This window comes from Callorhinus ursinus, unplaced genomic scaffold (genome assembly GCF_003265705.2).
Source record: "Callorhinus ursinus isolate GAN/ISIS: 27379988/994484 unplaced genomic scaffold, GSC_fseal_2.0 scaffold74, whole genome shotgun sequence".
Lineage (NCBI taxonomy): Eukaryota > Metazoa > Chordata > Mammalia > Carnivora > Otariidae > Callorhinus > Callorhinus ursinus.
This window is the reverse complement of record NW_027397136.1, coordinates 3,855,373-3,996,128: the sequence shown is the minus strand read 5'-3', so window position 1 is coordinate 3,996,128 and position 140,756 is coordinate 3,855,373. Positions and strand designations below refer to the sequence as shown.

At 44.7% G+C, this 140,756-nt stretch overlaps 6 protein-coding genes and 1 non-coding gene across 12 annotated transcripts; 5 read left to right on the top strand and 2 right to left on the bottom strand.

The window, feature by feature from the left end:
* Positions 1-5,831: 5,831 nt before the first annotated feature.
* Positions 5,832-12,908, top strand: NRIP2 (nuclear receptor interacting protein 2). Of its 3 annotated transcripts, none has more exons than XR_012376491.1 (6): positions 5,832-6,408; positions 10,428-10,580; positions 11,652-11,734; positions 12,073-12,191; positions 12,388-12,615; positions 12,774-12,896. XR_012376491.1 is itself a non-coding variant. In XM_073886976.1 (6 exons), the coding sequence occupies exons 1-6, from the start codon at positions 6,148-6,150 to the stop codon at positions 12,864-12,866; spliced, it is 762 nt and encodes a 253-aa protein (XP_073743077.1). In that variant the 5' UTR covers positions 5,834-6,147; the 3' UTR covers positions 12,867-12,908. The 3 variants fall into 3 exon arrangements, 2 of the variants coding, with proteins under 2 accessions (XP_073743078.1, XP_073743077.1); XM_073886976.1 differs by having other exon boundaries at positions 5,834-6,408; positions 12,388-12,440; positions 12,774-12,908; XM_073886977.1 differs by lacking the exon at positions 12,774-12,896 and having other exon boundaries at positions 5,833-6,408; positions 12,441-12,563.
* ITFG2 (integrin alpha FG-GAP repeat containing 2) lies at positions 9,817-26,136 on the bottom strand. 4 transcript variants are annotated; one of them, XR_012376490.1, is made up of 13 exons: positions 26,005-26,136; positions 21,278-21,373; positions 20,684-20,725; positions 20,338-20,509; positions 19,466-19,605; positions 18,842-18,990; positions 18,358-18,466; positions 18,140-18,188; positions 17,951-18,042; positions 17,104-17,221; positions 15,647-15,820; positions 15,397-15,555; positions 9,817-11,785 (listed from the first exon to the last, which is right to left on the bottom strand). XR_012376490.1 is itself a non-coding variant. In XM_073886974.1 (12 exons), exons 1-12 carry the CDS (start codon positions 26,098-26,100, stop codon positions 15,452-15,454), a joined length of 1,341 nt encoding a protein of 446 aa, XP_073743075.1. In that variant the 5' UTR covers positions 26,101-26,136; the 3' UTR covers positions 14,572-15,451. The 4 variants fall into 4 exon arrangements, 3 of the variants coding, with proteins under 3 accessions (XP_073743075.1, XP_025707534.2, XP_073743076.1); XM_073886974.1 differs by lacking the exon at positions 9,817-11,785 and having other exon boundaries at positions 14,572-15,555; XM_025851749.2 differs by lacking the exon at positions 9,817-11,785 and having other exon boundaries at positions 14,572-15,555; positions 18,140-18,193; positions 18,369-18,466.
* Positions 26,137-31,762: 5,626 nt separating this feature from the next.
* FKBP4 (FKBP prolyl isomerase 4) lies at positions 31,763-40,318 on the bottom strand. Its single transcript, XM_025851747.2, has 10 exons — positions 40,018-40,318; positions 37,758-37,902; positions 37,158-37,300; positions 36,217-36,337; positions 35,820-35,976; positions 35,087-35,177; positions 34,907-34,990; positions 34,556-34,741; positions 33,874-34,113; positions 31,763-32,575 (listed from the first exon to the last, which is right to left on the bottom strand). Exons 1-10 carry the CDS (start codon positions 40,120-40,122, stop codon positions 32,468-32,470), a joined length of 1,380 nt encoding a protein of 459 aa, XP_025707532.1. The 5' UTR covers positions 40,123-40,318; the 3' UTR covers positions 31,763-32,467.
* A 37-nt stretch (positions 40,319-40,355) lies between these two features.
* On the top strand, positions 40,356-88,572 carry LOC141371496 (uncharacterized). Its single transcript, XM_073886978.1, has 10 exons — positions 40,356-41,686; positions 69,662-69,784; positions 71,922-72,014; positions 72,459-72,612; positions 80,391-80,489; positions 81,052-81,130; positions 84,614-84,690; positions 84,971-85,115; positions 86,375-86,418; positions 87,822-88,572. The coding sequence occupies exons 3-10, from the start codon at positions 71,947-71,949 to the stop codon at positions 87,840-87,842; spliced, it is 687 nt and encodes a 228-aa protein (XP_073743079.1). The 5' UTR covers positions 40,356-41,686; positions 69,662-69,784; positions 71,922-71,946; the 3' UTR covers positions 87,843-88,572.
* On the top strand, positions 54,476-54,607 carry LOC112808749 (small nucleolar RNA SNORA70). Its single transcript, XR_003204422.1, has one exon. It is a non-coding gene; the product is annotated as a small nucleolar RNA SNORA70 (small nucleolar RNA).
* A 5,329-nt stretch (positions 88,573-93,901) lies between the features above and the next one.
* Positions 93,902-139,401, top strand: LOC141371491 (uncharacterized). The gene is made up of 9 exons (XM_073886955.1): positions 93,902-93,983; positions 98,482-98,605; positions 98,954-99,033; positions 99,636-99,771; positions 129,237-129,395; positions 129,776-129,898; positions 130,773-130,878; positions 132,434-132,499; positions 138,472-139,401. The coding sequence occupies exons 2-9, from the start codon at positions 98,552-98,554 to the stop codon at positions 138,474-138,476; spliced, it is 729 nt and encodes a 242-aa protein (XP_073743056.1). The 5' UTR covers positions 93,902-93,983; positions 98,482-98,551; the 3' UTR covers positions 138,477-139,401.
* Positions 120,585-123,425, top strand: LOC141371488 (maestro heat-like repeat-containing protein family member 7). Its single transcript, XM_073886926.1, has 5 exons — positions 120,585-120,670; positions 121,451-121,644; positions 122,430-122,567; positions 122,772-122,889; positions 123,327-123,425. Exons 1-4 carry the CDS (start codon positions 120,650-120,652, stop codon positions 122,839-122,841), a joined length of 423 nt encoding a protein of 140 aa, XP_073743027.1. The 5' UTR covers positions 120,585-120,649; the 3' UTR covers positions 122,842-122,889; positions 123,327-123,425.
* Positions 139,402-140,756: the final 1,355 nt, after the last annotated feature.

Genomic DNA, 140,756 nt, shown 5'->3' with positions numbered 1-140,756 from the left:
AGATGGAAAAAATGAGAGGAAAATCTCCACTTCTACTCCTGATAATAGAAGACTGGTTTAATCTTCCTCAATAGTGCTCCTGGAAGTTTTCTCCTCCTGTGTCTCATCTTTGGAATTCAGTGTAGTTATTCCTTGCTAATGAATTGGTTTGTTGAGTTCTATAACCTTCAGGTTAAAAAATGACCAGGGGATGGGGTGCCTGGCTGGCTTATTAGAAGAGCATGCAACTCTTGATCAGGGTTTTGGGCCCCACATTGGGTACAGAGATTACTAAAAATAAATAAACTTAAAAAAAAAATGACCAGGAGAGGGAAGTGAGGTAAGTTGTTGGCAAAGATACAGACCACCCGCTGAGTATACAAACTGGCCTCAGAACATTCCCTGGCATTTTTCCATTTCTCTCTCTCTATTTTTTTTTTAGTGAGACAAGCCTAGATTTTTTAAAGTCAAAGTACAGTTGACATATAATATTAGTTCCAGGTGTACTATATAGTGATTTGACGATTATATACATTATGCAGTGCTCAATCATGATTAAATGTAGTCACCATTAGTCACCCTACGAAGTTATTACAATATTAATGATTATATTCCCTAGGCTATAATTTTCACCCTCATGACTTATTTATTTTATAGCTAGAAGTTTGTACCTCTTAATCCCCTCTACCTGTTTTGCCAAAACCCCCCACCCTCTCCCCTCCCACAACCATCAGTTTGTTCTCTGTCCTTATGGATCTGTTTCTGTTTTTTGTTTGTTTATTCACTTGTTTTATTTTTTTAGATTCCACATATAAGTGAAATCATGTGACATTTGCCTTTCTCTGTCTGATTTATTTAACTTAGCATAAAACCCGCTAGGTCCATCTATGTTGCTGCAAATGGCAAGATCTCATCCTTTTTATGGCTGAGTAGTATTCCACTGTGTGTGTGTGTGTGTGTGTGTGTGTACATTACATCTTCTTTATTCATTTATGGATTTACACATTACATCTTCTTTATTCATTTATGGATGGGCACTTGGGTCATTTCCATTATTTGGCTATTGTAAATAGTGCTGCAATATACATAAAGGTGTATATATCTTTTTGAATTAGTGTTTTCACTTTCGGCGGGTAAGTACCCAGTAGTGCGATTTTATACCACATCTTCTTTATCCATATATCTATTGATGGACATTTAGGTTGCTTCCATATCTTGACTATTATAAATAACACTGCAATAAACATAGAGGTGCATGTATCTTTTTGAATTAGTGTTTTTATTTTCTTTGGGTGAATACCTAAAAGTAGAATTACTGGATCATATGATAGCTCTATTTTTAGTTTTTTGAGGAAACTGCATACTGTTTTCCAGAGTGGCTGCACCAGTTTGCATTCCCATCAACAGGGCAAGAGGGATCTCCTTTCTCCACATCCTCGCCAGCACACTATTCTGACTGGTCTGAGGTGATACTGTGATTTTGATTTGTATTTCCCTGATGATGAGTGATGTTGAGCATCTTTTCATGTGTCTTTTGATCATGTATGCCTTGTATGTCTTCTTTGGAAAAATGTCTATTCAGGTTCTCTGCCCAAATAGGATTATTTGGGAGGTTTTTGTTATTGAGTTGTATGAGTTCTTTATATATTCTGAATATTATTAGCCCCTTGCCAGATACCTCGCTTGAAAATATCTTCTCCCATTCAGTAGGCTGCCTTTTTGTTTTATTAATGGTTTCCTTCTCTGTGCAGAAGCTTTTTATTTTGGTGTAGTCACAATTGTTTATTTTTTATTTTTTTTTAAGATTTTATTTCTTTATTTGACAGAGAGAGAGGTAACACAAGCAGGGGGGATGGGAGAGGGAGAACAGGCTTCCCGTGGAGCAGGGAGCCCCATGTGGGGCTGGATCCCAGGACCCCCGGATCATGACCTGAGCCAAAGGCAGACGCTTAACAACTGAGCCACCCAGGCGCCCCACAATTGTTTATTCTTGCTTTTGTTGCCATTGCCTTTGGAGTCAGAGCCACAAAAGTGTTGCTAAGGTTGATGTCCATGAGTTTACTGCCTATGTTTTCTTCTAGGATTTTTATGGTTTCAAGTCTTACATTTATGTCTTTAATCCATTTTGAGTTTATGTTTGTGTGTGGTGTAAGATAGTGGTCCAGTTTCATTCTTTTGCATGTTGCTGTCCAGTTTTCCCAACACAATTGGTTGAAGAGACTGTCTTTTCCCCATTGTTCTTGCTTCCGTTGTCGTAGATTAACTGACCATATAAGTGTGGGTTTATTTCTGGGTTCTCTTTATTCTGTTCCATTGATTTATTGTCTGTTTTTGTGCCAGGACCATACTGTTTTGGTTACTGCAGCTTTGTATATAACTTGAAATCTAGAATTGTGATGCCTTCAGCTTTGCTTTTCTTTTTCAGGCTTGCTTTGGCTATTCAGTGCCTTCTGTGGTTCCATACAAATTTTAGGATTGTTCATTCTAGTTCTGTGAAAAATACTACTGGTATTTTGATATGGATTGCATTGGATGAGTAGATAGCATTGGGTTCATCATCTTATCAAAGGGAGTGCTTTAGCTACTGAGAAAGAAGAACCCAGAGTTTTGCATTGCCAGAACATTCCCATTCTCTCTGCAATTTGGCGGGGGGGGGGGGGGGGGGACAAATTTACAAAGGAAGTAAGTGAGGATCACAAAAACGCGAAAGAGAGTTTCCTTATTGCTGAGTCCCAGTCCCAGATGGTGAGATAGATAGTGAAGCATTAGAGAGCATTAGTTTGGGTCACAGAACACAGGGACCAACTTGACTTTTTTGCACAGCTACATTCCAGAAAATGGCATTTCCTGAGCACCAGTGCTTCCCAGCACCAGGCAACAAAGGCCTTGTCAGAGCAACTGTAAGAGAGGTGATGCTATCCTGAACCTCACCCCATCGAAACTGCCAACTCCAAAGTCTCCATTCTATACCAAAGGTGTGTTCACTCTTCCCTGGAGTTCAGTCTGCAGACCGAAGTGCCCCTAAGAGTTTGGAGACATCCCATCCATGCTGTCAGCCTGGCCTGAGGCAACTTTGCTAAATGCGCTGGAATCATCTCATTGTTCTTCATTAATAGCATTATTCTTCCTAAAAAAAAAATGAATTAATCAAGACCTCCTGAAGATGTTGAAGAATTTTCAAACCTAAGGAGTGAATTGCCAAAACCAAAGTGGGAGGAGACACATTTCAGCATTGGGCCCATCCAGCATTGTGTATGTAGGCCACTCACTGATCTATCAATGCATATAGTTGGCCCTAGTGAAGCAACCACAGGAACCAGCACAATGTGTCAGTGGATCCTCTTTGAGCTCTATCCTAGGCAAATGTGTGGCAGTAATGGATGTCAAGGCATGGGAGGGAGCTGGAATATTCCACTGAAACTGAGTGTAAATGAAACCAGGGTGCAGGTGGGCCAGAACTTGATCAATGGAATCACACTACAGTTTGGTGTTCATTCCGTGCTTATCGTCTTCATCAGTCTTCTCTTTTTGCATGGTGGACATTGCGCAGGACTTGGGAGACAGAACACAAGGGTCTGATTCCTGGCTCTGCCATACAGTAACTGAATGTTAGGTGAGATTTCTAAGTCTCAGTGTATTAGCTTCCTGGGACCGCCATAGCAAGTACCACTAACCGGATGGCTTAAACCACAGAAATGTATTGTCTCACAGTTCTGGAGGCTGGAAGTCCAAGATCAAGGTGCCAGCAAGGTTGATTCTTTTTGAGGGTGCTGAGAAAGGATCTGGCCCAGGCCCTCCTTCTCCCAGCTTCTGGTGGATACTGGCAACCTTTGGCACCCTTTGGCTTATAGATGCATCAGCCACTCTCAGCCTTCACGTTTATGGGGCATTCTTCCTGTGTGCGGGAATTTGTGTCCAAATTTCCCCTTTTAGCAAGGACACAGTCATGTTGGATTAGGGTCAACCCTAGTGACCTCATGTTAACTTGATTATCTCTCTAAAGACCCTGTCTCCTAATAAGGTTACATTCTGAAGTGCTGGGAGTTGGGACTTCAATGTACAAATTTGTGGGGGGGGCACAATGCGACCCATAACACTTAGCTATTTCTCTCGTCTATAAACAGGATCACAATGCAATTCTTCCTCATATACCTGTCATGGCTGTGAAAATGCTTCAAACAGGCTGGGTCTGCAGGAGGCCTTTGGAAATCTTGTCCCTCTGAATGTGTGTGTGCACCTTGGTGATATCTGGATTAGACTGTGCCCCTAGGGAGTAAGATTTGATTGGGGCTCCCGTCCTGTACGTGTCCAACACATGTGGGCAGGTGCTTGACCCAATGCATTTTGATGATGGTGAAGATAAAAGGCTGGAGAGAAAAATCTGATGACAGATGAGTCAGGGCTGTAAAAGGTTTGATTCCAAGTGCTGGTGAGGAAGTGGAGGCCGAGGAACCCCCGAATACGGATAACTGGAGTGCACATTGGTATAAATACTCTGGAGGGCAAGTTGGCATTATGCTAACGGGGGAGAAGCTGTGTATCTGAGGCCCCAGCCATTCCACACCCAGGTATGCACTCTAGAGAAATGTTTACACGTGTGCCCAGGAAGTACGTGTAAAAATATTATTAGTACCATTGTTTGTAAATGAAAAATGACCTAAGGGGCGCCTGGCTGGCTCAGTCAGTAGAGCATGTGACTCTTGAACTCAGGGTCGTGAGTTCAAGCCCCATGTTGGGCATGGAGCCTACTTACAAAAATAAAAACAAAAACAAAATCTAGCGAAAAATAACCTAAATTTCCTAAACATGATGTATTCACAGAGGAATAACATACGGCAGTTAAAGAGAATTGATAGAGCAATGCATATCTCATGGATGAATCTCACTAATAAAATACTGAGCACAAAAAGGACAAATTGCAGAAGGACATATGTAATGGGTCAGGCAAAACTAAATGATATGTTGCTTAGGATACATGTATATACATATGCATAAAGAATAAAGGGACAAGTATGGGAATGGTGAAACACAGATTGAAGAAGGGATTTTGTCTGGGGAGGAGAGCTGCAGGGGTCACTTCAACTATATTTATAATAGTTCGGTTATTTTTTTTAACTGAGGTAGCCAGTAAAAGATATTGGTTATTCTTGATAACTTTCTTTCTTTTTAAAGATTTTATTTATTTGTCTGAGCATGAGCAGGGAGAAGGGTAGAGGGAGGGGGAGAAGTAGACTCTCTGCTGAACAGGGAGCCAGATCGTTAGGCTCAATCCCAGGACCCAGAGGTCATGACCTGAGCGGAAGGCAGACGCTTAACCACCTGAGCCACCCAGGTGCCCCTCCTGATAACTTTCTGAGTGTTTGAATTATAACACTTTTTAAAGAGCCAGGACTGAATCAGCCTTACATAAAGAAGAGGGAGAAGCTGGGGCCCCGCTTGTGGGGAGATTCAGAGCTGCTCTTGCCGCCCCCGCCCCCTGGGACCCAGAACGCAGAGTACATTAGCTAAAGACTCTTGACACCTGCCACGCCGAAAGGTCGAGACCCAGAAAGGTGAAACCTCTCCTGTTGATGGGGAGGAGAGGAGGGAAAGACATTCTGAGGCTGCCCCTCTCTTTTCTGAACCTAGCTACTGGCCTGCACCCCACCCTCGACCTGCAGAGAAGCCCAGTGGAGAGAGCAATGGGGCAGCCCCAGGAGAAGGGAGGGCGCATGCACATGGATGCATGTGCCTGCCTCCCACACACGCAGCAAGCACGCAGGCTGACTCCCCCCGCACACCCACGCCCACCGCCTTTCAAACAAGCTGGCACGGACACCCTGACAGTTTACAACACTCTTACACGCCCTCGAGCTTGCAGGCATACACACACACACACACACACACACACACACACACCCCTTCCACCAACCACTCTGACCAGGACCCCAGAGTTGGATGCGCTGCAGAGCCTGCCACCTGCAGGCCCTGCCAACCCCCCTTCTCCTGGAGCGCTGGGTTTTTCCAGCCGGAGCCTCACTCCCTCTACTGCAATCCCTGGAAACTGGTGTCTGACGCGGCTGCTCCTGCACATTATTTATTGATTTCCTCTGCCCCCGTGGAGACCCTCCCATCAGGAGAGCTGCCGTCCCGGGAGCGGGCAAAGGCGGGAAGCAGGAGGCAGAGGGGATGGAGGGAAGGACGGTTCAGCAGCCCCCACCCTGCTCATCAAGCTCGTCAAGCCCCGCAGGGGCTGTGAGCACCAGGCAGGAGGCCAGGAGAGAGGAGGGAGACTCCAGGAGGAGGAGGGGACAGGAGGCAGCGCTTGGGGACCGAGCCCCCCTGAGCCAGCAGCGCCGGCTCAGACAGGCCACCCAGTTCCTGCACAAGGACTCTGCCGACCTGCTCCCCCTGGACAGCCTCAAGAGGCTCGGCACCTCCAAGGACTTGGTGAGGCAGCCCTCTCCCCACTCTCCCTCTCCATCTCCCTGTATCCTGGGGAGGGGGGGTGGAGGGCTGGAAAAAAACAGTCCCTAAGCCTTCAGATCCCCTCTCCTTTGCCGAGAATGGGGCAGTTAGTCCCAGTTTGAGGGGCTCCGCTCTGACCGCTCTCAGCCTCTTCACTGGGGATGATCCCATGGTTTGGTGGCTCTGGGAGACCCTGTTTGCATTGCTCAGCTTCTCCCAAACAGTCCAAGGTTTGTCTTGGGATGATGAGGAGATGTGCTCTTTAGGAGAAGAGGCTTACAAGGACACAGGAACCTTCTGGAGCAGTCATTAGCTGCTGGAAGGGCCTGGAGGCCTGGCCAGCTTAGGGTTGTGGTTTCTGTCCTATCCCGAAACAACAGATTCCCTCCTACCAGCTCTGGCCATTCTGTTGTCTTTCCCCTGCACAATGGAAGCAGTAAGGGCCTCTGGCCTTTCCAGAGCCCAGGGTTTTGCATGGCTCTTGCCTGAGCCACCGGCCCTCCAGAATGCCCCCTTACTCCCTTGTAGGGGCACTGGCCCTTCCAGCCTCCTTTCCTTCCACCTCCTGCAGCGGCTGTGGCCTCCAGCGGGAATGGGGGGGGCACGTAACAACGAGGAGGTGAGTGGGTCGGGGGACAGCTGCATACACTCATCTCCCTCTGAGAGAGCGGTGAAGAGCATGGGCTTTGGAGCCAGGCTGCTTGGGTTCAGATCCTGGCTCTGCCACTTGCTACCTTGGGCAAGTTGCTTTGTCTCTGAGCTTGTTTCTTCATCTGCTAAACGAGGACAAAATTAGTAGTACCTCCCTCATCGGGTTGCCGTGGGAGTGGCAGAACTAATACCTCTAAGGGTCTTCAAAGAGTGCCTAGAAAACAGAAAGCACTATCTAAGGTCTAATTAGGATTGTTCCTCCAGCTACTACTCCATTTGGCTCGAGAGAGAAAATAAGCTCTCTAGGGTCTAGAGAATGTGGAATCCTATCTGGCCTCTGGCTCCTAGAAGAAAGCAAGGCTTTGGTAGAAGGGCTTGGAAGCACTCTGTACCCTCACGCAATTCCTCGTCAGAGGGTCTGAGGGGATGGCAGTCCTGCAACCTGAGAGGCGCAAAGTCAACTCCAGGGGCCTCAGCCTGGCGTTAGCCAGGAGACTAATGTAGCCGCTCTCTCCCTTTCCTGACCTAGCCCTGCCATATTCCTCCTAGACCAATGGTCCCCCTCCAGGAACCCAGCCGAGAGGCCAGCCGATTCCCAGCTGATTCCCAGCAGCGCCCAGAGAGGAAAAGTGACTGAGATCTCAGTTCAGGGAACTTCAGGGCTGCTCCCTCCTTGCGTACACAGAAAGCACAGCTGAGAAATAGGCAGAAACAGGGCAACGGGGGAGCTGGTCCTCAAAGGCTCTGTGGTTTGGAGACCATCCTACATTTCTCTGGCCCTGGAGAAGAGGCTCTATTAACACTGCCATCCCAGAAGGGCAGGTGCAGCCTTCTGATGAGAAGTCCCGAGCTTCTCACCTCACCCCTCTGCCTCAGGACCTCCCAGAGAATTATCTCAAGCAGTTCCGTTGTGTGGCTTTGGGAGTGAAGACACCTGGGAGGACCACACTGTCTCCCTCCCTAGGATAACTCTGGAGCGAACTGCACAGCACTGGGGGCCTGAAGCCTGCCTCCATCGTGGGAAAGGTGGGAGGAGAGCTGGGAACCGCAGGGCCGCTCTTTCCGGCCAGTTCGAGTTCACTGCCCTTTTCCCGGAGCTGGGTCTCCTGCTGGCAGCCTTGTTGGCAGGAGGAGCCGGCCTCAAGGGCCTCATTAAACCAAGGGTAGAAAAACAATCCCAGGTTCCCAAGAAGACAGGGCAGGTGGAGAAGCATGTGTGCAGCCTGGACAGATACAGTCATTCTTCAACAAACATTTATTGAGTGCCTACCATATGCTAAGCTAAGCCTTGGGATATAAAGACCTGACCTCACAGGCTCTCCAGGCTAATGGGGGAGTTAAAATCCACAAATCACATCTGTGAGAAGCATGACAAAGGGAGCTAAGAGAAGGGGTGCTGGCCCCAGCCTGGTGTGTGGAATGAAGAGTACAGAGAAGTCAGAGAGGGCTTCCCGGAGGAGGTAAACTGCACGTTAATTACAGGATATGTACGGAATTTCAGACTTAGATAAAAATCTCTCTCCCAAATAAAGAGTAGCCCATTTTTTTTTAAAAAGATTTTACTTATGGGCGCCTGGGTGGCTCAGTCATTAAGCGTCTGCCTTCAGCTCAGGTCATGGTCCCAGGGTCCTGAGATTGAGCCCTGCGTCGGGCTCCCCGCAGAGGAGCTTCTCCCTCTCCCACTCCCCCTGCTTGTGTTCCCTCTCTCGCTGTGTCTCTGTCAAATAAATAAATAAAATCTTTAAAAAAAAAAGATTTTATCTATTCGCTTGAGAGAGAGAGAGCATGAGTGGGGTGAAGGGCAGAGGGAGAAGCAGACTCCTCACTGAGCAGAGAGCCCGATGCGGGGCTTGATCCCAGGACACCAGGATCATGACCTGAGCGCAAGGCAGATGCTTTCAGATGCTAACCAACTGAGCCACCCACATGCCCCTAAAGAGTAGTTCCTGAACAAAGTATGTCAACCAGTCATCCAGTCTGGCCTAGAGAATGAGAAAGAGGAGTCTGAGGAAGGGGGCTGAGCAGGAGCCAAGGTGTGGAGGCGAACAGCAGCCTGGGGTAAGCAGTACCAGCAGGGTCACAGGGGCAGATGTGCCGAGCGGGGGACAAGGCTGAAGACCAGGCAGTGGCCAGGTCACCTGGGCTGTGCGTCACCTTAAAAAGTTCAGGCTTTAGCACGTAGGTGGCAGGAGGCGGCTGTGCTTTGATCGATTTTAAACAGGAGTAACAGTTAGTTTTGTTTTACGTTGGTGCTTCTCAGACTTGGACATGCACACAAATCATCAGGGCATCTTGTTAAGATGAAGCTTCTGATTCAGCAGGTCTCGATTCTGCATTTTTAACAGGCTTCCAAGTGATGTTAAAGCTACTGATCTGAGGGCCACACTTTGAGTCATGAGGGCCTTAGATCATCACTGGCTTCGAGCAGGTATATCTGAGAGGCAACGGTACTGGAGGCAGGTTCTTAGGAACTTAGGGAGGCGGCCCGGTGACCCAGGCCAGCTGGGGTGAGGCTTGAACAAAACCAGTGATACAAAGCAGGGATGGACTCAATAAATACAGAAGGCAAAGCCGGCAGAACTTAGGGAGTGAAGTGACTGGACAGAGGGAAGCTGGTTGCAGGTGAGGGCGAGTTCAAGCTTCCTAGTTTTGAAGACGTGACTTCTTTTGTCTTCCGTTTGTTGTTACTCATTTTTTTTTTAAAGATTTTATTTATTTTTTTGACAGAGAGAGACACAGTGAGAGAGGGAACACGAGCAGGGGGAGTGGGAGAGGGAGAAGCAGGCCTCCCGCCGAGCAGGGAGCCCGATGCGGGGCTCGATCCCAGGACCCTGGGATCATGACCTGAGCCGAAGGCAGACGCTTAACGACTGAGCCACCCAGGTGCCCCCTGTTACTCATTTTTTTTTCATCACATCATCAACCCTGGCATCTGCAGCCCATGGAAGGGTGAGGTCAAAGGGGGAAACAGAGAAAAAAAAAAAAGTCAAAAATAATGTGTTCTAGACCAGAGATAAAAGCTCCCCACGCATACTAGTCCCTGAGAGGTCGTGTCGGCCTATAGGTCAGTCTGACCCAGAATGGACTGTTCTCCTCTTCCCATTTCTTCATTGCTGAGCAATCTCCTGGGATCCCAGCAAGCTGGCATGATGTGATACTGGGGTTCACTCTGCTATAATGCTCTGACTGCTGGGATCCTTGGGTAAGCTCCTGCCCCTTTCTTACTCCCGTGAGATGCAGGACTGGGGTGGGGTTGGGGATCATCGTGGGATGACTAAGGTGGGAGAACTGAGTGGCCTGGAGACTCGGGTTTAGACCTGTCTGCCTTCTTTATTTTGTGATGGAGCCAGCAGCCGCACAGCGTGATCCAGAGACGCCTGGTGGAGGGAAACCAGAGTCGGCTTCAGGGGGAGTCTCCCCTGGTGCAGGCCCTGATTCATGGCCAGGAGAGCAGGAGGAAGACCAGCAAGACAGAGATTCCGGCTCTTCTGGTCAACTGCAAGGTGAGAGGCCCCCCAGGGCACCGGCTTTCATGAACGATCCTGCCTGTGACCGGCTCACTTCAGCCACCCTCCTTTCTCCCCTGGGTGGTGAGGGGAGGAGGGAGGGAGAAAAGGCACCCCTCCCCCCAGCCTGGACCAAAAACTGGGATCCTGTACATGCTTTACTCTCTGCCTCAACCCATCTTCCCTCCATGCTGTTCCACCTGTCATCGTCATTCCTCCTTCCCTTTATCAAACACAGTCTTCGAATGCGAATGTGTGAGTACTCTTCAGTGCCTTCTCCGTCCGTGAACGGTGCCTGCACGTAGGCATCCTGCAACCCACCCCCCCACACACACTCAGAAAAAGGTCGTGTGTTCCAAGGTGACAGCCTAAGGCCTCAAATGGTACCTCCTCCTTGGAGCCTTTCCTGACTTTCCCAGGAGGAAACAGCCTCTCCTCCCTCTCGTCTAGGGCACGTCACTGCCAATCCTTTCGTAGACCTTAACACTTTCTAGCATGCGGGTTACATGCCATACACCCAAGCACAGCATTCACCCCTGTGCCTTCCAGCCACAAATCTCACACATAGTAGGTGCTCAATAAATGCCTGGAATGAGAAAATTGCATGCATTTGGGATATCTGAGCGTCACCCATAATGTGTGTATATGTGCAGAAGAAAGCGAACCGGTCTTGGTTTCTGTGGTGAGCCTGTCGCTTACCCACATGTGAAGTTCCCGGCAGCCTGGTCTTCTCGCTCCCTCCTCTATCCCTCACCCAGACCTCTCTAAACTAGGCCCTTAGCCTCCCAAGAATTTCTCCCCACAAATAGATCTCCATTTCTGGTCAAACCGTTCCCAAGTGTATGGACTCCCCATGGGGAGCTCTACTTCCTTTTTTGATGCCTTCATCTAAGAGCCGGTTTGGCCTCAGTTGGGTGAGTGCCATAAAAATCACTTTGAAAGACTTGGTTCTTTCCCTTCACTTGTTTCGGAGAGGGAAACATCCAAGGGCTGGGAAAGGTGAAGGATCCAAGTCCGATCCCTTCCCCCCCGGGGGCTCACGGAGTCCCCCACAACCCTCTTCCTCAGTGCCGAGACCAGGAGCTTCGGGTGGCCGTGGACACGGGCACCCACCACAACCAGATCTCCGCTGGATGCCTCAGCCGCCTGGGGTAAGAGCGCGGCCCACTAGAATGGATGGCGGAAAATATTCAGGCAATATTCTGAAATGAGATAGTGGTAGTAGTTGCATTAACTCTATGAATCTACTAAAACCCACTGCGTTTATAAAAGGGTGACTTTTGTGGTCTATCAAGTCTATATCGAGAAAGCTGTGATTAAAAAAAAAAAAAAAAAGCCTTGATGGGGGGGCTCTGACAGCAAAGACGAGGATTTAGACCCCACGTGGGGCCAAGGGATTGGGTGAGAACCCAAGTGTGTGGGCAGGGGTGTCAGCTGGGGGCTGGGGCTGGGGGCTGGGGTGGCCATAACCCTTGCTTCCCAACCACAGGTTAGGGAAGGTCCTCAAAGCCCCAGGGGGCGGCCTGGCACCTGGGCCCCCCACCCAGGTGGAGCAGCTGGAGCTTCAGCTGGGCCAGGAGACGGTGGCCTGCTCGGCTCAGGTGGTGGGTGAGTCCTCCCTTCATCCCCAGCCCTCTTCTTCCTCTCCCACTTTCCTCTCCTGGCTGGGGAGTCCCCCGGCTCTGGGCCCAGATCCTCGGACCCGGGGAAGGGGGTGGGCAGACAAGGAGCGAGCGTTGACAGGAGGGCACCGTGACCACTGGGGGCCCCTCCAGCCTCGTCTGTTTTCAAATGATTCCTGCAGATGTTGAGAGTCCCGAGTTCTGCCTTGGGCTACAGACACTGCTTTCTCTCAAGGTAAGGAGGATGCTAGCGCTTGACCCACACTTGAAGCCTGACCCAAAGGGCTGGGAAAAGGAGGTAAAAGGCACAGGCGTGGAAGTGTGGCTCAGCTTCTGATGAGAAAGACCAGGAGATGTCGTGATTTCACCTTCGCTTCCTTAGAGGTTCCTTATTTGCCCACAAGTGAAAAGTAAGAACCAGGTCCCACTGTCCCCCGAGCCCAGGGCTCCAGGTGAATGGAAACAGGGGCAAGAGCAAGGAGCAGGGGGAGGCTGTGGGAAGTGGGAGGGGCCTGAGAGCGCGGCTCCCTGCTGAGAGAGGTGCCGCTGTCCCCGCCCCCCCCCACAGTGCTGTATCGACCTGGAGCGTGGAGTACTGCGCCTGAGAGCCCCCTTCCCAGAGCTGCCCTTCCTGCCTCTGTACCAAGAGCCTGGCCAGTGACTGCTGAACCAGTCGGTCCCCAGGGGAAGGACCTTGCCTGGGGGAAGAGCCGTATGGGGGGGAATGGGGCATTACTACAGCCAGGTAGCTGGGGACTACTTTGTCTGTCCCTCCTGTCACCACCCTGACCCTGCCGTCTCTCAGTCAGCCACATTCCTCTCTGCTTCTCAGCCACTGCCCAAGCTTCCAGGAGTCTTCGAGGCAGAGGGCCCGTGATCTCAGGGGCCTGGCTTCTCTCCTCCCATTCCCCTCCAAGTCAGGACTGCGGGAAAGGACGTTAAGCGTGGCCTAGTAGGGACTGGCCCGAGTCAAAGGCTGCGGCCTTGACCGTGCTTCACCTGTCCGCCGCCATCCACCCCACCCACCCCTCGGGGGCCTTCACTCCCACGCCCCTCCCCTCGCCTCTGGGGCTCATTACCTTTCCCAACTAGACTGCCCCACCTCACCCGCCCGGGGCCCTGTCCCTGCGGACGCCTACCTTTCTGATTCTGCACACGACTGCTCAGTTGAGTGGGGGAAGAAACAGGCAACCAAATACTCCAATGCAATGGGAAGGTGAGCTGGTAGAGGAACGCCAGGCCTCACGAGGCTGGGAGCTTCCTTCGCTACCTTTTCTGGGGTTGCCAACGTCTGACGCCAGTGATCACCCTGTGCAAGACCTTGGATGGACCTTTATCATTTCTCCAGGCAGCTCTCCTCCTCCACTTGCTTTTTCACACAGTGGGACCCTGAACTTCAGGGGGGAATGGGGGGTTGGAGGAGTGCTGTCAGGAACTGGCCCCACAAGGTGGACAGGATGGCGGGGTGCTCAGTACTCAGACTGCACCTAACCAGTATTCTTTCTTATTTCTAGAACTCCTCACCTCACCTCACCTCTCCCTTCCTCTCATCTCTGGCCTCCTGAGCTTGATCTTATCTTATTTTGGAATCAGTGGCTTTCTATCCCCTGCCAGGCTCTGAGCCAAAGCGAAAAGACAAGGAGGCTTTTCGCCTTCACTGTGAAGAGAGGAACCCAGACCTTAAGGAGCCAAACTCCAGAGTGTCTTTCTGGCTGGTTTCAGTCCCTCGGGTCATAGGTTAGGGGTAGAGGAAGAGAGTGGTCTAACTAACCTCAGCTAGGAAACTAGGGCTCTTGGAGTGGAAACAAAATCATGAGTCTGGGGTAGATCAGAGAAGAAGCAGGACACCACCCAGCTGCCCTCTGACCTCTGGTCTTGCCTTTCCCTGCCCTCAGAAGAAGAGGAGGGGACTCCCTAGCACATGTGTAATAAGGATTACCCTCGTCCCTCCTGCCTCACCCCATCACCTCTGCTTCCCTGGCCCCGCCTTTTCCCTTCCTCCTCTTGCTGCTTCTGTAATTGCAGACCCCGGACCCAGGGGCAGGCCTTCGGCTCAGCTGCTTCTCCATTTGAATAAACACCTGTTTCTCTATATGCTGATCTCTTTCTCTGGTCTTCCTCCATGTTGATCAGAGTCTGAATTGATAACTCTGCCCTGGCTTCCTACCGGAAAGGCAGTGTGAATGTGGACCTTCCCCCACGTTGATCCATCCGGCTGGGTCGAGATAATTGAGAACAATGGTTTCAAACTCCCCTGAACACAACTCATGGCAGGAAATGCATTTTACCTTGTACTCAGTACACACATGCACACGCACAACCGTAACAAAACAATACTTCCCCATACTGTGAGCGATATGCTCTGATATTTTTCATTCTATTTTATTCTGTCCTATTTCATTTAAGCCAAAAAATGCTGACCACAACCCACCAAAGGATTGCAACCTGTAATGTGAAAAAACACTGACTTAGAGCGTGCAGAATCGAGAGCAGAAGGGATAAAATTGGCCCAAGATATAATTCTGTTGTGGTCTGGATTCTAAACCTGCATCAGATTTTAAATGTCCATTGTCTCACAGAGTGTTCTGGGGGGGACATGGAAGCAAGGCCCACGAAGCTGCACAGTACTTACACATGGCAAAATGAGAAAGTGCTAGGCCCCGGTTTGTTTCTTTGCTAAACTGAAGAAAATCATCTCAGGGTTGCTGGGAACAGTTAAGACCAGAGTGTAAAATGTCCTGAAAAGACTCTCCTCAAAAGCAAAAGGGTGGGCTGTTTCTGCAATAATCACTAATTCCAACGACTTGGAGCTGTGCCAAGGGAGCTGGAGCTCGGAATAATGGGGGGGGGCCCTTAACTCATTGCTCCACTGGCCCCAATGCCTGCTTTCTTTACAAGCACCTTACAAGATTTGTGCCCCCTGCTCACAAACAAGTCTGTCTGCCACACAAGGAAACTGGGGAGCTCTGGGGAGGGGGCAGTCCCAGATGATGTGGAATGAGGTTGGGGTCCCTATGATCCTGCCGATGTGATGGGTAAGGTACACAAGGAAATGGATAGAGGGTCAACTCGCCTCTTCTTTCACCAAGAAGACCATGAAGGCTACAGTTTACACCCCCCCCTAGGGTGGCCGCCATCCTTCCATGCTCCTCTGTGATGTTTGCTCCCTATTCTGCCAGCACCATGGATACCTGGGGCGGGGGGGTGGTTCAGGAGGCTCCTTCTTCAGCTAAGAGGCAAGTCCGGCTAGGTGGGAATGTGGAGGCTCGCAGGAGCGCTCTGTGGTGGCTGGTCTGGACGGTAGAGGGTCTGGTGAAGCAGGTCACGGACAGCTGGGACATCGCCAGGATCTGAGGGCAAGAAAAGGGTGGGTCAGAGGTTGGGGATCTCCTGGGCACCTGGCACAGGGCTGCTCCAGCTGCAAGTTCTCCTGGGACTCACCCACGCCCAGCTCCTGTAGGAGGCTCTGGAACTCTGGCTCAGCCTCCAGCAGCTTCAGCAGATTGGTCGACTCCATCCGCTCAAGCTGCACCTCCCAGTATACGTAGATCTTCTGGTTGAACGTGACGTACACGAGGCAGGGGCTGTTGCGGCCCTCCTTGCAGGCATAGAGGCCTGAGGGGTGTGGAGGGTGAGACAGAGGTCAGAGAGTTCCAGTCCCCGCGGGGAGGGCCAGAGTACACGATGCAGGCTTGCAGTCAGCAGACTCTCCACCCTCCCACAGATGTCAAGCAGAAAACCGAAGGCCCTCTTTCTATTCCGTCTGTGGTGGGAACTCAGAAAAACAGGTAAAATACGTGGCCCATTTCAGATATGGAAAAACACCAGGTAGAATAGCACCCTAAAAGTGAGAGCTGTTGATTTTCCCATCTTAGTGATAGCCCTGCAGGAATGAAGGGTAGTCTTGGTAGTCCAAGTGGTAGGTTAGCAAAACGCAATCAGAGACTCAGGCTTCTCTTTAGTGGCAGTCCCTTCTTCAAAGTCATTGTAACCTTTCAGGACACTGGAGAATGTACCCTAGAGTGCTGTGCAATTCTTAGCATCTCAGCAACCAAAGATATCCCCATGTCCCCTGAAAGAGCCAGTGCTGCTTTCCAAGTCCCTGATTTGGAACTAATGCAAATGCTCTGCGAGAATGTTCCTCACAGAGTTCTGACATGCTCGGATGGGAAAGAACTTCCCAGTGTCTTCACACATCCCAGACGGACAGATGATAAGAACTCAGCCCATGCTTTTTTGAATTAGCCTTTTTTTTTTAAGATTTTATTTATGTATTTGACAGAGAGAGAGAGAGAGAGAGAGAAGGAGAGAGAGAGAGAGAAAGGGAATGAGTGGGGTAGTGGCAGGCAGAGGGAGAAGCAGGCTCCCCACTGAGCAGGGAGCCTGACATGGGGCTCGACCCCAGGACCCTGGGATCATGACCTGAGCTGAAGGCAGACACTTAACCGACTGAGCCACCCAGGCACTCCAAACTCAGCCCATTCTTGAAGATATTCAGAGATGGGCCTGTCACTCTCTTTTATTCCTTATTTAAAACCGTAAGAGGCGCCTGGGTGGCTCAGTCGGTCAAGCGTCTGCCTTTGGCTCAGGTCATGATCCCAGGGTCCTGGGATCAAGCCCCACATCGGGCTCCCTGCTTGGCGGGGAGCCTGCTTCTCTGTCTGCCCCTCCCCTGCTTGTTCTTTCTCCCCTCACCCTCAAATAAATAAAGTCTTAAGAAAAAGACCCCAAAAACAAAAAAACTGTACAGATGGCAACTTAGTACCCCCCATCACCCTCTAACACAAGTGCTGAAGAGCTCGTTTGTTTATGAAGCCTTGCGTTAGGGGACGCAGAGAGAGTGGACATGAGAGGCAGACAAGCGGTGGTTAGAGAGGGACCACGGGCCGGGGTCCCACCTGCACAGAAGGCTCGGATGTTCTCGTCCACTTGGAAGCGGACGACGGTACGGTTGTGATCAATGATATATGTCTGTCCATCCCAGGCACAGGCCACCACCTCCTCACACCCGTTGCCCTGAAAAAGGCCGGAGACCAGGCTGCAGGGGTGGCCAGCAGCTGTTGCACAAAGAGCCCTCGAGATGGGGGCTGGATGAAAGATGAAGGAGCAGCGCATCTGGCCCCGTGTGACAAACAGCCAGCTGGGAAAGAAAACGAGCCTAAGTTTCTTACAGAACTCCCTCCGCGCATCCGTGGCCACACAGCCCGTGAAGTGGGCAACGGTATTCCCAGCCTCCCAGGGAGGACACTCCAGCTTACGGAAGCGAAGTCGCTCACGCGCAGTCACTCAACAGGGCAGGGAGGCGGTGCAGAGTCAGGCTCAAACCCAGGCCTGTTCTCCTGGCTTTAAAGCCTCAGGCCTCTTCTCCTAAACCAACCCGCGTGCACAACGGTGCGGCAAAGCCTGGCCCCATCTGCAGACTCGGGGGCCGCGGCCTTAGCATAGAGAGGCTCGCAGACAGACGAGAACACAATGACAGGACGTACATCTGGAGTTGGGGCGAGGAACTCACTTCTGGACCCTAACAACTCATTTCTCGTTGGAGCCATTCCTGCCGCCGCAGGGTGCTGGCCACGCGCTGCCGAGAAGGGGACAGTGCTGAGCACGGAGAAACACACACGCCTGAGATGCAGTTAGAGTCCGTCTGAAGAGACGGAGATAAAGGTGGAGAGGGAATCGTGAAAGGAGAATGTCTCACTTAAATCTCAGCTCCCCACGTCAAGAAGGTAAGAACGTTCCTCTCACCGTGACATCCAACTTCTCCAGGGCGAAGAGCTGGTGATCCACCTGCACTGACCACAACAGCTTATCTGCTTCCTCCATAAGCTTCAGTGTCCCTGCAAAGGTGGGGGGGGCAGGCAGGCTGGGGTAGGCGAGACAGGACCCCTGAGCGGACCCCACAGGTGCACAGCCCCCGACCCCGCAGGAACTCACCATCCAGGGTGCAGAGGGCAAAGAGGCCAGAGCCACCCCTCTCACCGTTGTGGCCTGCAGGTGCGACAGAAGGACCGGAGGAAGAAAACGTGAAGGGCAGGGCAAGGTCAGAGCGTAGAGGGTGAGGGGTGGTCCAAGGCAGGGAGGAAGGGAAGGCCCTGCACCCCCACTCTCCCAGGACTGATGCTTACCCGCCCGGCTCCCTCTTGCACCCGCAGCCCGCCTTCACCTCGTTTGATGTTGCCAATGAGGTGGGTGGAGACGTTCTTGTTGTGGATGCGGCCAGAAGTCTGGTGCAACATGACATCTCGGGCAGCTAGGGCCTCCCTGTGTGGGGCAGTGGGGGGCACTCAGTGGGGATCAAGTGAACCTAGTTCTCCAGGACTTTTGTGGCCCCAATCTCCTTAGGAGCTCCCAGGATGTGAACCAGCCTGGAAACCGATCGCTGAGCCTGTCTGGCCCATGTGGCAAGTACAAAAGAGAGGGATAGAGCTGCCAAGTTAGAATCTTGGAATCTCCTCCGGGTGTTATAAGGTTAAAGCCCAGGATTCCCTGGGTCCCCAGATAATCTTCTTTAGTGGGGCAAAGGTACTGTGCCGGGACCCGGCTGAAGCAGCTCTGTCAACTACAGACACATCTGGAGTTCCATGCACCCTCCTGGATTCCATGCACCCCATGCCGTCCACAGGCCTGCACCCTTACCTACTGCCCTCCGGGGCTCCCTCTGAGGTAGGGGGCGGTCCGGTGTCCTTGTTCCAAGTACACAGCAGAATGGCGTACGCACAGCCCGGCTGAGATACCATCAGTTCCGGCACACCCAGGGGCCCCGGAGTCACTGAGAGACTGTCCACCTGCACCAGGGAACAGGGGCTGACAGAGGGCTGGGGACAGAAGGAAGTGGGACCCTGCAGAGAACAGGGGAGAGTGTGGGGCAGGGGCCCTGGGGACCATGCCCCGGGGTTCAAGGGCAGCAGCAGGAGGAAGAATGTGAGTTCACGGGGCTCCTGCCCAGTGCCATTCTCTCCGTACAGCTCACCTGCTCGCCACTGTGCACCCGTCCTATGGGGTCCACACCCTGCCACAGAGCACATCACACCACCTGCAGCCTCCTAATTCTTACCCGGTGCTCCCTCCTCTCTGCCTATGGTTAGTCATTTGCCCCTAAGACCCTGATTTGAAACTCTCTTCTTTGGATTTCTCTCAACACGGAGATGTTCCCTTCCTCCCACCCTAAACCGTGGCCCACGACTGTTCTCCTTGGAGCCCCTCCAGGAAGGCCTCCTCCCTGCCCCCTGAGGCCCCCGAGCCCCACACTCAGCCTCTCACCTGACCCTCCAGTGTCCATTTCTTGAGTGACACCAGCTGCCCCGTCGGATGCTCAGTGCCCTCGCCCAGATCTTCCCAGCGGAAAGCCCGGACCACACGGTCCGTGTAACCTACCACCAGCTCACAACACCCATCTCCATCTGCGGATCCAGAAAGTAAGATGCATCTGGAGCCAAATGTGTAGTCACGAGCTCGAATCCTTCACACATGTCCTCCCTGCCCCTCCACTAATATCACTGTTACTGGCGCCTTTACCCTCCACAACTTCAGATCCGAAGTGAACCCTCACGCACTTTGTGTCTGCTCCGCAGGTCCTGTCACTTCTTCCCTCCTGCTGCTCCTCTCAGATACACAACTCAAGTGTCCTGGCTCATGCCATGTACCTACCACCACCTTCAAGACAGCTTCGGGCCAAAACATCAAGCCCCGTATCTGCAGGGCTCACTCCCTTACCACCTTCAGTGTTCGACCAAATGTCACCTTCCCAGCAAGGACTTCCCTGACAACTCCATTTAGAATTGGTACCTCTACTTCTCCACCCTGACACTCGCTAGCCCCGTTCTGTGGTTTCTTTTCTCCATGGCACGTCCTACCTTCTAATATACGACTTCATTTTCTTACAACATTTTATACTGTTTATTTTCCGTCCCTTCCCAGTCAAGGTCCAAGAAGGCAGTGACTTTTGTCCGTTTTATTCACTGCTGCAATCCCACTGCCTAGTATGATACCTAGTTTATAATGGGGGCTCAGTAACTCAAAATAAAATGCATAATAATTGCGCACATGAATGCTAACTACCTCCCTGAATCCCTTGAGAGTGGCTCTACTACCCATTGACTCCTATTTCCCCAGGCTGCTTGCAGCATGCCCACCGATGTCGCTGATCAGCATGACCTTGGTGTTGGCAGGGATGTGCTGCTTGAACACTGGATGCTGCTCCTCTCCTGTTAGGCTCTCGTGGTGCCCAGAAGCATCCAGGGCCTTGGCAGGTGTCAGGTCACACAGGTGAAACCATCCTTCGGCACTCACCGCCACCACCAGATTCTGGGAGAGGCAGAGGCATGGGAGGGATGGACTGGGGAGGGACATTTGGGCACGAGCTTCGTTATTAAAGCACAGAAGTGAGAGGGCTGAAGAAGTTTCCACCAGGGGATGGGGATCAATCTAGGTAAAGCCTTGGAGTTCTACCAAAGTCCCAACATCCCCGAGGGTTCTTACCTTTCCTTTATTACATACATCTCCAACCCCAACGCAAGTCAGCTGCAAAGAAAAGGGTAGACACGCTGAGGGAGACCAGTACTCCTTAAACTCCATGAGCAAGGAGAGGGTTCGCTAACTAACCATCGTTCGCTGAAAACTTGTGCCATGTGACCTACACTAATAGTTCACGCTAATGGAGTTCTTGCGCTATGGGTTTGGTTTACCCATACACCAATAGGAAGACCTAAAGTAGTTAAGACGGTCTGGGCTGAACAAAAGTTTCAAATCTAGTATAGCCAGTTTATCTATTTCTAGACTTCTTCAAAGTATTGCCCCCATTTTCTACTATACTTTATAAAATCAGATGACCTCGGCAGCTTTTAAAGTATTAAGGGAACCACTCCACAACAGAAAATAAAAAACAGCCCACCAGCTGGGAGCACGCTGCCCAGTGGCTCCCCTCCCTGAATCGAATGAATCCTGAAACAGCAGCTGGTCTGAGGAGCTGGTGAAATGAGACACATTGGTGGGCTCCTGTGCAGCTGAGCTTTGACAGTCCCCGCACAGGAAGGATCCCTCCGCCCCTCGAGCCCCAGGGAGTTGAACACTGACCATGCCCTGGCAGGAACAGGTGAGCCACGGCCGGCTGTCATCATTCTTATATACGAACAGCTTTCCGCTGGTGTCCCCCACCACCAGTTCATTTAACTTCGAATGGGGAGAGAAGACAGGGTTAGTCAGGATGGGATCTTATGGAACCACCTCAAGCTTTTCTCTATGGGGTCCCTCCTGGGGACATCACAAGACCTCAACTTGTATCTTCATCAACTTTAGTAAAAAAAAAAAAATCTTTTGCAACTAACAATGCCACAGTTTCCCAGAGTTTCTTTATTTCCCTGTAGGTGTGTGTGTGTACGTGTGTGTGTGTGTGTGTGTGTGTGTGTGTCAGGGGGGTTAGCAGAATGGGGCAATATAGAAATCTACAACCCAGGGCACCTGGGTGGCTCAGTCAGTTAAGCATCTGCCTTTGGCTCCAGGTCATGATCCCAGGTCCTGGGATTGAGTCCCGCATCGGGCTCCTTGCTCAGCGGGGAGTCTGCCTCTGCCTCTGCCTCTCTCACCATCTTGTACTCTCTCTCTCTCTTAAATAAATAAAAAAAAATCTTAAAAAAAAAAGAGAGAGAAAGAAATCTATGACCCTTCCCAGAAAAGTCTGACAAGGGAACAGTTCCATGACCTGCATGCCTGACTTCAGCTCTTCCCAATCTGTCCATTGTCAATGGGACATGTTTTGAAAACAACCCAAAATATTTAACTTTTGGAAAATTATAAACTTCAGATTGTGTATTTAATCAAGGTCCAGATGAAAAGACAAGGTCAGCTCTGGGGGTCCTCCTCTCTCTAGCAAGACCTTTTGATCACGGTGTGTATGAGTGAACACACAGGGGATGGAGGTGCTGGACGGGACAGCATGAAGGGGTTGCGAGCATCAGCCTCCATGCTCTGGGCCTCTGGCGCCCTCAAGTGGTGGCCGAGCTTTCAGGAGGGGGCGCCCTGCGCAAAGCCTCTTCACTATTTGTATCTGGCCCAGTGGTTCCCCAAAGGCTGGCTACCTTTCCAGGGCCTAGCAGTGGTAACAAGGTAGCACCAAACCCCTTTTCCACAAACAGCTTCCTGATTTCCCCTTGGGGGGCGGAGCCAGCCAACACCTCCTTCCTATCCTCAAAACAGAGTAAATATTAGTTTCTCAAGAGCTTTAATTCTAAAGGCAACAAAGACGTAACAGATCAACAGTAAGGAAAAGTTAAAAATGAACTGGGATTTATTAATAATGATTTACTTGATTTGAATCTTCTATTTATTTTTTTAAATAGTTATGGGAGTTTCCGGTGGAATATTAGATGACAGAAGGATAAAATAAGTGTTTTTTAAGTTAACATCTCTCCACCTGGGCGCCTGGGTGGCCCAGATGGTTAAGCGTCTGCCTTCGGCTCAGGTCATGATCCCGGGGTCCTGGAATCGAGTCCCGCATCGGGCTCCCTGCTCCTTGGGAGCCTGCTTCTCCCTCTCTCTTTCCCTGTCTCTCATGAATAAATAAATAAAATCTTTAAAAAAAAAAAAAAAACCATCTCTCCACCTGATGTTTCCATTACGTCTGCCCCATAGAATTTGGACAGACATAGGAGAGCAGCTGCATTGCTCAGAGGCTCAGTGCGGCTACCTGAATTTGAATCCAGCTTCCTATGCTTCAATTTTCTCATCTATAAAACGAAGATCATAAGGGTATCTGCCACATAAGGTTGTCGCGAAACTGAGCTAACAGCACAAGGCCTTTAAAACAGTGACTGGCATAGCGCGAGCACTAACACCAGGTGGTTTTCAGCCTCTAGTTAAAGGCCTCCAATGCTAGGGACCCTAGAATCTTTCATACAATCCATTCTTTTTAATACATTCATTCAACAAACGCCACAGTCCATAGCAGGCCCTCAATAAAGGTTTACTTAATAGGCTAATAACAAAAAGGATTTTTGGGGGGTGCCTGGATGGCTCAGTCTGTTAAGCGTCTGCCTTCAGCTCAGGTCATGATACGGGGGACGGGTCCTGGGATCGAGCTCCACATCTGGCTCCCTGCTCAGCGGGGAGTCTGCCTCTCCCTCTGCGCCCCCCCCAGCTTATGCTCACTCTCTCTCTCAAATAAATAAATAAATAAAATCTTTAAAAATAAATAAATAAATATTTAAAAAAAAAAGATTTTATTTATTTATTTGACAGAGAGAGACACAGCGAGAGAGGGAACACAAGGAGGGGGAGCGGGAGCGAGAGAGGGAGGAGGAGGCTTCCCAGGACCCCGGGATCATGACCTGAGCCGAAGGCAGACGCTTAACGACTGAGCCACCCAGGCGTCCCCCAAAAAGATTTTTTTAAGAAACAAAGAAAAATCAGAATGAAAAAGAATGCTCAGTCAGCCCTTGACTTTTCAGGTAAAGCTAGACAATGAGTTGAGGGTACGAAGATAAATGTCGCAGACTCCCTGCTGAGCCTCACTGTTTAACAAGGGCACAGACACAGGAATAAAATCATAAAACGGTGTGCAAGTAGATCTGACCCAGCCAGGCAATGACAGGCAAGACAGGCAATGACAATGAGGTAATGGCTGGTCTCCTGGAAAGGGACATTACCAAAGTGGCCCATCTGCTTTCCCACAGCTATAACTTCCCAACAGTCCTGCTTCTCTGTGGCTGATCCTGGCTCTGGCCTCTGGAGGTCACTCGCTGACACTAAAGCACCCCAGCTGGAGAGTACCATCACCAGAAATACTCAAGGAGAGAGGAGGTGAGGTCTTTGATCTGCTACAGCCTTCTAGAGACTTCCCCCTGGTGTAGCCAGGCTTTTTGTGGGCAGTCCAAGAGGGTGTACATTCTATTTCTGCCTTCTCCTCCCCCAACTTACCAGGAAATAAGTTAACTTCAAAGAACTTTAGGTTATTGATTTATTAGGATGAAATAAGTCTTTTTCCTGCCCCAAATCTCCAAATGCTAGCCTGAGGAACCAATAACAGAATTTCTATCCACTCTCATGCAGGCTTAATGTACCACACACAATCACTAGGCAACTATCTCAACTACTTGCCCTTCTTTCAGTTATATTTATCAATAACAGGCAAAGCCCTTCAAACTGCTTTCAGAGACATAATCACATTTGCTTTCCATAACTGTCTTCGTTTAGTCAACAAACATTTGATGAGTGCCTACTATGTGCCAGGCACTATTCTAAGTGTTGGTAATACAGCAGTGAAAAAACAGATAAAAATTTCCTATCCTTATGAAGCTTACAACTCAGATTAAAAAAAAAAGGTAGTACAATATATCTAATATTGCAGAACTGAGTCTATTAGTGCAATCCACTTACAAAAGTTCAATTTCCAAAAAAGCTGATGCTGTGAAGCTATGAAAAAAGGCATGTATTTTTCCCTTTTAAACAAAGAAGACAATCAGATAATACAGAAAAGAATGCACACCTAAAGTCACTGTTAATTTACTATTTGAAAATGCCTCTCTTGATTTTCTCATAAAATTGTAACGCTTGGCATATGAAGAAATGCGAAAGCCCAGAAAACAATACAAATTTATGAGAATAACTCCTTCCTCCCTCCAGGGAGGAGAGCCAAAAGAGGCCTCATAATATATCTTCTCTATCACAGCACAAAGGAGGCTGGGGGGGAGGGGGCCGGGCGTGGGGGAGAAAGGGCATGTTTTAGACCTTGTTTTTTTCCAGGGAATAGAGCACAGAACGGTTAGGGAGGTGAGAATAAGAAGTAAGGAGGCAGAATAGGGAGATGGGGGAGACGGGAGAGAGGGTAGAACAGGATGGAAATAAGGTGCTTTGCATTAAAAATCTGAAATAACGAACGAAAACATACAGTCTGTCAAAAGAGCGTCTCACACCAGCAACAGCCCCCATCCACTTTTGAGGCTCCACCCCAAAACTCTTTACATATTTTAATCAATGCATATTTTGTTATTCTTGTGACTATCACCCCACCTGACTATGAACTACCTGAGGGCTGGCGCTGTCTTGTTCATTTTGGAATTCCCAGAATTTAGTACAGTCCTTGGCGCACGATGGACAGTTGAATAAATATTTGCGGAAAAATAGAAGCTAATACTAACAACACTAACACTCAGCGTTAGCTGTGTTGCCAGGCATAGTTCTGCCTGCTTTACCTGTATTAACTGATTTAAACAACGAGGAAAAGAACGACTGGGGAGAGATGAAACGGTACATGTAAACTGTTTTTGTAATTCAACCAAGGTGTAGCGCTTTCAAGTTGCCAGACCCTTTGGGGCAGGCACTATAGAAACCCTGCAAGACTGGGGTGGAGGCCTGGAGAGGCAGGAAAGTACAGCAGTGTATTCCCGCTTAAGGGGCACGTGTCATAGCAGCAAAGGCGCTCTGTAAGCTTATTCTGAGACTTCGAAAGGTAAAATTATTTGAGAGGTGTTGCCCATGGAGGCATCACAACAGAAGCAATGAACCGGAGATCTGGCCACCGGTTTACCAGGCACCCACTGTGAACAAGTTACTGACTTAGGCAAAGGGTCAGTTATCTATGCCCCTAAAAGAACACCAGACCACGAAACCAGAGCAATTCTGTCCCGACGTCCGGGAACAGAAGCTACCCTCAAGTTCTCCCGTAGGCCACCGCACCAGCCCCACTGCGCACGCGCGACGCGCACGCCGCACGCCGCGGGGGCTTCTCCGCTTCCCCGGCCCCGCCCCACCCTGAGCCGAGCAGCAGAGCCGGGCCGCATCTCTCGCAGTGCGCATGCGAGACTGACCGTGTCGTTATCGACGTCCCCGAGGCAGATCGCGTGCGGGAAGAGGCTCCCACTAAATTCCAGGGCCACGCGCTGCACGTAGCTAACCGACCTCATCGCACTTGCAAGGGCCGAGGGACCGGGGAGCGCCGCTAAGTGTTCCCCGAACCCCTCCCGAGAGCCGCCCGAGCGGAAGGCCAGCCGAAGCGGAAAGTTATGTCACCGCCTGAGCCTCCAATCGCGGCCTTCGTCGCTTAATCTTAAAACAGGAGGTGGGTCTTCCGAGCCCTCTGGGCGTGGGGGCGGGCTTACCTAGCTACCGACTTGAGTGACAGGGGCCTGGGCCACTCCTTTCCTCCAGAGCTCCGGGGAGCAGGGGGTAGACCAACCCTGACCCGGGGGGCGGGGGGACCCGATGTGTTCCCCAGGCAACGAGCTCCCAGGGCTTGACCTAATAACCTTGACCTCTTCCCTTTGTTGCCCTAGCGACGAGGATTCCCAGCCATCAGGCTAAACTAGAGAATATAATAATCGTAATTACGGACAACTGTATGGTTTCCAACAGTGTTTTGTTTTGTTTTTTTAAATTATATAGTTAACCCGTTAGGAGTCCTGAAAACAATGTAGTTGAACCGGCATTTAGAAAAACAAAATAGAATAAATAGAAAATACCAAGTGACTCTCAAGTAGTAAATATTCTTTCTGTGAAACCTTTGTTTCAGTTGTGTATATTTAACTATGTATATTTTATATACTGACTTATGTGAAAAAGAATTTTTAAATGGTGCGTGTATGCTTTTGTGGTCAGTAGTTTGAAAACCACTTGCAGCGAAGCACGTTTCATATATATATTGTTTCATGTAATCAGCACAACAACCCTGAGAGCTTGTATTATTATACCAGTTTTTGGATGAGAAAAACAGGTTCAGCAAGATTAAGTAACAAAACAAAGTTGTAGAGATGGGACACAAACCAAGAGTGTGTGATCCAAAAGCCCAGCTCCTTTCTACCATTTATGCCATAGTTACTAGGAAAGTCCTCACGCTAGAAGTCAGGGTTGTGGCAATTTGGGATCTGCTCTGCCTTGTGCCTTCCCCTCCATAAAAAGCTCTTGCCTCGCTGCCTCAGTGGCCTTACTCTGTAGTGTAAATGGGACGTCACCATCATGGTTGGCGTCTTAGGGAAACTTTTCATGTTGAATCAGTCCAGTCTTTCTTCGGGGTGCCTCATCAGTCAGGGCGTCCGAAGTCTAATATTTGTAAAATTCTGCAGGTGTTCAATATTTTAAAATTTAGGTCTGCAGGTCAGTGCCAGTTTATGCACTGATCTTTCAGGAGTCGACATTGTGAAAATAAGGATATCCACCTCACCTGGGGAGTTTGGATAGGGCATGGTCCCGCTTTCTATATCTGAACAAACTGGGAGAAGGCACTGAGGGCAGGACCTTTTTGCCTGGGGGGGGGGGGGGGGGGATGGCACATTTTGTCCCAGAGGTCCCAATGGATCTGACAGCCAGATAACATGAGAACGAGGAACAGCAAACAGAACAGTAAACAGAAGGCAGTCCAGACAAATACTGGGGACTGCAGATACACTCAAGTTTGTGTTTTTGGTGGTATACTGTGGGCTTGGCCAGGTCCCTTCAAAGGCTCTTGTGTCATACAGGTGTACCTAGTGCTTTAAATACATGATCTCATTATGAAGCGGTTGCATGCAACCTCATCCTGCTCTACCACATCTCTATTCTCTTATTCTAGCTCATACCTTAAGCTTCATCATAGGTTTTACGGGAGCCAAAGCAGAAAGTTATGTCACCGCGTGAGCAAAAGCCAATTTAAAATGTTTACCTCTAAATGTAAAGTTAAATCGTTTTGAATTATGTTTCTTTTCACTGTTATTTCTCCATTGTTTTTTCTTTTTCCAGCCTTTTGAATGAAATTATAAAATAAATAAATAAGTAAATTCATAAATAACCCAGGACAAAATAGATGAAGATCACCAGGCTTCTGCCACCAAGTGCCCTGGCCTAACCAGTTCTCTGAAATCGTACCCTGGCCCAGCAATCACAGTGCCTTAGTTTTATCTTCTTCAACGGTTGCGTTTCTTGTTCTTGACCCTTCTATGCCAGGGGTTGCCTGTTAATGTTTGTCCTGTAGGTCCTGTCATTATGATGACATTATGGATACCATGTCTTCTGGCTTTTGTCAAGAGAACCAAATAAATTTAGAAAGGGAGGTAAGATAGGTCTTCAAGAAATATGACATGAATCAAATCTTTCTACTCTCCCCACCTTGCATCAGTTACTTTAACTGCATTGTGTTACATTCTTAGTAAGTGGCAGAGCCATGTGGACAGATCCCTGGCTCCACAAAGAACGCCCCTGTTCTTGGCCCTTTCTATTGGGGTAGTTGGTGGGTCTCCACTGACACCATCTCTAGGGCTCGTCTTTTTTAAGCCAAGCACTCTGAGCATGGGTGTTGGCTTACTCCCCAGAACTGCTTCACCAGGCCGTCTTCCTGGTTAGATGACACGGATACGGTTGTGTGGGTGGTATATTCTTTACCAACCAGCCAAACGACAGCTTCATTTGAAACCTGCTATGGGGCGGGGGTGGGGTGGGGGGGTGGGGGGTAGGAGTTAAGTGGGAAGAATTTCCAGGGAGATCCTTTGTCCATTTCCTCCAAGAGTAGACAGAGGGGTCCAAGTTCTGTCTGCCTAGGATGGCCAGCTAAGAATCAGGACCTTTAAAACTCTTTCTACACCTGAGGCTCAGAGCCACTCACCATCCTGGGGGCAGGGCGTAGGGCTTCCTAAGGGGGTCAGTTTGAGACTTCCTCATTCCCCTTCCCTCTCTAATCTACAGTGTACCTTACCATACTGAAGGTCCTAAGAAGTCCTCAAGTACAGAAACCTCTCTCTTAGACTTACTTGACCCAGAAATTAGATAGAACAGTGTAGGTAGCCCTGCTCTGAGTGAAATGCTGTTCTTCAGAGCTCTCCTTTGGAGTCCCACCCACTTCCTCACACGTTTGGCTATGTCACAAAGGATCACCCACTCTGGGACGCTTTGATCCCAGAGCCTGTCAGGGTTGTTATCTGGCTTGGTTTTGTTTTAAAAGATTTTAAGTAACCTCTACACCCAACATGGGGCTTAACTCACAACCCTGAGATCAAGAGTTGGATGCTCTACCAACTGAGCCAGCCAGGCACCCCAGGATTGTTGTCTGTCATGCTCTACTGGCTATTAACTGAAGGATGAAGAGTAGTCCTTCACTGCCTCTGGAGTCCAAACATGAGGAAACAAAGGATGATGAAAATGTTTCAGAACTAGATAGAGGTGGTGGTCGCACATCGACGTTAATTGGATTAAATACCACTGCATTGTTCACATTAAAATGGTTAGTTTTCTGTTATGGGAATTCCACCTCAATAAAAAAAAATACAAAACAACAATTTTATGTGTGAAGCACTGCTGACAGTTGGAACCTACAGCCTTGGGGACCAGTCCTCTCTTCTAGCCAGAGAAATCTGGAAGTTCATGAAGGCGTTTTTCCTTGATCGTCCCTCCTCAGAACCACTTTGTGTCTTTCATTCTTACTTTTGCCTCCCAAATTGGTATATTTAGTGTTATTCATTACATACTAAATGGGGTTTTATTATGATCCTTAGATTTTATAATTGAGGACAGTGGGTGGTGCATTCAAGTTACCGGAGGTTGGCAAGCAGCTGGGGAACTAAAGCCAGAAAGTAGCAATAATGATTTCCAGAAAGAGGACAAATTCTCTTAACGTAGGATCTCTTTACTTTGGCTTTACTCAGCACTGCCCTTAACCCCTTTTCATTTCGCCTTCTGGTTATAAGGCTCTGAGATGCTCTGCATTTGGAAAGGGAATGGAAGAAACATGGTAGACAGGAAGATGGGAGATTTCACTCTTTAAAGTGAAATGAGATGCACAGTTCCCCCATTTTACAGTGGTGTGGCTGGTTTGAGTGAAGGAGTCAAGTGCTCTGCTGCTGGTGTAAGGCAGGCAGGGCCGGGCCCCACAGGGTTTTGTGGACCTCAATATAGGTTCTAATCTTCTTAAGTGGGGTAGGAAGTCATTGACAGGGTTTTAAGCAGTTGGACAGGAGACCCAGCGGGCGGTGCATGGTGATGTTGGGGAGGAACGGAGATGGGAAAGCCTTGGGAGATCAAGTTTATAGAACTTGATGTGAGGATCAGCACTAGGACAAGATAAACCTGATCTTAAAATTTCAAAATCTGCAGTAAGCGCTAGCAGTATTGGTTTTTACTGGTTTTCTAAGCACATTCTCCCTGCCCAGGAAGATTTTGAGTGTTGGTGAGGAAAGGTGCAACTGACAAGGCAATGAACTTGAGCATGGTCCAGAGCAGAGTGAGAGTACATGACACGTCTGTTTTTAATCCTCAAGACTTCTGGCCACTTAGATAAAACATCTTCACAGTACCGTTTTACATGTTACATCAACCAAGGCTTATCCAGCTCTAGAACTCTATGGAAGTGCATTTATTTTAAATTCCTGGAATCATTCAGAGCTGAAAGGAACCTTAGGAGTGTTTTGTCCACTCCCCTCTTTTTGTAGTTAAGGAAATAGGGTCACGTGAGTCTCCTAGCAAGTTTGGATTTGTTCTAGATTGCTCATATTCCGGACAGACCCGTCTCTTGAGCCGTGTTGTCCTCATCTGCAAAATGGGGTGTTAAACTCCTTTGTAGGATGGTTGCAAAGATTAAGTTTAATTCACACAAGGCTCTTGGTTTAGTGCTAGGCTTATGTCCCAGGTGCTTCATGAGGGTTAGCTACTGTCGTTGGCTGCAGGGGCAAGATGGCTCTTGAAATAGCAAAAAGACCCAGATGCACAGGACCATGTGAACACCGCAAGAGCGTTAAGTGGGCACTGGAAGACTGAACCAAATTTTAGTTCTGGCTCATGGCACCAGCCATGCTATAGGACTTGGTGAAATTTTCACACAAATTAATCTTCCTCAGTAAAAGCATGGAGACATTTCTTCTGGAACTGTTACAGGCACGTGGATAGGCAGGCTACCTCTACCACCTCACAGAAAGGACAGCTCACACAGGAGGGCTGAGGGCTGAGAGAGGCTCTAGCCTGCAGCCACGACCGGGACAAGGCAAAGGAGACTTGCGCCCCTTGGCTTCTCCCAGGGCCCTGAAATGCTATAGGAGCCAAAGGTCACCAAATGGAAAAAAGTACAAGCTCTTTCCTACTAAGGCCTACAGGCAAGCTGGAAAGCAGGCGTGCGTGAGCGCCAGCGTACCCTGGCTTGCCGGCTTGCCGGCTTGCCGGCGGTTCCATACCTTAACTGTCTAAAAGGTATCTGATTGCAAGGTTGCTAACAGGGATTTTTACCCTGAGAAGAAACCGAGAAAACTTGTGCTTTTGGCTAGATTACTCGCCTCTCCTGGATCGATTAGGCAGCAGACCCACCTAACCTGAAGACACATAAGCGGTCCCAGTATTTTATGTTTATATTTGCCTCCTCCTCTGTTAGGGAAGGAAAGCAGAGATACGAAAACCCACCCGGCTGTGGGGCACGGGTGCTGGACCACCTGTGGTGTCTGTGTGGCACCCAGGGGGAGGCCCTGCGTGCTGGCACCAGGCTCACGGAAGGCTTCATCAGCTGCTGCACCCCAAGCAGGACTGGTGGGGGGAGGGGAGGACGCTCCCTCAGCTGAGCCCCCCAAGTGTAGCCACCAGGCCCACCCTCTGAGGCCAAACAGAAAAGGGCTGCCCAACACCCAGGTTTTATTTCCACTTTATTGCTCAAGCACAGAACTTGAGGTAAGCCCGGACCTTCAGCAACGTGCAGAGAAGAGGCTGAGGGGGTTGGGGACATGACCTGGCTGAGAAAGGAAACTGATCCAGAGGGAAATACTGGTGAGGGTTGGGGGGCAGGAGGCGGATATCAGGACACCAGAAAACATCTCAGCCATACCATCTGGGGTGAGGATGGGAACAAAGAGCAGGAATGGGCACAGCAGTGGTTTGTCCCACACCCCTAGCACCCACATGGAGGCCACATGTTGGGGAATGGACCGGGAGGAGGGAAGGACGAGGAAAATGGCTGCCCAGGAGTCCCCCTCTCCACCCTGGTTTCACATCAGACCCCGTATAGCATCCCTACCACTCACTCCCTTCTACCGTTTGAAAAATGGACATAGCGAACAGAAGAAGCAAAATAAATTAACATTCCGATGAGTGTGCGTGTGGATGGACGTTCATTCACATGTAACGGGGGAAGGGGGAAGGGGAGGGGGGGTGACACCACCTAAAACGATCCCCCAGCCTACTCCTTTCCCCCTTCCCCCAAAGCCACCATCTAACCAGGTAGAAAAATAAAGGTCTAATTCACTCAAAATTCTTCGGTTTTTACAAAACTAACAGGGCGGAGGAGGGGAGGGAGCAGGGGAGGCAGGCAGCCACAGGAGTAGGGCTGGGCAGACTCTACGCTTCTGTCTCCACCTGAGGCTGGCTCCCTGCCACATCATTCTTCTGCTCATCTTTCATCTCTGTGTCCGCAGGATGGTCTCCCGCAGCCACTGCTGCCTTGGCCTGGGAGAGAGGAGGAGAGGAAGGAGATAAGTTCCAGTGCTCATCTGGCCCAGGCCTCTGATGAGCCAGGCGACTTTCACTCCATGTCCCCACGCCCACTTGCCTGCACCGAGTTGGGGCGGGGACTAGCTATATCCCCCTACCACACTAACACCCTGTCAGGTCTGTACCGGGTCTGTACCGCAAACACTCATCCCCCTAAGTAAAAAAGAGATAACACACTAGCTTCTAACAGAATTACACAGGCACAGCCAACTCCCTCTCTGGGTGTGCCCGGAAGATACATAAACACACACACAAACACACACACACACACACAAGTATACATTTACGAGATCACTTAGTGCAGTACTACTTAGAACTGCACTCATCCAACACAGTAGTCACTACCATGTGTGGCTCCTGGACACTCTACAACTAGGTCAAGCTGATGAGATTTTAAGTACAAAATAATATGGTGGATTTCTGAAGACTGACTTAGTCTGAAAAATAAATGCAATGTAAAAATTACATGTTGCAGTATTTAGACACCTTGGGTCAACTAGATACTAAGATTAATCTCACCTGTTTCTGTTCACTTTTCTTAGCACGGCTACTTAGAAAACTGAAAATCTGTACAATTTGCATTTGATTTCTATTCAACAGTGCTGGTTTCGAACACTGGAAGACTAACAGGGACTGGGAAAAACGGTAGGATATACTCCTACGATGGAACACCATCAGCACAGTGAAGAACGTGAGAGCTGTTTTTATACGTTGTACTTGCAGGGATGATGCACAAAGAAAGCATGATGTACAAAACCGGTAGAACACGGTGCCTTTTATTAAGGAAGAGGAAGAAAACAGTCTACTTGTGCATGTATGTAATTTACCGGAACCATCTAAACACTGGTCATATCCAATTGCTTCTGCATGGTGGGAGAGAGCCTTTTTATTACGTGCTCTTTTGTGCGGCTTCACTGGAACGATGTAACTATATTGCCTATTTAAACACAGGCTTTTAAAACCTAGGTTTTAAAAAGGAACGGAGAACGCAGTTTAGGAGGCACAACCAACTCCTGACCCCTAGGGTTCGCGAGTGGGTTTTTAGCCCTGATCACAGGGGACCCGTGGCCCTCACAACAGGGGTTTTTGCCGAGGGGACGTACGTGTTACTGCTCCAGGGACAAGGGCAGCGTCTGGCGTCCAGGAATGGCATACACAACCAGAGGCGAAAAGCGACAACAGCTGGGTCAGGCACAGACAAGGCAGCCCCTTTTTCTCGGTCTGTCCCCAGCATTCCCTGTCCCGGGCCTTACCTTGCTCTCCTCCTCAGCCAGCCTCTCAAACATGTTGGCGTAGAGCTTCTTCTCCCGCGCGAGCTGCTTGCGGATCCGCTGCTGGCAGACAGCCAGCTGGGCCTTAGCGGCTTTGTTGCTGGGGTAGAGCTGCAGGACCTTCTGGAAGTCAGCCCGTGCCAAGTCAAAGTCATTCACCGCCAGGTGGGCCTCTCCGCGGCGGAAAAGGCCCTTCTCATTGTGGCTGTCCAGTTCCAGGGCCTAAGGACGCAGAGAGGAAGCAACGGGGAGACCTCAGCCCCTGCGGCCTATCTGGCCGAGACAGGGTTCCAAAGGGAGGCCTCAGAGGACCAGGCAGAACCCACACCACCAGCTCCACCTCAGGAAGTCGTCTTCGGGCATGAAATGGAAAAGACCAAGGTCTAGGGAGGAACCCCAGTTAGTCCTGGGCTTTCGATGAAAGAGAAAGACCCGCAACAACATTTCCATTCTCCCCAGAATAAAGCAGACAGTCATGAGGGACAGGCCAAGGTGCTTGCTTCTTGAAGCCCTTGCCTCTGGGCTCTTCGTCTCCGGGTGCCCACTGGTTCACCTGCTACCCTATCCCTACCCTAGTCACTGAGGCCAAGTTTCGGACCCCCTGGCAGCTCACCCAACCGAGCCTGCAAAGGTTGCTCCCATGCCCTCTTTAGAGGGGCCTCACCTTGTTACAGCTTTCAATGGCAGCTGAAAAGGCCTGTAGTTTCAGATGACACATGGCCAGGTTGAGGTGGGAGGCCAGCCGAAGGCCCTGTGCCTTCTGCGCATCCTCATTAGAGAAACTTGACTCGTATTCCAGCCAGGATACAATCTTCTTGTACTGCAGTAGAGCTTGCTTGTACTTGCCTTCCTAGAGAGGGAGGGAGGCTCAGGCACGGGGCTGTCATCCTCTGTAGATATCAGTGACACATGATCCCCGGGCAGGACCAGCCAGCTCCGATACACCAGGTGAAGACTGCAGGTGCTCCCCATTCCCTCCCTGGGAGTGTCCTCAGGGCCCTGGATGCTGGCTCACCTTGAAGTACACGGTGCCCCGCTCTTTCACTATGGTGCTCTGTTCCAGCTTCTCCTCGGAGTTCATCTCCCAAGACTCCTTGGCCTGCCGTGCCCCAAGGGAGAAACAAAGTCATCAGCTACCCCAGAGCCACGTTCCAGGACCTGACTTCAGGACAGAGAGGACCTTGAGCAAACTCACCTTCTCAAAACTCTTGAGGTGTATTTCATATTTCAGTTCAGCATTTGGTGGGATCTGGAACTTTTCCTTCCCCACGTTGCCAAAAGCATAGCTGTGGGGGCAAAAAAACTAGGTCACCGCAGCCACGCCTAACCTGCTCCAAACTGAAAAGGTTCCCGGGCTGTTTCCTGCGAAGCACCTCCCCATCCCTTGAGACTTGGTTCAAATGTTTCCTGTATGGCAAAATCTTCCCTGACCTCTTCACACAATTAGTTGGGCTCTTAGCATCTTCCATATCCTTCTAACTCACACCAACACTGGAATGATTACTAACTTAATAATTACTAAATCTCACTGAACGAGTCCCTAGAAGGCGGGAATAATGTCTTTGAATGCCTAGGAATTTTCAGCACGGTGTCTGGCACGTAATAGGTGCGTTTCAATAAATGCCGTTAATGAGAAGTATGTTTAATAGCAGACACCAAATTTGACACTGGTAGAGGCGGAAATCTGGAGCAGCCATGACTGAAAAGATTAGGCTTTGATTCCAGATGTGGACAGTTGTGACCATGCTCCTAAATACGAAGAGATCGGGTTTGCTGTGCCAGAGTCACAGGGACCACTAATGAGGCTTTGGGGGTGGTGAGCACACACAGAGGAACAGAAACAAACGGCTACATACACACCTCACTGCGGACATGCAGCTCTCAGGGTCGCCCGCCCGCACCCACCCCACAAAGTGCCCACTCCTCACCTGGGCTTGAGGTACACAACAGAATGTTCTCCTTTTTCCATGCGCTGAATGGCTTTCTCCAGCCCACAAGGCAGGTCCAGGCTCTCCCCCTCGCCAACCTCAAAGCGGAGCTCCCGCTGGTCAAACATCTGGTCCTTGTAGTACCCTTCCAGTCCAACTAACAGGAGAAAGAGGCAGTGTGCCCGGGATATGAGCAGGCAGGGGGCTGAGGCCTCCCTCCGTCACCTCATCACTGCCTGCCCCCAAGGTGCCCTCGTCGTATTCTCAGAGCTGGAGGGATGTTAGGAAGGTACGGTCCCATCCCTCATTTCTCAGACGAGATACTCAATCAGAGAAGGAGTCACCCAGGGCCTAAGTACCAGAATCGGAATCGAAACCCCAGACTGCGCGGTCTCACCCTCCACGATGGCGCCCTCATTGGGCCTGGCGTAGCCTTCACCCCGAGTCCGTATTCTCCGGATGATCCCGCCATCTTCTTCTTCTGTCAGGTCCTCTCCCCTGAACTCGAACAACTCCACCTGTGGGACGAGACGCAAGGCGACACAACCCCTTTCAGCATTAGCCCGTCCACAGAAGAGTCCCTGGTCTCTGCCAGACCTGGCCTGAGCACCCAGACAGTCAAACCAAGAGTGGACAAAGTAGCACTTTTGGTAAGTTCTGGGAGCTCTAGTCTCAACTTTGGTAGCGGTGGGCAGGTCGCACACAATTTGTTGACCTCAGGAGATCAATCTGTTTACTACCTGCTCCACCCAGGAAGGACAAGCTCCAGCCAATCCTAAGCCAGCCATCTCAGAAGGCCAATCTGGTAGGCAGTGGAACGGACCCAACACCTTTCAACAGTCTCGCGAACATTCTCCAAGTATCCACTAAGGAGGGCTCAGCCATTCTGACACCGAATGGTGTCAAGTTCCACCGCTCAGTGAAGGCTTTCCTCAGCTCCTCGACCCATGGAGGGCATCTCTCCCCTCCTTTGATCTCTAAAGCACCAACATTCTATACTGTCATTTATAACTATACAGATTCTGACCTTGACTCCTCTCAAAATTATAACCTATCTCCGGGCACGGCTCTTGGAATAAAACATGCCTCAACCCTTACCCCGCTTCAAGTCTGAGGAGGGGTTTGTGGCCACCTCTTTCCCCCTGGAAATCTCCACCAGCGGCCGCTTTCTGGCAGTAGCAGAGCCAACTGCCCTCTCCAGGCCCCTTCCTCCCCTTTGGCCAGGCCCTTAGCCTTGGCTACATTGTTTCCAAGCGGCAGGAAGCGATGGAGGGCAGCCAGGCCCTGGGCTGAGCTCAGGCTGGCTCTTTGCCTTGCTCTCTGTGCCTGGACACTCACCTCAAACACGAGCGTGGCATTGGGGGGGATTTTTGGAGGGCTGCCTGCCGAACCGTAGGCATACTCTGGTTTGCAGGTGATGTGGCACACTTCTCCCACCTTCATGGTTGCTACAGCAATGTCCCAAGCCTTGATGACCTCTCCTGTAGGTACAGAAAGCAAACAGGTCCTCCTTGGCAGGGATCTGACCCTGGGCTTAAACAGTGGCTCCAGAGACCTTTATTACACCATGCCCATCGGGAAGCTATACACTCTTCAGAAATGAGACCAGGGAGGTAGAGAACCTGGTTGCAGTAAGCACAGTCCTCAGACCTCTTTAAAAAAAAGAAAAAAAAAAATCATTCAACTCTGGAACAAAGGAGTTCAAGACACACGGCAATCCACCCCCCTAAGAGGAACTGAGGTGGTCAGAGGTGATCGGGGAAGGTGAGATGGAGATCAACACGGTTCCAGGAGAGAAGAAAAAAGAGGTAACCGAAGAGTAATTCACGGACTGTAACAGACCATTCCTCCTTACACTTCTAAGAGTATGGTTTCTGCTTGTGACAGCTTATACTCTCCTCAGAACTGATGCTACCAATCCACTAACCATGCACCTACCTTTGCCCAGGTCAAAGGAGAATTTGTCCTTGCGGTCCAGACTGGAGTCAAACTTGGTGCCATCTAACAGCCAGCCAGTGTAGTGGACAAAGACGCGGTCCCCAATCATGGGCATCTCTGTGCCCATGCCCTCTCGCTTGATGACCTGGGAGGAAGGCAGAGAAGGTGAGTACTCAGGTGTGGGGGCAGAAGAGGCACCAAAGCTGCCTGCACACCTCTGACAGAAACACAGAGGGACTCTGTCTCCTTGGAAGCAAAGGGACCAAGCCTCAAATGATTCCCACATGAGGTTTGGCTAGACGCCAACTGACACCCCCACTGACCACCCCCCTCTATCTTTCTTGAGGTGCAACAGGACTTAGTTTGAAAACTAGAGACAAAAGACCCGAGTTCGAGTTTTTGCTGTATGATCTTATGCAAGTCAAGCTCTCTAGACCTTATTTATAAACTAGTGATAATCGTCCCTATCATGGTTGAAGAATTAAATTGGTAGGAAGTTGAAGATTATTATCAGCAGCAAAGGGGGAAGCACTTATGCTAGGTTTCCTCATTCTTCCTAAATGCCAATGGTCATCAGATCCGGGTCTGGTTTGTGGGTAACAGAAAAATAAATATGAGTAACAGAACAGCAACAGTCCAAAAGAGGTGAAGAAAATACCAGGTCACTGATGAGCACAGGGGCGCTCACTCAGGCCCTAAACTCTGACTTGGGACCCGAACATTCCTGACTGATAGGCTAGTGAAGTCTTTTATTTAAGGGCTAGAGCATTTCTCAGGAACTTAAACAATCTCTGCTTCTCTTAACATTTATAAAAGGTGACAGGGAGACTCCATGGGTCACCTGGTAGGTATGAGGTTACCTTCTAAAGGAAAGCCCGCATGACAGAATGGACAGACGACTCAAGGAGTAGAAAGGCAAAGGGCAAGGAGTGGAAGATAAAAGGGGAAAGGACCCTTCTGGGAATAATAACCTTGTAGAAACCACCAGGGCGCTGGAGAGATTAGGGGAAGCCACATGCCCACTGCAAGAACAGCTTAAGATGCCAAGATCTAGGGCAAAACCAGGAGCGTTTCTGGACCAGATAAGGGCTCCCCGAGGTCTCTAGCTTTGCCCAGGCCTCACACACACGTGTGCAAGGGAGGAGTGGAAAGCCAGGGTGAAGAGAAACACTAGAGGAGGAGGAGGAGACATGAAATCCAGCCTAGGATTTCGCCATCCTGTACTCGGCAGAACCTGCTCTGAAGCACCATCAGTCGCCCCGACCCAGGTCAAGATGCCCTGCCCCCCCGAGTGCTGGACCCCTCCCCTTCGCTCCTCCGAGGCTCCCAGCAAAGCACCTCCTCCCGGCCCCACACTCCTTGCCCCAACTCACGAGGGGGAGGGCGAGGTAGGAGGGGAACTACAGGTCCCGGCATGCACCGCTCCCTGGTTTTCCCGGGGCCGGGGGTGGGGGGGGAGAGGGAAGGGGGCCAGCATGGCTGAGCCGGTGACCTAGCTGGGTCCACCCAGCCTTTAGGAAGAGGGTAACCAAGGGGACGGAGGGCGCCAGAACCTCTCCCGCAGCCAGGCCCCGGGCGCCAAGTCGTACAAAGGCCTCTGGGCCAGGAAATCACTCTGGTGACCCGCTTCGGGTCCTAGCTAATGTTTAACTGCCCGGGGGAGCCGAGATCTCGCAGCACCGCCGGCGAAGGCAGCCAGGGACTTCCCGGCTGCGGCCGGCGGGGAGGGCGCTGACGGCCTGGCCGGGGTCGCGGGGTCGAGGAGAGGTGAAGTGAAGGAGAGGCGAGGTCGGGGAGAGGTGAAGTGAGGGAGAGTCGGCGTCGGGGCCGGAGCGGGAGCGAGACGGGCCGGCTCCGGCCCGGGTGCACGCCGCCCGGGGCCCCCTAGCTGCAGCTCGCGTGCAGCGGTGCGGCCCCGCCCCTCCCTCCGCGCTGCACCGCGCACGCCGGAGTTGGCGCTGCAGTCCCGGGCCCGGGCGCCGCAAGGGCTGGGGGGCCCGGGGCCTCACCCGGACGGCGCGGGTTCCCCAGGGGGCCAGAGAATGGCCGTGGGGGGCCCCGCGCACCTAGGCCACCCCCTGCGAGCGTGCGGCTGCCCTCCCACCCCCGAACAACGCAGCCGGGTCCAGGAAGGCGATGCAACCGGCCGCCGGCCGCACGCCCGGCTCAACGACCCGCCCGGACGCTGCAGAGGCGGCCCGGGGCTCCCCAGCTCGGCGGGAGGCCGGCTGCGATAGGCGCCTGCGCCGCTGCCCCTTACCTTCAGCACGCCTTCGTCTTGCTTGGGGCTGATGTCCACCCCCTCGAGGGGCAGCGGCGCCGACTGTGCCCCGCTCTCGGCCGCCTTCATCTCCTCGGCGGTCATCGCCGCTCGGTGCGCCGTTTACTCCGGGAGCCAGGCACTGGGCGCGAGCCAAGCCCTCTCGGCCGGGCCTCTCTGCACGGGTGCGCGGGCGGGAGGGAGCTGGCGGCAGCAGACCAGCTGCGAACCGGTCGAAGGCTGGAGCACCTCTGACTCCGGGCGCGCTCGCAGCCCGCGGCGGATCGGGCGCGGGAGCGGGAGTAGGTGGGTAATGAGCTGCCGCGGGGAGCGATTGGTCCCACCCCGCCGCGGAGGGAGGGGCTGGGAGGAGCTGGAGCGGGAGCGAGGGACGGAGGGGGAGGGGGCGGAGAACTTTCTAGAGACGGCGGCCGCTAAGCCAGTTCGGGCTTTAGTGCTAAGGGTGCTTATATGAACGTGTGTATGTGTTTTGTTTTGTTTGGGGGGGTTCATTTCTCCCTCTGGCTGCCTGGCCTCCCTTCCCCCACTCCTGGGACCCTCGGACTCTGGGGATTTCCCCCGCTCACCCCCTCCCCAACCCCCAGCGCCCTTCCCGGGCCGTCCCCCGCCCGTTTCCCGGTCTAACCGGATTCTTCCAGATCCTTCTCCATCCCCCTACATCACTCCAATACCGAGTCGGCCAGCCGCACCAGATCCGCCCTATACATTGCAGCCTGCAGCGTGGTTTGCTTAGAGCCGTGTAGCCGGATGTGAGTGGCAGCGCGTCGCTCTTCCCGCACCCGAGACGCGCATTTTTATAAAAGCCGGTCGTAATCGCAGACTGCACGGCCTCCCCATCTTTACTTGGAGTATATATACTTAACGAATTGGGGACCGAGAAGGAAAGGGGAGTCAGGTGGGGAGTAACCCCAGTGCACAGAATCGGGGAAAGCTACCTTCATTTCCCCAGAGCCGGGAACACGTGCCGCCTGTAGCTCTTTAAAATGCTAGGGAGCAGACGATTTGCAAGAAAAGACCCGCTGAGCTAAGGACTCTTTAAATGGGGCGCATATTAAAGGGACCTTCCCCGGCAATAGTAAAACGACCGTTTAGGTTAGTATTCAAGAATAAAAATGATTTCAAGTCACGAAAAAAGTCATTCCATTTTACCAAAGACCCACGGGAAAGAATATTTGGTTCTCAAGTGTTTATCGACTGCCTGTGGAGAGGATCTGTGCAGCAAGTCAGTTCTGCAGCACCTAGTTAACCTAAACAAATAGCCTTTGACAAAAAAAGAACCATCTAGTGAGTGTTGATTTTGCTCAGCGCTCAACCCCAGTTTAACATAGTGCCTGGTGAGTGGTATCAAAGTTATTGGCTGCATAGATTTGTATTCCAGTAATCTTTTTTTTTTGGAGTCCTCGCTATGTGCCTGGTACTGTGCTGTTGTATGCAAGCCATCCCATTTAGGTACATAATTTTTGCCCTGTTATAGGCGAAATTGCAATACCCTAACGTAATTTGATCGTTGATTATAGTTCTTTCTGATGGAGCCTAACGGGAAGGGGATGCGGAAGAAATAAAACCGTTTCCTCCAGCAATTTACAACAAATGACTTTAGCCACAACTAACACATGTCTCATTGGCTGACTGGGGATGCCCTTAGAGAGTAAGAGGAGATAAATCTATTTCTTTTTTAAGAGAGGTTTCATTTTATTTTATCTTATTTAAAGATTTTATCTATTTGACAGCACAAGCAGGGGGACTGGCAGGCAGAGGCAGAGGGAGAAGCAGGCTCCCTGCTGAGCAGGGGGAGCCCTAGCAGGACTCGATCCCAGCACCCCTGGATCATGACTTGAGCCGAAGGCATTCATTTAACCAACTGAGCCACCCAGGCGCCCAAATCTATTTCTTTTCTATGGGTCCCTTGGTAGAGTAAAAAGTAACAGTGTGGAGGTTCTCCAAAACTCCAGGAGACAGGGGTGGTGGGTAAGGTGCTGGCTGGATGGGTCGGCAGTTACCTTGCTGTTGGTTTATGCACTTGGCTATCCCAACGTGTGCTAGTTTCTTTCTTTCCCTCCCTCCCTCCCTCCCTTCCTTCCTTCCCTTTTCTTTTCTTTTCTTTTCTTTTCTTTTCTTTTCTTTTCTTTTCTTTCTTGGTAAGATTTTTATCTATTGATTTATTTTAGAAGTTGGGGGCAAGAATTGGGAGAGGGAGAGGGAAGGGGACGAATCTCAAGCGGACTCAAGGCTGAGCGCAGAGCCCATCCCTGGGTTCAACCGCAGGACCCGGAGATCATGACCTGAGCCAAAACCGAAGAGTCAGACGCTTAACCGACTGAGCCACCCAGACGCCCCTGTGCGAGTTTCTTTTGATGCTAGGACCATTGGGTATTATCTGGAGGAATGAGTTGGGATGGAAAAGAAAAGTTCACCTTTAGAGGACTGCTTTTCTAGATCTTTTTCTTTTTCTTTTTTCAAAAGATTTTATTTATTTATTTGACAGAGAGGGACACAGTGAAAGAGGGAACACAAGCAGGGGGAGTGGGAGAGGGGGAATCTGGCCTCCCGCCGAGCAGGGAGCCCAATGCTGGGCTCCATCCCAGGACCCTGGGATCATGACCTGAGCTGAAAGCAGACACTTAACGACTGAGCTACCCAGGCGCCCCTATATCTTTTTCTTTATTGGAAGCAAGTAGTGTAAGTCTACATCTTTTAGTTTCTGTTAGCACACATTGAGTGCTTAAGATGCTCTTGCCATGGAGAGTTGGGTCACCCTCGTACTATTTGATCTGGAGCAGGTTCTGGGAATAGTAACATTTGTCAATGGGAGGAGTTGTGATGGTTGAGAAAGAGGGAACATCGGGCAGATATCTAGCACAATGCCCACCTTCAAGTGGGTGGTTCCTGAATGATGGTCATTAATGTGGTTAAGTGTAATGGTGGACATTACACTTGGGGGACAGAGTGCTAAGCACGTGCAGGTCTACTAGAGAGGGGAATGATAGGGTGGAAGGGAAAGATGAAGGATAGGAAGGAAAGGTTTCCAGTGAAAAAGCTCTGACCCGTTCTGTGGATGAGTACAGGAGGGGCTGAGAAGTGGAAGGGAGAGGGGAGGGGCAGTAGGCACTGGGGTCTTGAGTTCCCAGACCAGAACCTTATTGTTTCCAGATTTTTTCCCCCCCAATTCTTCACTTTATATTCTTCTGATTGTAAAACTTACACATACTCAAAGTAGAAAGTACGCAGATACTCTGTTCTTTCCCTCCCCTGACTGATCTTGTTCCTAAGCCTATTTAAATTAGTATTCCCATTAAAGATGTTTAACAATGTAATTATTTCCAGTGGTATTAATCACTCATTCAAAATCCTTCCAAAATTTTTCCTTTTTGCTAGAGAACATACTTTTTTTTTTTTTTAAATCACCCACCTTATTCTGTAGATGACGCATGCTGTGGTCAGAATCTTTGTTATTGCCAAAATCAGCCTTCCTGAGCTCATCTAATTCACCTCCCTAATGCTAGGCCTGTCCTTCAGACATGAAGACCCTCCCGTCTTTTAAAGTTGCCTTTTTGACCTTCTTTGACTGCCAATGCTCTTAAACATTTAATATATATATATATATATATACACACACATATATATGTATGTATTTGAATCATTCAAAAGTATGTGAAATGAGTATTTGTGGGTGTTTGTACATGTACACGTACACACCATATGTAACATACCAACATGATGAACCTTGGGAATATGCCACCTAGCCTAAGGATTACTACGTTACCAGTATGATTTGTGTCAAAAATGTAATAGCAAACTCCACTGGGTATTTATCCAAAGAATATGAAAACACGAATTCGAAAAGATATATGCACCCCTATGTTTATTGCAGCAGTATTTTCAAAAGCTAAATTATGGAAGTAGCCCAAGTGTCCACTGATAGATGCAGGATAAAGATGTGGTATATTCATACAATGGAATATTACTTAGCCATAAAGAAAGGCATCTTGCTATTTTCAACAACATGGATGGATCTAGAGAGTGTAATGCTAAGTGAGATAAGTCAGAGAAAGACAAATACCATATGATTTCATATGTGGAATTTCAGAAACAAAACGAACAAAGAAAGTAAGACTCTTAACTCTAGAGAACAAACTGATGGTTACCAGAGGGGAGGTGGGCGGGGGATGGGTGAACTAGGTGGAGGGGATTAAGAGCACACTTAATGAGCACTGAGTAACGTATAGAATTGTCGAATCATTATATTGTACACTTGAAACTAATATAACATTACTGTGATAACTATACTGGAATTTTTAAAAATGTAATACCAAAAATGTTAAGGACACTTACATAATTTCTTTCTACTTTCAGTGTCTTTTGATTGAGAAAATGACACCTATACTACTGACTAAAACAGCTACTCCATAGTTCATGAAACATACATTTATTTACTTCTTATTTCAGTGATCACTGGTTCTTTCCTTTTATTATTACTTTTATTCTAAGTAGGCTGCACACCTAGCATGGAGCCCAAGGTGGGGCTTGAACTCACAACCCTGAGATCAGGACCTGAGCTGAGATCAAGAGTCGGACGCTTAACCCATTGGGCCACCCAGGCGCCCCCCGCCCCGTCCATTTTCATACACTTGAAAAATTGTAGACCGTTGTGTGAGATTTGCACATAAGAGATCTGCATAGTGTAAAGGTTAAGTTCTTGAGCTCTGGCTTGGGTTCACATTTCTCAGTTTCATCATTGAACACACTGTGGGTCCTTGGGCAAGTTTTCCTGCGCTCTAAAATGGGAATCATGCTAGTACCAACTCAGAGGGGTTTTCTTTGAGGATTAAATGATTAGGTGTGAAGTACTTAAAGCTTACATAGTAAGTAGGTAAGTGGTAATCACTCTGGGTGCCACGTCTTATTTATTCAGCCCGTTGATTGCTGGACCCCGTTTTTGGCCCTCTGATAGAGAGCCGCTGGTCTGGACAAAGGTTTGCTCTGTCATTTCCAGGGGAATGCTTCTTTCCTGATGTTAAATCATATCTGTACCTTTTGCTCTTTAACAATTATGAATCTGACTATCTAATATAACTCACAGTATCTTTGTGTGCTGACATTTTGTCATTCCAAAAAGACTGGGAGCCCTGTGAAGATAAGGATTTGGTCTTCATGTGTCCTTGGGCTCCATCATTATCTGATCTCTCTGGGGATAGGACAGAATATTTAGTGGTTGTCCTGCTAAGTGAAAGAGTTGTTCTTCTTTTTAAACATAAAATCTAATTTCCTACCACAGATAAATATATATATTTTTTGTTTTGCTCCTAGGGTGACAAAAAGCAGCCAGTCTTCATCTTTCTATATCTACGGAGGCACTGAAATTTGGCTTTGGCCTTGTTTTTCAGGGGATCGTATAGGCAAATACTTACTTTGGCATTATTTCTAGTTTCCCCAAACTTGAGTGTGATTAAAGATCAGGTGTTTGTGTAGGTTGTCATCCTGTCTAATTAACATAACTAGAATGAGGATTGTCGTTTGAGAAAAATAAAATCTTGCCCTCCATTGTCCTTGGTTGAAAGTAAATGTATACTTAATATTGTATATGTGCACTGTAATAACCACAGGAGCAACCCAGCAGCTGTCATTACTGAGAAATTAAATTATTTTTCCTTCAGTACAGGATCAAACTTCTATAATGGGTCTGCTAACATTTTTAAATGTTTAAGTTGTAATAATAAAAACATTATATGAGAGTGGATTTATTCTTGTATTCCAGAAATTCGTTCAATATTGGTAATAGCTTTAGTTTAGTCAAAAATTGACTTTAGTATTTATTCCTTCCACATTTATCCAAAATGTGTATTCAGAGCATCTCTGTCTTTAACCTTTCACATGGTGACCTTTAACCTCTCCACAACTAGCCACCTGCAGGGGAACTATCTGGTATTTCCTTGGGCTTACTTCCTCAGGTTTAATTTCCTCATGAAGCCCTAGCCAGAGGTGGGAATACTCACACAGATTTTGGGATAGACCAGATGGAGCCTCATACACCTCTGGAGAGAAGGTATCCTTTTATAAAGGGGTTCTTGGTTTGCTCCTTCATTGATCAATTACTTGATCCCAACTAGCCTCTCTTTCCCATGGGAAGGAAAGACAGGGTGTGGAGAACATCCCCCAGCCCGTCCTCAAGACTGGTGCCCACTAATGCTTGCCACCAAAGCTTCCTATAAATGGCCAGTGGGTGTGCAGATATTTACTGAGCACGTATTGGGTTCCAAGGTCAGCAGTAGGGATTGTGGAGTGCCTAGAGTCTACGACAGAATTATCCTACCCTTGAGGTGCTTACACAGAGAAGTTAGAGCAACACTAAGGGCTGACCGGTGTGGCCCTGTTTTAGAGTGCAAAAATGCCCAGATCTGGTAAGGGGAAAAGTGTTCTGGGCACGCCTCAGAAAGAGCTAGAACTTGAGAAAGATCTTGAAAGGTGGATAATAATATATTTTGTTTTTAAAAGATTTTATTTATTTGCCAGAGAAAGAGAGAGGGAGGGAGAGCACAAGCAGGGGGAGAAGGAGAAGCAGGTTTCCTGCAGAGCACGGAGCCCGATGCGGGGCTCGATCCGAGGACCCTGGGATCATGACCTGAGCCGAAGGCAGACGCTTAACTGACTGAGCCACCCAGGCATTCTGAAAGATGGATAACAATATTTACTTTTTAAAAATATGTAAATGTATAGCTTAATAAATTCTTGCATGTATATGTATATACCTGACTACCACCCACATCAAGGTAGAACATTTCAGCATCCCAGTAGCCTCCCTTATGTCCCACTGGGGCAATAATAATCTCCAGGAGGAACCACTCTTCTGACTTCTATCACAATAGATTATTTCTTCTTTTTTTTTTTTTAAAGATTTTATTTGTTTATTTGACAGAGACAAACACAGCGATGTTTTAGGTAAGAACACAAGTAGGGGGAGCGTGAGAGGGAGAAGCAGGCTTCCCGCTGAGCAGGGAACCCGATGCAGGACTCGATCCCAGGATCCTGGGATCATGACCCGAGCCGAAGGCAGACACTTAATGACTGAGCCACCCAGGCGCCCCCACAATAGATTATTTCCCTCTGTGTTTGAACATCATTCAAAACGAATCATACAGTATGTACTTTTTTTGGACTGGCTTCCTTCATTCCACATTATGTCTGTAAAATTCATCCATTTTATTGTATGTAGGAGGAGTTCATTAACTTTCATTGTTACATAATATTTGATTGTATAATTATATCACAATTTTCTTATCCAATCCATTGTTGATGATACAGGGGTTGTTTCCAGGTTTGAGCTATTATTACAAAGCTTCTATGAACATTCTTTTTTTTAAAAAAGATTTTTTAAAAATTTATTTATTTGAGAGACAGAGAGCACAAGCAGGGGGAGTGGCAGGGAGAGGAGAGAGAGAGAAGGTGTCAGCAGAGAGCCCAACGTGGGACTTGATCCCAGGACCCTGGGATCATGACCTAAGCTGAAGGCAGATGCTTACCGGCTAAGCTACCCAGGCATCCTATTCTATGAACATTCTTATACATGACTTTTAGAGACACAAGTGCTCATTTCAGTTGCGTATGTACCTAAGAAATGGAATTGCTGGGTCATGGGTTTTTCTTATACTTAGCTTTGGTAATGCTGCCAATTTTCTGAAATCGTGGTATCAAGTTACACTCCCACCAAGAGTGTCTGAGAATTCCAGTTCCTGCATATTCCTGCCAAAACGTGGTATCGTCAGTCCTTTTAAATTTAGCTTATCTGGAGGATGTAGTGCTATGTAATTTGTATTCCCTTGATAATTAATGAAGTCAAATACCTTTTCATATACTTACTGGCCATCTGGATAGCTCATTCAGATCTTTGTGAAGTACCTGTTCTTATCTTTGGCCCATTTAAAAGGATTACATTGTCTATCTTTTTGTTATTAGTTTTGGCGTTTCTTTCTATATTTTAGGTAAGATTTGCTTTGACAGATATCGCAATAATCTTTTGGTCTGTGGCATGCCTTTTCACTCACATAATAGTATGTTTTGGTGAATGTGTTAGTTTTAATGAAGTTTAATTTACTAATGTATTTTTTATGATTAGTGATTTTCTTTAATAGACTTTACTTTTTAGAGCGGTTTTAGGTTCAAAGCCAAACTGAGCAGAAGGCGCAGAGATTTCGCATAGACCCTGACCCTCACACCCATTACTGTAGCCTCTCTCCAGTGATCAACACTCCTCACCAGAAGAGTACGTTTGTTACAATCAATGAACCTACATCAACACGTCACTATCAATCAAAGCTCATAGTTTACACTAGGGTTCACTCTTGGGCTTGTACTTTTCTACAGATTTGGACAAATTTGTAATGACTTGTATTTGCCATTATAGTAACCTACAGGGTAGTTTTATTGTCCTAAAAATCCTCTGTGTTCTGCCTGTCCATCCCCCTCTCGCCTGATAATCCCTGGCAACCACCGATCTTTTTACTGTCTCTATAGTTTTGCCTTTTCCAGAATGTCTTATAGTTGGGATCATACAGTATGTATGTAGCCTTTTCGGATTGGCTTCTTTCACTCAGTAGTACGCATTTAATTTCTTCCATGTCTTTTCATGGCTGATAGCTCATTTCTTTTTAGTATTGAATCATTTTGCATTGTAGGGATGTACCACAGCTTGCTTACCTGTTCACTGCTGAAAGACGTCTTGGCTGCTTCCAAGTTTTGGCAATGATACTGTTATTGAATAACAGTAGTCAGTTTATTGAATAACTGAAGAAAGCTGTCTTAAACATCCACGTACAGGTTTTTGTACGGACATCAGTTTTAAACTCCGTTGGGTGAATCACTGTACGATAAGAGTATGTTTAGTTTTGTAAACTGCCAAACCAGATTGCAAAGCGGGTGTTTTGCATTCCCCCCAGTGACAAATAGGAACTCTCTTTCCTAGTGCTCCACATCCTAACCAGCATTTGGTTTTGTCAGTGTTCTGGATTTTGGCCATTCTAGTAGGTATGTAGGGCGATCTTGTTTTAATTTTCTTTTCCCTGTGACTTATGATGTGAAGCATCTTTTCATATGCTAATCTGCCATTTGTATATCTTCCGTGAGGTGTCTGTCAAGGTTTTTGGCTCATTTTAAAATCAGATTTGTTTGTTTTCTTATTGTTGAGTCTTTTTAAAAAAAAGATTTTATTTATTTATTTGAGAGAGTGAGCGAGAGAGAGAAAGCACAAGCAGGGGGAACAGCAGAGGGAGAGGGAGAAGCAGGCTCCCTGCTGAGCAGGGAGCCTGATGCAGGGCTTAATCCCAGGACCCTGGGATCATGACCTGAGCCAAAAACAGACGCCTAACCGACTAAGCCACCTAGACGCCCCTTATTGTTGAGTCTTAAGAGTTCTTTGTATATTTTGGACAACAGTCCAATATCAGTTGTGTTTTGCAATTATTTTTCTCCCAGCCTGTGGCTTGTTTTTCCATTCTCTTGCCATTGATTTTTGCAGAGCGAAAGTTTCTAATTGTAACGAAGTCGGTTTATCCATTGTTTCTTTCATGGATTGTGCCTTCGGTGTTGTATAAAAACTCATCACCGTACCCAAGGTCTTCTAGGTTTTCTCCTGTGTTACCTTCTAGGAGTTTTAGAGTTCTGCCTTTTACTTTAGGTCTGTGATCCAGTTTGAGTTAGTTTGGTGAAGGGTTTAAGGTCTGTGTCTGGACTTCATGTTTTTGCATGTGGATGTCCAGTTGTTCCAGCACCACTGGTTGAAAAGACTGTCTTTGCTCTACCGTATCACCTTCGCTCCTCTGTGAAAGATCAATTGACTGTATTATGTGGATCTGTTTCTGGGCTCTCTGTTGTGTTCCATTGATGTTAAGCATCTTTTGTGTACTTATTTGCCATTTTGTATACCTTCTTTGGTGAAGTGTCTGTTCAGATCTTTTATCTATCTTAAAAAATCAAATTGTCTTATTGATTTGTGAGTGGGAGTGTGTGTGTGTGTGTGTGTGTGTGTGTGTGTGTATCATGCTGTGGGAAGCTGGATGAATAATGGCCCTCTAAAGATGTTTATGTCCTAATCTCCAGAATCTATGAATATGTTACCTTAGATCTTGAGATGGGGAAATTATCCTGGTGGGTCCAATGTAATCACAAGGGTCTTTATAAGACGGAAGTAGGAGTGTCGGCATCACAGGTGGAGATGGAAGCAGAAGTTGATGTGCTGTGGGGCTGCAAGCCAAGGAATACAAGCAGCCTTGAGAAACTGGAAAAGACAAGGAAACAGATTCTCCCTGGAGCCTCCAGGAGGAAAGCAGCCCAGCTGACACCTTGATTTTAGCCCAGTGAGACTGATTTTAGGCTGTGGATTTTTTGTTTTGTTTTGTTTTTAAAGATTTTATTTATTTATTTGACAGAGAGACACAGCGAGAGCAGGAACACAAGCAGGGGGAGTGGGAGAGGGAGAAGCCGGCTTCCCGCTGAGCAGGGAGCCCGATGTGGGACTCGATCCCAGGACCCTGGGATCATGACCTGAGCCAAAGGCAGACGCTTAACGACTGAGCCACCCAGGTGCCCCTTTTTTTTTTTTTCTTTTTTTCTTATCTTCCAGGTGCCCTTTTTTGTTGTTTTTTTTTTTTGTTGGTTGTCAAATGATCCTTTATTGAAACATTTTCCTTTGTAGTTAGCTCGCTGGGCATCCCACCGCCCCACTGTTGATGTCATCTATGATGTCATGAGGGTGGTGGCCATCAGCATTGCAGCCCACAGACTGGGTAGTCCCCAGGATTTCTTTAATGGTTCCAGAGAGTTCTCTGTCTAAAGATCGGTGTTGCATCTGTTGGGCAATACTGACAATCACGTCAAAAGTGATATTTCCACTGTGCTTAATGTTTTTCTGCTTCTTTCTGTCTCTTGGTGGTTCCTTGAGGGCTTTGATAATCAGGGCAGAGGCAGAAGGTACCACTTCAATCTGGGCCTGTCTGTTCTGAGGGGTCAGTTTCACTGTAATCCTTAGACCTTTCCAATCACCGGTTGCCGTGGTGATGTCATCACCAAACTTTTTTGGAGACAGACCCAGCGGGCCGATCTTCGGGGCCAGGGCAGACGTGGCACCGACTTCGCCACGGGGGCACCTCAGGTACACGACTTTGATCTCATTGGGGTAAAACTTAGGTGGCATGGCAGAGATGGCTGGTGTCGGATGAACCCGGATTCGGGACGACCGAAGAAAGTTGCACCTTTGCCTCCCCGCGCCGAAAGCCAAAAGTGATTTTAGGCTGTTAACCTCGAACTGTAAGATAATTGATTTGTAGGGCAGCTGGGTGGCTCAGTTGGTTAAGCATCGGCCTTCGGCTCAGATCATGATCCCAGAGTCCTGGGATCGAGTCCCACATCGGGCTCCCTGCTCAGTGGGGGGGGCCTGCTTCTGCTCCTCCTCCCCCTGCTCATGTTCTCTCTCAAATAAGTAAATAAAATCTTAAAAGATTCTAAAAAAAGATAATTGATCTGTATTGTTTTAAGTCACCAAGTTTGCAGTAATTTGTTAGAATAGAGGTGTGCTAGCACTCAGGGTTTATGGAATGATTCTAAGTCTTTTTTCTCTGCTTCTAAGCCATCTTGTTTTTGGTTCTACCATATTGTTCTGAGTGGAGGAAGCAGGGTGTTCAGGAGGTGAGAACGGCACAAGAAAGCTGACCCAAAGTGGACATGAGCATCTGCTGCGCAGAGCAGATGGGTCTCAGATAGAGTAGAGTGTGTTGGAGAGTGGACATGAGGTTATGTGGTGCAAGCAGAGGAATTTGGCCTTGAGAACCCACTCAGATTGGAGCGTTTGAGTGGTTCGCTGGAAGTATGGGGCAGGGGCGGTGGGACTGGGATGAAACAGGCAATGAGGAGAAAAGACTTTCCCAGTCTCTCTCACTCTGTCTGGGTGCAACGTGAACCAGGCATGCTCATGACTATTATTTTAACACAGCATTGCACAGTTCTGCGAATGAAGTGGATCCTGTTCATGAGGGATGGGGGCTCTGGGAGGTCACAGCCATCTCATCTGTCTGGGACCTTCTGGCTCTCCAGATTGCCCAGCATGACCCCCCCCCCCCCGCGTCAGTCTTCTTCCGAACTGGCACGGGCCTTACTGAGGACGTTCAGAAGCGGTGCTGTCTGCCTTGTCCACCCTTCACTGTAGCCCCGCAGCATTTCAATATACCAGCAGGGCCATGGGGTTTGTTGGAGGGTGGCCTTCTGCAAAGGAGCCAAAACATACCGGCTGTGGTCTTGAAAGCTATGCACTTTTGTCTTCTCTACTTCTCTGGCTCTGGTGGCACAGCCATCACACCGCATCTACCCAGCTCTGGGGACCAAGACTTCCGTCCCGTTCCGAACCCAGGCTACCTCCAGACCCCTGGCCAAGGAATTTTCCATTCTCTTTTCTACTTCTACCTAGCCTAGGGCAGTTCAAATGCAACCTCCTCCAGGAAGCCTTCCCTGATAGCTCCACCTAAATAATACTTATTTTCTACACTGCACATTTTCAGTGTCCAGTGATTGTCTGTGTACTACTTCATTGTATATTATGTGGTCCTCTAATCATTCTGAAAAGGCAAGTGTGGATGGATGCCTTGTCTTCCAGTGAGATGGCATGCTTCTTGAGGACAGGGAGCAACCTTTCTTCATTTGTGCCACATCTCACCAAATATATTGTAAACGACTTGGGGACAGGTGCTGGTCTACACGAAGACAGTGTTTATGATGCCATTCCAAAAGTTGTTCAGTAAACTCTTGAGGGGTAGGATGACTGGACTGGAACTAAATAAGAGGTGAGGAGGAGTTCTTTGGGAGCCCAGAAGAGAACATTTGTTTATGGAAAAAGACATTTCCTTTCTAGTGGTATCAATTCCTAAATTTAGGGCAAACCTATCAGCCAGCACTAGTATTTTACACTGTCAGAAACTGGGCTTCTGGTCCCTAATCCCTTTTTTCTTTCATGTGTGTGTGTGTACTCTCCTTTCAATATTTCAACAGACAGTAGAAGTTTAGTGAGTATCTTGTATGATAAACATTAAGGACTCCAAGATGAGTAATAGGTGATGTTTCTCTGCAGGTGGGCGATCTTAGCTGCTCTGAGTCTTTACCTGTCTGGGTGCATGTCACTCACAAACCTCCATCTCCAGCCCCAAGCTCCTTCCCCAAGTCCATTTCTCATGTTAGGTGTTAGGCAATTTCCCACATGTCAAAATACAGAAAATAAGACTGCAGCCCCACGAGGAGTGAGGTAATGATTCTCCTTGCCGAGAGCCGCCCTCCCCTGCCATGATGTCACATGGCTTGTTGAAGCTGTGGAAGGAGTGAGGGGTGGGAGATCCTAATTCGTGGTTGGATTTTGGCAGAAAGCTGAGACACCCAGAACACTAGAGACCACCTCCTACCAGTGGGAAGCTGAGTTAAAATCGAGAGAAACTAGTGGTCAAATTCAGTCTTCCCATGCACAAGAAAAAAAACATAACATCAGAGGAAAAAATTAGTGATCGCCTACTAAAATGAATGAAAGCAGCAGGAATAGTAACAACAACAGGACAGAGTGGGAAACAAATATGGTATAATTTGGAGAGTTTATAGTTAGTGTGGGGGGACAGATCCACTCTAAGGATATGCCCTCCTTTGGTAGCACTGACTTGGCTTCTGCATCCTAGCTTGCATGGACATGGGAACTGTGTGGGAGCTGATAAAGGTGTTCCACCAAGACCTCAATCCCATCCAGTCTCCATCCTCCCCTTTTGCAGCTTCCCTTACCTCCACATTTTTTTTTTTTTTTTTTTTTTTTGGCGGGGTGGGGTGGTGTCTGTGGTTAGGACAATGCCTCAGATTGCCAGGAGAGGGCAGCAGATCACCCCCCCGCCCCCACCCCCACCACCCAGGTGTAACCTTAGCGCTTCCTAGAATTCCAACCAGTGGTTACTGAGTGCCCACTACGCGCCGGGCTCTGTGCTGGGCACTGGGGTTGCAAAACTGACTAAGATATGGTCCCTGCTCTGGAGGAGCCCATGGTTTAAATGAGTCAGACAGCCATGGAAATGCATACAGTGTCAAACAGGGGGTGAGGTGCTAAGGCAGAAGGCTCTTTGGGGGACTGCTGTGTCTCAAGGAGGGGTGGGGACAATAGGGGCATTAAAAAACACCTCAGAGGGGCGCCTGGGTGGGTCAGTCGTTATGACCTTTGGCTAGGGTCATGATCCCAGGGTCCTGGGATAGAGCCCCGAATCGGCCTCCCTGCTCAGCGGAGAGTCTGCTTCTCCCTCTCCCACTCCCCCTGCTTGTGTTCCTGCTCTTGCTATCTCTCTCTCTGTCAAATAAATAAATAAAATCTTAAAAAAATAAAAATAAAAAGCACCTCAGAAGAGGAGATGCTTGAACTGGGTCTTGAAAGATGATGGGTCTGCAGCCAATTAAACTGACTCTGCTCTTTCCCCATGGGGGCCCAGGGTGCAATGGCTGCAAACAGAGCCTCCTTGGTAGTGTATGCAGCCTGTTGCCCTAAGGATTGCCCTAAGGGACCTTGGAGACAGCCCTTTCCAGTGGACATTGATGTCTCACCTCATGTTATCTCTAATCTAGGCTCCAGGGCGCCTGGGTGGCTCAGTTGGTTAAGCGACTGCCTTCGGCTCAGGTCATGATCCTGGAGTCCCGGGATCGAGTCCCACGTCGGGCTCCCTGCTCTGCGGGGAGTCTGCTTCTCCCTCTGACCCTCTTCCCTCTCGTGCTCTCTATCTCTCATTCTCTCTCTCAAATAAATAAATAAAATCTTTAAAAAAAAATAATCTAGGCTCCAGACAGGTATGCGGGGTGCCTTTGGAAAACCCCAGGGCACAGTAGTCAGGGTCCATATTGGCCAAGTCATCGTGTCCATCCATACCAAGCTTCAGAACAAGGAGCATGTGATTGCAGCCCTATGAAGGGCCAAGGTCAAGTTCCCTGGCCACCAGAAGATCCACATTTCCAAGAAGTGGGGCTTTACTAAGTTTAATGCAGAGGAATCTGAAGACATGGTAGCTGAAAAGCAGCTCATCCCAGATGGCTGTGGGTCAAATACATCCCTAATCGTGGTCCCTTGGACAAATGGCAGGCTCTACACTCGTGAGAACCTCGGCACTGTGCCCTCCCTATTCATGCCCACCAATAAATCCTATTTCCTGTCAAAACAAGACAAAACAAAACAAAAAAAAAGAAAGATGATGGGTTTTTTTGCAGTGTACACAGACAGGAAGGACATCCCAGGCAGGGAAACCAGGGTAAGCATGATGCTCACTATAGGCAAAAGTTGCTAGGGAAGGGGCAGGGCAAAGCCTCGGGAAGTTCATGCATCATGGAGTGCGATCCTTCGCTGCCATGCTGAAGACTAGAGCCATGAGAGAAATGAGAAGCCATCAGAGGGGTTTAATTAGGAGAATAACACACTCAGATTTGCACTTTAAAGAAGTTCATTCTAGCTGTGTGGAGGAGAGATACCGTAGGGATGTAGCAAGGGCAGACCTTAAGACTTACTTAAAACAGGTAGGGTGTGAGGTGATGGTGGTCTGAACGAGGATGCAAGCAGTGGGGGTGGGAAGGAGGGCTGGGCATGAGGTTTGGTCTCTGATTAGATGGAGTGGGCTGAGGGGAGAGGTCTGCCAGGTTTCCGGCTTCAGTGGTGGGGGTGAGTGCTGGTGGCAGCTGATAGGTGAACAGAAGGGAGGAAGAGAGATCGGGCGAGAAAGATTATGTGTCGTTGACAAGTATGGGGCATCATGTCCAGCTCTCCATTTTGTTCCTGCCATACTCCCCCAGTCTAGACTCTTACCACTTCTCACTGGTTCTGTGACAGAGACTTCCTGTTGGGTCTCACCATGTTTAGTCTCTCTCACTGTTGGAAGAGCTTCTGACTTCTTTCACTTAATACATGTTTATGGACAGCCCATTATGTGCAGGCACAGGGATAAGTTCCTTCCCCCACAGAGCTTATGGCCTAGGGGGGCTGGGGATGAAGGATGAGACAGATAGGCTGATAGTGGCAATATAGTGTGAAAAATGCTTTCATAGGTGAGAACATTCGGTGAGGTGGGACGTATAACCTGGACAGCAGCAGTATGGGCCAGAGGACCAAGGGAGATTTCCTAGAGCAATAACACTGAGGCTCAACTGGATGAGTAGAGGCTTGCCCAACGCAGGTGTGGGTGGCGATGGGGCTGGGGACAGGGAGAAAGTAGTGCAGTGTCTGACCCTGGGTCGTGCAGCACAGGAGAAAACAAGCAGGCTCCACTGGAGAGTAGACAGGAGGAATCATGTTGTTGGGTTTCCACCAAGGAAATGAGATGAAAAGGACATTCAATGAAGAGGATAGAGGGAAGTTTTTGTAGTGCAGAGCTTTTCCGAAGGCCTTGGGGAGAAGTTGGAAGGGGAAGAGGCGGAGGGATATTTCGGGGGAGGAAGCACAGAGCAAATACGGCAACTCATTCATTTGTTCATTTTATTTAATAAGCAGGCCCTGGGGACCTAATTCAGGTCAGAAATACAGTAATGAGCAAGATGAGCAAGTTTCCCAATCTCATGGAACTTACCTTTTTGTGGGAGGATACATACAATAAACAAATAATTTCAGATAGTAGGAAGTGCTATGAAGAATGGGAAATGGGATGTAATAGAGAATGCCTGGGGGAGCTTAGTTTCCATTGTGGAAAATTTTAATCATATGCAGAAGTCAAGAAAATAGTGTAATGAACTTTCCTGTACCCATCACCAAATGCACTATTCAGTTACTCCCAGGTGGACAAAGTCATGTGGGCCATGGCTCTTGGTCTAAATAATATGCTTTTTGGTGTGATTAATTGAAATGGAATATAAAAGTTAAAAACAATGTTTGAAGGTTATCTGTCAACCATGGTTACAAGCACTCTATATAATTATCTTATTTATTACTCTCTACGAAGTCATGAAGTAGATTTTTAGAAAAACTTTCTATGGTGGAAAATTTTAATCATATGCAGAAGTCAAGAAAATAGTGTAATGAGCGTTCCTATACCCATCACCAAATGCACTATTTATTAACTCATAGCCAGTCTTGTTTCACATATACTCCCACCCATTTCTCCCTCTCCCTTATTATTTTGAAGCAAATCCCAGACATATAATTTCATTCATAAATTATTCAATATATATCTGTAAAAGAAAAGATCTCTTTAAAAAAACATAAACACAATACCATTATCACACCAACCACCCACACAATTATTCTTTAATATCATCAAATATTCTGCTATCTCCAAATTTACAATCATTTCATATTTTTTTTACAGTGTGTTTGTTTGGGCCAGGATCCAAATAAAGTCCTACTTTATGATTGTTTGATTTGTGTCTTAGCTTTTTTGAACTTTGATTTCCCCTTTCATCTCTTTTTTTCTCCCTTGAGATTTAGTTATTGAAGGAACAAGTCTGTTTTCCCACATTTTGTATTTTGCTAACTATAGCCTTGTGAATTGTTTAACATGTTCCTTTGTTCTTTGTATATACTGTAAATTAGTAGTTTGTTCTGGAAGCTTGATCAGATTCAGATTAGAGATGGGGGTGGGCAACAGAGATTATGCTAGGTTCTTCCATCAGGAGGAGGTATGTCATTTCTGGTTCTCTCTCTCTTTTTTTTTTTTTAGTGATGTTAGCACCCATTAATTAATTATGAATTGAAAAATGGTGGTATTATTATATCATTGCTTCTTCTTTTATTAGCTGGCATACTTCTATAAAGAGATACTGCCACTTATAAACTGTTTTTGTTACCCAGTGGTACAATTTATCTAGAGAAGCCTGAATAATTGCTTGATTTGTTCTGTTTATTTACCATTTTTCAAAATAATGTGTTTTTTTTAATACCCTTCAAAGGTAACCACTTTTTTTCCCCTTTAAGAATCATTATGAACTCAGGCATGTAAATTAGTATATTTGATATGTTTGATATATTTCAATACATTATAATTATTACCTTTTGATATATTTCAATATATCGTAATTATTATCTTCACTAGTGTTTAAAATGTCTCATCTTTGGCCAGAAGGGGTTCTTTAAATTGGCTCTTGAGACTTGTTGACATTATCCTAATAATCTTTGATAGATTCCTTGCTCTTCAGGGTGGCAATATGTTCCAGGCTTATCTTACACATTCTTGTTCCCAGACCTGGAATCAACAATTTCTCCAAGAAGTCCTGGTTTCTTTTAGTGGGGAATGGTATTTGGAGACCACAGTCTTGGCGCTAGTGATAAGACATATTTCTTTTTAAACTATTTTTAAAAATTGAGGCGCCTGGGTGGCTCAGTCAGTTAAGCATCTGACTTCAGCTCAGGTCATGTTCCCGGGGTCCTAGAATAGAGCTCCACATCGGTCTCCTGCTCAGCGGGGAGTCTGCTTCTCCTTCTCCCTCTGCCCCTCCCCCACTCATGCTCTTTCTCTCTCTCTCTCTCTCTCAAATAAATAAAATCTTAAAAGAATACTTTAAAAAATTCACAGCTTTATCGAAGTATAATTTAAATACCATAAAATTCACCAATTTTAAGTGTACAATTCAATGATTTTTAGCGTATTTATAGAATTTTGCAACCATCACCAAAATCTAATTTTAGAACATTGCTATCACCCCAAAAGAACTTCATGCTTACTAGAGTCCCTCCTCATTCTTACCCCCAGCCCTAGACAACCACTAATCTATTTTCTGTCTCTGTGTATCTGCCTATCCTGGACATTTGTTATAAATGGAATCATGCAGTGTGTATTCCTTTGTGTTTTACTTCTTTCATGGAGCATAAGAGAGCATGTCTCAGTACTTCCTTCTTTTTATTGTTGAATATTATTCCATTGCATAGAAATACCACACTTTGTTTATCCATTCATCAGTTGATGGGCATTTGAATTATTTTCACCTCTTGGCTCTTGTGGATAGTGCTTCTATGAACATTTATGCACAAGTCTTTGTGAAGACATATGTTTTCATTTTCCCAGGGCAGATACTCAAAGTAAAATTTCTTGGTTTATGATAATTCTATATTTAACATTTTAAGAAACTGTCATATTATTTTCCAAAAAAGGGGTTGCACCATTTTACATTTCCACCAGCAATGTATGAGGACTTCTATTTCTCTACATTCTCACCAACACTTGTTATTTGTCTTAGTGACTATAGTTATTCTGGTGGGTGTGAAGTAGTAGCTCATTGTGGTTTTGATTTGCATTTTCTACTGCCTAATGATGTTGAGTAATTATTAATGTGCTTATTGGTCATTAATATATCTTCTTTGGAGAAATGTGTGTTCGGATCCTTTGCCCATTTTTAAATTGAGTTATTTGTGCTTATTATTGAATTGTAAGAGTCTTCAGGATATAAGTCGCATATATCTATATGACTTGTAAATATGTTCTCCTATTCTATGGGTTGTCTTTTCACTTTCTTGACTGTCTTTCAAAGTGCCAAAGTTTTTAATTTGCCATTTTATTTTTTCCTTGTGCTTTTGCTTTTTGCCCAACATAAGACTACAAAAATTTACTCTTGTGTTTTCTCCTAAGTTTTTGTTCTAACATGTAGGCCTGTAATCCATTTGAGCTAATTTTTGTGTATGGTGTCAGGTAGGGGCCCAAATTAATTTTTTTTTCCTTCAGGTTATCCAATTGCCCCAGCACCATTTGTTGAAAAGACGATTTCTTTCCCATTGAATTTTCTTGGTACTTTTTTTTTTAAGATTTTATTTATTGGGGTGTCTGGGTGGCTCAGTCATTAAGCGTTGGCCTTCAGCTCAGGTCATGATCCTGGGATCCTGGGATCCAGCCCCACGTCCCGCTCCCTGCTCCATCTCTGAGGCGGAGAAGCAGGCCTCCCACAGAGCGGGGAGCAGGACACGGGTCTGGATCCCCGGACCCCGGGATCATGACCTGAGCCTAAAGCAGATGCTTAACGACTGAGCCACCCAGGCGCCTCTCACTCTAAGTTCTTTGAGGTCAGCAATCATGTTAGATTTATCTCAAATGCCCTCACAACACTCATCGTATAGACAATGCTAAAAAATATTTGCTGATGTCACTTGAATTAGGCTTTTTTCTATAAACCTCCTTGCTTTTAATAAACCATTTTCTAAATCATCAGTTTACATTTTTAAAAGAACATACTTAAGAATAACATTTTTTTGGATGACAAAAGTAACATATGTTTATTTTGAACTGCATGGAACTTATAAAGAAGTCCTTAGAAGAAAATAAAAATTCCTTATAAATCTACCATCTGGATATGTTACCACTTTGATGTATATTCTTCCAGTTTTTTCTGTGCATTTGTATGTGTGTGTGTATATAGACACATATGTATATTCTGGTTATATGTATATATATAATATATAGTTGGATATATATAAAACAATATTATACACACTTTTTGTAACTTGTCTTTTTTTAACTTAATGTATATGAATATCTTGTCATGTCATTAAATATTATTTTACAAAGTTAATTTTAATGACTGTACAAATATATGAACTGTAATGTATCTGTGTATTGTTGGGTGTCAAGAGAATTTTGAATTTTTACTCATAGATAAATAATGCCATGGTAAATATATATAAACCCTGTGCACACCTTTGATTTGACATAACAAGTTTAAAATAATAATTCATTCACTCATTTATTTTCTCAACACATTTATTGAATAGCTACTATGCAGCAGGTATTTTAAAGAAGAAGTTATAATAAAGCCATTTCTCTCCAGGAGTCATATTTGGGGGAGGGGAAGCTCTATTCCGCCTTAGGTTCTTTAGAATAGGAGCTGGTGGGTTAGTTCCAGGGTGAACATTCTAGGTTTGGTTGCTAAGATGTGATTATTTCTCAACAATTGGGTCGTATTCCCAGGAGACACTTCCTCTGTGTCATCTTAACTGCTTCCTCATAGTGCTGTTGTCTGTCTGGTGTAGGTGAGAAGGACACAAACAGGGACTGGAACAGGGTCAGGCCTAAAGAGGACGTGAGTCTGAACATGAGAAATGAAGTAGGACAGTGGCCGTGTAAGAGTAGCAAAGGGTTGGATTCAAGGAGCATTTAATAAGGAAAATCCTCTGTCCTGGCAGGGCTGTGGGTGGTGTGGGAGAGAAGTTAAAGATGACCAAGACTCAAGAACTGCCCAGAGATAGGGATTAATTTAGGGATGGAAAGAAGATAATATGTTCAATGTTGGTTGTATTGAGTTTTAAGTAGTATAAGAAATGAAGAAGTCTAAAATATTGAAATAAAGTTTTGCAGCTCAACATCTGGAGAGATTTTTTAAAAATTTTATTATGTTATGTTAATCACCATACGTTACATCATTAGTTTTTGATGTAGTGTTCCATGATTCATTGTTTGTGCATAACACCCAGTGCTCCATGCAGAACGTGCCCTCCTTAATACCCAGCACCGGGCTAACCCATCCCCCCACCCCCTCCCCTCTAGAACCCTCAGTTTGTTTCTCAGAGTCCATCGTCTCTCATGGTTCGTCTCCCCCTCCGATTCCCTCCCCCTTCATTTTTCCCTTCCTACTATCTTCTGATTCTTCTTCTTTTTAACAAATAATGTATTATTTGTTTCAGAGGTACAGGTCTGTGATTCATCAGTCTTACACAATTCACAGCACTCACCATAGCATGTACCTTCCCCAATGTCTATCACCCAGCCACCCCATCCCTCCCACCCCCCACCACTCCAGCAACCCTCAGTTTGTTTCCTGATATTAAGAATTCCTCCTATCAGTGAGATCATATGATACATGTCTTTCTCTGATTGACTTAGCATAATACCCTCTAGTTCTATCCATGTCATTGCAAATGGCAAGATTTCATTTTTTGATGGCTGCATAATATTCCATTGTGTGTGTGTGTGTATATATATATATATATATACCACATCTTCTTTATCCATTCGTCTGTTAATGAACATCTTGGCTCTTTCCATAGTTTGGCTATTGTGGACATTGCTGCTATAAACATCAGGGTGCACATACCCCTTCGGATCACTACATTTGTATCTTTGGGGTAAATACCCAGTAGTGCAATTGCTGGGTCGTAGGGTAGCTCTATTTTCAACTTTTTGAGGAACCTCCATACTGTTTTCCAGAGCGGCTGCACCAGCTTGCATTCCCACCAACAGTGTAGGAGGGTTCCCCTTTCTCCGCATCCTCGCCAATATCTGTTGTTTTCTGACTTGTTAATTTTAGCCATTCTGACTGGTGTGAGGTGGTATCTCATTGAGGTTTTGATTTGGATTTCCCTGATGCCGAGTGATGTTGAGCACTTTGTCATGTGTCTGTTGGCCATTTGGGTGTCTTCTTTGCAGAAATGTCTGTTCATGTCTTCTGCCCATTTCTTGATTCGATTATTTGTTCTTTGGGTGTTGAGTTTGATAAGTTCTTTATAGATTTTGGATACTAGCCCTTTGTCTGTCATTTGCAAATATCTTCTCCCATTCTGTTGGTTGTCTTTTGGTTTTGTTGACTCTTTCCTTTGCTGTGCAAAATGTTTTTATCTTGATGAAGTCCCAATAGTTCATTTTTGTCCTTGCTTCCCTTGCCTTTGGCGATGTTTCTAGGAAGAAGTTGCTGTGGCTGAGGTTGAAGAGGTTGCTGCCTGTGTTCTCCTCTAGGATTTTGATGGACTCCTGTCTCACATTTAGGTCTTTCACCCATTTTGAGTCTATTTTTGTGTATGGTGTAAGGAAATGGTCCAGTTTCATTCTTCTGCATGTGGCTGTCCAATTTTCCCAACACCCTCTGTTGAAGAGACTGTCTTTTTTCCATTGGACATTCTTTCCTGCTTTGTAGAAGATTAGTTGACCATAGATTTGAGGGTCCATTTCTGGGCTCTCTATTCTGTTCCATTGATCTATGTGTCTGTTTTTGTGCCAGTACCATACTATCTTGATGATGACAGCTTTGTAATAGAGCCTGAAGTCCGGAATTGTGATGCCACCAGCTTTGCTTTTCTTTTTCAACATTCCTCTGGCTATTCGGAGTATTTTCTGGTTCCATACAAATTTTAGGATTATTTGTTCCATTTCTTTGAAAAAGTTGATGGTATTTTGATAGGAATTGCATTAAATGTGTAGATTGCTCTAGGTAGCATTGACATCTTCACAATATTTGTTCTTCTAATCCATGAGCAAGGAATGTTTTTTCATTTCTTTGTGTCTTCCTCAATTTCTTTCATGAGTATTTTATAGTTTTCTGAGTACAGATTCTTTGCCTCTTTGGTTAGATTTATTCCTAGGTATCTTATGGTTTGGGTGCAACTGTAAATGGGATTGACTCCTTAATTTCTCTTTCTTCTGTCTTGTTGTTGGTGTATAGAGATGCAACTGATTTCTGTGCACTGATTTTATATCCTGCCACTTTACCGAATTTCTGTATGAGATCTAGCAGTTTTGGGGTGCAGTCTTTTGGGTTTTCCACATAAAGTATCATATCATCAGCAAAGAGTGAGAGTTTGACTTCTTCTTTGCTGATTTGGATGCCTTTTATTTCTTTTTGTTGTCTGATTGCTGTGGCTAGGACTTCTAATACTATGTTGAATAGCAGTGGTGATAGTGGACATCCCTGCCGCGTTCCTGACCTTAGGGGGAAAGCTCTCAGTTTTTCCCCATTGAGAGTATTTGCTGTGGGTTTTTCATAGATGACTTTTATGATATTGAGGTATGTACCCTCTATCCCTATACTCTGAAGAGTTTTGATCAAGAAAGGATGCTGTACTTTGTCAAATGCTTTTTCTACATCTATTGAGAGGATCATACGGTTCTTGTTCTTTATTTTATTAATGTATTGTATCACATTGATTGATTTGTGGATGTTGAACCAAACTTGCAGCCCAGGGATAAATCCCACTTGGTTGTGGTGAATAATCCTTTTAATGTACTGTTGGATCCTATTGGCTAGTATTTTGGTGAGAATTTTTGCATCCATGTTCATCAGGGATATTGGTCTGTAATTGGAGAGATTTTTACTCCAAAAATAATAAGTATTTATCCTGCCTCTTTATTTTTCTCAAAAAAGTTTAAAGTTCACCAATTCTCAGGCACCTGGGTGGCTCAGTTGTTAAGCGTCTGCCTTCAGCTCAGGTCATGATCCCAGGGTCCTGGGATCGAGCCCCACATCGGGCTCCCTGCTCAGCGGGAAGCCTGCTTCTCCCTCCCCCACTCTCCCTGCTTGTGTTCCCTCTCTCGTTGTGTCTCTGTCAAATAAATAAATAAAATCTTTTTAAAAAAAGTTCACCAATTCTCTATATTCCTTCTAAGGAAAACAAGGATATTAAACTCCTTAATTGTCCTTCAAGCTCACCCTTCTCATCTTTTGTGCTGTATTGTCCAATGGTTTGATTCCATCATGGTTTTAAGTTCCTCAATTTAGTGGTGATTATTATATTTCACAGTCAATGCTTACTTAAATTTACCACCTTCCCAGGCTCCTAACAGAAAACAAATTACACATTTAAATTAGGATAATTCAAGGAGAGGTTAACAAATAAATTAAAGCAACTATTTCTAATGAGTACATATGGGTAGATATTAAGAAACCCACAAAAGATAGTATAATATGCTGGAGCTGGTAACAACCAGAGTTTTATCACCCCTAGGCCTGAAGGGAACTGGGGAGGAGCAGTCATGAAAAGCTGAAAGGAACGTTGTGCATACAGGGCTATCTTGAGAGAAGCAGTGACCTCAAGGTATACACCCAGCCAAGGATCACACTGCCAGGAGAATGTATGCTCTGACATGACCATCCTTTCTTTCTGCAGCTTCCTATCAGGGCTTCACATTGGCAAAACCCAATTGCAAGCCAGAGGACAAGGGGATTTATTTGATATAGCCTCCAAAACACTTAACAGAGTGAAGAAAGGTGTAGGGAAGATCTGGAGAGCCAACAAAAGATATTCAGGCTACCAAGTGTTTTACTCATTCTTAGTACATAATTAGTACATTTCTTGCATTCTCCTCCTCCTTTCCAGGTTTATTTTATTCCTTGCTGAAAGAAGAAAGATTATTAGTATGTATTTCAGTGGGGGCTTATGAATAATAAATTTCTTAGCTTATCTGGAACGTCTTCATTTTGCTCTCTCTTGAATGATAGAGCTGAGTATAAAGTTCTAGAATGATAGTTACTTTCCTTCAAAACTTGGAAGCTATTATTGCATTGTCTCCTCTACTGTTGCTGATGAGAAGTCTGCTGTTGGTCTGGTCATCTGTCCTTTGCAGTTAATCTTTTTTCTCTGTATGATTTAGGATTCTCTTGTTTTCTTTGGTCTTTTATTTTATTCCAATGTATCTAGATATGGATTTATTTTCTTTATCCTGTGAAAGACTTGGTGTGCTTTTTCAATCCAAGGATTCATGTTTGCTTTAATTCTGAAAGATCTGCAGCCACTACTGCTTCAACTATGATCTTTTGCCCATTCGCTATATTCTTTTGGCATTCCCGTTAAGCATATATTGGAGTTTTTCACCCATCTCTCTAAATGTCTCTTTTTTGTTTTCTTCTCTATGTGTCTGTGCTAGGTTCTGGGTCACTTTTGCTACTGTGTCCTCAAATTCACTAACTCATTCTTCAGCAGTACCTAGTCTACTATGAAACCTATCTACTGAGTTGTTGAATTTCTGTTTTTCTTTTCTGTATTATCTTTTAAAAATATAACTTCTTTTTTTTTAAAGATTTTTTATTTATATATTTGACAGAGAGAGATACAGCAAGAGAGGGAACACAAGCAGGGGGGAGTGGGAGAGGGAGAAGCAGACTCTTTGTGGGGCTCAATCCCAGGACCCTAGGATCATGACCTGAGCTGAAGGTTTAACGACTGAGCTACCCAGGCACCCTAAAAATATAACTTTTTGTTTCTTTTATGTAAAATCCTGTATTTGTCTTACAGTTCCTATTTTTTAACTTAAGAAAATCTATTTTGTTAAACACAGAGAGAAGTGCATGGAACAAGTATGTAGACCTCAATTATTTACCACAAAGCAAATATCTGTGTCACCACCATCCAGCTCTCCCTATTGTGATCCTTTCCAGTCATTACTCCATCCCAAGACAACCATTAATTTAAAAAAATTACTGTTGAATTATAGTTGACATACAGTGTTATATTAGTTTTAGGGGCAGAACAGAGTGATTTGACAATTTTATACGTTGTACAATGCTCACTCCAATAAGTGTAGTTACTATCTGTCACCATACAGCATTATTACAATATTATTGACTATATTCCCTATGCTGTCCTTTCATTTCTGTGACTTATTTATTTTATAACTAGAAGTTTTTACTTCTCAATCCCCTTCACCTACTTCACCTATCCTTCCCTCACACCTCTCTCCTTTAGCAACCACCAGTTTGCTCTCTGTATTTATTAGTATGTTTCTATTTGTTTTGTTTTTTAGATTCCACATACAAGTGAAAAACCACTTTTTATTTACTTTATTTTTTTTTAAGATTTTATTTATTTATTTGTCAGAAAGAGAGAGCACAAACAGGGGGAGCGGTAGGCAGAGGGAGAAGCAGGCTCCCCGCTGAGCAAGGAGCCCGATGCAGGACTCGATTGCGGGACCCTGGGATCATGACCTGAGCTGAAGACAGCCGCTTAACTGACTGAGCCACCCAGCTGTCCCAAAAAACCACTTTTTAAATAAAAATCACATTCTTGCTTTTCTTTTAAGTTTTACTACCTAAGTTTGCAACCCTGAACACAGTAGTTTATATTTGCTTGCTTTGGGTTTTTTTTTTTTTTTTTATAAATACAATAATGAAATATCTATTATTTTGTCTCTGGCATCTTTCACTTATTTATATTTGTTAGATTTATCCATATTGTTGCAGGAAATTGTAATTTGTCCATTTTCGTTGCTATATAGTATTCCACAATATGATGATTATATGAATATATCACAATTTATCTATTATGGTGATATTGGACATATGAGTTGCAGTTTGGGCCTATTATGAATAATGGCACTATGAACAGTCATGCACATTTCTGTTATTATAAGTAAGCATGCATTCCATTAGGTATATACCTAGGAAAGGATCATAGAGTATACATATCTTAAGCTTCTAGTAGATAATACCAAGTTGTTTTCCAAAGTGGCTGTATTATTTTATATCCCACTAGTAGTATATGAAAATCCCTATTGTTTCACACTAGTTATTGTAAACCTTTTAAGTTTAAGCCATTCGACTGGTGGGTGTGTTGCAATATACTTCTGTGGTTTTAATTTTTACTTTCCTAATTCCTAGTTAGATTGAGTCAAACCTTTAAATGTGTTTATGGGCCATTTGGATATACTCTTTTATAAATTCCTTTTAAGTCTCTTACCCATTTTTCTTTGTGTTTTTCTTTGATTTGCAGGGGATTATTATATATTTTGGATATGGATACTTTGTTGATTTTATGTGTGATATGTATTTTTTTGCACTCTGAGCTTTGCCATTTTTACTCACCTAAGGGTGTCTTTTGATAACTGGTGAATCTTAATTTCTCTCCTAACATTTTATTTTGAAAAAATACCAAACCTATAGAAAATATTATTCATTTGATGATGATGAGGAGGAGGAAGAAGATGGCAACAATGATTATTATTACTATTATTTTGTTTAAGTCTTTAAGAGGCTGTTTTACAAAATTAATCTCCTCTGAAGTAATTTCCTGCTCCAATTGTTGATTTTGTTGTGTTATCTTTCATAGCATTAGATTTCTACATGTCTTTGGGAATTTGGGCTTGTTCATTTTAAGTAATATCTCTCTATTTCTCTTCCTATCCCTCTGTCTCCCTTTCTGTTAAATACACTTCCTTTCTAGTTGCTTTTTGGTTGTCTCATTTGCTACCCCTAACCCTGATCTAATGTCCAGGATCTGGTCTTAAAATGACAACAAAGAGCTCTTCTCCTGTAGGGATATGGGGATCCTGTGGATTCAGGTAGAGTGCCAACAGTTTCTAATTGAGAATAATAGTAATCAATATTGACTGAGTTATTACTATATGCCAGGCACTATTCTACATACGTTATTTCATATAATGTTCCTAATAACTCTATGAGTTAGATACTACTACAACTACTACTGCTACTATCACTACCACAATGATGACCATTTTACAAATGAGTAAAGTAAAGCATGTTAAATAATGTCTTTAGTAAAGACAAACCAGAACATTTAAACCAATCAGTCAGTCAATCAACCATCCATCCTTGCTGGTAAGTAGATAGACTGAACTCAGACTAAATCAGTTTTCTGGGTTTTTTTCTATCACTATTAACCAAGACTATGGGTATATGTCACTGTAATATAAGTTTTGTAGTTTATAGTAATCAATTTTTCATAGTCTTAGGGACAAGCACTCCCCTACTCCAAATCTCTGTCCAACTTTTACCCATAGAAGGCAGTTTATGATCTCAAGGGGAAAGATGTGATCCAAAGGGCAGGCTGAAGTCTTGAAAGTTGACACCTAATAGCAGATATCTCGTCTTTTTTGACTCTCATGTAAATTTTTTTAAAAGATTTATTTATTTATTTTAGAGACAGAGAGTGAGAACAAGTGTGGGAAGGGCCAACGGGAGGGAGAGAATCCTGAAGCAGACCCCCACTGAGCACGGAGCCTGACTTGGGGCTCAATCCCAGGACCCTGAGATCATGATCTGAGCCATCCAGGCGCCTCTCTCATGTTAACTTTTAATATACTTATTTTACATATGAAGAAATAGAGTCTCCAGGAGTTAAGTAAATTCCCTAAGGATATATTGTTGGCGGGGGGGCAGACTCTGAGTCAGGACCCAAACTTGTGTCTTCTGATTCTTAATATTCTTTGCTTGTTTTGTTTTACCATCATACCCACCTCTGATGAAATACCCACCTATAGCAAGAGAGAAACAGTTCCCCCACTTCACCCTCTTTATTTCTTATGGAGATGTTTATAGTTATGATAGGTTCCTCAGAGATCACTGACAGGAACCGGGAATGGGATATCTCAAGAAAGAACATTGAGGATATTATGGAGGCACTCCAAGTTGCTGATCAGGTGAGGACATCTCAGACATTTTACTGGCTCCAATCAGCATAGGACCATCTCCAACAAGGTAGCTGGTTGGGTACATACCTGTTGTGCCAGGAGAGTAGGAAAAATTTCCAGTCAGCAGAGCACTACTTGGTCCAGTTCATTCATAGCTCCAGGTCTGATTCCCATGTCCCTAGTCTGACCTATATACCTTCTCCATCCCCTCAACCCCTGATCCAGCTTTAATCCTCTTCCTGGATTCACTCCTCTTCCTTTCTCTACCAGGGATCCTTATTCTCTTTATTTTTATATTTTTTAAAGATTTTATTTATTTACTTGAGAGAGAGAAAGAGAGAGAGCACATGAGAGGGGGGCGGGTCAGAGGGAGAAACAGACTCCCCGCCGAGCAGGGAGCCCAATGCGGGACTCAATCCCGGGACTCCAGGATCATGACCTGAGCTGAAGGCAGTCACTTAACCAACTGAGCCACCCAGGCGCCCCCTTATTCTCTTTATTATCTTTACCCTTCAACCTTCCTTTCTTCCTGAGTCCCCTCTCTCCTATAGTTGTCAACAGATAATGTCTTATAAACTCTCAAGTTGCTGGAAGTTAAAATCCTAAATAACAAGATGGCAACTCCACTATGCCAGAAGGTGACAGATATCATCGTTGACTACCTGAGGACAATGGTGAGGAGCCTGTACCTCTGGGCTGGGGGCTTTGGGGAAAGAAAGCAACCCAGGTCTGAGCCCAGGAGTTCTTTCTGTTGGATGATATACTTGGAAACTAATTGGGAGCTGGGATATGAGTATCTCATTTCTAAACAGTTTGCTAGAATCCATATCTAGTACTCTGAGCATATCTCAAGAACTGTGACCTAGACAGAATTGGAAGCTACAGTAGTGAAGTGAAGTGGTGAGGCAGGAGAAGTGAGATGGAAATGGGGGGGAAGGACGTGGGCTATTGGGCTCAAAATCTGACCTGGTTTTCAGATTGTGTCCTGGTATACTACAGGCAGTCACCTTTGTTACTGCAATTCAACTAATCATCTCACTCTATTTACTAAGCTATTTAAATCCACCTACCCATGTGCTAGCCCATCTTTAGACTGAACATTCATGATGTCTACCTATCCATCTATCCACATACCTTACACTTACTTTCCTGACAGTGGGTTAATCTGGTTTCTTATTTTCTTGGTTAACTACCTACCTATGAATTATCTTTCTTCTGGTTTACCTGCCTTCCTTGGCATGCCTGTCTTCTGATCAAGACTCCTGACCTGCCAGAGACTTCCAAAGTTGCTTCCATAATCTACCCACCTTTCTAATGATTCACTTGCTCCTGTAGGGGAATTTCTGTGCTCTGAAATCTTCAGTCCCCACTCCCGCCCTAATGCAGAGACTTGGCAGATTTCTTGTCTACCTGTTCTTTGCACACTCTAGGAAGCTCCTGTCCTCCATCACTGGGAAGGTATATATTGAATGGGGTGGTAGGTGAGTTCTTGTCTTCTAGATGGAGGAGAATTACTTACTGACGAAAGCTGATTCTCAGAAGCTATGAGATTCATCTTGGGGATTAGCCTTAAAACAGTTAATCTTTCTCTTTCCAGAAGCCAGAGGGAGAACTGGAGGAGTTGTGTACTGCAGTCCTAATGGCTCTGGGGTTCCAGTCTCCAGGAATAGTCATCTTCAAACTGTGGGACAGATGGCACAAAAACCTACCCCCAAATTGCCTCCTGGCTGCAGTAGGGAGACTCATCCACTGTCTGAGTTAGTCTAAGAGGACAGGGGCAGCTGAGGTGGAGACATTGTATGTGCTCTAAATTAGCTTTATACTCCTGATTTCTCTCATTGGACATCTCCACTTAGTTCAGTCATGGGTGTGTATGTGTAGGTGGGAGGGGGACAAACTAAGATCCCTATTGGGCTGCTGGGAACTCAGGAGGGAGTTCCTGGAGACCTAGAATGGCATAGTAGGACATATTAGGACATGGGAGACCCACAGAGCTAAAAAGAAGACTCCAGGTGGAGAGAGAAGGCAGAGTAGAAAGCCCCCATTCAACAGTGGTAGGGAGGGGCAAGGAGGAAGAAAGGAGTGCTTTACTTAAGGGAACCTGCAGTGTTGAATTTGATTAGAGGTTTGGAAGGTATTAGAGTAGCAGGATGAGGCAGAAAATCACCACACAATCTCTGCCCTAGTGCCTACTGGTGGTGGTGGTGGCTCTCTTACCCACTCTGCTCCCCTCCCCCATCACAAAGTGTGAAAAAACAATCAAGTCACTGGGCTAGTGACAGTGACCCGCCTTTTCTTTACTACTTGGAGCTGGGGGCAAAGAGAGTCTGGGGGAAGTAAGTTTGCCTTCTGGGCATTAGGTTCAAAATGACAAGGCATGACACAGCAAGCTCAGGGGACACAGCAACAGAAGTTGGAAACATGTCTCTTGATCTAATCAGGGCAAATCTTTTCACATCCACCTCAGACAGCATAGCTCTTTATTTCCTAAGGGTCCTTGGAAGAGAGTGTTCATGTGTAGCTTGTACTAATACCCTGCATTTGTATGCTGTGCTAACATCCATTACTGAGCTTAATCTTCCCAGCATCCCTGTGCAGTCGTCACATCAGGAACTGTACTCTTATTTAACAGTTGAAGAAGCTGAAACCCAGATAAATTTAGTAACTTGTTCTGGGTTGCCCAGACTCTGGAGGCAGAACTAGGATCAGAACCCAGGCCTCCTGGACTCCAGTCTATAAAATTTCCTACCCTAAGGCTAGGATGCTCCCCTCCCTGGGATAGGGATGTCTTTCTTGTACTCTCCCTCTTAGGTGCAGCTTCCTACATTGGCGTTACATGGGAATATATCCTGCACCTTCTGAGGATGGCCCAAACGAAGGATGCCATGTTGGCAATATGTCATGGTAAGGGTCAAGAGGGTCTGGGGAAGACTCTGTTGGAATCAGGGAGGGAGGAAAGAAGGGCAAATAAAGAGACTGGATGGGTCCCTCTGAATAGGGATCCCAGAAAGCTGGGGAGGGACAGGAAATGGTTGAGAGCAGGCAGGTGTGAGCAGCTACTCTTCTCCCTCTGACTTCTTGGCCTGGATTGGGGCAAGGACCAAGCTTGATAGGGATGTTTTGGGTGTTGATAGCCTCAACCACTTTCCCTTCCCCTGCTGGGTGGACCAGGTGTGCTCACAAAGAAAAGATAGTTGGGGTGGTGGTAAATCGGTTGGTGTTTCCCAGCATAGGACTCCAGAAACATTTAGGGTTGAGGATGAGAGGACTATGCCCATATGTGTGTATGTTTCCCTTTGTGGGAAGGGAAAAGTGATGGGTAGCTCAAACTCCCTGCATCCCTCACAGTGCTCAAAGGATTGGTCATCAGTGCCCGGAAACATCTGGATCTGGGCTTACAGATGATGAAATAATGGACATTACACAAGAGGCAGTGTCCTTCAAGGCTTATCTCACCCTCAGGCTTCTCTTCAATTGTTGGTCCCTGAAGAGCAACAGCAAGGTGAGAGTTGGAGATAGTGGGGTTGGATGGATGGCTGAAGGAGTAAATCTTGAGCCAAAGATGGGGCAGGGCCATGTCTGTCTACTTACTGGTGGAAGGATAACTTAAATGGCTCTTCCAAAAGAGCAGGGTGACTTTCCTTAGGCTCCTCTTCCCATTCTCCAGAAAAGGGTACTATCAGAAAATGCCACTGTCCAGCCACATATTTGTTAAATATGCAATTAAGCAACTTAAATTTACTGATTACTAGCATTAGCCAGGCACTGTGCTAGGCCCTGAGGATACAAAGATGAATAAGGAAAAGTCCCTAAGGGATTGTCTTGTCTTCATCCCTGGCTGAGGCAAGTTTGTTTTGTCTTCTTGGGCACAGGTGACAGAGCAAGCTCTGGTGATAATTGGCCACCTCTTCTTCCTCATGCCACCATCCAAACTCAAGAACCAAGTGAACCAGTTAACCCAATGGTTAATGATTTTGATAGCTGTAAAAATAACACCTTTCTACATTTCCCAGGTGATTGGAATGGGGTGAGAAGATAATTTAACTAGTTTATTCTTTCCACATTTGTTGAATAGTTAATGCTACGGTTAGCAAAGCATGGCCCACAGGCCAAATCCAGCCCAAAGCTTGTTTTTGTAAAATAAGGTTTTGTTGGAATTCCACCATGCACATTTGTTGAATTCATCTAGCCCTTTGAATCTGACTTTCCTGTCTCTGACCTCTAGACCCAGATTTAAATGGCTCATGAGAGTAGATCAAGCCCAACTGGATAATCTGTTTTAAGGTCAACTAGTGTGGGACCTTAGTTACGTCTGCAAAATCCCTTCATATCAACACCCAGATTACTGCTTGATTGAATAACTGGGAAAAAGGGCCTGGAATTTGGGAGGCCATCATAGAATTCTGCCTACCTTAGAATTGTTATGCCAATGTTAGGTATTTTTAGGAACAGAGAACCCAGAACTGGAACCCAAAATTTCTGATTGTTGTTTCAGTCCTTCTTCCATTTCAATGGCATTCCTCAAACCAAGTTCCCTCCAGTTTTTGATGGGATTTCACAAAAATGTGTTATTTAGCAAAATGGGTGGGAAATACTGAGTTAAAATTAATATCTTAAATGTAGGACTTCTCAGGAGCCTTCAATATGGAAGCTAGTCTTGTCCTCCAAGAAGCAAATACCAACATGGTATTAGAGGTGCAGGAGACTTATTGGAGGAACATCTGTGAGGGAAAACAGGGAGGGAGCCAGAGGAGGCTGGGAGCCATCAGACTGTGTTGTATGTCTGACCCTTGATAAGGAGAAGAGGAAGGAGGGAAGGAAGGGAAAGAGGGAAAAAGTGAGGAAGGTCTTAGATTACAGTGTAGTTCTAAAAAAGTTTCAGTATGGCCAACAGGGAGTCACTGAACCAAAGTCACCCATCAGAAAATGTGCCTGCCTTAGTGGACTTGCCATATTCATTCATGGGCTGGGAGAAACCTGTGGGAATCTGGCTTCAGTTTCAACAGTGATGGATTTTAGAGCATGACAGCTGGAGATACTGGTTAATTATGCACCTCAGAATAGGCATCTGAGGGGGCACCTGGGTGGCTCCGTCGTTAAGTGTCTGCCTTCGGCTCAGGTCATGATCTCAGGGTCCTGGGATCGAGCCCCGCATCAGGCTCCCTGCTCGGCGGGAAGCCTGCTTCTCCCTCTCCCACTCCCCCTGCTTGTGTTCCCTCTCTCGCTGCGTCTCTGTCAAATAAATAAAATCTTAAAAAAAAAATAGGCATCTGAGAGGCATATTTTTCAGGGTTGGTAAATATGCTAATGTGCCTTTGTGAATTTCCAAGATGAGGATTTTTCTTTTTTTTGAGTGCAACAATTATTAGCATCGAGTTTCCAGGGACTACAGTTTGTAGTCTACCATTACACTACCACCTCAAATGCATTTTCCTTGTTATATAAAGAGATGACCTTTCTCACATATGTACTCTGAGTTTTGCCCATTAGTGGACCACCCACACGATCTCTTGTTTAATCTCGCTCCTGGCACATGTCTGAATGTTGCCTAGGGTAAGGTCTATGAATTTGGAACAAAGGTTTGCTCTGTGTAGTCAATTAGCCAGTTGGAGGATGAAATTTGTTTCCCAACTACTAGTCCGAAAATTGTTCAGATGGAGATTCCACCCCACATCTTGGCTGACAGTGGATATGTTTTGACTACTCCCTTTCCCCTTCTCCTTCCTCCTCCTCTCTCACTCCAGGGCATGGTGATTGAGAATCAAGATATTTATCAGTCCATAGTATAATTTTGTTTGGACATCAACCAGCACTAACCAGCTCTATTTAAGCAAACTGGCCCTAATGGGAATCGATCAGGTAGACCAAAGGAGAGGAAATGTTGAATATCCAAAATCCAGTGGAGGGATTTCTGCTTCTGGTAAAGATGGAGTAACTGGGGTCAGATTTACCCTATTGCCTGAAACAACTAAAAAGCTGGACAAAATGTATGAAATAATGGTTTTTAAAGCATTGGACATCAGGCAACAAAGAACAGTGATTCCTGAGAGGCAGGAAAGAAATGAGGTGAGCCCTATTATTGCCCCAGCTAATTTTCTTGAGAAAATTAGGTCCAGGTCATGGCATAGGGAAAGAAAACCCAGGAAGAGTCTAGTGGACTTTCTGAGTTGACGAGATGGCAATGAGAATCCAGGGAGACCAAGGCAGCTAGAGTTTACAGAGCAGAATATTAAACAGTGCATGCATATGCATATGAGGAAACTGTCTCAGGTAAGGAAAAGAACAAAGAATTGAGAGAACTGTAGCCAGAACTCACGCAGGGCCAGGAATAGCGCCTGTTCCCACCAACGAGCCTGAAAACTTCGTAATTCACAGGCATTGGGTAGAGTACTGAGAAGGTGGGGCAAAGTTAAGAACAGGCTGAATGCTGTTCTGGTCTAACAAATCTTAAAAGCAAGACCTCCCCCAAATCAAACTATTTCCAAGTAACTGCATCCCAGAAGAAATTCAAGAATATAAGAATACAAAAATATCCAGCACTCAATAAGGTAAATTCACAATGAGTGGCATTAAATAAAAAATCACCAGGCATGCAAAGATGCAAGAAACTATGATGTATAATAGGGAGAAAAATCAATCAAAACGGACCCATAACTCACACAGATGTTAGAAATAGCAGACAAGGACACTAAAACAGGTATTATAACTGTATTCTCTAGGTTTGAAAGCTAGATTGGAAAATAAAAGATTGATTAACTTGAAGACATAGCAATGAAAACTATACAAAATGAAACACTGAGACAAAAAGATAGAAGTAGGAGGGGGAGGAAGCTTCAGTGAGGTTTGGACAACTTCAAGCAGCCTAATTTATGTGCAGTGGGAGTCCCACCAAAAAGGAGAAAGACAGAAAAAATATTTGAAGAAAGAGTGTTTGAAAATTTTCCAAATCTGAAGAAAGTGATAAATTCACAGTTCCAAGGCACTAAGTGAACCCCAAACACAAGAAATATTAAGAAAACCACACCAAACCATACCATAATCAGATTTCTCAAAACCAGTGAAAAAGAGAAAATCTTAAATGCATAAAGTAAAAACAAAAACCAAACCAAACCAAACAAGAACAACATGTTTCATACAGAGGAATAAAGATAAAGATAATAGCATATTTCTCATTGCAAACAATGCAAGTGAGAACATAGTAGAATTCAAGGTACTGAAAGGAAAACACTATATCCTAGAATTCTGGGCTTAGTGGTAATATCTTTTAGAATGAGTGAAAAAAATATTTTCACACATAAAAAAACTGAAAGAATTCATCGCCAGTAGACCCATATTATAAGAAATGTTAAAGGAAGTCCTTCAGGCAGAAGGAAAATGATACCAGATGGAAATATAGATTTATACAAAAGAATGAAGAAAATCAGAAATGGTAACTGTGTGAGTGAATATATTTTTTCTTATTTAAAAAAATCTCTTTAAAAGGTAACTATTTTAAACAAATATAACAATGTAGTGTGGAGTTTGTTACATGTAGAAGTAAAATATATGACAACAATAACACAAAGTGTAAGTATACCTATACTTAGTGTACATAAAGTAGTATAATATCACTTGAAGATTGACTGGGATAAGTTAAAAATGTATGCTATAAGGATGCCTAGGTGGCTCAGTTGGTTAAGCGTCTACCTTCAGCTCAGGTCATGATCTCAGAGTCCTGAGACTGAGTCCCACCTTAGGCTCCTTGCTCAGTGGGGGAGCCTGCTTCTCCCTCTGCCTGCTGCTACCTCTGCTTGTGTGCTCTCTCTCTTTCTCTGAAAAATAAATAAAATCTTAAAAAAAAAGTATGCTATAAACCCTGTAGCAACCACTAAAATAACAAAGAGTTACAGCTAACCGGCCAACAAAGGATATAAAATGGAATTATAAAAAATATTCAACTAATTTAAAAGAAGACAGAGATAGAGGGATAAGAGAACAAAGAATTGGGACTAGTAGGAAACAAGTAGCAAGATGATAGATTTAAGCCTAACTATAATAAACAAACAAACAAACAAATAAATAATCATATTAGATGTAAATGGTCTAAATACCCCAATTAAAGGCAGAGATTGTCAGATGGATTAAAAAAGCAAGACCCACCTGTATACTACCTATAGGAAATGCACTTAAAGATAAAGATACAAATAGGTTAAAAATAAAAGGATAAATAAAAATATGCAGGCATACCTTGGAGATATTGCACATTTGGTTCTAGACTACTGCAATAAAATGAATATTGCAATAAAGCAAGTAAAAGGAATTTTTTGGTTTCCCAGTGCATATGAAAGTTATATTTATACTATACTGTAGTATAGTGTGTAATAATATTTATCTGTAAGTACTTTAAAAATACTTTATTGCTAAAAAAATACTAACCATCATTGGAGGCTTTAGTGAGTTATAATCACTGATCACAGATCACCATTGCAAATACAATAATAGTGAAAAAATTTCAAATATTACAAGAACTACAAAATGCAACACAGAAACAAAGTGAACAAATGCTGTTGTTCCAACAATTGGGAAAATGCAGACAGACTTGCTTGATATAGGGTTGCCACAAACCTTAAATTTATAAAAAAAAATATACCATCAGTGGAGCACAATAAAGGGGAGCAATAAAACAAGGTATGCATGTACCATGTTAACATTTATGGAAAAAAAGCTGTGTTTGCAGTATTCATATCAGATAAAGTAGATTGCAGAGCAAAGAATATCAAGTATAAAAAATGTCATTTCATAATGATGGAAGGGTCAATTCATCAAAAGCACATAACAATTCTAAATGTTTATGTACCTGTTGTTGTTATGTGTCTGTTACTATAACAGAGCTTCAACAATATATAAAGCAAAAACTAATAGAACTGCACAGAGAAATAGAAAAATCCAGAATTACACTCAGAGATTTCAACAATCCCTCTTTCAACAATTGATAAAACAAGTAGATGATCAGAAAGTGTATATAAGATCTGAGCACTATCAAACAACTTGACCCAATTGGCACACAGATTGGAAAGGAAGTACAAATGTCTTTATTCACAAGCAACATGATCATCTATATAGAAATATGAAATATTTAAGAATAAATCTGAAAAAAGGTAATACTTGTACACTGGAAACTACTAATCATTGCTAAGGGAAATTAAAGAAGACAATTAAATGGAAACATATGCAGTATTCATGGACCAGAAGATTCAATATTGATAAGATATCAATTCTTCCCAAGTTGATCTAGATTCATTGCAATCCCTTTTTTTAAGTCTCATTTTTAAGTAATCTCTACACCTAATATGAGGCTTATACTCACAACATGGGATCAAGAGTCTCCCATGTTCCACTGACTGATCCAGCCAGGTGCCCCAGATTCATTGCAATCCTAATCAAAATCCTAGCAGTCTTGTGGCATCTGGGTGGGTCAGTCAGTTAATCACCCCCACATTTTGCTCCACGATGGGTGTGGAGCCTACTTTATTTTATTTTATTTTTTAAAATTTATTTTCTGACAGAGAGAGACAACACAAGCAGGGGGAGTGGGAGAGGGAGAAGCAGGCTTCCCGCGGAGCCAGGAGCCCGATGCGGGGCTCGATCCCAGGACCCTGGGATCATGACCTGAGCCGAAGACAGACGCTTAACGAATGAGCCACCCAGGCGCCCCTGAAACCTACTTTAAAGAAAAAGAACCTAGCAGGTTTTATTTAATAGGAAGTGACAAGCTGATTCTAAAACTCACATGGAAATGCAAAAGACCCAATACATCAGAGAAAGAATGACGACTTATAAAACGACAACAATGGAGACTGTAGTATTGGTATTAAGACAGACGAATGGATAAATGGAACTGAATAGAGAGTCCAGAAATAGACCTACATCTTTACTGTCAATTGGTTTTTTGGCAAAGGTGAAAAGGCAATTCTTTGGAGAGAGGATAGTCTCTTCAACAAATGGTGCTGGAACATTTGGATATCTATACACAAAAAGATAAACTTCAATCCATACCTCATACCATGTACAAAAATTAACTCAAAATGGCTCATACTTAAATGTAAACCCTAAAACTATCAAAGTTCTAGATGAAAACAGGAAAAATTTATGTGAACTTGAGGTAGGCAAAGATGTCTTAGCTACAACACCAGAAACATGATCTGTAAAAGAACAAAGGAATAAAGTGGACTTCATCAAAGTGAGTAACTTCTGTTCTTTGAAAGGTACTGTTAGAATGAAAAGACAGGCCTCAGACTGGAAGAAAATAATTGCAAATCACATACACATCCAGAATATATAAAGAACTCTCAAAACCCAATAAAAAACAATTTAAAAAGTGGATCAAAAAAAGTGAATAGCTGCTTCACCAAAGAAGATATGAGGATGGCAAGTCAGCACAGGAAAAGTTGCTCAACATTGCATAGACGTGAGGGAATTTAAAATCATCATGAGATGCCAGTACACATCTGTTAGAATGTAAACTGGCAAACTACTTTGGAAAACAGTTTGGCAGTTTCTTAAAAAGGAAGTGACAGGTCTATAATGACAGAAAGCAGGTAAGTGTTTGCCTGGGGAAAGGAAAGGTCCTGGGAAGGAGGAATTACAAAGACACAAGAGGAAACTTAAGGTGTAGTGGATATGTTCGGTATGTTAATTGTGGTGGTTTCATTAGTGTATACGTTTATCAAAACTTGTTAAATTGTACACTTTAAATACATACAGTTTTTTGTATGTCAATTAGATGTCAATAAACTTGTTTTAAGAAAATCAAATGGAGTGTTTACACATGTGAAAACTAAGGTTATTTGTAGAACTCTCATATACCAGTGATAAGAAGCCACAAGATAATAGAATCCACCAGGTAGAGAGTAGAAACATAGGCTTTTAGACTTGGTTTTCAGAATTTTGAAAGTCACAGAACCATAGAACCAGTTCTTGCTTTGGCAATGATTAATTTACCCTGCTCCTTTGAAGCCAGCCAATACTTGAAACGTTGAATTGCCCTGAAGATTTCTGTGGAATAATGAGATTATTTGAAAGTAAGTGTAGCTTACTGGGCAAGGTGGAAGGGCAGGTCATGGCTGTATTTAGCTATGAAAGAACTAGACCCTGAGCCTTTTTTGGAAAGGTCTAAGAGGGCAGTGTGAAACTATGATGACTTGGCCCATCCTTGAAGAGAAGACGTGAGGACAGAGGATTTCTCCTGAGGCTGTGGAAAGTCTGGGCTAACTTATGCTTACTTTGTCCTTATGCACACAGTGTATCTGCCAACTTATGGATGCTCTGGCTCTTAGTGGCTGTGGAGGTATAAACTTGGAATCCCAGCTGGAAAATATTATAGGTATACTGTTCAATCAGGTGAGTGCTGTGGGGCTAGAAGCATCCTGGGCTTGCTTTTTCTCTCTTCTTTGGAGGTGATGGCTACTGCAGCCCAGGTCACAACCTCCATAAATGCAGGTGTCTTTCACATGGTGACCTTAGCCATACAGATCTCAGGTTTCCCTGGAACAGGTAAATGCCCAGATTCTGGGCATAGACTCGGATATTCTCCATGAGGTAAATTGGGTACATTCTGTGTGTTTCTTGAAGGTCACAGACCTTTGTTGCTCCCTCTAATTTCTGGTTAAAGGGCAGAAGGTTCAAAGCACTCCATCATGCCTGTGGAAATGTCAGGCCCTCTGTGTTGCAGCCTAGAGTAGGAAGAAGATAATTGAACATTTTGCAAAAAGGTGTTAACTTCTATATGTTTAATTTGCTTGCCACTGGGGGCTGGGAATGTGGATTCCTGGGTTCTATTTTCCTATTCTCCTTTATTACTAAGCACCACACTTTCCATGGATGCATGCCTTGGTTCCTCCATCCACACCCATGGCCCCTAGTTTCAGTCCTCCCAGGTCTGATGGCCTTGGTCTCCCCACAGCTGAATGAAACAGTCAAGGACTCAGATCCTCACTCTGCACAGAACCACAGCCTTGCCCTGAAGGCTTTCTACATCCTCAGTAAGTTAACAGAGTTCCCTAACCCCAGGTATTTGTGTGGGTGGGCACTCAGAAAAACTTTTGTGTCTCCCTGGACCGGAGCAGGGACCTAGGTTCCCATAAGGGGCTTCCATCCTTCTAGACAAGATGCAAAGTAATCCATGTGAGCTTCGCTTGAAATTCAAGGAATCTTGAGGGGCAAAGACATAGCTCCACTCCCTTCACCTGAAGTTGGCTTCCCTTTCTCCTTCAGTGAATCCCAGCTTAGAAAGGTGATCTTGTCATTACAACATTGATGATCATGCGAGGTGTGCTAACCTATGGGAGGGCACATGGTGGGGCAGGGACGGGACAGGGCCCAGCTCAGGGAAAGCATCTAGCCCCATGCTTGGCACATGGGGCTAGATGCTTTTCCTCCTTCTTTTCTCCAACCTAAAGGACCCTAATTTATCTGGTTCATGGCATCATGGTTTGCTATAAGCATGATTTACTTCTACTTACCATTTGCTAGTTAAACATACCGTGATTCCCTTGTATTTGCACCCTTCCGATAGCCAAGTTATACAATGATCAGGTGGTATTCTTAATACGAAAGAACACGCAAGCCAGTGATCCAGGCAAGATAATATCAGCCCTTCAGGTTTTCATGGATGTGTTCCAGGAAGGTGAGCGGGAATTGGCCTGGTGTTGGGGATATTCTTTCCTATGAGAGCTCTTTTCTCTGGAAGACAGTCCCATGTGTAAGTTAAAGGCACAGTTTTAAACTTAATGTAAAATCAAAGTAAACTCAATAGGTTTAAATCTTGGCTTTACTTCTTATTAGCTGTGCAAACTCGGCAGATTGCTTTTAGTCTGTGCCTGTTTCCTCACCTTAAAGTGAAGGTAATATTAGTACCTACCTTTAGGGTTTTTTTTAGCGAAGATTAGATGAGAAAATATATGTGAGGTGCTTAGACCATTTCCCAATATGCAGTCAGTTTTATAGTCGTTTAGTCTGTGATTATTATCCTGGGGAATAAGCTTCGACTCCAATCAAGTGTTTGCCAAACCTTTGCTGTATGTCTAGCACAGTGCAAGTCACTGCAAATAGACACTTAAGTAAGACATAGTCCCCGCTCTCAAAGAGTTCACTATTGAGTTGGGATTATAAGGCTGTCCAGACAGTGAAACAATGCCAGATAATATGTGAAAAGTTGTTTAAATGTGAGCATGGTTATGTGCAATAGGAGTACGGAGAAGGGGTCATTCAGGAGATGGGTTGGGTCCTATGTAGGAGATGTACTGAGAGCAGGGAAGGAGATTGTACTGGTGAGTTAGGAGAGGGAATTCACATAAAGAGCAGTTGTCATAGTTTTAAAGGTTGAGATGTATGGGGCAGGGGGAAGTGTTTGACCGGGGAGGTGGGCAATCATAGGAGACTGGAAAGAGCTGGGACTCCAATGCCAGCTTGAGGAAAATCCTGTTTTCCGTCACTCTTCAGTCTGGTTTGAAGCAGAGGGATGGTGGAGATAATCTTTGGGAGCTCTGTCTGGCCCTTGAAGACTAGGACAGTACCTGGAATTCCTCCCACCTGTCTGTCTTCTTGTGCCTCCCAATACAACAGAGGAGGAGGAAGGAAACTGATCCCCAGCTGCATGTCTGTCTTTTCTCTAGTGCCCCAGACACAGCAACTAAAGAATGAAGTGATGCATTCAGTCATAATCATGATTCAGGAGGATCTCAAACCAGTGAGCAGAAAGGCTGAATGTTTGGGCTGGGAGGGCAATTGCTTTCTTGAGACTTTGAAGTTGTGTAAAATGGAGAGGGGGAGGCTGTTCGTGGATGAGGATAGAGGTAAGGCACCCCCTTACCAAGCCCCTCCTGGCCTCAGACTCTGCCCATGGGTTACATTTGGGCTCTTCAGAGCCTGAGAAGGATTTGAGAAGTGAACAGGTGGTTCCTACCTATTTTCTGAGCCTTGTCAGTGGGGACACAGAGCTCTAAAGAATACTAATTCTGCCCCCTAAAAATTCAGTTTATTTGGGGAGAGAAGACCTCAAACATCATATCTAGCATAGGGTCTGAGAAGCCATATTTTTAACAAGCTCTGCCAGAATTGGAGGCAGCAGAGACTGCTCCCAGCTCTGAATCATGCAGGACAGGGAGCAGAAGAGCAGCAGGTTAGGGTGCCAGGTGGACAACAATGGCACCATCCCTAAAAACAAAGTCCTAAATCTTCAGAAGGTTGATGGAGAGACTGGAATCTTGAGAGCTGGGCCCTCAGGACTTATGGGATTCATTTCTGTCTTTCCCTATGAAGGCCAGAACACGGGACTTTTCCTGGACTCTGATTTCTCCCTACCCAACACTTCCGTCAATTTCTTATCTTATATAAGGTGTGGGCAAGCTAAGTGCTTACAGTTCTTCAGGAGAATGGTAGGAACTTAAATGGGCTAGAACGTCAGGGTGGAGTAGGGTGGTCAGGTTCAGTGGCTGGTTGTCTGTCATCACCTGGAGACCAGGGAAGAGTCACACTGGGCTTGAAGTTGGGAGATCTGAGTCCCTTGAAGACACCCCTCACCCGCTCTAGTCCTCTGTGTCCTCACCTGGAACATGAAGTGTCATACTGATGTGTCTTCCTATCTTGTCATGTGATGGTCTGTGACACCCCCCCCCACACACACACACAGGTGTGGAAGGCCCTCCTGAATTTCACTGAGATGCTGGGCCAGCATGACTGCTTGGCCATGCCCCAGGGGAACGTCATCATCAACGATGTCATCAAGCTCAGCGAGTCTGCCTGCTCAGTGAGCAGGGGCCAGGCAGAGAGGGGACAGAGGGTGGGAGCAAAAGAAGAGCAGGTTTGGGAGTAGAAGGGAAAGAAGAAGAGGGCATGGTTGGCACAGTGGGAAGGGGCTTTGGTGTCTAAAATTCTGAGCAGTGAGCCAGGGGAGGCCTTGAACCAGAAGACTCAGTTAGCATTGGTTTCAGGTTTAAATCTTTTCTTTTCTTATTCCAGAATGAAGAGGACATCCAACTAATGTGTTCCAAAATCCTACAGATGGTACAAGCAGCTAGGGTCAAAGAGACTTCTTCATCTCCTCCTCCCCTGGCTGCCCAGATCACTACCCTGACCCCCCAATTGCATTCTCTCTGCCTACTCCCTACCCCCCACTCCATCTAACCTAACCCCTGTACTGTCCCTTCCACCATCCCCACCTCTATCTGTTCCCACTTGAGTGCCTGGGGCTCCTCTGAGAAGTGGCTCAGTGGAGCAGAGGATCACTGGATGGTAAACCTGGAGGCCTGAGACTGGGTCCTGCTCAGCCAGTTTTGGGCTGGAAAATCTGGAGTAAATTGCTCTCCAGGCTATAGTTTCTCCTGTAAAAACGTGGGTGATTATCCACCTTGCCTGCTCTTAGCAACCTCTAAGGATTCTTGGAGACTCCTACGAGTTGTGTGGGTCAGAGTTGAGTCAAGGGCCATGGGAAGAAAAGGACAGCTGTGATTTCTTCTTCTTCCCAGAGACCCCTTCTCCCTCCCAGCAAGCTGTCTCCCGACTGCTAGCATGTCTTCTGCCCCTGGAATGTTCCCCAGTGAAGGCGAGTACAAGGCACACAATTTCAAATTTCAGGAAGCCCCTCTATTTAATCAAGTCCCTCCTGCTGAAATTTTAATCGGGACCTAGGTTATGGTTTACCAACATGCAGTGGAAAGGGAGAGAGGGCGAAAGGGAAGGGGACTATGAATGGGATGGGGGTCTGTGTATACAGGTCTCAAATGCCCCTCCAAGAAAGGAAGACAAAGCCATAGGGTTGAAGAACTTTTGATTGGGGCTGATTTGGAGCTTGACATCGAATCCCTTGCCACATCTTCTGCCAGGTGTCCTTGCCCAAATTGATCACCTTGGCGTGCCAGCCCAACAATACCTTGGCCTTCGTGCTGCTGAGTAAGACAGCCACAAACATGGCTCTGAAGGCCCGGTTCCTCGGCCAGGTCCCGCACCTTAGCAGCTTTCACCTCAGCCGTAAGTACATGGGCGGAGGGGGAGATTGTGGAGAGGGGGCAGCTGTGACAGCACAGGCTGCCCCAGGCAGGAAGGTAGGGTGGGACAGGGACTGAGACTCCGAAGGGGTCCTGGGTGTGGGGAGAGGGTGCAGATCTGCTGCCGGGGGTGGGGGTGGGGCGCAGCTGTGAGCCTGGGCCCAGACGGAAGAGGAAGACAAAGGGTTAGGGCAGCAGCTTGATGCCATTTGGTCCTTCACTTGAATGAAAAGGGGATTCTTCTGGAAGAGAGGCAACCCCCCACACAGATCCTTCTTGCCTTTATTCCTCGTCTTGAAACACTGGAGTAGAGATGTGAGAACTTTGTTGTTAATTACAAAGTAATGTGTACACAGACATTCCTGACCCTTAGTTCTTCCTTTGCCCCGACTGCGAGCCTCACTCTGTACTCACCCCGCCCCTGACCGCTAGTTCCAGAGGGAGTCAGAATTGAGGTGAGGATATCTGTTCGGCACATTACTTGGGGTGTGTGTGTGTTTGTGTGCTTGGAAAATAAGCATTCTTTGTTAGGGTTTAAAAGGAGGAAAGGTAACAAATGACTTTCCCAGTGTTGAGAGGTCTGATTATAATCAATGTGTACAATAGACATTTAAAAGATGGACCTAGGGTTTTTAAATATGAAAAGCTACATTTAATAAAATGTGTATAACTTCTCAGAATAGTGGGAGATGCTTTCGAGGTATAAACTAATAGAGTACACTCATGAGTAGTGACCATTTACCATGCTTTGGCTGGACAATGCCTTTCTTCCCTAGTCTGTCTATTTAATTTTTTTTTTTATTGCGGTATAGGTGACATACAATGTTATATTAATTTCAGGTGGGGGCACCTGGGTGGCTCAGTCAGTTAAGCATCTGCCTTTGGCCCAGGTCATGATCTCAGGATTCTGGGATTGAGCCCCTCACTGGGCTCCCTACTCAGCAGGAAGCCTGTTTCTCCCTCTCCCACTCCCCCTGCTTGTGTTCCCTCTCTTGCTGTCTCTCTCTCTCTGCCAAATAAATAAATAAATAAATAAATAATCTTTAAAACAACAACAACAACAACAACACAAAATGTCACAATCCCCATGGCAATGGCACCAATAATCGCTCTCCACTTTGCTTTTTCTCCTCCCTTGAAGAATGGATAGTGGGCTGCTGGTGGGAGAGGGGCCTAAAGGTTGGGCATCCTGGAGCTGAGCTGGCACTGACTCTGTCCTCTTTTATCCTCTCTTTAGCTTAGCTACCCAGTTCATCTCCCCACAGAAACTCCTGACCCATCTTGTGGTAAGTGATAAATGTACAGGATGAATACTGTCCATCCATCCATCCATCCATCCATCCCCACATTCCACAAATAGTTGAGTACTACTCTAATCCAGGCATTCTGCTGGGCATGGAATAAGGGCTAGGGCCAAAGATCACAGGGGCTTTGGGGAGAGGTGATCAAACAGCTTGGAGGAGGGAACTGGGAGCATAGTTCTGGGAGCTGAAGATGGGGAAGGGGTAAGTGTTGGGGAAGGCCTGGCCTGTCTCCTATGTGGCCTTATAGTGAGCTGTTCTCTGTTGACTTTGGACAAGTCCACATGCCTTTTTGGATCTCATTTTCTCAGCAAGAATGTTTTGAGTTCCTCTATGTACCCAGACATGATGTTCTAGACATTATGAACACTTGGAAAGACAAGGTATGGAACTGCCCTTGAAGTGTTCACAGTCTTAGTGGGAAGGACAAGCCTGGGAATAACCACCCATAATGCAGTGTGATAAAAGTTGGTAGAGGAATATACAAGTTGCAATGGGATCTTCGAAGAACAAGGGGCTGACTTGGTCTCCAGGAATCAGAGAGGAGGCAACGTTTTGAGAGCATCTTGCAGAACATGTAGGAGTTCACAGGTGGAAAAGAATGGGAAAGGGCTAAGCTTCAGCTCTACCATTCTATGGGTTTGTTCTGATTTTCTTCCTTCTCTTCCTTTAAATCCTTTCTCTGCCTCCTACTTGCTTCTCTTGTTTCTCAGATATTTTCCCTGAAGCCCTATAGGGAAAGGGAGTTTGGTGTAAGCTCTCTAAGGCTACTACATGCCCTGCATTCTATCACCTCCTTGCACCCCATTATCAACTCGAAGGTAGGCCGGCTGTGGATGAAGGAGATCCCCCAGATGTTGCAGATACTGGATGGTGAGGGGTTGGCTGTGAGGTGGGAGGAATGGAGCTGGGGCATTGGGGCAGACTCCAGAAGAGATGAAGTCCTGAGGTACAGGATGGATCCTCCTTGGGGTGAGGAGAACCGGGACCAGTCTCTCTGTCTTTCTGAGATGCGGTTTGGATAGGTCTGCTTATTTGGACCATGTTCTGCACTGAGCAGATATGCAGCCCAGAGTTCTGTGACTCGAGTTCCCAGAACGCTCCTTCTTGTGGGCAGAGGATCAGGAAAGAGTGTGGGCTTTGGAACCAGAGACCCAGGTTGGTATCCTTGCTCTAACACTTGCCAGCTGGCTATGCTTGACCTTTGAAAAGTCATACATTTCCTGGAGCCTCTGAAAAGGAGGGGGAACAATTATCTTGTGGGATCATGATGAAAATTAAATGAGAGGATGGGCACAAAACCCTTGGAAGAGCGTTCAAATGTTGGTTCTTTTTCCCTGGCTGGGGCCCTCTGGTCGGGCAGGTCCCTATACTCTCTTCTTTCCTAGATCACACTGAGAAGAGCCTGATCAGGAGGAGCGCGGTGACGGGCTGCTTCCGGCGCGCCCTCGAAGAGACATACCTTTCTCCACACTTGCCTTCCTTCCCCTCTTCAGGATCCTGAGGGAGAAGAGGCCCCACACCCCCTGAGACAGAGACATGATTAAGGGACCTCCCTACTCAAGAGAACCTCTTTGACTCCTGGCCTCTGCTTCAGAATCTCTGACTATAGCCTAAGCCGTAACTTACCTTCCACACCCTCAAAATCCTACTGTCAAGAGAGAGTAAGGGAATAGGGCCCTCGCTCTTTGTCCCTGGGCAAGTTATTTAGCCTTTGCAGGCCTCAGCTCCTTCAGCAGCAAAACGGAAATAACTCCTATCTCCCAGAATTAAATAGGATAATATAGGGAAGGGAGATCCTTATAAACTGTAAAGGGTTTCACACATATAGTTGGCATTACCACCATTGTCGCCATGTTGTCATTCTCCAGTCCTGACTAACCCCCCTGTGTATTTCAGTTCTTCCCCATTTCTCGAGCTCTTTTTCCATATTTACAGACCATGCGCCCTTGTCTCTTGCTTCTTTCTGACCCACTTCCATGAGGCAGAAAAGCCCGGCCACGGCTCCGTGTGGTCCTCTTCTCCCTTCCTCTTACTCAGTTTTCAAGTCAGTCATTAGTGGCCATCATTGATGACAGCTGGCTGGAGCAACTCATCAAGGTTGTCTTGGAGAGGATAAATTATTTCAGCGATGGCGAGGAGAAGGGGTGTGTGTGTGCGCGTGCTGGTGGGCATACCGTGCAGCTGGGGGTGGCAGTTGCAAGGAGGGAAATGGGGGTGGAGGGTGGTGTGGAGGAGTTTGGTGGGGAAGGAATACAGAAATGTACATGAAGGACAGGCCTTGTGGGAAAAACCAACCCATGTTTCTGGGCCCCGGGGAATGGAGGCTAGGGGGGGACAAGGAGCTGGTGATCACACAGGAACAGCAAAAATATCAATGTCTTACATGTGCTTAGTGTTTTCGGTTTTATCAAGAACTTTGCCATCTGTTGTCTTAATCAGTTAAGACACCTCCCAGTAATTCAGAGGTCAAAGAATAGAGCTGGTACTTGTGTGCAGTGGAGAGATTATTGACCTAAGAGTCAGCCTGAGGCAAGTTAGTTCAAGTAATATTTGAGGTCATACCGTGGATTAGGGACTGTGTGTGGTATTGGGGCTGCAAAGCTGACTAAGGAAGAGAGGTTCCTTTGCTCACAGAGCTCCAGGTCCATGCTGGTGAAGGCCTCCTTCCCATCCTGGCTTTTCCTGTGCTCCCGGTGCAATCGGGGTCAAGTGTCTTAGCCTTTGTGAGATTTCAGTTGCCTCATTTGGGCAGTGGCAAAAATAACTTCTATATGACAGGAGAGTGGGTGAGGATAGACAAAGATACCTGTACAGTTGCTTTGTAAATTCAAAAGACCAAGTAACCAGACGGCTCATTATCTCTACTCACAGATGGAGAAACACAATCTAGAGGGATTCAGAGTCTTAAGCAAATTATTGGTAAAACTGGCACCTGAATCCAGGTTTCTTCATTTCTAATCTTGTTTTCCTGTCACTGAGCAACAATGTATTTGGGTTTTAGAGGGTCTCCAGGGAAGAGGCCTTATTTCCAAGACTGATTATTAGCTCTCTAATTATTAACAAATATTTATGAAGCACCTGCTATATGCAAAGCTTTGTGGATGGTAAAATGAAGCAAGCAGGAATTCTGATCTTATTAAGTTATTAAATATACGTACAAATGCTCATGGCACAGCAGGCATGGACTAGGCACAGAGTATTCATAAAAGACATAGACTCTGCCTTTGGGAAGTCACTGTCTGCTTGAGTGAACAGAGGAGAAAGTGGATAATTATAAGTGTGGTAAGTGTCAGGATTGGAATGTGCACTATATGCTTGGGAGCAGAGGGGAGAGCTATTTACTTGGCTGGTTGGGGCTGGCCAGAAAAGGACCACCTTTCTCAAAGGTGGTCCACCATCTCAGTTCACTTAGGACTGTCCTGGTTTTAGCTCTAAAAGTCCAGCGTGCTAGGAAATGCCTCAGTCCTGGGCAAACTGAGAAGATCAGTCACTCTACAGACAAATGATTAAGTCTGGAAAGATGAGTAATCTGCCAGCTAAGCAGTAATTTGCCAGCTAAGCAGAGAAGCTGGTGCCTTAGGTCAGGTTTCACAGAAGCAGAGCCTAAGGTGGGGGTCCTTGTCAAGTGATTTGGCAAGAAAGTGCTCTCAGGAGAAGCTGTGATCAAATAAAAGGAGCAGGGTAGGAAGAGGAGAGGCTAAGCAAGGATGTGGGGAGACCTGGATGAAAACTACACCGCAGAGTCTATCCTGCTTAGAGACGAGTGAGGGGGGCTTTTGTACCTCCCCATCCCTCCACCTCTCTGTCACTGGTGCCAGGCTTCTGTGGTTGGTATGGGGCAGGGATGGGAGAGAGAAGAATGTAACTCTCAGGCAACTCCAGGCGAAGAGACCCAAAAAGGCTTACAGGTGGGAACTGCTCACAGTGGTGCCCGCAACCAGGGAAGGGAAGGAAACTTTGGCTCTGGACAAGGCTTGAAGAACATCTGCTAGAGGTAGAAAAGGGGCCCATCTAGAGGGGACTCTGGGGGAAAGCTGACACATTCATTGAACATCTGGTATACCCTGTTTGTCTACTGTGTCAGGCACTCTGTAAGCATTGGAGCAGATCAATGAATAAGACATACACACAATGAACAAGACGTACAATGAACAAGACATAAAGCTCCTGAGCTTCATTCTCATTGAAGATGAGAGGTTGGGGAGAGTCAAGAACTAACCAAACAAACACATAAACAAGACGACTAGTGGTTGTGATGAAGCTTTGAATCAAAGAAGCAGGATGGTGAGCTAGAGAGGAATTCAGGAGGTCAGGGAAGGCTCACCAAGTCAGGATCAGAAAGATGAGAGTGAGACAGCATTTTGAAGAGCCCAGGGAAGATTCCAGACAGGGGAAATGGGAAATACAGAAACCCCGAGGTAGGAAAGTGTTGAAAACATAAATACGGATATTACAAAGTGGACAGGGTAATGAATAGTACGCAAGGATAAAGGCTACAGAAATTCAGAAGAGGGAGAGATACAGATTACATAAAAATACTTTTTTGATTATGCTATTTTAATTTTTAAATTATGCAAATTTAAGGAACTGTTTTTATTTTTTTCAAGTGAAGCTTTGTTATTAAAATTTTTTTTGTTTTTTTAACTTATTTTTTATTCAAGTATAACCAACATACAGCGTTACATTAGTTTCAGATGTGCAATATGGTGACTCAACAATTTTATACATTTCTCGGTGCTTATCAAAATAAGTGTACTCTTAAGTCCCTCTACCCACCTTCCCTCTGGCAACCACCAGTTTTTTCTCTGTATTTAAGAGTCTGTTTTTTTTGTTGGTCTCTTTTTTCTCTGTTAGTTTGTTTCATTTCTGAAATTCCACATATGAGTGAAATCATATCATATTTGTCTTTCTATATTTCACTTAGCATTATACCCTCTATATCCATCCATGTGGTTACAGATGGCAAGATTTCATTCTTTTCATGGCTGAATAATGTTCCATTCCACATCTTTATCCATTCATCTATCAATGGACTGGGTTGCTTCCATTTCTTGGCTATTGTAAATAATTCTGCAATAAGCATCAGGGTGCATATATCTTTTTGAATTAGTGTTTTCATTTTCTTTGCGTAAATACCCAGTAGTGAAATTGCTGGACCATGTGGTTAGTCTATCTTTAATTTTTTGAGGAACGTCTATACTGTTTTCCACAGTGGCTGCACCTGTTTGCAATCCCACCAACAGGACACAAGGGTTCCTTTTCCTCTCCATCCCCACAAACTCTTATTTCTTGTTTTTTTTTTTTATTTTTTAGCCATTTTGACAGGTGTAAAATGATATCTCATTGTGGTTTTGATTTGCATTTTCCTGACAATTAGTGATGTTGAGCATCTTTTCATGTGTCTACTAGCCATCTATATGTCTTCTTTGGAAAGATGTCTATTCAGGTCCTTTGACCATTTTTTAATTGGATTATTTGCTTTTTTGGTGTTGAGTTGTATACCCTTTTTATGTATTTTAGATATTAGCTCCTTATCAAATATATCATTTGCAAATATCTTCTCCCATTCAATAGGTTGCATTTTTGTTTTGTTGATGCTTTCCTTCACTGTGCAGAAGCTTTTTATTTTGGTCTAGTCCCACTAGTTTAATTTTGCTTTTGTTTCCCTTGTCTGAGAAGACATATCTAAAAAAAATGTTTCTATGGCTGATGTCAAAGAAATTACTGCCTATGTTTTCTTTTAGGAATTTTATGGTTCCAAATGAAGACATTTATGTCTTCAATCCACTTTGAGTTTAGTTTTGTGTATGGTGGTAAGAAAGTGGTTTAGTTTCCTTCTTTTACATGTGGCTATCCAGTTTTCCCAACATCATTTGTTGAAAAGACTGTCTTTGTCCCATTGTATATTCTTGCCGCCTTTGTCTTAGATTAATTGGCCATAAAATTGTGGGTTTGTTTCTGGACTCTCTATTCTGTTCCATTGATTTATGTGTCCATTTTTGTGCCAGTACCATATTGTTTTGATTACTATAGCTTTGTAATAAAGTTTGAAATCCGGGATTGCTTTGTTCTTCTTTTTCATGATTGCTTTGGCTATTCAGGTTTTTTGTTTGTTTGCTTTTTTGGTTTGTTTGTTTGTTTGTTTTTTGTGATTCCACAAATTTTAGGATTATTCTAGTTCTGTGAAAAATGCTGTTGGTATTTTGATGGGGGTTCCACTAAGTTTGTAGATTGCTTTGAGTAGTATGGACATTTTAACAATATTGGTTGTTCCAATCCATGAGCATGGAATGTCTTTCCATTTGTTTGTGTCATTACCCTGATATCAAAGTCAAATAAAGGCATTATAAAAAAAGAAAACCACAGGCCAATATCTCTGATGAACATAGATGCAAAAATGCTCAGCAAAGTATTAGCAACCAGAATCCAAAATCATTCACCATGATCAAGTGGGATTTATTCCAGGGATTTGAGGGTGGTTCAATATTCACAAATTCATCAACATGATACATCACATCAACAAGAGAAAGGATAAAAACCATATGATCATCTCAATAGATGGAGACAAAGCATTTGACAAAGTACGATATCCATTCATGATAAAAACTCCCAACAAAGTAAATTTAGAGAGAACATACCTCAACATAAGAAAAGCTATATATGAAAAACCCACAGCTAACATCATACTCAATGGTGGAAAACAAAACTGAGAGCTTTTCCTCTAAGATCAAAAACAAGATAAGAATGTCCACTCTCACCACTTCTATTCAACACAGTACTGGAAATCCTAGCCACAGCAATCAGACAAGAAAAAGAAATAAAACCCATCCAAGTTGGCAAGGAAGAAAGTAAAACTTTCACTATTTCCAGACGACATGATATTATATACAGAATATCCTAAAAACTCCACCAAACTGATAAATGAATTTAGTAAAGGATACAACAATAATATACAGAAATCTGTTGCATTTCTTTACACTTAATGAAGCATCAGAAAAAGAAATTAAGAAAATAATCTCATTTGCAATTGCACCAAAAATCATAAAATACCTAGGGATAAACTTAACCAAGAAGGTGAAAGATCTGTACTCTGAAAACTGTAAAACACTGATGTAAGGAACTTTTTATTTTCTAGCTGGAAATGAGAAGTATGTGGAGCAGGGAAAGTTCCTAAAGGGATGATCCGTACCCTAAGATGCCAAGAAATTAGAAATACAGCTTTCTCTTACCTCTAGCTTCAGCCCCTGCTCTATAGGATTACTGCCTTATCCAGATGCCTCCCAGAGAACAGGGGGGCCAGAGTGGAGGATGGGGCAGTGGGAAAGGGTGCTGGCTGACAGTTTCAACATCAGTTTGGGTAATGGCTATTCCCCAAGCTACCCTAACTTTATTCCAAGTTATGCATGACCCTGCCCTTTCACCTCTCCTAGGCTTTTCTATATAAATTCTTTGGATTTACCTTGCGGACCTCAAGGAATGTGAAACTGGTGAAGATGTTGCTCTCCTCCATCCTACAAGCTATCCACGAAGACCTGCAGGAGAGGGAGGTGAGGTGGAGGAACTGGCAAACGGGAAACATTTTTCCTTTAAGAGGCAGGGTGATGAAGTAGTTAAAAGCTGAAACCTGGCAAGCTAGACAACCTGTTGGAATCCTAGGTCTGCCACTTTCTAACTGTGTGCCCTTGGGCAAGTTATTTACTACTATTATTTTATTTTCTGACTCATTTCAGGAAGTTGTAGTCATGATGCACACTTACCCCTAAATACTTCAGGGTGTACTACCTAAAAATAATGATATTCCTTTACATAATCAAAGCACAGTGACCAAAATTAGGAAGTTAACATTGCTATAGTACTATTATCTGATTTATAGACCTGCCCTGAAAATGGCCAATTGTCCTACCAATGTTTTTTTTAGAGCAAAAAGAAAAACATTTTTTCTCTGGTCTGGGATCTAATTTAGAATCAAATAGTATGTTTAGTTATCATTTAGCTTTAATATTTTTAATCTGGAACAGTTCCTCAGTTTCTATTTTTCATGCTCTTGACATTTAAAAATGTATGGACCATTGATTTTGTAGAATGTAGCTCATTTTTTGTTTGTCTCATATTTCCTCATGATTAGGTTTAGATTATGTATTTTTGGTGGGAATACTATGGAACCTGTGTGTCATAGGATGGTTTTCAGGATTAAAAATATAAAAGCTCCTAGAACAATGCCTGGCACACAAGCACTCTCTAAGTGTTGCTTACTGGTAGAATTGGTGGCTGTGCTCTCAGGCATCCCCTCTCCAATGCCCCTTCCCTGCCGGATTCTCAGAGCATCCATCACCATCATGGCTATCATCAGTTATTTACCAAGCCCAAGATGCAAACAGTATCATTGAGGAGACAAACATATATAGGAAGAAAACAGCTGGCTACACAGAGTACCCTTACTAAAGGCAACACGAATGTTCACAGAGACATATAGTGGCTGTGGGGGGTGGGCGGTGGGGACTTGGGCTAGTTGGGTCTAGATTAGGAGGAGGGAAGTCGGTATTCCCACTTGACATAATATTCCAAGATAAGAACTTTTGGGAGCATGTCTACAGAACAGTCAGTGGCATGGTGGAACTGGAATACAGGGTTCTTTGACAGGGAGGTGAAAGTGACCTGTCTGCCAACACCTGGGGACAGACTGGATACAGAGATAAAGATTAAGAGGGCAGAGGATGTTCAGGATAGTTCCTGGGTTTCTGGCATGCTGGGAGGTGGTATCCTTCACTGAGACCAGGAATGCAGGACATAATGGGGAAGAAGATGATGCATTCAGTTTTGATGGGGAGAGTTTAGGGTGCCCCTGGTAGGGAGCCAGGTGGAAAGGCTCAGTATCCATGTAGATCAGGAACTCAGATCTGGGCTGGATGGCTGCATTTGGGAACAATTATATTTTCCCTGTCTGTAAAATGTGGTTGATAATATTTATCTTAAGGCTTTAGCATGAGGATCAGTGAGACAGCATGTGTAAGGCTGGTACAAACTAAGCATTAAATATTCTGATGATGTCAGTGATGAAGAAGAAGAAGATGATGATGATGATCAGGATGAGTGAAAGCCGAGGCTAAGGGATGGCATGGGAAGAGGGACAGACTAGAACCCTCTTCTGATACTCAACTAGTCCCTGCTTTTTTCTTTTTAAAGATTGATTGATTGATTTGTCAGAGAGAGAGAGAGAGAGAGAGCACAAGCAGGGGAAGCGGCAGGCAGAGGGAGAGGGAGAAGCAGACTCCCCGCCGAGCAGGAACCCGATACGGGACTCGATCCCAGGACCCTGGGACCATGACCTAAGCTGAAGGCAGATGCTTAGCAGACTGAGCCACCCAGGCGCCCCGAGTCCCTGTTTTCTAACTAGACAAAATTTTCCCTTCATCTACTTGGAGGCCAAAAGCCTACAACAAGTCCCATTAATACTTCATCCTTAAAAAAAAAAAAAATACTTCATCCTTTCTAGAGGATCTGTTCCCTGGAATAACTGTAACTGTCCCTAGGTCCCCAGCACTCTGCCTCTTCTGCTGCAAAGTCTTAATGGCGGCCCATCCTGCACAAACAAGCCAGTTGACAAATAGCTGGCACCTGCCTCTCTGTGTTATATGTTCTTTTAGCTCTGTGCCAATATCCGGGTTGAGTAAGCTCTAGGAAGAAGGCTTGGCTGACATTTAAGTCAAAGTGGCCTGCTATGAGGCAGAGGGATTTAAGTTAAAGACCGTTCCTGGCAAGAACTATAGAATCCCCAAGTTTCCCTTGCTCTTGGCCCCCACTCAGTCATCTCTTCCCACCGACAGCATTTTTCACTTAGTTGTCCTGCCACTATGTCCCACAAGACACATGCAGGGACTCCCTCCTTTCTCTCTCCCCAACTCTAGACAGGTCCCCTTTCCACCTGCCCATTTTGGTCAGTTACTGCTCTTTCCTGTTCTCCTGGGTTAAGAATATTGGCATTCTCTGTATGTCTTCTCTCTTTTCCGTTTCCTCTGATTATCCATCCAATCCTGTTGATCGTGTGCCTTGGTTTTTGTTCTTCCCTCCTGTTCCCTCCTCACAGCCGTTCTCTGAATTTCTAGTGCATATAAGTATTCTCTATTCTTCAGTGTTAGATTTGATACTCCTAAGATTTTGCAAATCTGTGGCTCTAATTTTTCACAATCTGGGATAATTTGCTTCTTTTCTCCCCCCCATGCATTAAGCACCAAACAAATCTCTACTGAATTCATAGATGAATTCATATACATATGCAATGTCTCCACAGTTCACAAACATTGTGCAGGGCGTGGTTATCCTCTGGTCCATGATACTCAGGAAGGGCTTTTCTGGATGTTGTCAATTAGTATGAAAAATACAAAAATCAGACTCTTTAATTTTGACAAGCCCTGTGCCTCTTTATCATCTATCTATCATCTATCTATCTATCTATCTATCTATCTATCTATCTATCTATCTATCTATCTATCATCTATCATCTATCTATCTATCTTTTAGAGTTTTTTTTTTTCATTATAAGTGTGCTCGTTAATCTCCATCCCCTACTTCTCCCATCCCCCCACCCACCTCCCCTCTGGTAGTCATGAGTTTGTTCTCTATAGTTAAGAGTCTGTTTCTTGTAATTTGCTCCTTGAATTACTTCTTGCCAGGATGTTTGGTTCTCCATCCGGATTTTAAGTTGTTCAAGTCACAGGAACCAAATGTTCCTTCCATTTCTTTTCTTTCCCTTTTCTCTCCCTTCTTCTCTCTAAATCCCGGGGCTTGGGAGAGCATAAAGGTGCCTGGATAACTCTTAGCTGTGGCGTGAGGTTGAGGCTATCCTCATTACAGGGCATTGCTGTGGCGCACTCAGTCTTGTGTCCATGAAACATCTGAAGATAGTCCTGGACCAACTGCAAGTGTCTAGAGCTATCCTCACTGACAAGGGCTCATCATTCATCCTCAAACTAACGAAGGTGATGGCATTCCTGGGAACTCTGCCAGCCTCCCACACAAAACCTTCTGAGGCATCCCCATCACTCCAGACTCCCCACTTCTCTGAGGCCTTGTGACTCACCTATAAAGCTTCTACTTCCCTCTGACCAACTGTGGGGAAGTTTCATCCTCTTCTCCCTTTCCCATGTTCCCTTATGCCCATGCTTCAGGCCCTGGTATCATCAGCGGCACCCCCTTCCTCCCAGCTGTCCACCGTTCCACAACCCCATCTTCCCTTCCGGGCCATCTAGCCAACCCATTCCTCTCTGAACCTCCATTTCCCCATCAGGCAAGGAGAGTAAGATGAAGAGAAGGCAGGTTTCCCCCTTCCTCCTACAGGAACATCAGCAAAGGAAATGGGGGCTGGTCTGTAACATCATCCACTTAAGCTATAGCAAGATTATTTTAGAGAGCAAGGGAGACATCTTCACGCACTTAGAGACATCCTGGCCGTAGTCCTGCAACACTACCACAACTGCATTGTAGAAAAGGTACTTCCTGCTTACTCTACTTCTCCGGTGACCCATCCCTGCCTTCTTTACCCTTCCCCTCCATGAAAATGATGCCTGGCCTTGAATGGAACAAGGGGGTGGGGCTATTACAGTTACTTCAGGGGAGGTAAGGGGGGGGGTCCCTAAATAATTTTCCTACCTCTGTCATTTGTCCAGAGCATGTGCCCCTAGGGTAGGAGAAGCAGCCTTTCCCAAATCCTGTTCATTTACCATCCAACTAGACATCCTTTGGGAGAACTTATTTGGTAAAAAGACAACTTGAGAGATAAGGAAACTAGCTAGATCTATCCTAATTTAAGAGTAAATATGAGGTGGGAACTACCGGAACGAGGTTGGTAAGAGGGGTGGCCCCTTCCCCCATAAAGATGCCACAGGCTTTGCTTCCCTAAGCTGTCCTCAGAGGGAAGATGCAAGATCTCAGCCTAGAGAAAGCTATAGAAGCCTTAGCTTCTCATCTCCCAGATTTTGTGTAGGTAGTTTTCCCTTGCCCCAGGATCATTCCTACCTTGGAAATCTCTGAGCATACTGGTTGGTTCAGGATAAGAACCTGAAGCTGGAGTACCTTGGACACCCTGACCAAGCTAACAAACATCCTGAGCAGCCACCCCATGGCCTTTCAACTCAAGTTCCCTCAGAAACTAGAAATTGTAACCTTCCTGGTGGTAAGTACAACTCAGGAGGATGGAGGTGGAAATGCACAGAGGAGGGAGGACGGGTCTTCATGGAACCATTGGCAGTGCTCCTGGGCTTGGCCTGGAGGATAAAAGTCCAGATTTTCCAGGGTCCTTTTCCAACCTTTTCCTTTTTCCATCCTCAAGGTGGGGGTGAGTACTGTGGGGAAGGTATGGTTGGGAGTAGAACAGAAGTGCTGTCCTTGAGAGTTTTTGGAAATTCTAGGTTCTGGTTTCTTATGAATACAGCCTGGGGTAGGAGGAGGGGGAGGAAGACAAAAAAAAAAATATGTTCACATCCTCTTTGTCTCTGGGGTGTGTGGGGGGGGTGCATTACAGGAGTTAATCAGGGAGGAGCCACTGAGTTCCATCTCCAGCTCCATTAGGCTGAGGGCAATGAACATCATCACTGACTTCAGGTAATGATGTTCCAGCTACTCTGTCTTCCTTGCTCTGACTGGATTTCAGTTCTTTATATACTAGTCTGTTCCCACCTCACTTTCTGCCTCTGCTTCTAGGAATAGGGGGCCCCAGGCAGTAGTAGACATCTACTGGACAATGTCTGCCACCCCCTTTAACCAAGATTTTTTAGATGGGATTTTTGGAGCACCTGGCAGAGACCACCTCTCCCATTTTCACAGGCACTTGCTGTTGCTTCTGGTCCAGGCTTTCTTCTGCTTTCAGGGCTGTCCCTGACTAAATACCTACATATCTGTCACTGACCATCTCCCCCATTCCCTCAAAATATCTGGGGAGCCAAAAAGTAATATATCATCTCAAAATATCAGTACCCTTTCCTGTAATAGTTCCTCTTTCCCTTTGTCCCTTTCTTTCCATTTTCCTGGCATTTTTAAACTTTGCTACCGTTTCTTCCTTTTCTTCTTTTGTTACTTTTTCTTCTGGTAGCTTCTTACTACCACCTGTCCCTCTGTCTCCACCATCTCTCTCTGGACCTTCCTCAGCTATGATTCCTGGCCATTACTGTCTCGTTACATATTTGGTACTTCCTCCTGGATCTTAGGAAGCTCTATCCCCTCATAGAGGTAGAAGAAAGAACAGAGCTACTCCGAACGTGCTATAAGAGTGTGCTCTGCCTGCCACCTACAGAAATTTTGCAGAAGGAGGCATCCAGTTCCCAGGAGGCCCACACCACTGTGGTAAATAACTCTTTGATGTTTGTCTCTTTGTATTCAGTTTTTACTTTTGAGAGGATGAGAAGTATAGGTTTGGCAGTTACAGGTAAGGCTCTCCCACCTTCGTTGATAAAAATACAATCATTTGAAGAGGTTACTAGGTCATATAGTCTGAATTCAACTCATGAGATGTACTTCCTTCTTGAGAGCATGCATTGATTACTGCTGTCACCCTTTAATATTCTGGCCCAGAGGTGAACACGCAGTTCTTTAATTTTTAACTCTTGTACAACTGAAACCAGATTGAAAGGTTCAAACGTGATTCTACTAAAGGCCCATGGGTAAATAAGTTTAGAGGGTCCCAAGGGCAAGAGAGCTGAATCCATTTCCCACAGGGCCTATAGTGTTTCCTTGAGGGAAAGAAGAATGATTCACTTTTGTAATTTGCATTTGTATGCTTAATTCTTAGGAATTCTTTCATGTTCTCTGATTACTCGTTTATCTTGATTGGTTGTTCTTGTTTTATTGATGTCACAATCTCTTGATTTTTTGAGGATATTAATAAGAATTTAAAAAAATAAAAGTTCCTATTTACTCAATTAGTTTTTTTTTTTTTAGGGTCAGTTGGTCTGTTTGTTTATTTGGGCCTTTTCATCAGCTGTCTGGTGGTCCTTCTTTGTCAGTTCATATTTATTTATGTTATGAAGGAAGGACTGGTACATACAGAGAAGGCTGAGGTGGGTTTCCTCTGGTTGTATCCCCATGAGGCCTTCCTCAGTGTAGGTCTGGTTAGGGAGGGAAGGTATTTTGACAGGGTTTGCCCATGTGTGGGGCAAACTGGGAACTCCCAGTCCACTAGGACAAAACTGCATATCAGGCAGACATTTGTGCTCTGCTGAAAACAGCAGAGGGATTTGTTCAAGTTAATAGCAGACAAATGGCACTTGAAATGTTAGGGGGAAACTTGTGGAGCAGAATTTCTCAAGGAAAGCTTCCTGGGAGAGCTAGAGCACAGAGCTAAGCTTAGAAGGAGGGATGGGGCCGACATCTCAGCAACTCTTTGAGTTCTCTCTTCTCCCCTCAGGATTTGTGCAGGGAGACCCTGCAATCCCTTCTAAGGCTAATGGAGACACTTATTGTTAAAATGCCCTCTCAGATCCAGCACTGCTTGGAGGTCAGTGGGAAGGAGCCCCTGGAATTGGTATATTGGTTTCCTAGGGCTGCTGTAACAAAGTGTCACAACTGAGTGGCTTCAAACAACAGAAATATATTCTCTTACAGTTGTAAATGCTGGAAGTCCAAAATCAAGGTATCAGCAGGGTTGGTTCCTACTGGAAGCTCTGAAGGAGAATCTGTTCCATGCATCTCTCCTAGCCTCTGGTGATTCCTGGCAGCCCATGGTGTCCCTTGGTTTATAGACATACCATTTCACATATGAGTGAAATCATGTGGTATTTGTCTTTGGCTGAATTATTTTTATTTTTTTTTCTTTAAATGGCTGAATTATTTTGCTTAGTATTATATGCTCTAGATCCATCCATGTTGTTACAAATAGCAAGATTTCATTCTTTTTTTTACAGCTGAATAAGATTTCACTCTGTGTGTGTGTGTGTGTCTATCTCATATTTTCTTTATCCATTCATCTATCAGTGGACATTTGGGCTGTATCTCATATTTTCTTTATCCATTCATCAGTGAACATTTGGACTGCTTCCATAATTTGGCTATTGTAAATAATGTTGCAATAAATATAGGGTGCATATAACCTTTCAAATTAGTGTTTTTATATTTTGGGGGTAAATACCCAGTAGTGTGATTACTGGATCATAGGGGAGTTCTATTTTTAATTTTTTTGAGGGAATCTTCATGCTGTTTTCCACAGTGGCTGCAGTTTGCATTCCCACCAACTGTACTCAAGGGTTCCTTTTGTTCTACAACCTCACCAACACTTTGTTGTGTCTTATCTTTCTTTTTATTATGTTATGTTAATCACCATACATTACATCATTAGTTTTTGATGTGGTGTTCCATGATTCATTTTTGCGTATAACACCCAGTGCTTCATGCAGTACGTACCCTCTTTAATAGCCATCACCAGGCTAACCCATCTCCCCCGCCCCAGAACCCTCAGTTTGTTTCTCAGAGTCCAGTCTCTCATGGTTCGTCTCCCCCTCTGATATGCCTCCCTTCATTTTTCCCTTCCTGCTACCTTCTTCTTCTTCTTCTTCTTCTTCTTTTTTTAAAGATTTTATTTATTTATTTGACAGAGAGAGAGACAGCGAGAGAGGGAACACAAGCAGGGGGAGTGGGAAAGGGAGAAACAGGCTTCCTGCCAAGCCGGGAGCCCGATGCGGGGCTCGATCCCAGGACCCTGAGATCATGACCTGAGCCGAAGGCAGTCGCTTAACCAACTGAGCCACCCAGGCGCCCCCCCCGCCTTTTTTTTTTTTTTTTAACATATAATGTATTATTTGTTTCAGAGGTACAGGTCTGTGCTTCAACCGTCTCACACAATTCACAGTGTTCACCATAGCACATACCCTCCCCAGTGTCTATCACCCAGCCACCCCATCCCTCCCACCCCCCACCACTCCAGCAACCCTCAGTTTGTTTCCTGAGATTAAGAATTCCTCCTATCAGTGAGGTCATATGATACATGTCTTTCTCTGATTGACTTATCTTGCTCAGCATAATACCCTCCAGTTCCATCCACGTCATTGCAAATGGCAAGCTTTCATTCCTTTTGATGGCTGCATAATATTCCATTGTATATATATATGCCACATCTTCTTTATCCATTCATCTGTCGATGGACATCTTGGCTCTTTCCATAGTTTGGCTATTGTGGACATTGCTGCTATAAACATCAGGGTGCACGTACCCCTTCGGATCACTACATTTGTATCTTAGGGGTAAATACACAGTAGTGTAATTGCTGGGTCGTAGGGTAGCTCTATTTTCAACTTTTTGAGGAACCTCCATACTGTTTTCCAGAGCGGCTGCACCAGCTTGCATTCCCACCAACAGTGTAGGAGGGTTCTGCTTTCTCCACATCCCTGCCAACATCTGTCGTTTCCTGACTTGTTAATTTTATCTTTTTGATTTTAGTTATTCTGACAGGTGTGAGATGATATCTCATTGTACTTTTATTTATTTTTATTTTTTTTAAGATTTTATTTATTTATTTAATTGACAGAGAGAGAGCGAGAGAGGGAACACAAGCAGGGGGAGGGTCAGAGGGAGAAGCAGGCTCCCCGCCGAGCAGGGTGCCCGATGCGGGGCTCGATCCCAGGACCCTGAGATCATGACCTGAGCTGAAGGCAGTCGCTTAACCAACTGAGCCACCCAGGCGCCCCTCTCATTGTACTTTTAATTTACATTTCCCTGATAATGAGCGATTTTAGCATCTTTTTGTGTTTCTGTTAGCCATATGAATGTTTTCTTTGGCGAAATGTCTGTTCATGTCTTCTGCCCATTTTTAATTGGATTATTTGTTTTTGTGTGTGTCATGTTGTATAAGTTCTTTATAAATTTTGGATATTAACCCTTTATGGGATATGTCATTTGCATGTATCTTCTCCCATTCCACAGGTTGCCTTTTAGTTTCAGTGATTGTTTCCTTTGCTGTGCAGAAGCTTGTTTTTTGTTTTTGTTTTTGTTTGTTTTGTTTTGTTGATGTAGTTCCAATAGTTTAATTTTGCTTTTGTGTCCCTTGCCTCAGGAGACATAGCTGGAAAAATATTGTTATGGCTGATGTCAGAAAGATTACTGCTTGTGCTCTCTTCTAGGATTTTTATGGTTTCAGGTCTCACATTTAGGTCCTTAATCCATTTTGAGTTTATTTTTGTATGTGGTGTAAGAAAGTGGTCCAGTTTCATTCTTTTGCATGTACCTGTCCAGTTTTCCCAATACCATTTGTTGGAGAGACTATCTTTTCCCCATTGCATATTCTTGCTTCCTTTGTCAAAGATTAATTGACTGTATAATCATGGGTTTATTTCTGGGCTTTCTATTTTGTTCTCTTGATCTATGTGTCTATTTTTGGGCCAGTATAATACTGTTTTGATAACTACAGCTTTGCAGTATAACTTGAAATCTAGAATTATAATACTTCAATCTTTTTCTTTTTTAAGTTTGCTTTGGCTATTCAGGGTCTTTTGTGGTTCCATACAAATTTTAGGTTCCTTTGTTTCAGTTCTGTGAAAAATGCTGGTGGCATTTGGATAAGGATTACATTAAATCTGGAGATTGCTTTGGGTAGTATGGACATTTTAACAATATTGGTTTTACCAATCCATGAGCATGGAATATCTTTCCATTTGTTTGTGTTATTTCAATTTCTTTCATCAATGTTTTATAGTTTTCAGAGTACAGATCTTTCACCTCCTTGGTTAAGTTTATTTCTAGGTATTTTTCTATTTTTTGGTGCAATTATAAATTGAATTGTTTTCTTAATTTCTCTTTCTGATGCTTCATTATTAGTGTAAGAAATGCAACAGATTTCTCTACATTGATTTTGTATCCTGCAATCTTACTGAATGAATTTATCAGTTCTAGTCATTATTTTTTTTTTGTAGAGTCTTTTGGGTTTTCTATATATAGTATCATGTCATCTGCAAATAGTGAAAGTTTTACTTCTTCTTTACCACTTTGGATGACTTTTATTCTTTTTTCTTGTCTGACTGGTGTGATTATGACTTCCAGTGGTATGTGAATAAAAGTGGTGAGAGCGAATATGCTTGTCTTATTCCTGACCTTAGGGGAAAAGCTCTCAGTTTTTCACCATTGAGTATGATATTAGCTATGGGTTTTTCATATATGGTCTTTATTATATTGACACATATTCTCTCTAAACCTGCTTTGTGGAGGGCTTTTATCATGAATGGATATTGTACTTTGTCAAATGCTTTGTCTGCTTCTGTTGAGATGATCATATGGTTTTTATCCTCTCCTTGTTGATATGATGTATCATGTTGATTAATTTGCAAATATTGAACCACCCTTGCATCCAGAAATAAATCCCACTTGATCGTGGTGAATAATTTTTTTAATGTATTGTTGGATTCAGTTTGCTAATATTTGTTGAGGATCTTTACATCTATGTTCAGAGATTTGGGCCTGTAGTTCTCTTTTTTTGTAGTGTCCTTACCTGGTTTTGGTATTAAGGTAATGCTGGCCTCATGGAATCAATTTGGAACTTTTCCTTCCTCTTTTACTTTTTGAAATAGTTTCTTTAAATATTTGGTGGAATTTACCTGTGAAGCCATCTGGTCCTGGACTTTCATCTGTTGGGAGTTTTTGTTTGTTTGTTTGTTTTGTTTTTGTCATGTTGTATAAGTTCTTTATTAATTTTGTTTTTACTGGTACAATATCATTGCTGGTATCTGGTCTGTCCAAATTTTCTATTTCTTCCTGATTCAGTTTTAGGAGATTATATGTTTCTAGGAATTTACCCATTTCTTCTAGGTTGTCCCAATTTGTTGGCATATAATTTTTCATAATATTCTTTTATAATCCTTTGTATTTCTGTGGTGTTGGTTGTTATTTCTCCTCTTTCATTTCTGATTTTGTTTATTTGAGTCCTCTCTCTTAAAAAAATTTTTTTTATGAGTCTGGTTAAAGGTTTATCAGTTTTTGGACTCTGAAAAGCAGACTGAGGGTTCTAGAGGGGAGGGGGATGGGGGGATGGGTTGGCCTGGTGATGGGTACTAGGGAGCGCACATTCTGCGTGGAGCACTGGGTGTTATGCACAAACAATGAATCATGGAACACTACATCAAAAACTAATGATGTAATGTATGGTGATTAACATAACAATAAAAAATAAAAAAAGGTTTATCAGTTTTGTTAATCTTGTCAAAAGCTAGCTCCTGGTTTCATTAATCTGTTCTACTGTCTTTTGTTTCTATTTCATTTATTTCTGCTCTAATCTTTATTATTTCCTTCCCTCTACTGGTTTTGGGTTTTGTTTGTTCTTCTTTTTCTAGCTTCTTTAGGTGTAAGTTTAGGTTGTTTATTTTAGATTTTTCTTGCTTCTTGAGGTGGGTCTGTATTGCTATAAATTTCCCTCTTAAAATAGCTTTTGCTGCATCTCAAAGATTTTGAACCATTGTGTTTTCATTTCCATTTGTTTCCCTCTGTTTTCTGATTTCTTCTTTGATTTCCTTTTTTTTTTTTTAAAGATTTTATCTACCTATTCAGAAGAGACAGAGAGAGACAGGCAGAGGGAGAAGCAGGCTCCCCGCTGAGCAGGGAGACCGATGCGGGACTCGATCCCAGGACTCCGGGATCATGACCTGAGCTGAACGCAGACGCCAACGACTGAGCCACCCAGGCGCCCTCTTCTTTGATTTCTTGGTTGACCCACTCATTGTTTAGTAGCATGTTATTTTTTAAAAATATTTTATTTATTTATTTTAGAGAGAGAGAGAGAGCACAAGCAAGGGGGAGAGGAAGAAATAGGTTCCCTGCTGAGCAGGGAGCCTGAGGTGGGGCTCAATCCCAGGACCTTGGGATCATGACCTGAGCAGAAGGCAGATGCTTAACCTACTGAGCCACCTAGGCGCCCCTAGTAGCATGTTATTTAACTTCCATGTATTTGTGCTCTTTCTAGATTTTTCACTTGAGGTTGATTTCTAGTTTGTGGTCATTGTGGTCAGAAAAGTTACATGGGGGTTGCCTGGGTGGCTCAGTCGGTTGTGTGTCTGCCTTATCCCAGGGTCCTGGGATTGAACCCTGTGTCAGGCTCCCTGCTCAGTGGAGAGCCTGCTTGTCCCTCTCCCTCTGCCCTTCCCACTGCTTGTGCTCTCTATCTCTCTCTTTCTTTTTCAGATAAATAAATAAAATCTTAAAAAAAAAAAAGATGCATGGTATAACTTCAATCTTTTTTAATTTGTTGATTCTCTTTTTCTTTAAAATTTTATTTATTTATTTATTTGACAGAGAGAGAGACAGCGAGAGGCGGAACACAAGCCGGGGGAGTGGGAGAGGGAGAAGCAGGCCTCCCACCGAGCAGGGAGCCCGAAGTGGGGCTCGATCCCAGGACCCCGGGATCATGACCCTAGCCAAAGGCAGATGCTTAACAACTGAGCCACCCAGGCGCCCCTAATTTGTTGATTCTTGTTTTGTGGCCTAATGTTACCTATTCTAGGGAATGTCATGTGCACTTGAAAAGAGTGCATATTCTGCTGCTTTAGGATAGAATGTTCTGAATATATCTGTTAAATCCATCTGGTCCAATGTGTCATTCAAAGCCACTGTTTCCTTGTTAATTTTGGTTTGGGATGATCTGTTCACTGATATAAGTGGGGTGTTAAAATTTGCTACTATTATTGTATTTCTAGTGATTACTTCCTTTATGTTTGTTATTAACTGTTTTATGTATTTGGGTGCTCCCATGTTGGGTGCATAAATATTTACAATTGTTATATGCTCTTGTTGGATTGTCCTCTTTCTGATTATAAAGTGTTCTTCTTTGCCTCTTGTTATACAGTCTTTGTTTTAAAGTCTATTTTGTGCAATATAAGTATTGCTACTCTGGCTTTCTTCTCACATCCATTTGCATGATAAATGTTTCTCCATCCCTTCACTTTCAATCTGCATGTGTCTTTAGGTCTGAAATGAGTGAGTCTCTTGTAGGCAGCAAATAGGTGGATCTTATTTTTTAACCATTCTATCACCCTATGTCTTTGATTGGAGCATTTAGTCCATTTACAAAGTAATTATTGATCATTATGTACTTATTGTCATTTTATTACTTATTTTTTGTTGATTTTGTTGTTCTTCTCTGTTCCTTTCTTCTTTTGCTTACTTCTCTCACAATAAGTTGGTTTTCTTTCATGATATACTTGTATTCTTTTCTCCTTATTTTTGCATATCTACTACTGGTTTTGATTTGTGTTTACCATTATATGTATATAACATCTTCTGCATATAGCAGTCTATATTAAGTTGATGGTCACTTAAGTTTGAACTCCCCTACCATGTTTTAGGTATATGGTGTCATACTTAACATCCTTTTATTTTGTGAGTCCCTAGACTGATTTTTACAGATATACTTTTTTTTTCATATATACTTATTTTTACTGCTTTTGTGTTTCCTACTTTTTTTGCTCTTACTTATGATCTTTCCTTTCTACTCAAAGAGTCTCCTTTAATATTTCTTGTAGGGCTGGTTTAGGGGTCATGAATTCTTTTAACATTTATTTGGGAAACTATCTCTCCTATTCTGAATGTTAACCTTGCTAGATAGAGTATTCTTGGCTGCAGATTTTTTTCCTTTCAGCATTTTTGAGTCTATCATGCCACTCTCTTCCAGCCTGCAAAGTTTCAGCTAAAAAATCCACCAATAGCCTTATGGGATTTCCCTTGTACATAACTTCTCTTTTCTATTGCTGTTTTTAAAATTCTTTCTTTATCACTATTTTTGCCATTTTAATTACTGTGTATCTTGGTGTGGACCTCTTTGGATTGATTTTGATTTTGTGCCTCCTAGATCTGGATTTCTGTTTCCTTCCTCAGATTTGGTAAGTTTTCAGTTATTATTTATTCAAATAAATTTTCTGCCCTCTTTTCTCTCTCTTCTTCTGAGATCACTATAATGCAAATGTTATTACCCTTGATGTCACTGAGATCCCTTAGTCTATTTTCATTTCGTATCATTTATTTTTCTCTCACCTGGTTGTCTTGATTACTTTTCATTAGTCTGGCCTCCAAGTCACTGATTTGTTCTTCTGCTTCCTCTAGTCTGCTATTTATTCCATGTAGTGTATTTTTAATTTCATCTGTTGTGTTCTTCATCTCTAATTCATTCTTTTTCATTTCTTTGTTAAGGGTCTCACTTATGTCCTCCACTCTTTTCTCAAGTCTATCTTTATGAGCATTACTTTGAATTCTCTATCAGGCATATTACTTATCTCTATTTCACTTTGGTCTCTTGCTCTGATTATTTCCTGTTCTTTCATTTGGGACATATTTCTCTGTCTCCTCATTTTGTGTAACTTGCTATGTCTGTTTCTTTGTGTTAGGAAAGTCAGCTATGTCCCCTGCTCTTGAAAGTAGTGGCCTTATGAAGAAGAGGTCCTGTAGTGTGCTGTAGTGCCCTGTAGTCTCCCCTGTTCACCAGAATCTGGTGCTTCAGAGGCATCTCCTATGTGTGATGTGTGCACCCTGCTGTCGTGGCTGAGTTGCTTTTGCGTTCAATCCAGTCATCTGCAATGGCAGATGGGTATTTGCCTGTTGTGGGCAGGGTTTGGTCCCTGTGAGGTTAGTAAATCAGTCTGGGGCCAACTTGGGTTTGAGTTGAATCAGACCAGGCATTTGTCAGACATGCAATAGCACCAAATTTCAAGGTACTTTCCCTGTGTTGCCCCTAAGAGGTTTGTGTTGATGGGCAGGGCCTGTAGTCGGACCAGCTGCCTGCCCCAACCCACTCCTGGGGCAGCAGTTTGACTGGTGTGTGTGGTTTTCTTTCCCTCTTCCCAGGGCAGAAGTCACTTTGGAGTGGTGCTGGCCCCTGACTTAGCTGCTTGTATACTGCCAGGCTTGAGCACCACTTTGTTTTTCTTTTTAATTTTTAAAATTTTATTATGTTATGTTAGTCACCACACAATACATCATTAGTTTTTGATGTGGTGATCCACGATCCCCATTGTTTTCGTATAACACCCGGTGCTCCATGAAGTACGTGCCCTCCTTAATACCCATCACCGGGCTAACCAATCCCCCCTCCCCCCTCCTCTAAAACCCTGTTTGTTTCTCAGAGTCCATAGTCTCTCATGGTTCATCTCTCCCTCCAATTTCCACCCCCTTCATTTTCCCCTTCCTTCTCCTAATGTCCTCCCTGCTGTTCCTTATGTTCCACAAATAAGTGAGACGATATGATAATTGACTTTCTCTGCTTGATTTACTTCACTTAGCGTCATCTCCTCCAGTCCCATCCGTGTTGATGTAAAAGTTGGGTATTCATCCTGATGGCTGAGTAATATTCCATTGTATATATGGACCACATCTTCTTTATCCATTCATCTGTTGAAGGGCATCTCAGCTCTTTCCACAGTCTGGCTATTGCGGACATTGCTGCTATGAACATTGGGGTGCCACATATGGCCCTTCTTTTCACTATAGCTGTGTCTTTGGGGAAATACCCAGGAGTGCAGTTGCTGGATCATAGGGTAGCTCTATTTTCAATTTTTTGGGGCACCTCCACACTGTTTTCCAGAGTGGCTGTACCAACTTGCATTCCCACCAACAGTGTAAGAGGGTTCGCCTTTCTCCACAACCTCTCCAACATTTGTTGTTTCTTTCCCTGTCCATTTTTGCCATTCTAACTGGTGTAAGGTGGTATCTTAATGTGGTTTTGATTTGAATTTCCCTGATGGCTAATGATGATGAACATTTTTTCATGTGTCTGTTAATCATTTGTATGTCTTCTTCAGAGAAGTGTCTTTTCATGTCTTCTGCCCATTTTTTGACTTGATTATTTGTTTTTTGGGTGTTGGGTTTGAGAAGTTCTTTATAGATCTTAGATACCAGCCCTTTATCTGTAGTGTCATTTGCAAATATCTTCTCCCATTCTGTGGGTTGCCTCTTTGTTTTGTTGACTGTTTCCTTTGCTCTGCAGAAGCTTTTTATCTTGATGAAGTCCCAAAAGTTCATTTTTGCTTTTGTTTCACTAGCTTTTGGAGATGTATCTTGAAAGAAGTTGCTGTGGCCAATGTCAAAGAGATTACTGCCTATATTCTTCTCTAGGATTTTGATGAATTCCTGTCTCATATTGAGGTCTTTCAATCCATTTTGAGTTTATCTTTGTGTATGGTGTTAGAGAATGGTCGAGTTTCATTCTTCTGCATGTGGCTGTCCAATTTTCCCAGCACCATTTATTGAAGAGACTGTCTTTTTTCCATTGCATGTTTTTTCCTGCTTTGTCAAAGATTATTTGACCATAGAGTTGAGGGTCCATATCTGGGTTCTCTATTCTGTTCCATTGGTCTATATGTCTGTTTTGGTGCCAGTACCATGCTGTCTTCCTGACTAAAACTCTTCAGAGTATAGGGATAGAGGGAACATTCCTCAAGTTCATAAAATCCATCTGTGAAAAACCCACAGCGAATATCATCCTCAATGGGGAAAAGCTGAGAGCCTTTCCCTTAAGATCAGGAGCACGTCAAGGATGCCCACTCTTGCCACTATGGTTCAACATATTACTAGAAGTCCTAGCAACAGCAGTCAGGCAACCAAAAGAAATAAAAAGTATTCAAATTGGCAAAGAAGAAGTCAAACTCTCTCTTTTCGCAGATGACATGATACATTATGTGGAAAACCCAAAAGACTCCACCCCCAAATTACTAGAACTCATACAGCAATTCAGTAATGTGGCAGGATACAAAATCAATGCACAGAAATCAGTTGCTTTCTTATACATTAATAATGCAACTGTAGAAAGAGAAATTAGAGAAACAATTCCATTTACAATAGCACCAAAAACCATAAGATACCTCGGAATAAATCTAACCAAAGAGGTAAAGGAGCTATACTCTAGGAACTACAGAACACTCATGAAAGAAATTGAAGAAGACACAAAAAGATGGAAAAACATTCCATACTCATGGATTGGAAGAATAAATATTGTTAAAATGTCTATGCTACCCAGAGCAATCTATACCTTCAATGCCATCCTGATCAAAATTCCAATGACATTTTTCAAAGTGCTGGAACAAAAAATCCTAAAGTTCGTATGGAATCAGAAAAGACCCCGAATTGCCAAGGAAATGTTGAAAAAGAAAAACAAAGCTGGGGGCATCACACTGCCCGATTTCAAGCTATATTGAGCACCACTTTGGATGGGCTCAAGCCAAGAGTATATTGGAAGAGGTGGATCTTCAATGTGCTCAGGGGCAGGAAGTGCAGGTTTAGCAAGATTTATGGGCTGGTCCCCTGGGGGAGGGGACCACACAGCACAGGGACTGGGGCAGGCCTGGCTGGAGAGAATGGATCTGCAAACTTGGATGGGGAGGGGACAGGATGTGTGGCATTAGCAAGTTCGATAGGGAGTGGTGCTTCACTGGTTCCCTCAGAAGGCTGTGTGTTTATGCTGGGCGTCAGGGGAGAGAAATGGCACCTGTCCACTCCTTTGTTCCTGGAGGAGTTTCCCAACAATCTCTGTCCCTCTAGGACATACTCTGAGATTAGTAAAACTCTCCCTCCCAAATGCCCCAGGCATTTTTCAAACTGCTGCAGGACTGTTTGTTGTGCTGTCTCTTTAAGAGCACCCTTCCAGCTCTCCCAAAGCCAAGCCCCCGCTGATGTTTAAAATTCTAGGTCTCAAGTCTGCTGGTTGTAAGAACTGAGGCAATTTGACCCCTCTGGTTTTCAAAGCCAAACGTTATGGGGATTTGTCTTCCTTGTGTGGGCTTCCTGGTGTGATAGTCTGTTTCTCTCCCCTCTCTGTCCATGAATCCCTCCCTCCAGTGCACAGTCCCCCAGGTTTGTTTAGCTCCCCACCGTATCTCTCCCCTTCCTACTCTCTTTGATGTGGCCTCTTCTCTACATTTAGTTGTGGAGTTTTGACAGGCTTTAGGTCATTTTCTGGGTTGTTTACACTGATGCGAGTGTTATCCAACTGTATTCATGGGATGAGGTGAGCCATCTTCCCAGGAATCCTCTAAAATACACCTCTGGGAAGAAGGGAAATGAGGACCACGGCCATCGGGAGGTGAGGAGTTGCTTGGAGTATAGGGGTCAGGCCACCTACACCTCCTCCCGCAGTGGAGACAGTGCAGCAGTCCTGTGTACCAGCCGCTTCATCCACCCCTTCCTCCTTTTTTAATATAAACATTTAGTTTTATAAATTTTCCTCTGAGTACTACTTTAGCAGCATGCTATACATTTTAAGATGTTGTTCTTTCAGTATCATTCAGTTCAAAATATTTTTTAATTTCTCTTGTGACTTCCTCTTTGGCCAATGGATTATTTAGAAGTGTGCTGTTTAATTTCCAAATGTTTGGAGAATTTTCTATTCTCTTATAGTTATTGATTTCTGATCTAATTCCTTTATGGTCCAAGAACATACTTTTTGTTATTTCAATGTTTTTTTATTTTTTAAATTATTTTGGTTTCTTTTTTCCCCTTTATCAACTTTATTGAGCAATAATTTTATACAATTAAATGAATCTATTTAATTGGATGAGTTTCGACAGTTTTATATCCTGGCAAAACCACAGTCTCACTGAAGATACAGAACAATCCCATTACTCTCAAAAGATTCCCTCTGCCACTTTTTCCTTTATACTATTTTTTTATTGCAATAAAGTATACCTAATTATTTCAATGTTTTTTTAGACAGAAAACTTCCCCCCCAGCAACGTTTTGCTTATTTATTACCTAATTAATATCACAAGAACCAGTAATTTGAGTTCACATATTGCAAAGTACAGATCATGCCCCAGGGTTCAGTCATAGTGTTGCTAAACTTTGCTAATTACACATTTCTATAATAAGGTTATTCATGCAAGATGTATTCCTTAGAATGTGCCCTGTTGGAACTTTGGAGAAGTGTATTATGGAAACATTTGTTAGTAGCCATAAAATTGCTTAAGGATACCTGGCATTCACCTAGCTTCTTCCATTTTGGTATTGTTGGTACATTACATGTAAATCAGAATGAGTCTACTTCATTTTAGTGTAAATTCCCCTCTCCATTCCACCACATAGTTTTTGTTTGCAATCATGCAGCGTAGCTATAGACTAATTTTATAGTACTTAGCAACTCAAAGAGATTAATAAATATCAATTTGTTTGGTAAGTTTGAAAGGCAAGTATCCTTTTTATTATATCCCACAGTGTCTGTCTCCTTTGAAATTTCCAAATGGTGCTCTTCTGATTAGAACATAGTATTTCTGTAAGGCTGATTTCAATTTTTGTTAAAGTTTTTATTTAAATTTCAGTTATTTAACATACAGTGTAATATTAGTTTCAGGTGTACAATATAGTGATTCAACAATTCCATACATCACCCGGTGCTTGTCACAGCAAGTGCACCCCTTAATCCCCATCAACTATGTCACCATCCACCTGCCGTCCTCCCCTCTGGTAACCATCAGTGTGTTTCTTGGTTTGTCTCCCTCTCTCCCCCCACTCCTTTGTTCATTTGTTTTGTTTTTAAATTCCACATATAAAAAATTTAAAATTAAAAGAACTCCGCATATGAGTGAAATCATATGGTATTTGTCTTTCTCTGACTGACTTATTTCACTTAGCATAATACTCTCTAGCTCCATTCATGTCATTGCAAATAATAAGATTTCACTTACAAGAGAAAGGCTGAAAACCATATGATCATCTCAATAGATGCATAAAAAGCATATGACAAAGCACAACATCCATTCATGATAAAAACCCTTAACAAAGTAGGTTTAGAGAGAACATACCTCAACATAATAAAAGCCATATATGAAAACCCACAGCTAACATCATACTCAATGGTGGAAAACTGTGAGCTTTTCCTTTAAGATCAGGAACAAGACAAGGATATTGACTCATGCCACATTTATTCAACATAATATTGGATGTCCTAGCCACAGCAATCAGACAGGAAGAATAAATAAAGGGCATCCAAATTGGTAAGGAAGAAGTAAAGCTTTCACTATTTGCAGATAACATGATACTATATATAGAAAACCCTAAAGATTCCATTAAAGAAAACCCTACTAGAACAGATAAATGAATTCAGTAAAGTTACAGGATGCAAAATTAATATACAGAAATCTGTTGCATTTTTATACACTAATAATGAAGTAGGAGGAAGAGAAATTAAGCAAACAATCTCATTTACAATTGCACCAAAAATAATAGAATACCTAGGAATCAACCAATGAAGTGAAAGACTTGTACTGTGAAAACTATAAAACACTGATGAAAGAAAGTAATTTCATTTCTTGATGTCATTAAACAATCAGACATTCCAATTGATTGGTTTGTCTCTTAATTCTCTTAATCTATAGATTACCCTTCCATCATTTTTTCCTTGGAATTTATTTGTTAAAGAAACCTAGACATTCGTTCTCTACATTTTCCACATTCTGGATTGTGCTGATTACATCCTTTAGGGGCCACATAACAAATTCCTCTGTACAAATCTTTCCTATAAATTGCTAGATCTAGACTATGTTAGATCCTAATTCTAATTATTAGATCTAGATCATGAATCTGATCAATTTTTGGCAAGATTACTTCAGAAGTAGTCTTATCTTCCTCCACCAAGAAGCACATGATGTCTGGTTGTCTTCTTGTGGTGTTCAGAACTTTTTTTTAAATTAACATATAAGGTATTATTTGTTTCAGGGGTACAGGTCTGTGATTCATCAGTCTTACACAATACACAGCACTCACCATAGTACATACCCTCCCCAATGTCCATCACCCAGCCACCCCATCCCTCCCACCCCCCTCCACTCCAGCAACTCTCAGTTTGTTTCCTGAGATTAAGAGTCTCTTATGGTTTGTCTCCCTCTCTGGTTTCATCTTGTTTCATTTTTTCCTCTCTTCCCTTATGATCTTCTGCCTTGTTTCTCAAATTCTACATATCAGTGAGATTATATGATAATTGTCTTTCTCAAATTGACTTATTTCCCTTAGCATAATACCCTCTAGTTCCATCCATGTTGTTGCAAATGGCAAGATTTCGATTTTTGATGGCTGCATAATATTCCATTGTGTATATATATACCACAACTTCTTTATCCATTCATCTGTCAATGGACATCTGGGCTCTTTCCACAGTTTGGCTTTTGTGGACATTGCTGCTATAAACATTGGGGTGCAGGAGCCCCTTCAGATTACTACATTGTATCTTTGGGGTAAATAGCCAGTAGTGCAATTGCTGGGTCATAGGGTAGCTTATTTTCAACTTTTTGAGGAACTGCCATACTGTTTTCCAGAGTGGCTGCACCAGCTTGCATTCCCACCAACAGTGTAGGAGGGTTCCCCTTTCTCCGCATCCTTGCCAACATCTGTTGCTTCCTGATTTGTTAATTTTAGCCATTCTGACTGGTGTGCGGTGGTATCTCATTGTGGTCTTGATTTGTATTTCCCTGATGCCAAGTGATGTTGAGCACTTTGTCATGTGTCTGTTGGCCATTTGGGTGTCTTCTTTGCAGAAGAGATGTCTATTCATGTCTTCTGCCCATTTCTTGATTCAATTATTTGTTCTTTGGGTGTTGGGTTTGATAAATTCTTTATAGATTTTGGATACTAGTCCTTTATCTGATATGTCATTTGCAAATATCTTCTCCCATTCTGTTGGTTGTCTTTTGGTTTTGTTGACTGTTTCCTTTGCTGTGCAAAACGTTTTTATCTTGATGAAGTCCCAATAGTTCATTTTTGCCCTTGCTTCCCATGTCTTTGGTGATGTTTCTAGGAAGAAGTTGCTGCGGCTGAGGTTGAAGAGGTTGCTGCCTGTGTTCTCCTTTAGGATTTTGATGGATTCCTGTCTCACGTTTAGATCTTTCATCCATTTTGAGTCTATTTTTGTGTGTGGTGTAAGGAAATGGTCCAGTTTCATCTTCTGCATGTGGCTGTCCAATTTTCCCAACATCATTTGTTGAAGAGACTGTCTTTTTTCCATTGGACATTCTTTCCTGCTTTGTCGAAGATGAGTTGACCATAGAGTTGAGGGTCCATTTCTGGGCTCTCGATTCTGTTCCATTGATCTATGTGTCTGTTTTTGTGCCAGTACCATACTGTCTTGATGATGACAGCTTTGTAATAGAGCCTGAAGTCCGGAATTGTGATGCCACCAGCTTTGGTTTTCTTTTTCAACATTCCTTTGGCTATTCGAGGTCTTTTCTGGTTCCGTACAAATTTTAGGATTATTTGTTCCATTTCTGTGAAAAGAGTTGGAGGAGTGAAGGCTTCTGGTGTCAAACTCATATATAACCAGCCTGTAGGCAAAAGAAGTCCTACTCTCAGAAGTCTTGTCCTGACCCTTTGCAGAAGTCAGGTTCAGGTTACATTTCTACCCTCTGGAATGCAGCTGAACAGACCCTCACCCCTCACCTCATTCTCTTCTTCCTTTAGCTTCTGGACACCTGGCTGAATTCCCAGAGGGACAATGAGAGGGAATGGGCCATGTGGTGTGCTGCCCGTATTCTTGGCTTCACTGCAAAAATGAACAACTTTGGAGTGAGTGGGAGCCTATCCTGGAGCCTGGGCCCTCATCCCTACCCTTGCCCCAAACTTCATCACATATTACCTAGCCTCAATTATTCATCCTATCCTCTATTTCCTTGGCCCCATCCTCTATTTTCTCTTGTGCATCCCATCATCTCTCTTTTCTCCCTTCATCTTTTTCCCTACCCATCAATTCAATTCTATTTCACTTGGTTCAGTTTGATTCCACTCATCTCAACAAGATGAATACTCACCTTGTGCCAGGCACCATGCTAGGTGTTATGGTGGTTACATAGATGACCAAGACAGTTTCCTGTCTTCGTGGATCTTTATAGTCCACTGGGGAGAGAGGCATGCATAGAACAAACTTAAATAGAAGGTGATAATGAACGTAAAAACCAAATATAGTAGGAATAAAAGATCCAGACCAAATGAAGTACAAGTGAAGGGAAAGCTTCACAGAGGAGGGGACATTTGAGCTGGGCTTGAAGAATGAGTGCAGGGTCAAGAGGCAAGAAGAGGGACAGTGTAAGGTCATTCCAAAACTATGATCCCACAAGTTTTTAATAGCTACAACTCACCTGTCTAATTCCATTCCCATTAACCTCACCTAGCCTAACCTCTCATATCTGTCCTGCATCTCCTCCTCCTGTCTTCTTGCCTTGACTCAGCCTAAGATAGTGGCTGGGGTAACATGTGACTTCCAGCTCTCCTCCAAGATGGACATCGAGTTTACTCGGTTGGGGCATTTGGTAAGGCTGCTGGCCATACGCTGCCAGGACCCAGTGGACAATATCTGCTTCCTGTCTACACAGGCTGTCTACAACCTCTACTGTATCCTCCTGCTGCAAAAGTGTGGGGATAATCTCCTCTTTTCACTTCTGCTCCAGCCTCCCACCTAGGTTTGGTCATTCCCCCACACGCTGTCCTGGAAGAGTGAGAGCTAAGAAGTTATCTGAGCATTTTACTTCCAGTGAGGAACCTGCCCCTAGGCCTCTACTACATATACCCTCCTGGGACAAAATAGCTACTCAGAAAACAGTTCTTTTGAATTAGTTTCTCCTCCTCTGTCTGAGTCTTATACTCTGACCCCACTCTGTCTCTGCTCTAAGGCAGGCAACATGGGGGGTTCCTTTGACGTTAGCTCTCACCACTCCTTATCTTACTGCCCATTTCTCTACTCCCTTCCCCATGGGATACACATTACCCCAAGCTGACTTAGTTCAGTGGGTGGTTTGGGTTGGGCAGATGGGAAAGAGGGCAACCTAGGACACCTTCTGAGTGTCTGAGGGGTGGGGTCGGGTGTCTTTGTTTCAGAGATGGGAAGGAAAAAACAGGGCTTATGGGAAGAAGAGGGCAAGAGTGAAGTGTATCGCGCCAACGTGTTCTATAACAACACCTCTGAGATTGCCAAGGTGAGAGGGCACGGCCAGAGACAAAGTGGGAAGAGCCTAGGCCTCTTACCTACATCATATCGTAGGCTCCTCGGGTGGGACTCCCTTATCCCATCTTCTTTTCCGTTCCATTGCTGCATGTGAACTTTTTCTTTGGGGAATTTTTCCACATGCTATCACATGCTTCTCCTTAAGCATCATGGGTCCTAATTCTGCTTTCTTACCTGTCCGCCCAGAAGCATTTTCTTCATGCTAATGATGCCTTGTGAGCAATGTGTAGATTCAGCCCATGCCTCAAAGATATGTCGCTGAGGATCTTGGTCTCAGTCCTTCTCTCCCAGCACTCTGCCTCTGCAGCCTCTGACCTGTGAGCCCCTCAGTGCATCTGAGGTCAGTGTTGTCTCCCTCCCATCCCCAAAGACTCTGTTCCCAGTGAAAGGGTCTTCTAGGAGCTAGGCAGACAGCACAGGCCTAGGGCAAAAGCACATCATGGTCCCGAGAGAGGCTCTCTCCACTTACCCTAACCAGGAAGGATGGTACAGGCTATCTCAAGCAGGAGGCCCCAGGTGCAGGCAGCCTGACGCCACCCTGTTGCAGGCATTTGCAGAGTACTTCACCCAGGTGCAGCTCACCACCCTGGTGCTGACGGCCATGGAGGGCCTAACCGACAGCAGGGCCGAGGTGTCTCTGGCAGCAGCCCAGCTGATGAGTGCTGTCGTGAAAGAGCGGGGCCAAGTCATGATAAAGGTAGTATGGTGCTGTGGTGGGAGCTCCGCCCTGCACACCAGGAGCCTGGGCTCTCTCCTGGCTCTGTTCCTAACCAGCTGAAGAGTCTTGGGAAGTCCCCCTCCTCTGGAGGCCTGAATTCACTCACTTCTAAAGTGCAGGTTTGGGCTGGATTTTCTCTGTGGTCCCACTGAGCTCCGAGGTCTGTAATCCTGAGCTCAGAACTGCAGTGCCTTCTATCTGAGGGGCTGGTTCCTCAGCTAACAACAGCCACATGCAGGAGGATAAGCAGCTGCAGAGCCTAGTAGCTAGAGCACAAGGAAGCATTGTAGGAGGGGTTCACCTTGATTGCCAGGGATGTTAGGGGGCTTAGATGTCTGTGAAGGGTAAGGCTATGGATTGCAAACCAGCAAGCTCACGGAATGACTGACCTTTGAGTAAATTTTCTTTCGGGATAACATATAAAAATCCACATTTATCACTGAAAAAAATTTTTAAATGAGGCCACATAGGGCAACTCTTGGGGTGGCCACTGTCCCTTTTATATGTGGCATGGGCTCTCCAGACCTTTCTCTCTCTGAATCCCCTGACACCCGTGCCTTCACTCATTTATGTGACTCGCCTGGTCTAGGTTCCAGAAATGGAGGTGTGTCCTAGAGGTATTAGAATAAAATGGACTTCCCAGAGACCCGTATATCAGGAATCTGAGGGCAAAATGAGAGTCCTATGGTACCCCCACATCCAATGCCCACTGTCCCTGCAGTTTCATGGGTCGAAAGTTGATTTCAGTGGGGAGAGGAAGCCCTGAAGTGTCTCCAGGGTTTTTGCCTTCCTTCCTGGAGTCTCATGTGTCTCCCTAGTAAGCTCGGAGCAACTCTCTGAACTTTGGGCTGTGGGCAGGCCTTTGTTATAGTGGGCCTCAGTGAGCTGCTGGAGTTCTTTTTGTGACCCCTGCTGGTCTGGCCTCTGGCATGCTAGAACTCTGCCTTAAGAAGAGAGTCATTGGCAGGAGTGCAAGTAGCCCCTTGAGTGTGGGAGTTGGTAGATAAGGAGGAGGAGGGAAGGAAGCAGGGAAACAATCACTGAGACTCTTGTAGCTCTTCGCTCTACCTTGAGGAAATTGTGGAGGGGATTCTGGAACGGCTCAACTCACAGCTGGAGCCCAACATGAAGGAGGAGACCCTGCAGGCCATGTGCTGGCAACAACACCCACAAGGTTGTGCCCTTCCTTCTCAACAAGCCCCTGCCTTGGGATAGGTACCTCTCCCATGGCCTGGGAACACATTCTCCAGCCCAATAAACCCTCCCCTCCCTCAGCCCGAGCCCAGCCCAAAAATCACCGCACATGGAGGCTTTCCCTTTGACACGATTCAAACTTCATCTCTGTGTTCTCTGGCCAAGTCTAGGCCCCGAGAACTGGCCCTTCATGCGCCCGAGACCAGACTATCCCTAGGAGCTTGGTCACCCGGGACCATGACACAGCTGTCCCTGGGTCCTGCAGAACCAATCTGGCCCTGTGGAAGGCATTTGGCGCCCAGTGAGAGACCACAATCAGCGTCCTGCAGCTGCTCATAGGCATCCTGGAACAACTCCACTCCACAGAGGAAACTAAGGAGATGGCCTTCCAGCCTGTGGCGGTCAGCCCCTGATGGGGGCAGGGGGAGCCTAGGACTTACTGTTCTTGGACTTAGGGCAGAGCTGAAGGTCAAGGGCCGCAGGGTAGGAGCAGGTCTTAGCGAGGAGCAATCACTAATACTGTACATTTGAGGGGCACCTGGGTGCCTTAGTCGGTTGAGTGTCCGACTTTTGATTTCAGCTCAGGTCCTGGTCTCAGGGTTGTGGGATCCAGCCCCCTGTTGGGCTGCGTGCTCTTCAGGGAGTCTGCTTGAGATTCTCTCTCTTTCTCTCCCTCTCCCTCTGCCCCTCCTCCTGCTCATGCTTTCTCTTTCTCTAAAATAAATAGATAAATCTTAAAAAAAATACTATACTTTCGATTTAACCTCCCTTTTCCACCTGTATATCTAAGAACTGAGTGATGTAGAGAGAACAGGGATTGATCCCATTTGATTCTGGGGCTGGCACTCCTTTTTCCAGGGTTTGGGGGGTGGCATGAGGGTTGGAGGCAGAAGAGATTTGGTTGCCAGGGGCAGACAAAGTAGTCCCCAAATCATTTTCTGCTAAAAAGTTAGAGTTGCTTCCCATTCTGTTTTTGATGTCAGGGGAGTGAAGAGAAAGCAGATTGCATGTGTGCAATCTCATTTCCCTAAGGAAGAGTGGTGGGCTTTCAGTCTTTGCGTGCTTCTTACAAGCCTGAGTCAGAGTGAGCTGGGCCCTTTGGGCAGTGATGGGGAGGGCAGGGTGGGACTCAGTGTATGGGGCCATGGGACCATCTTATGTCTTCCTCCACTGTCTCCCAGGTGACATGTGCTCTGTGTGAGATGCTGTCAGTGTCCCTGTGCCAGGAGGCTATCCAGGAGTTCTATCCCCAGCTCTTACTGGCTATCCTATGTCATCTCTACTGGGTGATTGAGCAAAATGTCCCCCAGAAGATGGTGGTCTATAGCAAGGAGAGGGGCCCAGGCAGCAAGAGCAAGCCCTTTGACCCCACTAGGTAAGCTTAACCCTCTCATGATGGACGGCTGGGACTAGTCAATTCCACAGGGCCCTGGATGACCCATATGCTACAATATTCTCACATATTTTCAAGCTTCTCGTCTCTCTTCTTGTACGCACGCTTCGGCTGATTCATTCAACACTTCATGTCCATGTTCATAACTGTACACGAAGAGATTCAACTAGATGGTAGGTGACAGGGCAAGCCCACATCTATGTCATTCACTCCCTGCAGTTGTGGCCATTCGAATCTCATTGACCTCTGGCTAGGCTTGTCACTAGCTCTGCCATCTTGCACAAGTCACGACTGGGATTCCGTTTTCTCATCTCAAAAATGGGGGTTGGACTCCTAAATATGTGGTTGTCACACTTTTCTCTTAAACCTCAGGACATTCTACTCAAATGAAATCTTATGTAAAATGAAAACAAATCAAACCAATAAGCAGAGACATTCTGATTAGATGGGTGTGGAGGTGAAGAGATATCCTAAGCCCATTCTGTGCCCCAGAGAGCAAAACTGGAAGACCATAGCACTGAGATCTCTCTAGAGTCTCTTTTATAGGACTCTGTGGTTGAATGAGGGCCACGGTTTGAAGGAGTGGATGCGCAATCTGAGATGGGTTTCACAGAGCCATAGATTTTTGTCAGCAGGAAAGCAGAACACAGTTACCAGAGCAGGAAACTGTCTCCTGGCTTCCCAGCACAGGATACAAATGAGCACATAATGCCTTGTCCATCCTTTTGTCCATTTCTTTTCACGAACCCAATGGTGGTGACCTTCAGTTGTGCCCTGGAGGTAGTGAAGTTGCTGTTCTTGGCTGCTGCATATGACGGAGTGGTGGTCTATGCAAATCAGCATCACTGCTGGGACCTTCTGTCCTGTCCCAAGTTTTACTACATAGGGATCATGGACCTGACAAGGTGAGGCTATTTACCCAATAATGCTGGCACCACTCTAGTCCCCGGCCCCCAATTTCCCAAGTCCCAGCCTTCAACTGTCCCTTCCTCACCTCCCAGCCCTCTGGTCTCCTGATTCCTCAGCCCTCATGTCTTCCGTGTTCCATGCACACTGGTCCCTTGCCACCTCCCCCGCAGCAACTGTTGGCTTCTTGTGTCCCACCCCAGTGACATTGTGAAGAACTGTGAACCTGCCATCCTGCACCGAATCCTCCACCTTGTCAAGAACTTCCTCTAGAGTTCCAACTCTCATCAGAAGATCCTGGCCAGGACCTTCTATGCACAGGTGAAGCCTGGGGAAAGGTCCACAGCCTGACCTATTCATTTCCTGGGCTGAGGAACATTTAACAAAAATGTTAAATAACTAGTCCCCAAAAGAGGAAAGGATAAAATAAGACTGAGCCATTTAAAGTGGGGTTCCCTTCTCTGGCACTTCAGGTGCCTGGTTAAAGGAGGCAGGAAAACCTGAGGAAGGGGCCAGTAGCTCAACCTCCAGAATGATCCATGGATCCTAGCATCTGACTCAAAATTCAAACCTTATCAGCATTATCCTCTATCCTCCTATCAGGATAACCCCCTTAGTCTCCACCCCGTGTGTACAGATCTGCCACTCAACTGGACATACTCCTTACCTGAGTTTGGGACCTGAGGGAGGACTGAGGTGGGTGCTGGGTACTCATAACATTTTCTCCATCCATAGCTGTAGTCTCCTCATACCCACAGCTCCTCTGGCACCGATCAGTGGCTCAGACTTTGGGGCAAGACTTTTTGAGCAATCTGATCAAGTGGGTCAAAGAGTCCAACCTCATTATGAAGGAAGTTGGGCTTCGTGGAATCAGTAACCTGGCACTGCACCCAGGACAAGTAAGAGTGGGGAGGATCAAATGGGAATCAAGTGTTAGTCCTTGAAACATTTAATTTACCTCCCTTGGGTCTCTTAGTTATCTTGGGTTTAGCACGTACCCCAGCCTCTCATCCTAGGGCAGCACAACATCTGATTTGTAGACTTACATAGACTGGTCATCAAGCCTCCCAAACCCCGTGAACACCAGCCTTCTACTTCCTGGGCACATCCAGCTCCTGGATTGCCCATGTCTATTTCTCTTAGACACTATCTGTTTTCCCAAAACCCTGTTCCCAGAGTGTTGCATGATCCCCAGGTGGTGAGTGATCTCTGCCTTCTTCCAAACAGTCAGAATCTCTTGAAGGGCCAGGTTCCATTCTTGCGAGACTTCCTGAAGAATGAAGCGCGAGGGACAGTGCAAGCAGTAAAGAGCCTACGGAACATCATCTGTCATGGGAAGGGAGAGGACACCAAGGTGGTCTTTTGCAGCATTTCCAAGCAATTGCATCCACTCATCAATGATGTACGGGCCTGGATCCCTCGGATTAGTTGGGAACAGTATGGGCTGGGGCTGATGAGGAATGCTGGAAACTGAGCTGAGGGTACTAGGGCAGGGCTATGGGATTATGGTGGAAGGCTGAAGTCATGGAGGGGCAGCCAAGAGGAGACTTGGCTACTTGAAGCCATGCATAGGATTGTCCCCAATGCATTCCCTATTACAGACAGACCTAGCACACACTCATCTGCCTATTCTCTCACCAGGAGCCACTGAAGGAAAAGAAGTGACACGCTGCTATGAAATCGGTTCTGGAGTGAAGAGTGGGGAGACCACTCACAACTCTACCCTCTTCCCAGACAACACAGGGACCCCAGAATGCTAGTAATCTTGTCGAAAGGACCCAAAGGCTCAGGAATCAGAACTACCCAGAGCAGTACTAATCCACCCCATGTCTTAGCCTCCCTACAGATCATAGAATTTTAGAGCCAAAAGAGACTTGACAGCAGACATGCATGCTTTCAATACCCTCCTTATTCTAGCATCTATAACTCTTTAATTTTCGAACTTTGGATTTGAATTAGTTTTGTATTGGTCTCATCTCTTCTGTGAGCCTGGACACTCCATGATGGCAGGGTCAATGTCTGATTCATCTTTTCTTTTTTTTTTTAAGATTTTATTTATTTATTTGAGGTGGGGGAGGGGCAGAGGGAGAGAGAGAATCTCAGGCAGACTCCCCTCTGAGTGTGGAGCCGGATGTGAGGCTTGATCTCATGACCCTGAGATCATGACCTAAGCCAAAACCAGATGCTTAACAGACTGAGCTGCCCAGGCACCCTCTGATTCATCCATTTTTATATGTTTTAAAATTCACCATATATACTTAACAAAGCTTAAAGATAATATCTTTATCCTCCACCCAAACAATATAAGGACCACAGAATGCTTTAATTCCGGGGTGCCTGGGTGGCTTAATCCATTGAGTGTCCAACTCTTGGTTTCAGCTCCAGTCATGCTCTCGGCATCGTGGGATCATGTCCTGTGTCTGGCTCCATGCTCAGTGGGGAGTCTGCGTGAGATTCTCTCTCTCTCCCTCTCCCCCTGTTCTTCCCCCCACCACTCGCATGCTCTCTCTCTCTTTAAGATAAATAAATCTTCTAAAAAAAGAATGATTTGGGGCACCTGGGTGGCTCTGTCGTTAAGTGTCTGCCTTAGGCTCAGGTCAAGATCCCAGGGTCCTGGGATCAAGCCCCACATCGGGCTCCCTGCTCAGCGGGAAGCCTGCTTCTCCCTCTCCTGCTCCCCCTGCTTGTGTTCCCTCTCGCTGTGTCTCTCTCTGTCAAATAAATAAATAAATTCTTTTTTTTAAAAAAAAGAATGATTTAACTATGATGATATCCTCCCATATTATAGATTAACATTGTCTAAGACTTTAGTTCCACAGTCTTTTAAAATCCCTGGATTTGGTCTTTATGTCATCATTACCAGCATCATTGTTGTTATTGTTTTGTACAGTCAATACTTCCTTCTATTTATAAATGTGGACAAATGTCCTTGCCTTCCTTTTCTTCTCACAGCTCTCTCGTCCCTTCTGGATATATATTTTTTCTTCTTCCTTTGTGTTTTCTTCCTCAAGGGTCTGTTAATAGGAAACACTCTCAGTCTTTGTCTGGAAATGTCTTTATTTTGCCTCACATGTGTCTTTAGCTTTAAGTAGTTTAGAAGGTGTTGGCATGGATTACTTTGGGTTTAGCCTGGTTGGGATTCTCTGAGTTTCTTGAAATTTCTGTTTATGTCTTTTGCCAGACTTGGAAAGTTTTCAGCCATTATTTCTTCCAAGTTTTTTCAGCACTATACTTTCTCCTCTCCTTTTAAGAATCTGATGGCACAAATATTTGGGCTTTTTGTTATTGTCCTATAGGTCCCAAGATTTTGTTCATTTTCAATCACTTTTTCTTTTTTTGTTCAGACTGGATACTTTTTATTGCTCTGTCTTCAAGTTCACTGATTCTTTCCTCTGACATCTGTTTTGTCAATGAATGTACCCAGTCTTGTATTTCTCAGTTCTCAAGTTTCTTTTTGGTATGTTGTTTCTTTGCTGAAAATTTTTATTCCTGTATTTATTTCAAGAGTGTTCATTGTTGTTTTTTTGAGCATTTTGTATAATAACTGCTTTGGGTCTTTGCATGCTGAGTAATTTTGTATTGTATCATGGACGTTATGAATATTAAGTTATATGACTCTGGATGCCACTTAAATCCTATGGAGAATGTTGATATTATTGTGTTAGCAGAAATTGACCTGTTTAACTTCAGGCTGCAAATTCTGACTAGCCTTCTGTGTGTGGGGGCTGTGATCAATGCCAGTTTTGAATTCATAGCCCTTGCTATTCTGAGTTTATGCCACCCACCCATGCCAGCCTGGGATCTGAACCATTGTCTTTCCTGTAGTTCAGTTTTCAAAGTCTACAGTATGTGGTTTAGGGTCAGATCTATGCATGGAGTGAGCACAGGAGTTCATAAACAACTTTATAGGGTCACTTTCCCTAGCTCCTCCCTCTCTGTGACTTCCCTGGTTTTACAGTTCTTTGGGGTTCCCTTTTTCCAGTTGTCTTACAAAAAAGCTGGTGCTTTAGTTACTCTGCGATGTCAGGCACTTTTGTGACTGTGCCCACAACTGGGCCAAGTGACATGAGGGCAGAGGAAATAAAGCAATGGGAGTTTGTCCATCCTCTTGGGCCCCAGCTCCTTCAAATGAAGAGTGAGGTTCCCCTCCCTTAGAGTTTTAGCTCCTATAGACTCCCATGGGGCTTGTTTTGGAACTGTGATGTGAGAGAATAGAAGGAAGAAAAAAGAAATGAGGGATTTCCCCCACTCTCTTTGAGCATTTTGATTCCCCTTTCTGGCTCTTTGAGCATCAGGTAGAAGGCTTCTCTTAGAGCTGTCTGTCTGTCCATGATGCTTGCTTCTCAGCTTCTGGTTGCCTTGTGAAGCAGGCTAGGGAGACCAGCAGGTATGAAGAGATGTGACCCTAGGTTATTGAGACCAGTGGCATCTGCCTGACCGCACAGTAGCTAGAGGGTCAGCAACCTTTTCATCTTTGGCCTCTGGAGATCTTACTTTTTTAAAGCTCAGCTATGCATTAAAGAAAAGTATTTTGTATATTTTATCTAGCATTTAAAGGTATTTATAGTGGGAAAGTTGTCAGGTTATCTCTTCTTCCATATTGCTAGAATGAAAAGTTGACTTATGGTCTAATCAAGAAATAGTAAATTGTCATCATCTACACAATGACAACCTGGCAGAATGAAAAGAACACTGACCCAAAGGCCATAGGATCTGGGTTCCCAGTGCTGCTTTACCACTCACCTACTCATAGGAACTTACTTAGGCAAAGCTCAGTAGTTTTATCATTTGTAAAATATTATTCTATTATTTTGCTGGTGTATCCTCTTTTCTCTCTTCTCTCTGTTCTATTCTTTGGAATTTCTTTTGATTTATTCTCTGTGTTTCTTAATTTTTGTTTTTTATTTCCCACCTCTTTGTCTACCTTGGAAGAATTTCTGGGCTGATTCTCCTCTTACTTTAGCTGCGGTTATTCTGCTATTCAACCCACCTATTGAATTTTTATTTAATTTTTTTGTTTTTTTTATGAAGCAGGTCCTCTTTATTTTTTTCTTCTGGTTGATGGTGTGATATCTGAATAGCTATTACATTATTCTATAGGCCCACTGCCTTACCTTTGCCTCTATTTATTTGTTTGCCTATTTATTTAGAATTTCAAAGTTTGGATTTCCAAGCACTTTAAAAATGTCCTCAATAATTTGTTTTACATAGTCTTCCTGAGGATTCGATATATTTTCTCTAAAGTTTTGTTTTGATTATATTGTTAATTGTGGCCTTGGATATTGCAGAGTTTTGTTTGTTTGTTTGTTTCTCTTATGGTGCTGATTTTCCTAAATGTTTGGTGAGTCTTGGCAGTGAGTTCCGGAAATTTTGCACTACTGACTCTTGGCCGGCCCTCTGTGAAAGTAATACCTATTACTGCAGTCAGACTTCAGTAACTGTGGGGCAGCAGCCAGAGATACATGGTCCATCAGATGTGCCAATAGCCAGTCTTTTGACTATAAGGCTCCCTGCTCTTCCTGGGTATTGCCAGACACCCAGGGCACCATCCTATCTCTCTGGTCTATAGAGCACACTCCCTGCTCTTTTGGGGTGGTATGTTCCCTTGCTGCTTGCTAGTTAGTAAGGAGGATATTGGGAGGGCAGGGTGCAAGGAGGAGGTGGAAGGAGATTGTATGCCTGAACGTTAGCCTTCCAAATGACTACCATGTCTGTTGCCCAGCATCCCCTTCTGCTCCCTGTATTCACAGCTGTTTAGCTTGGAGCATTCCCAGAACACCCCTACCTCCTCCAGCAGTCTGTTTTTGCCCACTCTTTAGGCTGTGGTTTCAACATCAATTCCAGTCCTGTCTGCCGTTTGTCTTTCAGGGATACTCTAGTTCTCTATGGGGGGATCCCATCAACTATTTCAGATTCATAATGGATTTTAAAAAACTATATCTCTACTATTTCTTTCAGGAATTTGGGGCAGGAAGGGATAACTGAAGTAATAGTCATTGATCTTGAGCTGATCTGCCTGTGATACTTTTGAATTAATGTACTAACATTGAATCATTTCTCTGTTTGGTTATTATGTTCACTGGGCAAAAAATAATAATGTGTACATCCAATTTGTTAAAATGTCTGCTTCCCAAATCCTACAAGTGCCGGGACTATGTGTTTGTCCCACCCTGTCTCTATTATTTGGCACTATGTCAGCTCATGATAGCTACTCAGTAAATGTTTGTTAAAATAATATATAATATACTCTTGAAGTGTATAATTTAGCTGTTTATGATCATTGTTAATTAATACAAACCAATATAGATTTTGCGATTTTATTCACAGCATAACTAGGATAACTATATGTGTTTTTAAAATACATACATATATTTTAAAGCTAATCCTTAGGAGAGAATTAAGTTACAAGCTGTAGATATGGTCCAGGGCAGATCTGAAACTATGGTCTTGGTTTCCCTAGCTCTGTGCCTTTACAAAGGGACTTATTAGCTCTGCAGCTCTAAAGAGAATTACTCAGATACATAAACCATGATGTCTTTGCATTATGTAACATAATGCCACCAGTGTACTTTGGATATGGAAGTGAGGTGTGGGAGTATGGAAACCAGGCCAGCCAGGGCGAGAGTGGAACCACAGCCGCCTTAGCTCCATTTTGCTCTGTATGGCAGGAGAGGGACCAGGTGAAGATCTCGGCCACCTCTGCCCTGGGCTACATGTTGCATCAAGTTGACAAAATCAAGCCTGGACTCTCCACCCGAAGAGACATCTACACTTTTCTAGTCCCACTGCTGCTTAGCATTCAGGATAACAACACCGAGGTAGTCAAGGTACTGGTGATCTCTGTCCTGCCAAGCTCAGCCTGATTCATCCCTCTTTCTGCTAGAGCATAGCCTTTGGCTCTTTTTCATGAGCCCAGCCTTGGCTGTACATTTTATATCCACCTCTTTGGTGTCATCCTCCAGGCTGGCTCTGAGCACTTTTACCCTCTTTTGGGTGCCATTGATCTTATCCTGATATGGTCCTGCTCCCTGAAGCTATTTATGTCCCATGTCATGAACAAGGTCCCATATTTCACCTGGTCCCAGCTACGTACCCTCAACCAAGCCCCTTGGGGGCTAGCTTCGTGGTCTTGCACTTAGCCTCCTGGCCTGGCTCTGTAGAGCTGTAGGAGTGAGGCTTTGGGAATTCCCTTCTCTCCATCCTGTAGGCCTGGGGAGGGGCCCTGACTGAGTGGACCAATGTGATTGGCTGGTCATCACTCACACAGATATTCCAGCATACCACCCTCAGCAATCACATCCAGGTATTGGAAGAAACGTGCAAGTACCTGGTGAGTGAGAGTCCCTGAGAAGCCAGGCCACAATACTCATGTTAGGGACTCAAAGGCAGGCTGAGAGGCTAAATAGGGGAAGGCTGACAGAAGATACATTCCTTCTACTCCTTAATTCTCATTCTCTATTATCAGCAAACTCTGAGAATGCACGTTTGGGATGTCAGTCCCTCATTCTTCATATCTGGTTCTCTTAGCAGTATCCCAGTTTCTGCTTTCAGAGGCAAGGAAGGTCATGTGAGGGTAGTAGATGGCAATGGGACAGAGGTTTTCTGGTTACAGCTGGTAGAAAAAGATGTAGGCAGGAATCATCCGGTTTTTGGTCATGATGTTAAGGTCCTACTTCCTACGAAGTTGAGAACAGGGCAGATCAGGAATCCTTGTGGAAAAGTAAATATTTAAGGGCTAAGCAAGTAGGTTAGGAACCAACATTAGTAATTTTAATACAATGGATTTTGATGCTTATTATCTTCCATAGGTAGAGCACTTTACAGTTTACAAAGCACTTCTATATCCATTATCCCACTGGAGCCTTACAATTATGTGAAAGAGGTTGGGCAGGTTTTATTTCAACTGTTACAAAGGAGAAAAGTGAGGCTAGTGTCAGGGCCAGGATTCAATCCTGGGTCTCCTGGTTCCGCATCAGTTGTTTCTTCCCTTATGTTGGTATGAAGGAGCAAAATTCTCTCTATGAACTTCCTGCTAAGTCTGCCCTGTTGCTGGGGTGGGGGTGTCTGCAGCTATAAGTTCGAGCACCTTCAGCTGGCTGAAGACAGGACAGTGCTGCTTGTGGATAGGGTGAGAGGGTTAGGAGCGTTCCCAGGGCCCCCCAGCCCCAGCTCTTGGTCAGCACCACCCCTCTTTGGCTTCACAGGTGAGCACAAGCAAAATACAGCTGGTGGGGGACTTACTGTCCCAGAGCTTTGGCTTCCTGAAGAGCCCTCAGTCCTTCCTACGGGCAGCTGCCATCGACTTCACAGGTAAGGTGCTTCCTCCTGGCGACCCCTCCCTCTTCTCTTCAGTAGGGGAGTCCTCCTTGACTTTCGGCAAGGGCTAAGCCAGAACCATGGTCCCGTGAAGCGGGTCACCTCCTTCCCTAGCTCTGATCTGATTAGAGAGGCTGTCCTGTGACCAGGCTCAAAGTCCCTGTTAGAAAAGCGGGAGGGGGAAGAGAAGGCCATGTGCCTTTGCCCTGCCCCACACTGTCTACACTCTGCAGAGTGCAGAAGAGAATCATATTCATTTGAAAGGGGACAAACTCTTCCTTCCACAGGAACCCTGTGGATTTTCAAAAATATTTTTGTTTTAAACTAGAATCGTAGTACAGTATGTGTTAATGTTAGAAAATCTAAAAAAATAGGATTGGCAAAAAAGAAAATACATAATGCCAGAAATTCTAACATTTGGATTTAACCACTGTTGACATTCTAGAATTTTCCCCTAAGAATACACTCACACACACTCACACACACATAGCCATTTTCAAAACATGAAGTTTGGTATACTGTTGTTTTCCCTTGTTGTGTCACAAATACATGCCATTACGTGCCCTTCAGCATTGCTTTTCACCACTGCATAATATTAATTCCATTTATGGGTGGATTTATGGAACTATTTAACCAGTCCATATTTTTGAATACTGAGACTGTGTCATTTTTTTATTTTTAAAGTAGGCCACCTCATCTTTTGTTTTTATAAGCTGGGACACCGTGATTAAATCTCTACATGCCATCATGATTATTTTAAGATAAATTTCTTAGTAAGTAGAATTCCTAGGCCCAAAGGGTATGCAAAATTTTAAGGATTTTGGTGCTTTAACTGTCCTCTAAAAAGTTTGAATCGTGGGGCACCTGTATGGCAGAGTCGGTTGAGCATCCAACTCTTGGTTTCAGCTCAGATCTGATCTCAGGGTCGTGAGATCAAGCCCCACGCCAGGCTCCATGCTCAGCATGGAATCTGCTTGTGTTTCTCTCTCTCTCTCCCTCTGTCCCTCTCCCCTGTGTGCTCTCTCTCTCTCTGAAATAAATAAAATAAATCTTAAAAAAAAAGTTTGAATCGTTTTCCATTGTTACCAGTACTGTATGCAAGTATCCATTTTGCAAATATTTGCCAACTCTGGGTAATATTTTTAAAATCATTACCAATTTGATAGGCGAAAAGAGTTGCTGTTGTTCTGAGGAACATTCTTTTTATCAGAAGTGAGGTGAAATATTCTTTTCCTGTTTATTGGCGATGCATATTTTATTTTTGCAAATTAATTGCCTCATGCCCTTTTCCTACTGTGTGGGAACCCCATGGAGTTTGACACCCTGGGTTCATGTCTTACCTGTCACCTGCCAACAACATTTTTCTGGGTCACTGCTGCTCTGAGGGTTGTTCTTCCACTAGAGCACGGACACGTAGGCTACAAGGCATCTCATAGAAACATTTCTTGCTAGAACTGGTTTTCAAGCTTCCTTGTTTGCTACAGAGGGGGTAAGGGTGGCCCAAAGGTCCAGGAATTCTGGAATGACTTTGCATCTGTCCTATCTTTAGAATTAACGGCCAAGAAGCTAAACAGGAGTCAAATACATGAGGATGATGCGGAGCTGTTACAGAATGGTGAGTCCGAGCCTTGTCCCTGAGCTCTGGGTGACACAAGGCAATGGGGCAAGACAGAAAGCAGGGCGGGGGGGGGGGCACGACTCCTTAAGGACATACTTTGTTATTTCAAATAAAGTATATTTTTACTATTATAAATGTTATATATAAAAGTAGAAAATGGGGCACCTGCTTTGCTCAATAGGAGGAACGTGTGACTCTTGATCTTGGGGTCAAGCCCCATGTTGGGTGTAGAGATCACTTAAAAAAATAAAATCCTGAAAGACTAAATAAGTAAAAGTAGAAAATTGAGCTAAGTAGGAGGAAGAAAACGAGTTATCCATTGTCATGCTAGTTAGGAAAAAACGCAGCTAACAAAAATGTTCTCGTCACTCAACATTCATCATGTGCTGTCGGCTGCTAGCTACAGCAGTATTCAAGGGAGAAACACCCTGTCCCTGAAGAACTTGTAGTTTTGTGTTCTTTTTTATTGTAGTAAAATATTTTAAAATTAATTTATACTTACAGGAGAAATACATGAGTATAGTCTGTTTACAAAAAAATAGAAACATTATTGATAAAGTTTTTGTTTTTAGGGTAAAGTTCCATTCACCCCCAAGTCTGGCTCCTCTCCCCACTTTCCGCTGTCTGTTTGCTGTAGTCCTGTATTCTTTTGCTGTACACATAGAATATATATGTTATATACTACATAATTTATGATATATATCATATAGATAGATATATAGATATATATATGCAACTTGCTTTTTTCCCCACTCAGTATGTTGGTACATACAGATCTGCTACAATCTTATAACCCTTGGTAGATTGTTATTTAAATCATTTCCAATTTTTTGCTATTCAAACAATGCTACCATGAACATTTTTATATTCATCTCTTTGTATATAGGTGTAAGTATTTCTTCAGGCTAGTTACAAGAAAGTAGACTTTTAAAAATTTTTTTATTTAAATACAATTCAATTAATGTACAGTGTCTTATTAGTTTCAGAGGTAGAATGTAGTGATTCATCAGTTGCATATAACACCCAGTGCTCATTACATCACGTGCCCTCCTTAACGTCCATCCCCCAGTTACGCCATCCCCCCACCCCCTCCCCTCCAGCGACCCTCAGTTTGTTTCCTAGAGTTAAGAGTTTCTTACGGTTTGTCTCCCTCTCTGTTTTCGTCTTATTTTATTTTTCCTTCCTTTCCTCTATGTTCATCTGTTTTGTCTCTTAAATTGCACATATGAGTGAAATCATATGGTATTTGTCCAGAAAGTAGACTTTTTTCATACCTATTGAGCTTAACAGGGTTTAAAGTGAAACGACATTTTAACCCTTCCCTCCAGTGTTGACACGAATTCTAATCACCACCCCTCCCACTATATAGACTTTTGTTAGTGATTATTTTCGTTCTCTTTTTTTAACCTAGAATTTAGATACTATGATTATTGTTGTTACTTTATACAAACCGTGTAGGTTTATGTGCAGTGTTACATGCTCCCCATTCCTTGTTATATCCCTGACCATCCTTCATTTTTTTCATCCTGAAGTACACTTTTTAGAAGTTTCTTTAGTGCCAGTGTCTTCATGTTATGCTCTCTTGCTTTTTATTTGTTTGTAATGACTGTTTCTTACCTCCATTCTTGCAAGGTGGCTTTACTAGTGACACAGTCCTTTTTTTTTTTTTTTTAAGAATAATCAGTACACCCATCATAGGACTTGAACCCACAACCCTGAGATCAAGAGTTGCACATTCCCCCTCACTGAGCCAGCCAGGGGCCCCTACTAGTGACACAATTCTAGACCAATAGTTTCCTTCCCAGCACTTCGAAGATGCCATACTATTGTCTTCTGGTTTTCTTTGTTGCTAAAAGAAGCCTGCTGTCATTCTAATTTTCGTTCCATTGCAGGTAATCTAGCCCTTTTCTCTGGCTGTTTTAAGATTTTTCTTTTAGTTTTTAGCATTCTTTAAAAGTCTGGAAAATAGTATAATACCCCCCCACCCCCCAGCTTCAAAAAGTATCGACTCATGGTTATCTTGTTTTCTCTATTTCTCTACCTGCACCCCTCCCTGCAGATTATTCTGAACCAAACCTCAGACTTCATATTATTCATCTATAAATATTTTAGTATATATTTCTAAATGATACTCTTTTTAATATTAAAACATTTAGGTGTGCCTGGCTGGCTTAGTTGGTAGAGCATGCAACTCTTGATCTGGGGATTGTGAGTTTGAGCCCCCATATTAGGTGGTGAGATTACTTAAAAAAAAAAAATGAACTTAAAAAAATTAAATTAAATTAAAACATTAAGAATGTTTTAATAATAGACATGTTTTGGAGTACAATGCAAATTATGCATGAATTTTTAAGATAAAAGAGATTCTAAGTGAGCATCTGTAGACGATATGGGACTTGAGGTAACTCATCCAGACCCCTGAGGTTACCCACTTATTCTCTTCTGCCTCTGAAGTTAGGTGTACTTCAGAGAAGCATTTCCTCATCCTGAACTATAACCCTCCTCATTTTGGAGGCTGGGTCATCTGTCCAAGATCACAGAAGCGAATTACTGGGCTAGCCAAGAGCTCAACTTTCCACTTCGGGGATCTTTGCACTAACTCATGCTCACTCTGTTGTCCTTTAATTTGACCAAAGTCCGAGAAAGAGGGAGTGGGAATCTGGGGTGTGGCAGAAGAAAAGCTGATATTCCCAGTGCATATCAGAAGAGAAATTTTACCTCACCTTCAAAACCCTTTGGTCCCTAAAATAGTCAAACAACCACACCTGTGTTCGCTATAGCAGGTACTTCTGCCCTTGCTCGCAATTAAATGAGTTTCTTAATTATTGAAAACCTACTGGGTACCAGGTACTCTTCTAAGCACTGGGATACTACAGCAAACAAAACTGATGTTGTCTGTTTGCACCCCTCCACCCACCCCCCACCCCCGCCAGCGGAGGAGGGGAGGGGCCATAACCAAGTACATATGTGTGACCAGGCACTATAGAAAAAGTAAGGCAAGACCAGGGGTCAGAGGGTCAGAGGGCAGGGCAGGGGTGCCCCTCTGAGAAGGGGCGCTGGAGCAGAGACCCAGAGGCAGTGACGGCGTGAACCACCTATCTGAAGGAAGAGCATTTGGCATGTTAAGGAAGAACAAGAAGTCATTGTGGTTGGTGTGGAGTGAGCGAAAGGAAGAGCAGGAGATGAGCAGGGAGGAGCGCAGTGTGGCCAGAATCATACTGGGCTTTTCGGCCACGGTGAAGATTGAGGATTTTGCTGTGGGTGGTAGGGGTACTTGGGGAAACACAGCTCATAATTCCTCTAAGGGGGCTGGGAAGGGTTTAGGGTGTCTGTGATAGGTGGTGGGTAGGCGATTCACTCCAGCGCCCAATAGAAATGATGTTTGAATTATTTGTTCTTCACCATCTTCCCTGCCAGTTTGCTTCCTTTGATCGAGAGATAAGATGGAGAGAATGTTGGCTTTTATAGCCCTGCCCCTGGGTGCCAGTGCTTTTGTATAAAAGAATGGGCGTGTATGTCTATGCCCCAGCTGTGCTGTTCGTGCTGTTCTGGTGCTGCACATGCTCATCCTCGGGAACTTGCCCTCTGGTTGGAGCCCACTTCATTTCCTGGCACCTGCTTCAAGCTGATTATTCTGGATATGCTGCCTTTGAAGGAATGGTGGCATCATACTTCAGAGGACATGCCCAGCAGACATCTGGAGATAGACACGTTCTCGTTTCCTGTATGATTTATTACAGCTCTTTATCTTGAGAAGAAAAAGTGGTGAAGTCAATGACTTTTAAGGGTCCTTTCTTCCAAGTCAGTGTGTAACGAAGAGCATGGACTCCAGTGTCAGCCAGCCGGGTCTGAAATACTAGCTCTCTCTGTAATGAGCCATGTGAGCTTGGGCATGTTACTGCCTCTGTGCTTCAGTTTCTTCATCTGTATCATGAGCATAATCGTGCTGACTTTCAACATTGTTTAAGTCTCAGATACAAATGCGTGTAAAGCATGACGCTCTGCTTAGCACAGCGGTGTCCCACAAAACCTTTGTGTTGAGTTGACGCAGGCTTCTAGGCTAAGATGGGGCGAGGTGCCGGCAGTGGCAGGTAAGGAATGTACTTGGACCCCTGGTCAAGGAAGAATGAATTTGTTAGCCGCTGTTGATAGTAGCCGTGCTCTCCCCTGCCCCCCAGGGACTAGGTAGTAGCATCTGTCCCCTTAGGGCTCTAACCCTGGCTTCTGACCCCGACATTTTGTACCTGTGCTGCCGTCTCCTCCTTTTTTACAACTGAAGTCTCTACAGGGTAGTGGACCCCTATCCCCAGCAACTGGAGAATTTCCGCGGAAGGATTCTAGAATGAAAGCCCTAGACTCCTCAGTATACCAGAGAATTCATCTTGCCTTCCTCATCCCACTGCCTACACTACCTACACAGGAGGGACTTTTTCCCAAGGAAAGTAATTCCAGTTAAGTCTACACCCATATCCAGTGCCTAACAAGCCTTGTGGTCAAGAAATGGTTCTTCACAGGATTTACATATTTGCTGTGTAGCTGAAGCCCAGTTCTTTCTCCTGTTCTAAGTATAAATGAGATCAACATGAAGCTGTAGACTTTGATGGGCTTGAAGGCCCTTTTGAGCCAAGATTCTTCCTGTTCTTTTTATCCTTTGGGTGCTAAGCAATTTAGCACCCTCTGTTCCCACCCGAATCTAAGCCCCTGGCCGCCCTGGACTAACTGAACCGCTCTAACAACCCCCACACCTGCTGCTTCTCCATACTTCTCTACACAGCAGCCAGATTCTCTCTGAAACATGTACACTGAATCATGTCACCCCTGGCTTAAAATCCTTCAGTGGCTTTCCACTGCTCTTCCGGTCGAAGCAGACTTCGCTTGGCGAAGTCCCTTACGGTTGGCCCCAAGGCCCTGACTGAGCAGCTTCTGACTCTCTCTCCACCCGGAGCCTATAGTACCTCCCCTCTCACTAGAAGCTACAGGCACACTGGTTACCTTCTACACTGTGAGTAGGTGCCCCCCTCCCTGACCTTTGGGAATGCTTCTGCCCTTGCTCTTCACGTGGCTTCTTGCCTCCTTGCTCACGTGTCACCTTCTCAAAGAGGCATTCCCTGACTGGCCTATCTAAAGAGGTCTTCCCTGGTTATTCACTATCATTACTCTGTTAATTTCCTTCTTTGTATTTCATTTATGTTTCCTTGTTTGTTTTTGTCTTTCCTCCACTAGACCGTTAAGTTCTTGAGGGTGGGGAATCTTTCTTGTTCACCCCTGCATCCCCAGCACCTAGCATAGTGGTCCGTAATAGCTGCCAAATGAATCAGTGGTGATTGTTTCTAACAGTGAAAAACTGCCGACAACCTAATTATTCACTAGTAGAGAGTTCATCAAAGAGATTATGATAGAATCATGTGATCGGATATTACCTTATATAGAAGAATATTTTATGGGATTAAAAAATGTAAGTCTTATTTTTGTGAAAAGAAGTGTCCATATTTGGTATTAAAAAAATACTGCAGGGGCGCCTGGCTAGCTCAGTCAGTAGAGCATGAGACTCTTGATCTCAGGGTCATGAGTTCAAGCCCCACGTGGGGCATAGAGATGACTTAAAAATATATATATACTGCAAGGATAGGTACGGAAATATTAACAGTATTGTCTCAGGGGGGCAGATAAGTCATTTTTCTTTCTTTCCTTTTAGAAAAATGATGTCTGTGTAAACATTTTTCTAGAGTAAAACAGGTATTACTTTTACAGTGACAAAAATTATTCTAAATGAAGTTATATAATAATAACCTGGTGTGTGGGGTGGAAAATAGATTGTCCTTGGAGATCGAGTCTGAGTTGACCTCCTTTCTGGTTTTAGCTATTGGAAGTCTGAGGAACGATCCTGTGGAGTCTATTCAGGCTTTGGTCAATACTCCTCTGAAAAAAATTGATGAATATGTTAACCCCAGGTCTGTCTCTACTTCCAGGATAAGCCACCTGAGCAATAACATCTTCAAAGTCACTGGCATGAAAACCCCAAAAAGAAAGAAGTGACTGTTTAAGAGTGTCAAAGGGGAAAGAGATGATAATGATGACAGTCAGAAAGAGAAAATCTGGATGTGGCTTCAAAGCCCTCTAAATTCATTGTGCAACCGGTACAACAGGAGGGTGAAAAATACTCCACTGATAATAGGCAATTCAGAGAAACAGTCAATACGGTCACAGGTCCCGACATCTGAAAGTCCACCTGTAGAAGCTGGGCCTGCTGCCAAATAAGTTGCTCCTAATTGCTCTGGGACTAAAGCCTTTTCCATTTGTTTGTCCAGATGTCAGTACTTTGCTTCCCAGTAGCTCACCTACCATAGTCCAACTGGATGGGCTACTTTGGATTACACCCAAGGAGGCATTTTTGATCTTAGAGGACACAGTATGTTTCTGGTCCTTTCTCTCCCTAGGGGATTGTTGGCTATCAGCATATGCATTTGTCAATAAAACTTACTTTCTCACCCTAAGACAAGATGACTTTCATCTTAGTTTTGGGGGATTGGGGAGAAACCTGAGTGACAGGGACAGCTCTGGAAGTATCTCCTTCAATCTTCAGGTAAAGTTTCAAATGATAAGAGGGAGGAAGAGTAGGGTGGCAGAACAACGTGGCACCTAGTGTCCAATCAATTGTTTTCACCTCCACACACATTGGATGAAATTCCTACGCCTGACACACTGCAAGGCACATTCAGATTTCAGGTTGGAGAAGAAAGAGGCGGGCTGTGGGTGTAAACGTTGGGGTGGCAACAACTCCAGCCCAATCTCTCTCACTTAAGAAAGAGCATTTGGTGGGATGCCTGGGTGGCTCAGTTGGTTAAGCAACTGCCTTCGGCTCAGGTCATGATCCTGGAGTCCCAGGATCGAGTCCCACATCGGGCTCCCTGCTCAGCAGGGAGTCTGCTTCTCCCTCTGACCCTCTTCCCTCTCATGCTCTCTATCTCTCATTCTCTCTCTCTCAAATAAATAAATAAAATCTTTAAAAAAAAAAAAAAGAAAGAAAGAGCATTTGGATTGTGATGGAGTGACATTCTTGTTGGGATAACTTGGAGTCCATTCTAATTTAAAAAAATTTTTTTAAAGATTTATTTATTTATTTAAGGGGGGAGCAGGGGGAGGGGCCAAAAGAGAGGGAGAGAGAATCCTGAAGCAGACCCCCTGCTGAGCACGGAGCCTGACGCAGGGTTCCATCCCATGACCCCAAGATCATGACCCGAGCTGAAATCAAGAGCCAGATGCTCAACTGACTGAGCCACCCAGGCGCCCTGAGGGCAATAATTTTTTTTTTCAAAGGCCCTGACATTTAGGCTATTGGAACTCAGTTCTGAGAAGTTTGAAAGATGCAGAAAGAGGGGCATCTGGGCAGCTCAGTTGGTTAAACCTCTGACTCTTGATCTCAGCCCAGGTCTTGATCTCAGGGTCATGAGTTCAGGCCCCACGTTGGGTTCCATGCTGGGCATGGAGCCTACTTATAAACAAAAAACAATAGGTTGGGGAAAAAAATAAAGATGTGGAAAGACCAAAGAACTAGTTCCCACTTTGGTCAAATTGATTAATTTGACTTCTTTGAAGTTAACCATGATCAGAATGGTTTTGATTGCTTCTAAATTTTATGAGCTACTTTTTAATTTTATGAACTTTTATATAAAATCCTTCTAAAACTGTTTTCTTCATATTTAAAAATGAGAATTTTTAAACTTACTTTATAGGCTTTATGGAATGAAATGAGATAGCCATGTACTTGGTATAGAAATAAGTGCTTAGGGGCGCCTGGGTGGCTCAGTTGGTTAAGCGACTGCCTTTGGCTCAGGTCATGATCCTAGAGTCCCGGGATCGAGTCCCACGTCGGGCTCCCCCCTCAGCAGGGGGTCTGCTTCTCCCTCTGACCCTCTTCCCTCTCATGCTCTCTGTCTCTCATTCTCTCTCTCTCTCAAATAAATAAATAAAATCTTAAAAAAAAAGAAATAAGTGCTTAATCAATGGCTGTCATTATTACCTGGGTATGATGGTTAATTTTGTGTGTCAGTGGGGTTGGGCCATAGTGCCCACATATTTGGTTAAACTTTATTCTGGATGTTTCTATGAGGTTGCCTTTGGATGAGATTAACATTGCAATTGTAAATAAGTAAATCAGATTGCCCTCTATAATGTGGGTGGGCCTCATCCAATCAGTTGAAGACCTGAATAGAATAAAAAACTGACCTCCTGAGAGCAAGAGGGAATTCTGCCA

Excerpts from the sequence above, each read along its gene's own strand:
- LOC141371491 (XM_073886955.1), top strand. The coding sequence starts at position 98,552 with ATGGCCTTTCAACTCAAGTTCCCTCAGAAACTAGAAATTGTAACCTTC. Across the intron at positions 98,606-98,953 it reads AAATTGTAACCTTCCTGGTG|GAGTTAATCAGGGAGGAGCC; the intron begins GTAAGTACAACT and ends GGTGCATTACAG. Across the intron at positions 99,034-99,635 it reads AACATCATCACTGACTTCAG|GAAGCTCTATCCCCTCATAG; the intron begins GTAATGATGTTC and ends CCTGGATCTTAG.
- ITFG2 (XM_073886974.1), bottom strand. The coding sequence starts at position 26,100 with ATGAGGTCGGTTAGCTACGTGCAGCGCGTGGCCCTGGAATTTAGTGGG. Across the intron at positions 21,374-26,004 it reads GGGACGTCGATAACGACACG|TTAAATGAACTGGTGGTGGG; the intron begins GTCAGTCTCGCA and ends CCCCATTCGAAG. Across the intron at positions 18,189-18,357 it reads TCAAACGAGGTGAAGGCGGG|AACGGTGAGAGGGGTGGCTC; the intron begins CTGCGGGTGCAA and ends CCTGCAGGCCAC.
- LOC141371496 (XM_073886978.1), top strand. The coding sequence starts at position 71,947 with ATGGGAATATATCCTGCACCTTCTGAGGATGGCCCAAACGAAGGATGC. Across the intron at positions 84,691-84,970 it reads TGGAATGTTCCCCAGTGAAG|GTGTCCTTGCCCAAATTGAT; the intron begins GCGAGTACAAGG and ends ATCTTCTGCCAG. Across the intron at positions 86,419-87,821 it reads AACTCCTGACCCATCTTGTG|ATCACACTGAGAAGAGCCTG; the intron begins GTAAGTGATAAA and ends CTTCTTTCCTAG.
- FKBP4 (XM_025851747.2), bottom strand. The coding sequence starts at position 40,122 with ATGACCGCCGAGGAGATGAAGGCGGCCGAGAGCGGGGCACAGTCGGCG. Across the intron at positions 34,114-34,555 it reads CCATTGAAAGCTGTAACAAG|GCCCTGGAACTGGACAGCCA; the intron begins GTGAGGCCCCTC and ends CTGCGTCCTTAG. Across the intron at positions 32,576-33,873 it reads TGGCTGAGGAGGAGAGCAAG|GCCAAGGCAGCAGTGGCTGC; the intron begins GTAAGGCCCGGG and ends CCTCTCTCCCAG.
- LOC141371488 (XM_073886926.1), top strand. The coding sequence starts at position 120,650 with ATGGCCTTCCAGCCTGTGGCG. Across the intron at positions 120,671-121,450 it reads TGGCCTTCCAGCCTGTGGCG|GTGACATGTGCTCTGTGTGA; the intron begins GTCAGCCCCTGA and ends ACTGTCTCCCAG. Across the intron at positions 121,645-122,429 it reads AAGCCCTTTGACCCCACTAG|TTGTGCCCTGGAGGTAGTGA; the intron begins GTAAGCTTAACC and ends GGTGACCTTCAG.
- NRIP2 (XM_073886976.1), top strand. The coding sequence starts at position 6,148 with ATGGAGGGAAGGACGGTTCAGCAGCCCCCACCCTGCTCATCAAGCTCG. Across the intron at positions 11,735-12,072 it reads GGATGCCTCAGCCGCCTGGG|GTTAGGGAAGGTCCTCAAAG; the intron begins GTAAGAGCGCGG and ends TCCCAACCACAG. Across the intron at positions 12,192-12,387 it reads CTGCTCGGCTCAGGTGGTGG|ATGTTGAGAGTCCCGAGTTC; the intron begins GTGAGTCCTCCC and ends TGATTCCTGCAG.